The 144,179-nt window shown below is 35.7% G+C and overlaps 1 protein-coding gene across 1 annotated transcript; it reads right to left on the reverse strand.

Moving 5' to 3' along the window:
- Positions 1 to 34,674: 34,674 nt before the first annotated feature.
- On the reverse strand, positions 34,675 to 110,454 carry LOC149552451 (Cytidine/deoxycytidylate deaminase family protein). The gene is made up of 6 exons (XM_089788013.1): positions 110,106 to 110,454; positions 109,909 to 109,969; positions 109,054 to 109,113; positions 108,468 to 108,658; positions 35,205 to 35,309; positions 34,675 to 34,979 (listed from the first exon to the last, which is right to left on the reverse strand). Exons 2-6 carry the CDS (start codon positions 109,922 to 109,924, stop codon positions 34,791 to 34,793), a joined length of 561 nt encoding a protein of 186 aa, XP_089644139.1. The 5' UTR covers positions 109,925 to 109,969; positions 110,106 to 110,454; the 3' UTR covers positions 34,675 to 34,790.
- Positions 110,455 to 144,179: the final 33,725 nt, after the last annotated feature.

A 144,179-nucleotide genomic window follows, 5' to 3' on the forward strand; every position in this document is an offset into this window, starting at 1 on the left:
ACGTCCATAAGGGCTAGATTATTTATGAAGTTAGAAAGATCCTGTTTACTTTCCCAATCCGGGGGCATACCTCCCTTTTTCTCTTTATCTTCTAGCGGTGTGTTAAAGTCTCCCATGATTATACCTTTCTTAATGTCACAATCTTGCACCATATTACCAACTTTGGTCCAGAAGTTTTTTCTATCTCTCTTATTATTGGGGGCGTAAATATTCACTAAAAACCAGGAATCATTGGTGTGCAAATGTTGAACTCTGCAGAAAAGAATGTTATCTTTATCATACTCAGCTACTATATTGAAATACTTATCATTGAAAAGTAACAGTAGTCCTCCAGACGCTCCTTCAGAGTTAGAGGCTATGCCCTTCATGCTATTGTTGAACTTAATATTTTCCATCCTTTCCTTCTTCATTTTAGTTTCCTGGATTAGAAACACATCAGGCCTTTGGTCCCTTATCATATTTATAATAACTTCTTGCTTGTGGATTCCATTGAGTCCACGAATATTCCAAGATAAGATCTTCATAATTTAACTACTGAACATGCTTCCTGGATGGTGCGTTGCGTACCATCCTTAATGTTTCTTCTGGCTTCCTCTTTCCTGATTTCATTCTTGTTTTTCCTTCCCACTAGGTTAGATTTGTGGCCGAGATCAGCCTTGGCCATGCTTCTAGTAGAAGGGGGAGATACCGGAGAAGGGTCCCTGCAATTCTTCTTCTTTCTACTCCTGACTTCTGTCCAGGGATTCTCTTCTCCCTCTAGTCCTTTGTCCAGCCAAGCATCAATTCTCGCCAAATCTTCCATTGTCGATGCAGACAGCCTCTCTATGATTCTGTTTACTGTTGAAGGGGGGGGACAACACACCGGGTTAGGGTCCTGGGACATGGGTTCCCCCTCCTTTAGTTCTTCCATGGAGTTTAGGACAAAGGATAGTTTCAAGTCATCCTCCTAAGAATCTAGAGGGGGAAGAGTCATATTTTCACCTGTCTCCTCAGGTTTCTTCTCAGATTCCTTCGCATTGGGGAGAGGTGTTGAATCGTCTTTCACTCCTTTCTCTTCTCCCCCTCCTACGTTTCCAGTCGCCCGAGGAGGCCCTGATTCCTCTTGGGGTGCATTAGGAGCAGTATTTGTTTTTCCTTCTGCCTCTCCATTTGCCTTGACTTGCGATGCTTTTTTCCTCCATTCTTTTTTGGGATCTAGAGAATCTTTTATCCCCCCTTGTGGACGAGCCTTTCCCACCGTACTCTTTCCTTTGAAAAGTGGGCATGATCCAGCCTTGTGGCCAGCCTTCTTACAATGGAAACAAGCAAAAGGCACACTTTCATAGTCAATCTTTTGAGATCTGTTTCCCAGACAAGATTGTAGTTCTAAAACTTGAGGCATGTCCTGGCCTTCGTTGACTCCTACACAGATTCTTGCGTAGTTCAATCTTTTCTTAGCTGTTGTGATAAGGTCAATGGAGAGGAGCTCTCCAAAGGTCCTGGCTATGCCATCAAAGACATCCTCATGCCAATATTCCAAAGGAAGTTCCGAAAGTCTTAACCAAACTGGAACCTGAGATTGGAAATCATTGTTCAAATCCAAGTTGGATGTCCATTTTTGCAATATTAGGTTGGATCTGCCCAAAGACCAGTTCCCAGCACATAGTATACGAGAAAAATCTTCCGAGCAAGAGAACTCGAAAGACATGAAGCCTTTGGCCATAGCAGTCACTTCTACATGCCCTTTAAGGTCCCATTTTCTCCTGGTAAATGACCTCACTACATCAATATTAGGTCTTGGCCCTACAAATTTTCCTACCAGAGTGTTCGCCATGCTTAGGATATTGTGGTCAATAATTTCCCTAGGGATTTCCAGAGCAAAAATACCTTTCTCCTTATCATATTTGTCAATGACTTTTGGGAAAGACGATTTACCTGATGGTTTTATCCCGAATAGATTCGACCAGCGTCCCCATGCCCCAGACGACCCACTGCCCACATGGGGGGGAGGGGGAATCTTCTCACCTGGATGGGGCATCATAACCCGTGGGTCCCCATCCTTTGAGGCATCCTCATCTTTCCCCTCCATTTCCTGCCCTGCGCTTGCTGCATGCCTTGCTGCATGCCCTCCTGCAGACGTGCTCTCCTGTCTCCTGCCTTTCTCCAGATTCGAAACAACGTGATTCAAATTACAGTTCCCGCCCGCTCCATCCCTCTCTCTCACCGTGCCCATCCCTCTACAAGTGATAAATTCAGTATGTTAATTATCTAATAAGTCTAGAATTAATTATTATTATTTTTAAATCAATAATATTTAACAATAGAGATAAAATATTTTCAAAGTTCATAATAGTGACTTTTTATGCATTTTCTCTATGTAAATCAGCTAATAATTTAAATGTTATAATCTCATGTGAAATTATATGGATCTACAACCTATATTAATGGAAAAATAATTTAATTTCACATTTTTTTCATTATTACCAGTCCTAAATAAAATTTCATTTGAATGGTGTAAAATATGAATATTCCTATTACCACTATTCAAATTTGAAGGTTACCAGTATAGAAGAAAGAGCATGACTTTTGTTTGAACTTTGGATCTTCATAAAAATAAATAAATTATTCATAATATACTTATTTACAATCAAAAATAAGATATTTACCTAACTATATATTTTTTCAAAAGTTATACGTGATTATTTGTGTGTCTCTAATTGAAAAATCAAGCACAAATTGGCCTAGTTTTAGCATGACAACGAATATTTGATCATGTCGATACAATACAATCATATATTATTTTTATATGTGTTAAATAAAATCCAAATAGGTGTCTAAAAGTATCATTACATTTTTTATAAAATATAATAAATAAAATCTATGGAAAAATCACATGTTTCAAACCCTCAAACTGACACACAAGTAACTGTAAACAAATTTATTCATAATCAAGAAAACATAGAGAATAAAATCTTTCCAATAGAAATTACAAAGGGATTTGAAAGCCCCTACCTTTAAACACCAAGTTGATTTGTTAATAAGAAGAAGAAAACTCAATTGTAGACTTTACTCCCAAGCTTTGAACAAAATCTTTTACTTCCAAAATCTAAATGCATAACCTATAACTTGTCTTCAAAAATCTCTATTCTAAATTATCCGGTTGTTCTCCAAAAAAATTCCCCCTCAAAATGACTAGAACGACCTCTTAATAAAGACATATAAATAAATAAAACTAAAGTTTCTAAAATGAGTATACTCACAAAAGAAGGTAACTCAACTTAAATAAAATAATAGTTTTTTTTTATTTTCTTATATTTTAAAAATAAATAAAGTCACTTTACTTTTTTTAAAGAAAATAAATACATGATTGCTATTTTTCCCTTTCTTTTAATATTAAATAAATAAATAAATATTCTTTCTTTTAAATTAAATAACTTATTCCCCACTCAAAAATCTTATTTTAATTGTATTAATTAATGTGTAATTAAATTGCATACAAAGTTTAATCATTAATAATAATTAAAGCTCGATAATTATGTGCAACTCTAATTTTATTATCATTCATTAAATATTCAGGATAAATCAATATTTAGTCTTTAATATTTTAATTTATCATTTTTCCAACTTTCACATTTAGACTTTTTAAATCAAGTATTTTAAATAAAAAATAAATATTTAATTAATTTAATTTCCTAATTAATTAAATATCCTGATATTTCTTTTATTTAAATAATATTTAATAATTCTAATATTATGTGATTGATCTAAATATCATAATTAAACCTTTTAGCAAATAAATAACATAATCAAATCCACATAAGAAAAACCATTCAAAACCCAAACTCAAACAACACACACAAAGATAAACTTGTAGGTTTAAAAAGGGGTAGAGACCCAGATACGAGTTCTCCTTAAAGGACAAGTGTTTAGGCTATGGATGGTATTGGACCTAATCATTATCTTCACATTCTTAACATTGAGTTATTGTTATAGAGCGTGCTCATCCTGGCAATTCAAAGAAGTTGATCCTCGGTACCTGCAACCTACACAAAAGACGAGCATGTACATATGCATATATATAACTAAACTAGACATGCAATGGCATGGAGTGGTACATCGTGTAGATTCTAACTAGTAGGTGACTACGACTCCCTCCCTTAACCAGACTAGACATGTCAAATAGAAAAGTAAAATAGACACGCACACCATACGCATCCGCAATTATGGGGTGAGTACCATAACAAATCACAAGTGAACTCATCAAAAGGTCAGATATAAAAATGCATTACTATGAATGTAAAATAATCATCATTAAAGACATATCATCTAACATCATTATAAAAGTGATCACATTTACTAACTAAGAATCATTAAAGTAGCTTTAACACATAAGTAATCATAATCATTAGACAACATGTGAAATATAATCAACTATGTAATCATAAATGATATTTTGAAGTCATGAAATATCATATCATATATCTTTGAAACTAACACATATGTGAAATAAGCCTAAAAGAGTTTAACATATATAATATAAAGAAAACTATGGGTGGGCATTAAATTTTCCTTATATGTAACCATCAATTTCCCTTTTAGTAACTTTTCTTTGATTAGTGTTTCTCAACCTGTCCAACACTTTCTCATATTACATATGTTGTTCTCACATCAATGTTTATATAGTCCCTTATTGTCCTTAGATAAGCCAAATCCATCACTAGGAGCTATTCTTGATGCACCTACACCATCAAAATCCATGGAGGCCCTACCAAGGTGTACCCTTAATATTAACCCACAGTTAACACCAACTCAAATCAAAGACCTCATTACCATGCTTAATGAGCATAAACTTGAATTTTCTTGGGAATATTAGGATATGTGTGGTATTCATCCATATACATGTACTCATGACATCTACATAGAAGAGGGGAGTCATCATGTTCAATAAACACAATGAAGACTTAATCCTTCTTTGTGATATATTGTTAAAGAAGAGTTATAGAAATTGTTGAATGTTGGGTTTATTTATCCTATCTTGGATAGTGGATGGGTATCTCCTTTAGTAATGGTACCAAGAAAAATGGTAAGTGGCATATTTTAGTAGATTTTAGAGCATTGAATAAGCCAACTAAAAAGGATCATTTCCCATTACCATTTATTGATTGAGTCTTGGATACTCTTGCAGGGAAACAAGTCTTCTCTTTCTTGGATGTATTTAGCTTATATAACCAAATCCACATTACATCAAAAGATAAGGATAAGACTAGTTTCACATGTTCATGGGGTACTTTTTCCTACAATGTTCTCCCTTTTGGGTTATGTAATGCCCCATTTAAATTTTAGAGAGAAGTATTGAGTATTTTTGTTGATTTAGTTAATGATTGTGTTGAGGTTTATATAGATGATTTTACTATACATGGAAACACCTTTGAAGAGGCTAAGGATAATTTATAAAATGTGCTTAAAAGGTTTATAGACACTAATCTATCTTTAAGTCATGAAAAATGTCATGTATTAATAATTGAAGGGATTTTTTAAGGAAATTTAATCTCCTCAAAAGGCATCCAAGTTGATCCTAAAAAGATACAAATAATACAAGACCTCCCTATACCTTCGACCCAAAATTATGTTAGAAGTTTCCTTGGTCATGTTGGATAATACAAGATATTTCTCCAAAACTTTAGTAAAATTGCCTCTCCTTTGTTTGCCCTCTTAGCTAAAGAAGTTTTCTTCTCTTGGAAACCTAAGTTCCAAGAAGCGTTTGAGACCATCAAAACCAAACTTGTGACTACTCTAGTTCTTAGAGGCCAAAATTGGTAATTGCCTCTCCACATGCATACCAATGCCTCTAACTTTTTTATGGGCATAGTGCTTGGACAAAAAATAAACTCTTTTACTCTATCTATATTAGCAAGAACTTCATAGGAGCTAAGGTAGATTATATGATAACTGAAAAAGAATTTTTGGATGTTGTTTATGCTATTAATAAATTTTGGCATTATATTACTCATAGAGATTATTTAGCATTTTTTTTTAATGAGTAAACATATAGTCACTGGTAGATCCATTTTATGGTTATTCCTATTACAAGAATTTGATGTTAGTATACTTGATAAGCCTAGTCGAGAAATTATGGTTGTTGATTTCTTATCTAGGTTGCAACAACTAGACAATGAATCGATCCCTACTGATGATACATTCCTTGTTGATCATGTATCTTTATCATTTCTACACAAATCCCACGATATGCTAATATTGACAAATATATAGTGACATGCCAATTCACCTCACATTTCTCTATGTGTGAATGTCATAAGTTGGTGGACCTCAGTGGACAATGCACATAGATCAATTATTGGCCTACAATTTATAAGGATTATAAGTGATATATTCATCATTATGAGTAATGTCAATGAATGGGTCATCCTATATGATCTGATGAAATTCTACTATATCCTCATCTCTCCATTGAACCCTTTGAAAAGTGGGGTCTTGATTTTGTGGGACCCATCAACCCACCTTCTAAAAATAAGGAGTACATTTTTTTTGTACTAACTACATCATCAAGTGGATTGAAGTTGTCAAACTCAAACATGTATGAGATACCAAGATAGTAGCTAACTTTTTATATTCTAAGATATTCACTCACTTTGGTTGATGTAGAGCATCCTAGGTATAAGAGCAATCTTGCATCACCCAAACATATTTTCTTTTCAATCTTTTCTATTTTAATAAGGACTAGTAGGAAGGGTGGTTACTATTTATGGGAGCTTGCTATTTTTAGTAAGTTTTTCATATGAACTCACAATGTTCTCTTTTTCTATATGAAGGTTCATTTTAGAGTTCTAAGCCTACCATTAAAATTTCATTTCTCAAGCATAAGTATTGGAGAAGTTATTGTGGATTTTTGGTGAAAAAATTTGCAAAAAAATCTTCAGGCTCACTATTGGAGGCCTTAGAGTCCTTGGATGAGGTCTGAAAACTTGATAAAAGGGTACTTGTGTTGTTTCAAGCCTATAGATCAGGAGTTGGCCTTTCCAAAAAGTGGTTATAATAGCCAATCAGAGAAATAATTCGTAAGATATGGCCTTTCAAAGTTGGGCTACCCAAAATATTTAAAATAATTGTTAATTGTCAAAGATGTATTCGGCTGACACTATATGTATTGTTAGGGTCTATCGGCCCTAGGTATTAAGTTTCAATGTCTAGAACATTCCTAGGTGACATAAAATTGCCTATTTATGAAAGGCCCAAATATTTTCTAAAATAGCTCTGGATGATAGTTCGCAGCTTGTCTTGCAAATTATTGTAATGAAGGCACTCATGTGGGTTAGCATATTGTACTTGTGAATTATATAATACTACATTTGTGGTGCAAATAAGAAGTCCATATTTTGTTCTTGCATTTGTTTTTGTTTCTTTGCTTTTGTTATGGGTTTATGGTATTAAGGGGAGCACCCTTCATCAAGTGGTATCAAAGTTAGAGTTCTTGAGTGTGTGGACAGATCATCGACCATAAGGTAGTTCACATTAGGACCATGGTTTGGGCTGAGCATGTAGATAGATTGCCAATTGTGAGGTAGTTTGCACTAGGGTTTTAGTGGAATCATGAAAATGCCCCCATGAAGAGAGTGTGGCAGAAGAGTTGTAGGCGTTAAACCTGAGGGTTTCCTAGCCTTCCAAAGAAAAATACAATCATTGAAAGAAAAAATGTGCAGAGGAATAAATCTTCCTATAAGAGATGAAAGTGAGGATGAGGATGAAGTAGAAGAAAATGTCAGAGCAGAGGCAGTTCTAAACCCAGAGGAGGAGAGGCTTTTTTGGGTCATCTCCAAGATTAGAAAAAGACCTAAGTTTGAAGTTCCCATATTTTTGGGAAATCTTAATCTAGAGGAGCTGATTGATTGGATCAATGAATTGGAGGAGTACTTTGAGTATGAAGATATTGAATATCTTGATAGGGTTTAGTTTGCAAAGGCAAAATTGAAGGGACATGCAAAGATCTGGTGGCAAGAGGTTTAGTTAGAGCGATAGAAAGGGAAAGGATAAAAATACTAGATGGGAATGGATGGTAGCTAAACTGAAGTAACAATTCATTCTCATGGATTATGAGCTTGATCTATTGAAGAAAATGCAAGGGTTAAAGCAAGTAGGAAAATATGTTCAAGAGTATACCGAAGAGTTCTACCAAGTTCTCATTAGAACTAGCCATGCAGAAGCTGATAAGGAGAAAGTGGCTCATTATCTTAATGGGCTAAAGCTAAGCATTCAGGATGAGTTGAGTCTAGTTTGAATGAACATTATTGTGGAGGCACACCAATTTTCCCTAAAATTTGAGGAGAAATTGAGCAAGAAGTTTGACAACAAGAATAAGAGAAGAGGTCATGGTGGAAGATCTGGCAGACAATCTTATGGAGGTTATAATGATGATCAAAAGAACAAGGATGAGGCTAGAAGTAGCAATCAGAACTAGAGAGGAAACAATTCCAATCATTTCCATGATAGAGATCAGAAAGGAAGGGGTAGAGGACAAGGATCTAGAAGAGGAGGCTTCTGTGGGAAATGTTTTCACTACAGAGAAGAAAGGAATAGAGAATTTGAATGTACCCAGTGCCAAGGAAGGATAGATCAAAGAATAGAATGCCAAGCCAGAGTTGCACATGTTGATGAAGATGCCTGATCCTCACATTATGAAGATGCTAAAAGAGGAGAAGTCCTAGTTAATAGAAGAGTCCTACTAAGTGGTGAGAATGAACCTGATCAAACAAGGAGCTTGTTTCACACAAGGTGTAGATGTGAAGATACGGGTTGTGATGTGATCATTGATGGTGGGAGTACTGAAAAGTTGGTGTTAGAAATGATGATCACCAAATTGAAACTGAAGAGACAGAAACACCTGCATCTATGCCATATTGCTTGGGTGCAAGATGACCACAAGGTCACGGTCAATGAGTAGTGCTCAGTGAAGTTCAAGATTGGAAGCTACCAAGATGAGGTACTATGTGATATCATACCTATGGACATATGTCATATGTTGATGGGTAGGCCATGGTAGTTTGACAAGCATGTTGTACACAATGGGCAAGCAAATACCTACACTCTGACCAAAGATGGAGTGAAACATAAGTTGAAGTTGTTGAAGAATAAAGAAGAAAAGGTATGTAGTGCTACTAAAAAAATTTTGTTGATGGAAAAGAGTTTCTCAAAGGCATGAAGCATGAGCATATGTGTTTTTCCTATAATTTCAAAAGATAGTAAAGAAGAAGTAGAGGAGGTACCTGTAGAAGTTGCAGATATGTTGGGAGAGTTTTTTGATATTATATCAGATAATGTACCTGATGGATTGCCCCCAATGAGGAAGATCAAACACCAAATGGATTTGGTTATAGGAGCTAGTTTTCTAAACAAGGTAGCCCATGGAATGACACTAGTAGAAAGTGAAGAGTTGAACAGGAAAGTTCATGAGTTATTGTAGAAGGGATTGATTTGAGAGAGTTTAAGTCCATGTATTGTACTAGCAGTATTAGCACCAAAGAAGAATGGAGAATAGAGGATGTGCATAGATTCTCATGCTATCAACAAGATCACAATCAAGTTATATTTTTGTTGCCAAGGATGGATGATATTATGGACTATTTGAGTGGAGCTGAGTATTTCACAAAGATAGATTTGAAGAGTGGGTACCATCATATTTGTATCCGAGAAGGTGATGAGTGGAAGACTTCTTGCAAGACAAAAGAAGGATTGTATAAGTGGTAAGTCATGCCTTTTGGGCTAACCAATGCACCAAGCACTTTCATGTGGCTCATGAATAAGGTACTAAAGGAGTTTCTTAGTAAGTTTTTCATTATTTAACTAGATGATATATTTATCTTTAGTAAGACATTGGAGGAGTATTTGATTCATATTCACAAGGTGTTTGATAAGTTGAGAGAAGAAAAGTTGTTGATAAACTTGAAGAAATGTAGTTTTGTATAGAAAGATTTGGTGTACCTGAGATTTTTAGTCTCAATAGAAGGTCTAAAAATGGACCCAAAGAAAGTGAAGGCTATCCTTGAATGGCCTACTCCAAGGAGTGTGACAAAGGTAAGATCTTTTAATGGACTGGCTAGTTTACAAAGGGTTCATAAGAGGTCTTAGTAGCATTTGTGGACCCTTTACTAAAACAATGAGAGTGGATAGGAAAGAATTTAAGTGGACTATAGGAGTAGATAAGAGTTTTAATATGTTGAAACAGAAGGTTACTAAGTAGCCTATTTTAGCACTTCCTAATTTTAACAAGGTGTTTCAAGTAGATTGTGATGCTAGTGATACTGCAATAAAAGTTGTTATGAGCCAAGAAGGTAGACCTATTGCTTACTTTAGTGAGAAATTGAATGATGCAAAAAGAAAATATTCTATTTATGATCAGGAATTTTATGCTATAGTTCAAGCATTGAAGAAGTGGAGACACAATCTTCTTCCTAAGGAGTTTGTTTTGTATACTAATCATCAAGCTTTATAATATTTGAATAGTCAAGGAAAATTGAACCAAAGGCATTTGAAGTGGGTTGAATTTTTGCAGAGTTATACATTTGTTTTGAAATACAAGAGTGGAAAGTCTAACATATTTGCAAATTCTTAGTAGAAGACAACTTTTGCTAATAGAAATGTAGATAGAGGTGGTTGGGTTTAAGTTACTCAGTACTTTGTATCTAAATGATCTTGATTTTGGTGAAGTGTAGAAGGCTTGTACAAAACCTGTTACACTTGATAGGAAAAAGTGGTTGGATTTCATGATTCAGGATAGTATGTTTTTCAAAGGAAGGCAGTTGTGCATTCCCAGAAGTTCAATGAGAGATAATCTCATCAAGGAGAAGTATAGTTGAGGATTGGCTAGACATTTTGGTAGAGATAAGACCATTTCTTTGATTGTTGAGAATTATTACTAGCCATAGTTACAGCAAGATGTGAAGAAGTTTGTACAGAGTTGCAGAGTATGTCAGATGGTGAAAGGAGTGAAGTAGTATATAGGGTTGTATCAGCCATTACCTATACCAAAGAAGTTGTGGGAGAATGTTAGCATGGATTTTTATTCTTGGATTATTGAGGACTTAGCATGGGCATGATTCTATTTTTGTGGTGGTTGATAGGTTTTTAAAGATGGTACATTTTATTCCTTGCAAGAAGACCAATAATGTTGTTCATGTGGTAGAGTCACTTTTTAGAGAAGTGGTGAGACTACATGGTTTGCCAAAGTGTATCATTTCAGATTGAGATACTAAATTTTTTGGGTATTTCTAGTAGACATTATGGAAGAAGTTGAAGATAGATTTGAATTTTAGTTCATCACATCATCCACAAACTGATGGACGGATAGAAGTTGTGAATCATGGTTTGGGAAATTTGTTGAGATGTTTGGTTGGAGACAAACCAAAAGGATGGGATATGATTTTACCATAGGCAGAATTTGCATATAATAATTCTATGAACAGGAGTACTAGTAAATCACCATTTCATATTGTATATGGGAGTAGTCCTAGAAACGTTTTTGAATTAAGGCAATTGGATAAAGGAGAGATAAGTAGTGCTAAAGCAAAATAATTTTTTGAACATTTGAAGAACATCCATGAGGAAGTGAGGAAACACAGCATAAAGATGAATACAAAGTATAAAGCTAAGGCATATGTAAAAAGGAGGTATAAGCAATTTCAGATTGGAGATGAAGTCATGGTTCATTTGAGAAAAGAGCATTTTCCAGTGGGGACATATTATAAGTTGAAGATGAAGAAGTTTGGACCATGCAAGATAGCGAAAAGGCATGATTCTAGGATTGCATATGAAGTGGAGTTTCCTATTGAATTGAATATTTCACCAGTATTTAACATTTTAAATTTGATAGAGTATTATGAAGGAGGTGATGGAGATGAAGTTGTAGAAGTGCAGTGGAGTATTACAGCAACTAGTTTAGCTACAAAGGAGATTAAAGAGATATTATACAGTCGTGTTGGAAAAAGTACCAGGAATAGAACTTATGAGGAATATTGATCAAATGAAAAGTGCAACTAGTTGAGGATTCATCATGGCTAGAAAAGGAGGAGGTCAACCATCTTTATTTTCCTCCAAACACCTAAAACATGATGGGGTCACTTCTCAAATTACCTCAGTTTTCTGATGCAGGAGCATCTTGGGTGTAAGAGCAATCTTGCATCACCCAAAAATATTTTCTTTTTAGTCTCTTCTATTTTAATAAGTACTAGTAGATAGGGTGGTTACTATTTATGGGAGCTTGCTATTTTTAGTAAGTTGTTATACAAACTCAAAATGTTCTCATTTTCTTTATGAAGGTTGATTTTAGAGTTGTAAGCCCAACATAAAAATCTCATTGCTCAAGCATAAGTATTGGAGAAATTATTGCAAATTTTTTATGGAAAAGTTTGTAGAAAAATCTTAAGGCTCACCATTGGAGGCCTTAGGGTGCCTAGATGAGGTATAAAAACTCGATGGAAGGGTTTTTTCATCACTCCAAGCCTATAGATCAAGAGCTAGTGTTTCTGAAAAATGGTTATAATAGCCAATTAGGACAACAATTCGTGAGTTATGGCCTTTCAAAGTTGGGCTACCCAAAATATCTAAAATAATTGTCAGAGATGTATTTTGTTGACTCTATATGTATCGTTAGGGTCTTTCAGCCCTAGGTATTAAGTTTCAATGTCTATAACCTTTCTGAGCAGCATAAAATTGCCTATTTAAGAAAGGCCCAAACTTTGTCTAGAACAACTCTGGGTGATAGTTCGCAGCTTGTCTTGCAGATTATTGTAATGAAGGCACCCATGTGGGTTACCATATTGTCCTTGTGAATTATGTAATATCACATTTGTGGTGTCACTAGTAAATTTGGACCCAATTTTTTACCAATTTTGGTCAAATTTTGACCAAGGTTTGTTTCTATTTTTCTCATCAAAATTTCAACCAAATTGCAAGTTGGTCAAATTTCAATGACCAACCTGCAATTTGGTCAAAATTTTGACAAGAAAATAGTGACGAACCTTGGTCAAAAGTTGGGTCCAAATGTACTAGTTTACTTTAGAACTCATTTTTGCCTTTGTCAAAGAGTATGAAATTTGTCATCTATATTCTACTCCTTACCATCCTTAGGAAAATGGATGAGTAGGGTAACCAATAGAGAACTTGAGAATATTCTTACTAAAAAAATTTCCCTAAATAAGTGTGATTGGGCCACATTACTTCCTAAAGTCATGTGGGCCTTTCACACTATGTGGAAAAAAACTACTAGTTTGACCACTTATGAGATGGTCTATGGTAGGAAGTGTTCTTCCTATTGAATTTGAGATCAAGACTTTACAAACTACATTACAACTTGGTTTAAGTCTCTGATTCTTAATAGGACTTCCTTTCTCAATTAAATTCTCTAGATGAGCTTCATCAAGATGCACTTCTCTACATTGAGATTTTCCAAAAGCAGCATGCACTATGGCATGACAAATATATTCACCAAAGTTCCTTTTAGTCCAGGGATTGGGAACTTCTATATGACTCTTGGTTTCAGGTTTTTAAAGGAAATCTTCATAGCCAATGACTAGGACGTTAAAAAGTTAAGCAAGTATATGATAATGGTGATGTTCAACTCCACACTTTAGGTTTTGATTTTTGCAAGCTCTTTGTTAATGGTCAACATATAAAGTTGTACTAAAAGCCTCTTTCAAAGGAAGCTTTTTTACTTGATGCAGTCAAGGAACTCATCATGGTTCCATGTTCCCTTCTTCACACCTGATGATATAAATACCCAAAAAAATGATCCAACAATGAAAACTAGTTATTTGGCATTGTTATGCAACTACTTGCTAAAAAATAGTTTCTAGCAATCTATAGTTTTAATAATCTCTTGTTGTGAAAATTGGGCTCTAGTATAACTAGGAGGCATTTGGTTAAAAACTAAGTATTTGGCAACCTAGTGTTATTATAAAAATTTCAAATAAAAAACATCAATCATATCTCAAAATAGATCCAACATTAGTGCGATAGGAAGATCCCTTTGTTCTTCTTGCATCAATTTCTCATTTGGGGCTCTTTTTTATCCTGCCTACATATCCTCTACATGGCTGATGATGAAGATTGTGTCTCCTACTTTGATTTAGTCCCTTATTGAATAGAGTCCATGCTACCTTGACTTCCTCACACTAGACTTCTCTTATTGCAAATGTGATGTATTTATATGCTATGCTCATCATGTTGGCTTCCTATGTGACATATGTCCTTTTCTTTGTACACCTTTTTCTCTGTTGTATATTAGTTTGTAGATCATTCACCAGCTCAACCTTTCCAAATATGTACCACTTCATTTCATGAGTGTAGTGAGTACTTTTATTCTTTCTTTAGTTGCACTTTTAATCTTTGTTTCCCATTTACTAATTTTGCAAAATTAGGACATTTTACTACTAAAGTTGGGGGCAAAGTATGGTCTAGCTTTACTCATTATTTTTACATCCCATATGTTCAATCTCCTCATTAGTACATTGTCCCATCAAATAATTTATGTTATCTCCTCATATATATATATATATATATATATATATATATATATATATATATATATATATATATATATATATATATATAATTTGTATGTGTGATTAATACCTTGTTCTGTCAGATAATTATTCCTATCATTTGGCAATATTTTTTTATTTTATGATCCACCATTAATTTCTAAAGGTAGTTCAACCTATTTTAAAATTGTAACCTATGAATAGTTTATGTCATTATTCACATATCTCTCCTACAATAGGAAGAAACTATAAATGGCATGAGCCAAAAACCATGGAGCAATTAATCTCTAGTACAGAAGCATACAAAATATTTTGACATGAAGATTGGCTTAAATATTTCAAACATTTATAGGGCTTTGATGAAATAGTGGTCATAGAATTTAACCAATGGTTTCATAAATAGTGTTAATCTCTATAGATTAACATTTATGGTTACAGTGTAAATTGTCTTTATGGTGATAGATTTGCCCCAACTAGAAGAGCTATTTTATCCCACTATTAACTCCAAGGTTACAAATCTCAAGTGTAAGCATGCTTAGTTTCTATAGCATAATAAATCCATCGACATGTTATAGGCATAGGGTGTTTGGTCCAAGCCTCTTCCACAACCATGGGTAGAGGTAGAAATATTCCTCATCCAGTATGTTACTTGTGATAGTAATTTAAATTATGTGCATCCTCATCATTTTAGGTTTATGTTGCATTTACAATTTTCTCAGCTTGTAAATTTTTCATACTAATTCCATTGCTCCTTGAACCATGCATGTAGCTACTACCAAGAAGGTAAAAAAACAAATTTGGCTCATCATGGTCTGATCAAAATCCTTGTCATACATGGTCTTCAAAATATAAAGCCCCAATTTGATTGGAATACCTTTATGAATTTTGGCCTAAAAATTAAGGAACCTCAACCCGATAGAGATGACACCCTTGAAATTGAATCCTCCCAAAAGAAAAGCTTAAAAAATAACCATAAAAATAAAACACCAAAAATATTGAAGAGAAAGATCCCTACTATCTTTCCTAATGTGCAACAGAAGCTCAATATTTACTCTATTCACCAAAACTCTAAATGTTCCTCTAGTCAAATGGATAACCTTGTTAATTCCTCCCATGTTGCTATAGAAGTAGAAGTACAAGTTTTATTCAGTAGCTCCTATAAAAAAACAAAAAGAAAAGGTGGTTAGGAAACTTTGACGCCAAAACAAAAATAAAAAGAAACAAAGGAATCTATAGCTTTCTACAAAGGAAATTGAAAATCAGAATGAAGCTATTAAAAATCTACATGAAGGTTTTGATAATCCTGATGCCTCAATAAGAACACTAAAAATATTATAAGGTACATCAAAAACCCTAATGATGGGATTCAAAACCCTTAAGAAAATACTAAAAAATTTAGTACATGCTAAAGAAAGTTCTTGAGTGAAGAAAATTAAAGCCAACAAATGTCTAACCCAAAGTAGGAATTTGATATTGAAACGGTATGGTAGGATGAAATATTGTAGAGTAACATGAAGAAATCTTATGAAAAGGAAGAAGATCATACTCCTAGTAAAGCAGAGGAAAAGGGCATTAAAGAGCCTCCCTCTAATGAAAATGACTCCTTTACTCCTCCTAGGCAACTACCAAAATGAGAAGAACCTGGTAAAAAATTAGAAATGTCATGTCACCAACTACATGTGCAAGATACTATCACTATTGTGGAAGAAGAATAACCACATACTGATGTCCTTTCTAGATTACCTTCCAAAGATTTTATCGATACTTTTCAAGATTTGTTTATTATTCCAATGACAATAGAATCTCCAGTCACCACCCCTATTGTTCCTTTAGTGACCTATTACAAGTAATTTCTCAATTATAGTAGTAAAATCTTCATCTTAAGACATAGTTGCATTTTCAAATTCAAGACACTAATAGAGATTAGAAGGAAATAGGGGATCACTTGGAGGATCCTACATAGTTGTTGCAAGACTGGATGACCATTTCCTATCCAAAATCTAGTTTATATTTCTAATCTACATGAGGACGTGTAAAATCCTTAAGCTGGGGGGGGCGGGGGGGGGAATGTTGGGTATTAAAGATGTCTTCTTTTTCATTACTTTTCCCATGTATTTTCCTTCATATTCCTAGTCTTAAGTCCCTCTTTTCTAATTATTTAATAGTAATATAATATGTATTTAGTATATCTTAAGGAATGAATGGATAACTCCTAATAAGTCAATTGTTCAACATAAGTGATGTGTTTTGGTTTTTTTTTTTTACAATAATTTAATCTATTGAAAAGGGTGACCAAGTGGATGTAGGATCTATGGTGCAGTTGAATTAGTTGTTTAAGAAATCATAGTTTGTTTTTTTTTATGTCTAATTTTAGGCAAGCTACTTGGACTTCATGGTTTAAGGGCTCGAATGAAATTCAGCAAAAATTCTATACTATTATTAGCTTGTGTGTTTTATGGTTAAGAACTTATGGCTTGCAACCAAAATAGAGTTAGTCATAATTTAGAACAATGCAACCATACCTATTCAATCTGAATTTGTTATAAGATTTGAGCCTATATGAGCATATGGATTTTCATGAGACATTAAAATGGAATATATCAAAGCTCTGTTAAAAAAAATTCTTATATTCATAGCTACATTGATTTGAATTGGATCTACTCTAGTAGTCATGTGTTAATTCTTTCCTCACCATGTGAGTCAGATTAAGGGCCCCATCTTGGAAATCCTATTGAGATGGTTTAATTATTGGTGTGATTTTATTTATGTTTATGCATTTGATATTTCATTAATATGTTTCATTAGGTTAAGCCTTGATTGCAAAAATAGAGAATATGTAAGTGCATGAATGTTGAAAATTTTATTTATGTGTGGAATAGGAATAGATTAGTATAATCATTTCCATATATATGGTGGACTTCTAATTATTGAGTTTTATTTAAATAATTAATCATTCCCTCAATTGTTAAGATGTTGTCACATCACCCTTTGTCAATTTCACTCTCTCACTCATCTTTAGTTCTTACTCGCATACAATCTAAATCTCCCATTGCATTCTACTTGCATATCTATTACCCTTAAAATGAACTTCCTATAAAACATTGGGTTTTGATAGTCACCTGCCAAACTAAACTTCTTATTGTATTATTCTCTCCATTGTTTATTGAGTTGGACTTTTTGTAGCAGTTTAACCTCTTGTCATTAACCATAACTTGTACCATTTATATTATTGTTAAATATTTCAGAACATTAAGGGTGTGATTCTCTTTTCAAGAGTTCCCATATTTAGTTTGCAATAGTACGTGTTTAGAATATTAAAGTAAATTAATTAGGTATAGTTAGAAAATGGACAAGTATATTTAGGTTATGTGATCTAAATAGAAGTTTAGATAAATCTATTATTATTATTGAGTTCTCTTATCAAAAGGATTGAGTGTGTGAGTTCATTTTCTATTTTAATTAATTAAAGTGTGATTTTATTAAATAGGTTTGGGGTTTTAATTGAAATAATATTCATGTTTAATTAAGCATAGAGATTTGATTTGTAATTTTGTTTATAGATTTGGCAAGATTAGATTTTTAGACTCTTAAGGCTTAAATTGGTTTCTAATTATAATTTACTTAGAAGTAATATTGGATTAAATAATTTGGTTTTGTCTTTTCCATAATTTGTATTTCATCCCCACTTAACTATTATCTTCACCCCTTCGGTAAACTTCCATGATATCTTTCATCAATCTGCAATCATATATTTATAATTAATAGGAGTGAATTGAACCTCCAAAATAAGGGAAAATCTCAAGTTAAATTGAATCACAATTTTATCCCACACTCTGCATTAAGAATAAAAATATTACACATATATGGTGCCTTCATGTAATAATGTATGTGGCATCATGTTCTCAAGTTCTACTCTCTACCATTAGTAGAACACCATCACTAGGGCGAGGAGTGGTTGTTCCCCCACCCACCACTAGAATCCCCAACCCAGGGGCCCACCCAACCCAAAGGCCCACCCTGAGTGGCACATCGATATCAATGCAACAATCAACCCAAGCCCCTTACTATTCATAGGCTCACTCTATGTCAAAGTATCAATGGGGTGCGGTATCATACCCATTGCATCATGTTCAAGCATGTGCAAGTATTGTATCTATCATAGCATGGGTAAATACTCCTTCCACATACTGGATCACATATAAAAAAATATCTACAAATCATATATCTATCCAAGGAACCTCATATTGAGTACTAGTATTATGCTCAAAACCATGGGGATTGGGTTAACACTTATGAACCATTCATATAGGTTCATCATAGGGAAAAGTATTTGTTGACCTCCTTCCTTGGGTAGTAGAATCTAAGGTTGCTTCACATCATCATTATTTGCATGTTTTTCATACTACCCAAAGAAGTGGTTTTGAAGATAATATACTACCCCTTCACATACAGAGTTATAGGTTCTATCATTGAATACTTCATCCCTTGAGTAGTTGAAGTTAAGGTCTCTTGGTACCTCCATTATTCATACATTTATAACCATTCTACTAGAGGAATTTGTAACAATTGCTACCCTTTGTAAATAACTCTAAGGTTGGTACTTAGTACGATTATAAACAAGCAAGAAATGCATAAGAAGTATGGGGTATGTTAAAATATAATTCCCATGGATGGGTTTTCTAATTACACTTTTAGATGAACACACAAAGCAATTAATAGCATCTACTAGAATAATCACATTCTCATGAATAACAATATGAACATCTACATGATCACCAATTTACTATCTTACTTCACATAACAATACACATACTTTTATAGTGTCCACAATGCTTCAAAATATATATTTACTTTGAACATCCTCACAAGTATACCACATTACCATGCAAATTATCTTGTGTATAAGCGTTCACAAATTTAAAATACATAAAATTATGAATATCTCACAACATACATCACTAGATAGACATGTCGTGTCCATTAGGAATTTTCATAATCACGACATCCCAATTTAAATTTTGAACAATCATCATGCAATGTCCTATATAAACATTTTCACTATATATTTTTGCATATCAAGGAGTGAGGAGTTGTTTATTTTTATCATATAATAGCTTCACTTAATGTATATATTCTTGTAACTTAGTATAGTCAAAATTTAACATCAAAAAATATAAGAGATATACTAGAGTGCAATTTCCATACCAAGTTAAGAAGTTATCATTATTTTCCCTATACCTTGTGACTAAAGTTGTAAGTAAAACAAATTCAACAACATATTTGAGTATCTGTGGTCTATAGATCCAATTTTATTCTCTTATTTCACCATGATTCTAGATCTTAATGATAATTTCAATATTGTTAGGATAAAATTGTTAGTGAATAAAATTGTTGGTTGTCAAATTTTATAGTAACACTCAAATAGTTTGGAATAGAATTTGAACTTCCAATTAGTTGAATAACTTTACTATGATTCATCTCAAGTACTATCCACATTTTTTTTATGAATGAAATTGATTGAATTTCAAAATTAGATTAAATTTATTTCAATGTAAGGAATTTTTCTATTACTTGATACTTTGTTTCCATGTTCTACAACTTTTATTAAAATTAAAGAAATTATGCTTTGCATTTCTCATCCATATTCCTCAAAATTCTTCCATACAAATATGTTTTGTGACTAAAAATCTACTCTACTAGAGAGATAATGGGAGGATCAGGTGATTTGGGAGAATTGAGTGAGAATGGTAGTTTTAAATTTCAAATGGGGTCGGGATTGTTGTAGGTCCATCAGGAGAGGGAGGTTAAGGGGAGATCACGGTGGATGCAAGTCAAACTAGGAAGGAACCCGATGGTGATGAGGCACCTAGGGATTTGTGGGGGACCCAATTCTATGATTGCTGGTAATATTCCGAACATAGAATGGTCAAGCTTGTTTGGAATCAAGCCAGTGGATAAGTCTTCCTTTCCTCCAGTCAAGAATGTTTCTATTTCTAAGAAAGATTCATTTATCTTGGAAATCCAAGACCAAATCATAGATATTAATATCTCTAGAATGGATCACACCCTTGTGGGGAGGTTCTTGGGAGCAAGATCAAATATTGAGATTGTTTGAGCCTTTGTTAAAAGGAAATGGGCTTTGAAGGGATAGGTTGATATTGTTGCAATGTCAAAAGGATGCTTATCCTTCTATTTCTCTTGTGATGAAGATAGAAAAGACATTTTATGCAATGGACCATGGGTTATGGGTAAGCGTACAATGATTTTACAAAAGTTGTCCCCAAACCTCAAATTGCAGGACGAATCAATAGTTCAAGCCCCTAACTAGATCAAATTTCCTAGTTTTCCTCTCAAGTTTTGGGTTGAAGATGTTTTCCAAGGAATAATTAATACCTTTGGAGAACTCTTATCCATGGATCTAGTAATAGTTTCAACAAGGAGGATAACTTATGCTAGAATTTGTGTGGAGTTCACTCAAGAAGTTGACATGCAAAACATTTCACTCAGATTGAAATTGAGAGTCTGGTAGCAAAAGATTGAATATGAAACCATCCCTTTTGCTTGTTTTTATTGTAAGAAATTAGGCCATTGGGTGAATAAATTCCCTTCTAAGGTTAGTAATCCAAAAAAAAAATTAAAAATAATGGGTTCATAAAGCTCTGAGGATGTTGAGGTTGTGGGACAAAACCAAGTTGTGAAGGGGATGAAAGAGGATTTTTTTGTGCTCAAGCGGAGGCTATCCACTTGGGTATTATTAATGAGAAGGTGACCCTGGAAAAAGAGGTAGATAATACCAGTAACAATCTAGAGGTTGGGGATATCCTAGAGGAGGATGGTGAGATTAGAAGATTGGCAGTGGTTGAGGATAAGGAGACCTTAGAATTTGAGATCTCAAGTGACTATAGCAAGAATATCTCTAATAGTAAGGATTCAGCTTATCAAGAGGCATAGAGTTGTGTTATTCTAGGGTTGAGATCCATGGATAGAACATGATCTCCTCACAAGGAAGGACCTTTAAAGGATATCTCACCCAAGTTGGGGGATGCAGATGATATCTCAAGAGCTTTTTTGGTTGAGGAAGAAGATATCAAAGTAGACTAGACAAGTGTAGAGTCTAAGAAAAAAAATAGAGCTAAGGCTAAGAAAATGGAGAAGATCAGCTTTAAGAATAAAGAAAATTCCTTGCAAAATATGCCTACAAGGAGTAATAGGTTAGGGGATGTCTCTCACTCCATGACTCTATTAGCAAAGTGTAATAAAATATGGGATCAATGGTGTAACAAAGTTGGGGTTGTATCCCTAACCCGGACTGGGAAGGGGATCAAAATTGGGGATGTTGGTCAAACCCCTATCCCTTTAGGGAGACCCATTAATTAGCAGAAAATAATTTTAGAGACCAACAGAAGAATAGCATATGGTAGTCAAAGGACTATCTTAGAATCAAAAACATTCCATAAGAAATGAATATTACTTCATTAAATATAAGAGGATTGAATAATCCTCATAAGAAAGATATGGTTAGTAACATGATTAGAGATAATAAATAGGATATTGTTCTTTTGTAGGAAACTAAGATGCCTAAAGATAAAGTGGAAAGTTTTTTTTTATTTTAAAATGGTAAGATTTTAGGAGGTGATGTTGATGGGGCCTCAAGGGTATGGTTTTTCTTTGGAATGATTATAATATTCGTGGGGAGCTTGTCTCACGGAGTAGAAATATGATCAATATTAGATTCTCTAATGCTAAGGATGGCACTTCTTGAATGCAAACTAATGTTTATGCACCTAATACTAAATGGGGTAGGAAAGCTCTTTCGATTGAACTTTCTAATCAAAGAAAGAACTGTGTGGATGAGGACTGGGTCATTATGGGTGATTTTAATACACCTTTGAAAGAAAATGAGAAGATGGGGGGTATTTAGACCAATTTGGACAGTCGGATGGATTTGATGGATGTTATTGATCTTCTTATTTACTACATGATATGGACATGCAAGGTGTGGAATTCAAGTGGACCAATGGAAGGTCATGTAAAGATCTTATCCAAGTTAGACTTGATAGAGCCCTCATTAGTAGTGGCTGGTTTCAAAGTTATAAATGCTCTTTATCTGCTCATGTGAGAGCGAGCTCTGATCATTATCCCATTTTTCTTCTGACTGACCTAATCACTGTTAAAAAGTATTATCCTTTTCACTTTGAGAAGATGTGGACTTTACATCCTAGGCCGAAAACCTTATTAAGAATTGGTGGGGGATTCATGTTGAGGGAACATAGATGTTTAAATTTTCTAAAAAGGCGAAAAATGTTGAAGATAATATAAAAGATGGAATAGGGAAACTTTTGGGAATATATTGATAGCAAAAGTAGGATTTTGGAGGAATTGAAAGAGATCAAAGACAGCATTCAATTTGGGAGTTATGAGAATGTGACTAGGGAGGAGGAGGATATGAAATTGATTAAGTTGCATGATATTATTACCAAGGAGGAGATGTATTGGAGACAAAGATCTAGAAAAGTGTATATCAAAAAAGGGGATAGGAACACTAAATTTTTCCATATGACCACTTTGAAGCATAGAATGAATAATAAAATTTCTAGATTAAATGTTTGTGGTATTTTTATAAATGAAGATGAGCCTATCAAAAGGGAAGTCATAAATTTTTTTAGTGGTTTATTGAAGCGAGAACAGAATCTAGATAAGGAAAAATAACAGGATTTTTTGAAGTGTATTCCAAATTAGATATATGATGTCTAGAATAAAACCCTCACAGCTATCCCTTCTAATACTGAAATTACTAAGGTTATTTTTTCCACTGAGGAAGACCAGGCTCCTAGTCTGAATGGTTTCCCCTTCCTTTTCTTTCAAAATTACTGGAATATCATTCAAGAGGATGTGTTTAATGGAGTTAAATAATTCTTTGGTTCCAGAAAACTTCTTAAAGAGTTGAATGGTACATTTTTGGCTCTAATACCAAATAAGATCATGTCTGAAGTTCTAACTCTTAGTATTCTATATTTATTGCCTAATATCATTTTGAGACAACAGAATGGGTTTGTTCCTAGTAGGCAGATTTTGGATTCCATTATTTTGCTACATGAAAATATTCACTCCCTCACCAAACCCAAGAAAGAAGTGTTTTTATTAAAGCTGGATTTATCCAAGGCCTATGATAGGGTGGACTGGGATTTTTTAAAGTGTGGGCTAGAAGCTTTTGGGTTCAACAATAGATTTTTGGAGTTGGTGCATATGCTGGTTTCCTCTGCCACCTTTTATGTTCTTGTTAATGGCTCTTTGGCTCCTTTCTTCTAGGCCTCTTGTGGAAATAGACAAGGGGATCCATTATCTCTTATTTTATTCATTCTCATGGCTAAATGTTTAGGTAGATTTGTGGAAAAAATGGTTCAAAAGAGGGATTTTGTGGGTTTAAGACCTTCTTCTAAGGACTTGACTTGCTCTAGTTAGCAATTTTTGGATGATTCAATAGTGATGGGAGAAGCCTTAGTCAAAAATGTGAAAAACGTTTAAAAGGCTCTTGAAGATTATGGGAAGGCTACAAGTCAAAGTATTAATTAGAACAAAAGTTTTGATCTACTTCATTAATGTTAATGAGAATAAACAAAACAAAATTAAAAGAAGTCAGGGTTGTGGGGTTAGCAACCTTCTGGGGTCCTATCTTGGGTTACCTCTATGTCTACACCCACATGATTCTTTCTAGAGTTCCCTAATAGACAAATTCCACTCAAAGTTAGCTAGCTAGAAAGGTTCTCTCCTTAGCCAGGTTGGTAAGGTCATGGTTCTAAAATCCACTTTATAGAACATGCCCTTATATTCTTTGAGTGTTTTTAAGATTCCTAGGAAGTATTCTTTGGCCATCAAAAAATTCTTATGGTATGATATGGAAAGAAGAATTTTTTTGTTTCTTCTCTGTATGGAAATTTTTTTGTTTCTTCTATGTATGGTAATTCTTTTGAAGACTATCACATGCCTTGCTGGGCTAAGCCTTGGTTCAAAGGCTTGACTCCCAAAGTTAACATATTTTTTGTATCTTAAAGCAAGATAAAATCCTTACTACTAAAAATTTAATGAAGAAAGGTATGTGTCTTTTTAGTAGGTTTTATCTTTGTAAAGAAGAGGAAGAGTCGGCTAACCATTTGAGCATTCATTGCCCTTACAAAAGAAGGTTATGGAAAAGGATTTGTAGACTTATGGATTTGGATTGGATCTTTTCCCTTAGTATTCAAGATTTATTCTTAGATTGGAAGTATCCTTCTTCTAATTCTTTGATTACTAATTTTTGGGATTACATCCTTCTGTATGTTTGTTGGGGTGTTTGGAAGGAAAGAAATGATAGAGTTTTCAGGGGCAAGGAGACTTCTTCCAATTAGATTTTTCATAAGATTAAACACTTGGTCATTGAGAATATTAGGATAACTGGGAAAGGTCAAGAGCCTCAAGATGATTGGGAAGCTAATGTGATTTAGAATTAGAACTTGGAAGGGATTAGATGCTCTTAGCATGTTAGTAACCTTAGAAATCTGTCTAGGTGGGATTGTCCACCTCAAGGATGGTATAAGATTAACTTTGATGGGGTCTCGAAGGGCAACCCTAGGATTGTTAGTTGTGGTATTATTATTAGGAATGAAAATGGTGATAGTTTGGGGGTTTTGGCTATTCCTATTGGGGATCGAACCAATCATGTTGTAGAAGATAGTGTGCCTCTCTATCATCTTTTATTTACCAAAAGTATGAATTTGGATAAAATTTTGCTAGAAGGGGATTCCCTTAATATTATTAGTTGTCTTAATAATATTAATATCCCCTCTTGGACATCCATAATATTGTTTGCAAGGCCAAAAATTTGATTATTCCCTTTGTAGATTGTGTCATCACTCATAACTATAGAGAAACCAATGTAGTTTCTAATTGGGTTGCAAACATTGCTTGTAAAAGAAATACAAAGATGATATGGAATCATGGTGAAAACATCCCTACTGATGGGCTATTGTTGATAGAGTACAACAAGGTTAGAAGTTTGGAAAATATTTTTATTAATGATGAACACGGCATTAAGGAATACTTATGAGTTGCATAGGAATGGGGAGTTGTGGTTTATGATTATACTTGACGAGACAACCCATTCATTACCACATGGATTGTGGGTATTTCAGCATAAGAGAATACTTGGATGGCTTTTTGATATAGAGTTTTCCATTTCAATTGAGATTTCTAGGATTATGAGGATTTGTTGCAGTTTGAAGGTGGGTGGTAAGAGAAAGAGGGTTGAGCCCTCAAGTTGCAAGGAATGGAAGTAGGAGACTAAAATTTGGGATATTTTAGAATAGGGGCAATCTACAAGCTTCATGGAGAAGTTAAAAGGAAGTAATCCAGCCATTACCAACCAATTCATTAACACATGGAAGAATGGAATCATCTTGGTGGGAAACCAAAGAATGAAAGTTACAGAGGACATTATAGCTGAAGCCAATGGTCTTGAGCTAGACGAGATTAATTTCTACAGGGATAGGAAGTTGTCTGATCATGTGGTTGATGAGTTTGTGGAGACAACCAAGGAGAGGAACAGAATGATCTTGAGGGAGATCATCCTTGCCATTAGGGTTTGATGGTGTTGACCATGAATATGCTTAAAGCCAAAAAAGTGGACAAGCCCCATATTAGAAAAAAATCCTAGAGTATGATATGGAAGGGAGTGATCAGGATGAGGGTAATGAAGAAGAAATAGAGGATGAAGATGAGGAGATGATTGACAAGAAGAGGGAAAATTGCTCACCTGGGAGCTTGTTTGCCAAGAAAAGTAAGGGAAAGGAGGTGGATTATGAGCTGGAGATGGATTTTGAGGAGGATCTTAAGAAGTTTAGAGGGAAGAAATCCAAAGGAAAAACTGGTATTGCCAGAACCAAGGAGAAGAAGACAGACAAAGCCTTCAACATTCCCTCTGATGATGAGCATCTTATCAAAAGATGGTATTGAGAAGTAAGAAAATGCATTCTCAAGGGAAGACTAATGTCATTTTGATGCAAGGGAGTTTGATTTAATCCACAAATCTGCATAATCTTCTATTACACTTTATGAACATAGGTTAGAGGCTCTCAATCTTCATATACTCCAATAATAAAAATAAATTTCTAACTATCTTTCTCTAGACACACCATACTGGTTCCTTCAAACATAATTCAATTTAACATTCTTCTATTCTATAGATACTCTTACTCAGAGATGCGTAACTTTTGAACCAGATTAAAATTCATCAATTTTTCTAGTGATGTTGGTTGCAATTAGCCTATTACCAACATACTTGAATCTTAGGAAAATCCAATGGTTAGTTTTCAAGATAGAGCCCCCATCCTGAGACTAATTTTTTTAGAGACACATCTTTCATTCTTCTTTAGACATTCAATACCACTCCTTGTTGTTTAACAACTCTTCAACCACCAACCCCTCCTTTCACCCTTCACATATTGGGTTCCTTGTGCTTGATTTCATAATAATATATGCATATATAAACATATATATCTCTCACCACCTTTCTCTTATAATTGTGTCTTGTTGTATAACAATTTGTGTGTAATGGTTCTTGAAACCGATAAAGTATTAAATCCATGTAAGGAATAATTCAAATTATTCCTATTTTTTTCATCAAAGACTCTAAATTAACTGCATAGATAGTAACATTTGAATAATAACCATTAAGAGTTTCAAGAATAAGACAATAGGGATATAGAAAGTAAACTGAAACACTGTTAAATATAAATATATACTTCCATCAGCAAATGACTCACTCTCTTCTCAACTATTCTATCCCTATCAACTCCTCCCTTTACATTATGAGATGTCTTATTTAAAGACCATCTTAATGATTACAAAATGTTCAACTTCCTTAAGATCTTATGTATTCCTATGTCCCTTTGTATTCCATTTGGGATTTCAATTATCATATAATATCTTTTATCAATCATTGTAATGTAATTCAACAAATTTATATTTTCTAAACATGATCACATGGCTTAGCAAATGAGCCATAGTTTTAAATAATGTGAAATTTGAGGGGGAAGATGGTGCCCATACATCACATTGGCATCAAGGAGGTGGATACTGAAAGAAACTCCATGGATTTGGATGAGGAAAACCCTAATTAGAGAAAAGACTATGAAGAACAAGGGTATATGAAGGGGATCATAGGTAAATTAGGTGTGATGAAAAGGGATATTACTAGTATGAAGGAATAGATGTAGGATCTCAGGAAGGATTTTGAGCAGCTAAGCAAGACTACTAGAGGGGAGAGGACTCTTGGTTAGCATCTTGATAGGTTCTCTAAGGTTATTGGTAATGTGGAAGAAGTCAAAAATTTAATGAAGAGATTCTCACCCCTGGAAGTGAAGAATAGAGCTAATGAACAAATGTTGAAGGAGATGCCAAAAAAGATGGATGTCATGGGAAATAGAGTTGACAACATGGAAAATATTATCAAAAAACTTGTTGATCAAAATTGCTCCATATTGAAGATTATTGTGGACAACATCAAAACTCTGTTGGACAAACTAGGTCAGGGGAGAATTCATGGGTCTAAGGATAGGACTGAGGATCAAGGCCCCAGTAAACACTCCAAAGATAATTCAAAGAATGTAGAGGTTGTAGAAGAAAAATAAATTCATGAATTGAAGGCCTCTACGGTCATATATCCTTGCAAATCAGGTTGTTGATTTACTAAAGACTCTGTAGTTGTCTTGGTGCTAGCTTTTTTCTAGATTTTTGTTGTTTTTTCCTATTTTTTGTTTTAAGGCTTTTGTCTTTATTTTTTTTTTTTTCTAATGCAGATGTGCAATTCCTCATGGGCTTTCTTAGCTACTTCTGTCTGATACTTTGTAAAAGGTTTTGGGTCCTTTAAAACCTTTTTTTTACTTAATCAAAACAATTATGTTTGCAACCTCAATACAAAATAAAAGAAATACTATGTTGTAGATATTAATTATCTTGTGATAATTAAAGATAAGTAATATAAAAACTCATATGAAAATTTCAACCAAGTCATTTACTCTAAGAGACCCAACTATGGAGAACATTCTAGCAACCATCCACTATAAAACAAGTTTGCATACATAAATCCCTATACAAATGTCATATGGCTTAATTGCTCCCTTCATTTCTAATTCTTGCATTTAGCTCCCAAATTCTATAAATTGAGCCTCTTTGCACTTGTTTTGGTAACCACACTACTAGTAGTCTCATTATCATCATTTTGTTGTCAATTCATCATATCATTGTCATCCTTTTTCTTTCAAATTCATAGGTACATTTTGCCAATTTGGAGCTACATCAACATCAACATCATGGAGAAGAAAAGAGAGCATAGGAACTCAATTTTTAAGGGGATTTTCTAGTGTGTAATCTCTTTTATTTCAAATTGCTTTTATGTTTGGATTAGATAGTTTGCATATTTTATAAAGTTTTGTGGCTGCCCAAATATGTATCCCCGCCCTTTTTCTAGTCATATATAAGCTTACCTTAATGTTACTATTGTTGGTCTTCTATTCTTAGCACTATTATACTTGTTACATACTAAACCTCTCATTGGACATCTTCATCATTTCATCGCATGGTGAAATTTAAGATTCCTCATATCTCTATCAGTATCCATTGCCAAGTGCATTTTCATCCAAGTATGCCTTCATTATGAATTATGTTCCTAGTTAACCAAGTCGTCCTTTGGCACAATAATTCTCCTTTTCCTAAAACGAATATTTCATAGCTTGTAAATGTACATCTACTTCCACTATGTTACATGATGGTAATAAAGCTTTATTCACCAAGAAATTATTACAAAAATTCTTCATAAGTTTAGTAACTCCATCCTTATTCCCTTCTATGTAAGGACTGGCATTCTATAACAAGTGGCACATACACATTTTCACATAATATGAAGAGTTGGTCCAAAATGGTTACAAACGACTTACATGGAGTACTAAATAAAATTCAAATAATCAAACTTAAATGAGTCAGAGGGACCTCCTTATTCATGCCATTAACTAGAAAGCAAGGAACCATGCATTTATGAAGGAAGAAACATAAACCACATCATATCTACTAATGATACTATGAATTTTGTTATCACAAATATAATCAACTTATTAATTGAACTTTAATAATCTAATGAATGTGTATTATAGCTGAATTAATTCTCCTAAGAAACCTAGTCTTACAAGTCCTGTATGGGGTAGAGTCTTCATTTATAATGCACAACCATCTCCTTATAAAGGCCTCCAAGAAACGTCTAGAGATTTACAACAGGCTGACATTATTATTTTATTTTATTACTTTATTTATTTAGGCCTTATTTATTAATTAAAATAATTAATTAAAGATCATTTTATTATATTATTTATAACATGGAGCCAATTAATAAATTTTAATTTATTTTATTATTACATTAAAAATTAGGAACATGACAAATCCTTGCCGCCCAAGATTGCTTGCCCTCAAGCAATCTATTATCATATGAAAGGCCATCAGCTCCAAGGTCCAAAATCAAAAGCGCAAGCAAGACAAGTGAATTGGCATCAATCTTCCACTCCAACCATCAAACTTACGTCATGTCACTCTAATACAAACATTGTCATGTTCAAAGTCATTAAGATCCCAAAGATGTCAATCTCGATTGATCATTTTCATGATGATATCCCTCACACTAGAAGATTACAATCATACATGCCTCAAACACGATCAGTGGATAGACTTCTTAACCAAATAACAATACCAATTGTTTCTACAAATGAGTGTTGTTAATGCCTACACCTCTAGGCTCATGGTTCCATCTATGTGACTCTATATAGTTATCCATATTCTCCTAAAGATTTGTAGCCTTGCTCTCCTTCCACATGCTAACAATATTATGAAGGTCCACTTCAATATTGGCTTGGTTGTCATCCTTATTTAGATATGATATTTTGTCTTGTTTCTTGACTTCTTTCTTCTTTTTTGAATCATCAGCAATTCTCCACTTGAAGGGACTATTATAATCTCTTGTCAATATCCTTCTATGACTGTAGTGAAGTTATGGACTTGGCTTCATTTGATAGCCACTTTTCAATCTTCCACTTGTGACTATGATGATTAGACGATTGATACTTCATTCGTGATTTTATGTAATCTTTCAGAGATACGTCCCTCTCCCAATCCACCAAACACCAATCCTAATTGATTTGTCTTAGCAACTCAACCAAAGTGGGTGTTTGTGATTCATGGCGCTTGGCCCTAGGATTGAATGTCCTCGTCAACAACCTTGCATTGAAGCATTGTGAAGGTCCTTTGTACTTGTTTCAATCAAGAGGTTGAGTGTCTCCTCCATCCCATCATGAAGCTTCTCTTGACTTCTTAACTCTCTCAACATATTACTCAAACCATTGCTTAGTGCCATGATTTGATCTCAATACCCGACAAGTTGGCAAGATCACCGGCTCTAATACCATTGTATGCCCCTCTTTTCACATAACCCTGAGACTAATTCAGTGCGAGATGCTATGAGTGTTCTATGAAGCTCACAATGAATAACCACGCGAGAGAAGGTTTGCTACATCCATATGGAGCCCTAGTGAGTCGTACAATGGCCACATAATGTTTGATTGTTGCACAATAATACCAAATAACCTATAGTATTAGCAAGAACAGTGTCATATAGTATTAATGTGTCCTTTGATGTACATATAGTTGATATATGCAGTGGTGTACAATTATGTGAACATTGTATGAAGATTCCCGCTTCCTTGCATTGTACAATCAAGCTTTGACCCTTGTGTATGGTTCAAAGTCTCTCGTACTGACAATTTCCTTACCTACGTACAATGTTGATGCCCACCTTAGATACACAAAACTATTAATTTGCAATACCTAGCATAAGATTGAAATGCAATATATTGATTTAAATCTTTGGTAGTCCTTCAGATCACAAGATGGCACAAGAATAAGTGATCGCTACAATCAGATAAGTGAAATCGCACGCACATGAACATCAAAATTTTAAAATTTTCTTAAACACTTGGTTGCCCAAAGTTTGGCAACACAAATAATATTCTAACCTTCAATAATTACGTCAAGGTTACATAGGCATTGACAACATACGCTCATATACATATTTGTCGCCAATTGATAACAATTGACAAATCTCAAGGAATGTGAGGGGGATTTTCGTTACTTAATAAAGGAAAGTGGGCAAAGAATGGAATGAGTTGCAACCAATTTGTGTGCAACAGCAGTCAATCTAGGTAAGAAGAGTAGCGAGGAGATAATGTCTCTGGGTAATGTTGGGATGGGGAGTCTAGGAGGATCTAGTAAGAGAACTAGGTAGAGCATGAAGAAAAAGGTCATTGAGGCTCTTGAAGCTCCTGCTTTAGCTTCCACTAAATTTGTCCAAAGTACTGCAGAAGCAGGTAAAGAGGTGGCGAATATCATCAAAGAGTTGTTGTAGATGCTAGTCATGGGTGTTGGTGCGCTAGTTGATGGTCCATGTGGTTTTACTGGATTTGTTTTTTTTTTTCCAACTTGTTTAAAACTCCAAGTTCCAAGTCCTTGTAAAACCCGATCGCTTTTATTTGGTTTAAACTTGTGGTATCTGATCCCTGTAAAACCTAGTTTTTTGTGTTGGTTTTGTCTTTTCTTCAAGTTTCAAGTCCTTGTAAAACCTGGGGGTGCTTAATGTTTATCTCTAGTTTTTTGTAAAGGGTTGTAGGTCCCTTCAAAACTTGTTTTTACCTTAATCTAAAACAATTGATAGATCTCAAACACAAGTGAAATACCCATATGATATTTCTAACGGCAGAATAGGGTGGCCTTGAACCATCAAAATTTAAATAGGCAGAGTAGGGAGGGTCTTCCACCTCTGACATTGCACACAATTTCCTCAACCTTCGACCTCCGAAAGCACAAAGACAAATCAAATCCAATACATAATGATTTACAATGTCCAACCATCTCTTTATAAAGACCTCCAAGAAGTGCCTGCAAATTTATAGGTTGACATTATTATTTATTTTATTGCTCTATTAATTTGAACACCATATTTATTAATTAAAGGTCCTTTTATTATATTATTTAAATTATGGGACCAATTAATTATTTAATTAACTAAATTATTCACTAAAATTTGAGAACATTACACGACTACCTAAATTGAGTCATGAGTAAAATTCTAGTAACAAAAATCAAAAAAATATTCTTGATTTCACATTAGTGAGAGGGACCTCACTTCCAATTTCAACAACCCATTACTGAATTGCAAACATGGAAACAATTGCAACTTCAACTTGGGTCATCTAGAGGCCTCTAATCACTTGGTCAATTGGCTATATAGATCTCATCTCTAGTAGCATTCATTTGTTATCTCCTCTAAGAAAGCTATGGACTATCTTTTTCAAAATCCATACACAATCAAGAAGCTTCAAAGTACCATCCAAAGTAAATACCACGCCAAACATTTCATATAGAGGATATGAGAACCAAGTATGAGCATATATGAACCAAAGAAAGAGTTGGGTCATCTTTATAATCAAAATCGCGAAGAGAAATATCACTAGATAGAGAGATAGACAAATAGATTTTAGCGTCCACGAGACTAAATATAGCCATATAGCCTATGAGCCAGCCTTCCCATTAAACCAACTTTAGTAATTCGGTTCTTTTTTTGTGCAAGTTGATGATGATCCCACCTAATTGATCAATGTTCTCCTTGTTGAATAAGTCGTACCAAGATCTATCTACGAATTTGACCCTGTTGTCCATGTATGCATCGCATTTCAAAATAGAGGTTGTTTGGTTTCCACCTTCCCAAAATTGCAAATCGTGCAAACTCTTTGTTCCCAAGGCTATTTTGGCCTCTTCTATTGACCAGTCTCACATCCAAGTTGTGGTGAGAGTTGGTTCTAAGCTAAGGAAAAAGAGTTTTGGCTCTCCAAGAAATGATGGCCTCTATGTACACCTAACTAGTACAACTATATAAGGAGCCCACCATGATGGCTTACAAAACCAGGTTTTGGCATGGAAATGTTCGGATATTAGTAAATACCACTATTTTTCTTAATTGCATTGTTAAAAGCCACAAGCATTGTGGAAAACAGTAGGTGAACGTAAAAAATAGTGGCAGTAATCTACTCCATGTCACAAGTACGGCATGACCTCAAATCCATCATGTTCAAAGAAGTCTTTCTATAAATCCATATTTCAAGTCTAATGATGAAAATTATGGTATATATCAAGAATGAACTTTCTGGGGAAGTGGATGGTATTGCATATATAATTTGCACACCTTAAGATGAGTTTTCAGAAAAACTGTTTTTCTGGTTATAGAACAAACCAGTGCTAATTTTGCAGCAAACCTGTAAGAGGGCCTTTGTGTCCTCGTAATGAAGAAAGTAACATTGTTAAGCTTATCATGTTTAAAGCAATATTTAGTGCTCAAGTATGGATTCAAAGCTAAAGGCCTCAGGTGAGAAAGATGAGAGAGTAAGCAAGGGATGAACTCCCATTGCTTGTTGAATTATTTATGATGTCATGAAAAACCATTGAAAAGTAACACGCCACATGCTTGGGATGTGCAATGTGGTTGTATTTGTTCTGAAATTACACTTCTAAAGAGCTGGATAGTTGGTAATGAAGTCTAGTCTTGCTAGCATTTTTGTTTTTCCTATATTTGAAATTATTCTAAGGTACAAGTGTTCTTGTGAATTGCCGTTGGCTTTGAAAAACGTGTGCTTTTGATTTAGATAATAAAATAATTCTAACACAGAAGTAAGAGATAATTCTAACACAGACGTAAGAGATTCTTTCTTAGATGAGGTTGCTATCAGTACAGAAGCATTTCCAAGAAGCATTTTTTCCAGTTCAAGATAAAGAAAAAGAACTTTGAAAAAGATGAAAGCTCAAAAAACAATTTGAATTGGTAAAATAAATGTAAAACATGATAAGTGCCACTGTTGCCTGCAACTTTGCTTATATGATTTAAAATGTAAAATATTTCTGACTATGCCAGCAAAGATGGGTTATGTTTGAAATGATATACTCATGCAAAAAGAAAAATACAATTCCATAGATTAAGGATATACAAAAGCAAAGATTATTCCGCATTCAAATGACATTTGGAATCTTTCATTTAAATTTTGGAAAATTTTATTCAAATGAATTTCATTAGAATTCTAAAACCATGACAAAATAATTAAAATTAATTGACTTTCATCAAGGCAGATCAGAGTGTGCAGCAGGTCAGTACATTTTGAACTTTTCCTTAGTATTTAGGAAAACTTGTTCAGCAACTGCAGCAACACTCCCATCAGCTTGTTTTATCTCCATATTAGCTTTTTGGTAAAAGGCAGTACCCCTTAGTGCATCTGCAATGAAATCATCGAATCCAATTGCAATTGCTGCTTCTGCTTTTGCTCCATAGACCAGTCGCTAGAGAGAAACCATACAAAATTATGCAAGGACACACCAAATCACTCACAAGAATCAAAAGCTTATATAATCGATGCAATGTTCGTGCAATTTATTGTCAATAATGAAAAGAAACAAACAAACCAAATCACTGGCAAGAATCAAAAGCTTATATAATCAATGCAATGTTCGTGCAATTTATTGTCAATAATGAAAAGAAACAAACAAATAAGCATCACAATATACCTTGATTCTTGATAGGTGAATAGCTCCAAAACACATTGGGCAAGGTTCACATGAGGTAAATATTTCACAATCTGAAAGCTCAATGCGACCAAGTTTATTGCATGCCTGAACCAGGTGATAATCAATTTGTTAGCGAAAACCATGATATGTCAGATATGAAGCAACACAGACCATGAATGGATACGTGTACCATATTATACACATGCGATATAAGATTCATAACTAAAAAAATTCAAAAAAAGTAATGTTGCATTAAATTTCTTTGATGGGAATGGAAGGAAATTGCAGGATGCATTAATGGGATGGTAGGGGATAAGGAGGCCTTAGTTTTATGGTGACAGCAGTGGGTAACAATCAAACATTAGGGAAAATTTGAAGATTTCAGGAAATTTCAATTTTCTACTTCTACAGCATTCATCATGTACAATATAGAATCACAACATGAAACATTAGAGCTAAACTGAGAATTCATATCAGTGGACAATCATCATCCAAATTCACAAGTTTTTTATGTTTAATCATTTCAATTTGAGTTTACATTATCATTGTGCATACTGCCATACACGTAACACAACAAATGAAAAGGCATAGCAGATTGTGTAGAGAATAAGAGCAAAGCGTAATCTTAGATTTCCAACCTATAAACCATCTATTAACCTCTGCCTTCTTAGCTGTGTTCGTGGCTGGACAAGCCTTAACCCTTTTTTCCTCTAATGTCCAAGAAGTATCTATAGACTCTGGTGTAGCTACCTATAAAATCTGTATTGCAAATACAACAAAACCAAACTCTACTGCCCAACAATTTTTCCTTTCCTGAGCCTGAAGCTCTTATTTGTTCCAAGCCAACTATTTCATATTCACTTTCAGTACTAAGCTGATGTTATCTAGCGATCAAACATACAAGTTCAAAACGAAAATGCTATAAAGGAAAATAAGATATTTTAACCTTTAAAGTTGGATTCAAAAAAAAAAAACAGAAAATAATAAAACACACATAGTAGTTATCCTCAATGCTGCTTCCACCCTGCTGTTATGTTAGTGAAAATGATTCAAGTAATAGACTGTTCTGGAATGGGTAACTGCTGCTGTCTGATCCTTTTTTTTCTCCATTACTCCTCCCTATTGCCCAGAATTGAATATAAAAAGATGAATTGGTAATTGCATCTTCCAACACTGGATCAGGGCAAAACCACTGTTATCATCAAACCAGTAATTTCATCACCACCATTGAGATTTTGAAGTTATACCTTGCATAACTAGTGGTTACAAAACCATCGCTCGAGAGAATCGGCAATTTGAAAACCATGCCTCTACAAAACTGGTAATTTCCAAACTCTTCCCTACTCGAACTAGTGGTTCCATATTGATAATTCCTTTGGGGTAATTCATCTTCAGAAAGCCATGACTCTTCAATATGAGATTAAAATGAGGTGTCTTCTAATCAAAAGTGCTTGTAAAATACTTCAGTGTTGTTGTCAGTAAAACTAGTTCCTAATATTTGTTAGCGAGTCTGAAGGCATAGGGAGTTCGGTTGGTAGCTTGGATGGTTGCGGTGGTTGACAGTGTCACCCCTTCAGCACTAGATATATTATGTACTTGTATCTGATCAGCATCATGATTGTGACAAAGAAGTTGTGCTGGCATTGTGTGTCTGAGAAGTATATGATTGTAAGCATTTTCAGATAATAATAAAGAAGCTTGGTAAATTCACTGATAATTATATTTATGCTTCTGGGTAAGATTGTGTGCATGTTTATCAACATCAATATTTCGGATCATACTCAATGACCCATCATCAGGATGACAGAGCTTAACAATGCCAAGTGAAAATTGTGTTGCATTACATTACTTTCTATTACTACATGTTTTCTATGTGTTAACATTGTTACCCGAAGCAATAATCATTTGGCATTGTTGCCATTAAAGGATCTTGGAGTGACAGTATGGTATATGGCAAAGGACACATAAAGGGACAACCCATAAACGATGGTAGTAGCCACAAAGAAGACAACACATTCTAGGAGTTATTCGAGGGAGAGAGAGCATTGACATCTGATTTCATATCACTATTGCAAGCATTAATAGAAACTCGTGTGCAGAGAGGTTGCACAAGAACTAGTTACCAAGAGTGTAGTGTGGCATTCTCTCAGAGTAAGCCCTACATTTGTTGACAGGCACCCACATTTGTTGGCACATACATTCCTGGCACTACAATACTCCTGAGAGGGAATCAATTTTACAGAATGACGTCTATTTTACAGAATGATTGCCATAGAGAATTTTTTTGAGTGTGAGGATATAGAAGAGAATCAGAAGTTGAAGATAGCAAAGTCCAAACTGAAAGGACATGCATTGCTATGGTGGGATTGTGTGCAAGCAGAAAGATGGAAGAACTGTAAACCCAAGATTACTTCTTGGTATACAATGATGGATAGGATGAAGGCAAAAATTTTGCCAAATGATTATAGAGTTCAACTGTATAAGAAGATGCAAAGTCTGAAACAAAAAGACATGGATGTTCAAAGGTATATGGAAGAGTTTCACAAACTTGACATACGGGTGAGTCATGATGAAGATGTGGAAGAGAAAATTGCTAGATACATGGGGGGACTTAAGTTTAACATTCAAGATGAACTTAGTCTTGCTAACCCTAGATCAGTCAAAGAATGCTATAAGCTGGCCAATAAAGCTGAAGAAAAGATTAGGAGGAGACAAGAGAGACAAAGTAGCACAAGAGGAGGATCTTCTATGAGAGGAAGAGGAAGTGCTAATTTTCAGAACAGCAATGAGAAAGACAAGGACAAGCCCTACTCATCTGATACAAGAGGTGGGTATAGAGGTGGAAGAAGTGGAGGAAGAGGCAATGGAGTGTTCATAGATAGATGCTTTACTTGTAATGAAGTGGGTCATCAGCCCTACAGATGTCCTAAGTGGATTGCAGACAAAGGCAAAGAAAGAAGAGTGCATTTGGTGGAAGAAGAGACAAGCAAGGAAGAGAAGAAAGTATCTATCTTGGTATTACCTGAAGAAGGAGAATGTTTGCTAATGGAAAGAGGACAGCCATACAATCCAAGCATTTTCAGATCCAATTGTTTGATTCAAGGTAAAGTATGTAGACTCATTACAGATTCAGGTGCAAGTCATAATGTTGTGTCTTATGAGGTTGTTAGGAAGTTGAATTCGCAAACATTTGTACATCCTAAGCAATATTATGCTACTTGGGTGACTGAAAATCAGAATTTGTTGGTTAGAACTCAAGTTGTGATTGAATTTTCAGTTGGCAAATACAGAGATAAAGTGTTATGCGATGTTATGGATATGAGTTGTGGACATTTGATCTTAGGCAGGTCTTGGCAATGGTCAAGAAAGGTAATTCATGATGATTTCACTAATAAGTATTTGGTTCACCATGAAGGCAAGAAGTATGAGTTGCAGCCTTTATTAAGGAACCAAGAAGATTCACTTCTTATGTGTTTTGGGCAGGAGATACCAAAGACATCAATATGATATTGGATGGAAGAAGGTGCACAAATTCAGTCAAGAAGCTACTATGATAGTCCTAAGGATGAAGAACTTTGGGACCTAGCCTTTGTACAAGTTGGAACCATTAAATGTCCTTTGCTGCAATCAGAGAACAGCAAGGGGTCAGAGATGTTGAAGCAAGGATTTTATTTATCCAAGGAAAAGATCAAAAATGAAGGAGTTACAGCCTTCTCACTGTCCTTCACAAGGACAATCAGCAATTTCAAGTTTTTCTTTTGACAAGTTGTGTGTGAATGCAGGTTGGCATGGTGTGAGAAAGAAGTTTACATTGGGGGATTACCTCATCCCTACATTCCAGAGATCCTTTCAGCCACACAACTCTTGGGACAAGAGTTTCTTTGGTGGTGGGAGTATGGTGCAGGGGCACTTAGGAATGACAAGCAAGCACATGGGAACAACAAGCAAACTATGAAGACTATGAAGAAACAGAAGACACTTAATGACAATCAGAGGTCCAAGGAGATCAAAGGAATCCTAAATGATGCAAATCATATCAACTATGATGTATTGGCTCCTATAATGGTTTAAATACCATGAAATGACTTTGAATGAATTAATATCCTTGAAAGGATTAAATAAATGTAATTTGGACCATTAGTGTCCCAATGTGTCTAGGAGGTTTTAGGAGGTAGGTTGTTTCTAAATAAGTTTAAATAAGTCTCCTAAGTGTTGGAAACACCTTAGTGAGAAGATTTAATGAGTTTTAATTCATTTTCATAGTTAAAATGTTTAAATTCTCAATGCATAACAGTTAGTAGTCATTTGGGAGGGAAATGGAGTTTTTATAGTTTAAACACTTGACTACTCCCTAAAACTGATTGGAAGAGGTTGAGGAAGTTAATAGTGATTTTTTTTTGTATTTGAAACTCCATTGTATGGCAAGAAAAGCCTGGAGTGTACGAACAGCCCAAAGAGTTAATGAAATTCATGTTTTGGATCAGCAATTCCATTGTTTTGCATGGTTGCTTCTTGTTTTGATTGGAGATCTTATGTAGAACAGTCTTGGAAGGTTTCAATAGGTTATTTTCAGGCTTTGTTACACATTTTAGAGGGTTTGAGAGTCATTTTTCATGACTGTACTTTCATGTTCAACAGATTAGTTTGGCTTTTCTAAGTTTCTTTCTTTGTTTTGAAGCTTATTTGGTGATCAAATAACCATTCCATGGACTCAAAGGCCTAGAATCCATGGAATGATGTATACTAATCTTGTATCATATGAGTCTAACCTGATACATGCAACAAATTGATTGAGAGTGTGATCACAGGGCTGTAGCTGGGTATTTTCCCATAGAAAATGATGGTACAAGTGTAGCAGCAGGAGTTTGGGCTGAATGGCATGGTCTTTTTTATGATTGGAATAGTTTTATATGGTGGATTTAATGGTGAATCAATCACCAATTGATCTTGGAAAGGTTTGGAAGAGTGAGATTGGAGAAACTCTCAAAATAAGGGTTTGAAGCAACCAAATTGGGGCTTTCGGTGTTCTACATGTTTTGGGTCTAATTCCTTTTATATTTAGAGGTTTTGGAACATTTCTTGATACTGTCCAAGGTTTGACAACTTGGAGATAATTCTGGGTGGTAGTTGCTTTGTTAAATCACCATATTTTGGTGCATTTTGGGGTCACATAATGAGGAAAGTCATACCTGGTCCAAAAGAGTCCAAAAAAAATTTGTAGTATGTTGTAGTAGGGCCAAAAGGGTATCCAAATATACCATTTATTTGTTCCATCCTTTGGAAAAGTTTTGTGTTAGGGGGCCAAAAGGGCAAAATGCTGATTTTTAGGCCTCATTACGCTAGTTTGGAGTCTATTTGCCATTTTGAGAAAGAGATAGGTCAAGAAACCCTGAAACCACTCTAATCCATCTTTATACATCCCAAATACATCAAATCTATCATGGGTTTGCACTTTGAGTAACCTTGGATGAATTAAGCCTATTAAAGCCATTTGAGTATTTTAGAAAAGTGTGGGTTTCCAAGCCAAATTTGAATAACCTATCTTGTGTAAAAAGTCCATCACCCTTTCGTCTACATTAAAGAGTCACTCACATCCATTATAGTGGCCAACCCTCAACCGAATAACACTACAGAATCCTCCAGTAGCTTCCACAACAACAGGCATGGAGAAAAGTATAATAATAATACTAATAACAATAACAATAACAATAATAGGTGGAGTTGCATCAGATACAATGCCAAAGGATGGCCAACAATCCAATGTTGGGCATGCAACCAATGGGGGCATTTTGCCCATTACTGTCTGTAGGAAGAAACACCACAACTCTTGTGCAAATGGAGCGGACCAAGGGACCATAAGGATGCTAGTTGTCCAAAGTCAGGTGTTAGCTTGTTGAATGTCAAGAAGATAGGCACAAAAGAAGAGGTGTAGGAAATGACCCATGCGCAAGCAAAGAAGGCCATATACCCTAACCCCTGTATTGAGAAGCAAAGAGAATAGGATGCCAAGGGCAACATAGAAAAACAAATGATGGCCAAAAGGAGAGAAACACATGAAATGGCAAGCACATCAATGTGGAAGGAGGCTGAGAAAAACATTTTAAGGCAACTGATTCAAATAAAAGTTCCAATCGAACTCGAAGATTTCCTAGAAACTATAACACAATTACACACAACACTTCTAAACACGGTACTAGTTCCAAACTATACAACACACCGTGGAGACCGTATAAAGGATTTTGTCGACCCTTCAACAAACCCAATGTTGTTGGCAGTAAATAGTGGTAGACATCTTGCAATGGTGCAAAGGGGTTTCCTCAGCACCAACCTAATAGACATGATTGTGGGCGAAGGGTCTAGTGTGAATGTTCTTCCCAAGGATACATGGTAGAAGTTGGAAAAACCTACACTGCAGCCACTCACTTTTCACTTAGTGGGTGTAAACCAGCATGACATCATGTCAATTGATACGTTAATAGCACAAAAGGTAATGATTGGCACTCAGATGTTTGTGTTGGACTTTGTAGTGATCTCACTCAAAAAAAGGACTATGATGCAATCCTTGGGAGAGGGTAGCTAGTGGCAGCAAAGGTAAACCACAATTGGAAAAGCAACACCCTATCCACGGAGAAAGGCGGGAGCAAGTTCACCACTGATTTAGTGCCTCTCCCATTTGATTTTTGTAAGTCATCCTGGTGGATGCAACTTTGATGCTCTTGCTTTGTGAGTGATCTTTTTAGGACCCATGAGTAGTCTACACCCTTGGGGTGATTTGATTTACGTTATTGTATCAGTTTAAGTGATTATGCTTATTCCTAATTCATGTGATTATGATGTATTAGATGGTTTTACTGAGGTTTGTGCCAGTGGTTCCCTGGATTGATCTTGTATCATGATATGTTGTTCCGTGTTGTTCCGTGATTACCCCAAGATGTGAACAGTGATTGCATTGTGTTATTGCTCTGTTGCAGCTGATTAGGTTCCTACAACACTGTTTACTCATGTGTTTGATGTTGACTTGTATATTTATGGTGCCATTTATTCTGTTGAGTAAGTGTTATTATTCCATTATTAAATGCTTAAAATAATTAGAAATGAGTTATCCATATTGAGCTCATTGATTTGTGTGCTACAAATATCATCTTCTCTCTTTCAATAAATTTATGCAAATGAGTTAATTAATGATTTTTAAATGAGTTTAATAACTTTAATTAGATGTTTTATTACGTGATTTTGCATAATTGTTGCTTCGGCTATTATATATTGTGCATCTACACTTAGTTGTGTTCATTTAATGTGCACCACTTATATACCCAGTAGTGGCACCTGAAGTTAATGATTTCGACCTTTCATCCTAAGCCAATACCGTCCCTGTATAGGTGATATATCTTTATATTGATTATTTTAACCCTCCGAAAATTGGAAAACCCAAATTCATTATGCATGTGTCTAGAATTATGAGCGTGTCTGTGCATAAGTGAATCCGCACTTGTCGTGAAAGATAATAATTAAATGCCGATTTAATGGGTTAGAGGGATTTTATTTCATTCATTTAATTTATTTTAATTGTCGGCTAATTTTCCGTAGCTGAATTCCAAGCAATTGGAATTGCCTAGTTTAATTTGTGAAAAGGGGCAAATAGATTATTAAGTGGGTTACTAATCTATTTTATAAGTCACTTGATATAACGTGCTTATATTATGCCAAAAGTGAGTTTCTATTCTCACTTATTACTTCATGTTCTTTTGAAAAATGAAGAATTTCCTCCAAACCCCTCTTGGAGAAATTCGTTCATTTGCTTGTTGTGATCGATTCATTTGGCAAATTCGGCCGTAGAGCGACTCGTTGGATTTGTGTCGGGATTGCTCCACTTCCCCAATGGTTTTGCCCAATTCAGCGATCTCGTTATTTTATGGTCACTTTTATCCAAATTTATTGTTTTTAGCCCGTTTTAATTGGTTTTTTTTTATTGTTAAATGTGAGGGAGTGGAAAACTTGTGTTTCCCTCCGTTTTTATGTGATTCCATCACCCGGTTGGGTATGAGCTTTTTACTATTTCAGCATGTGGGTTTGTAAGTTTTCCTACTTTTATGCTGCTAGATTTCTGTGAAGTGTCAAGTTCCAATGTTTTATTTGAAAGTGTGATGTTGAGTGGAATTAGACCAATGGGTTTTAATTTCTTTGATTTATTTGTTGTTTGATTCTTGAGTGTTTTTGGCATCGTCTCATTTTGTGTGCCATCTGATTTCACCAGTATTTCCCAATCCGAAGTTGTCTTCATATTGATTTTTGTGGACTTCGAAATTTTGTCGGATTTTCCGCATGGGGTTTCTAAGTCCGTTTTGTGAATTTTATTGGACCCTTAATCTTGTGACCATATTCCAAAATTGTGGTTTCAGACTTTCAGTTTTGTTGTTATATGAGAAGTTTGAATTTTGGGTTTTTTATTACTGACGTGTTTTGCATGTCACCCATATTTTGTTGGGGTTTTGGCAATGACTTCTTGAATTGTAGAAATGGAGTATATTTCATATTTCCTTTCATGTTATGCTTTTACTTCATGGACATTGGGATTCGTCTTACATTTGTACTCCCAAATTTAGGATCGGTTGAGTGAGTTCATGATACTTGGTCATTTATTGCATCACTGGGATTTGTGTCAAATCCATACTCCCAAATATAGGTCGGTTGAGCGAGTTAGTTGTAGCATTGTTGCATTTCTCATATCCAACCCTTGATTGGTATTACTTGATTATATTCGTGAAGTTGGTTGTGCCCACATACGAGCATGTGCATGTGGTATGATGGGATCTTGTCAGACCTAAACTCTCGGATATAGGGCGGTTGAGGGATTGTTCATTTGGTGTTGGATTGGGAATTTGCATTGCCTACGAGCACTCAACGTATGATGAGCATGGGTATGTAGGGTAAACGTATGAAGTGGTTTCTCTCGTATACCCCGACTTGAAAATGGTTGACAAAGTAACATGAAGAGGTTTAAATAAGTGATAACCAAAATTAATAAATGGGTAATAAAACTTAAGATAAGAGAACAGTTGTATGGTTGCTAAGCATCCCAAGGGAGCCAATTCGGGGGTGTGGTGTAGTGCCTGTACAATTGCCATAGGTGTGGTACCTATGTGGTGTTTGTGTGGAGTATATAGATGTTGGTATCATACTTGATTAGTGTGTGTGTGTGTGTGTTAGCCATGGGTGATTGTCTTATGTAATTGTGGCCGGGTCATTATCTCCATTAGCATGATGGGAGTGAGCCTAAGGGTACCACGTAGTTGAGAGGCATAGCTACCTATACCACTGTTGGGAACCAATGTACAAAGACGACCTTCTTCCAACTAAGGCCAATGTTGGATGTTCACTTGGTGCTTCGGTGTATCTAGAGTATGTTTCCTTGTGATTTATGTTTTACCTTGGATGCATTTGCTATCGTGTTTTAGATGATGCCTAGCATGTTTTTTTTCTTGCATTCCTTTATCATGATGTTAGATCTTATTGCTTGGTGTTTCTTATCACTACCATGGAATAGCGAAGCGATAGATGGATTAGCATGTTGGACGTTTCATGTTTCATTGATGGCTTCTATGATGGTTATTGGTAAGGTAGAATTCATAAGGTAACACCAACAATCTTGTTGGTTAATTGAGATATCATGCTCTGGGGTATGCTTAAGATCCTTGAGGTCCCATGATGCCATTATGGTTGGGAGGAAATGAGAAAGGTTGATTTAGTTCAGTTGCATTGTATGCCTGTGCTTTCCCTACATTTCAATGTTGCTTATTTACATGGTTTTATGAGGATGTGGATTATCTTGGATTAGAGTAGTATGATGTTATGTGAGGTTTGTTGATCCTCTGTACGCTTATTAATGCCCTCCAGTGCGTGTTTCTTGACTTTCGTGGGTCTAGTACAACTTGGTGTGGAGGTTCTAACCCTTTCCATCTCCTAAGTTAGCTTTTGAATTCTAGTTTTTAGGTCGAGAGACCTTAGGACAGAAAAATTGGACGATACTAGTAGAGTATCACTCCACAGTACTAAGAAATATCACCTGGCAATACTAAGCATTATTGCCTGGCAGTATTATGAAGTATCACTTGGTTGAGAAGTGTCTATTGGCAATACTAACAAATGTCACTTGGAATTTCTTGTGAAACCTATAAGTCCAAACAGCTGGCACTTCCCAACTTATTCGGTGAATGCTAGTAGGTGATTTGGATACCCTTTTGAGAATTCTTGACCCCTGGGCATTGGCAATTCATCTATAGGATACGTAGGATTTGGATGTCACTTTTGGACATACTCTTAACATTGTTAATGGTAAATTGACTTGTATGGATTAAACACTTCGGAACTTTGGATTTGGGCATTAAAATAAAGCTTGACTATAATGTTAGATTATATCTTGAGATGAACCTTGTATGATTAATTCATGTATATGGAAATATATGCGTCATTAAGTGATGAATGCTTAGGTATCTTTTGTGGTTTGGTTAGTTGTCTTTCGTTGCAATCTCTTATATGTTTGTAGTTACATATATGTATGCTTTATCTTTAAAAAAAAAAAATATTTGTTCATCTTTGTTTATCCTTGTTTCCAAGGATCTCCGGGCGGGGCATTACAATTGATCTCGAAATGCAAATGGTAAGCGAGGACATGGCTTCCTCGTTGAAGTTTGAGTTCGGAGGAGCTACAGATGGCAACAATGAAGGGAAACAGAAGAAGAATCCCCATGAGGAAGGTATACTAGAATTAGAGGGCTTCTCAAAGGATGACCTAGATTCAATGAATGGCCCCTTTCATTGGTACATGGAAAATTATGAACTATTCCATTCTAAAAAATTTCAAATGGATGAAGGGACGGACTTATTTCCCCCAGCCTAAGAAGAGTATATCAAAGGGGAGGCCCAAGAGAACGAGACACCCAAACACCAATTTTACATGGAGGAGCCAATTTGGAGAAGGAACCTTGAATAAAAGTTTCAAACCTCAGCGATGAGCCAAATCCAAGAAACATCCTCGTGGTTGATGACTAGAACCTTGTCCTAAAAGCTGCAATATTCAAGATTTTATTCAAGTATAGACGTGTTTTCTTGGACATATAAAGATCTAAATGGAGTACATCTGAAGCTATGTGTGCATATCATTTCGTTGGTATCTAGAGTCATACCAATATGAAAGATACTATACTAGATGAATGAGAACTATGTCGCACGACTCAATCAGATAGAACACATGTTGGACACACATTGTTTTTAGAGTGCAAACAAGTGAATGGGTTTCTCCTATAGTTATATTGTTGAAGGGGCCAAACCAAGTTCGCATGTGTAGATTTCAGATGCCTCAATGCAATCACCATCAAAAACCTCTTTTGAATCCCCTTCACAAACAACATCCTTGAAGAGGTGGTAGGATGCGAAATCTATTCATTCATGGATGGATTTTCAAGATACAATAAGATATCCATAGCTGGGGAGGATAAATTAAAGACGACGTTTATGGTGGAGGACATTATCTACACATAAAGTAGGATGCCCTTTGGACTCTTTTATGTACCAACAACATTCCAGGAAACAAATCCTGCACATATTTGATAAAATGTTAATTGGAAATTTCTAAGCATTTATGGACAACTAGTCCATCAAATGCATAGGACACACTTGGTGGCTCTTAGGGAGTGCAAGAAGAGAAGCAAAATAGCAAGACTTGCCTTGAACCCCAAGAAATGCAAATTCATGGTGTCACAAGGAAAGTTGCTAGGGCATATTGTGTGCAAGGTAAGACTAAAAACAGACAATAACAAGGCACGAATGATTATAGAAATGGAAGCACCGAAAGACATCACAAAGGTGAAGTCGTCCCTAGGGCACATAGGGTCAACAAGAGATTTATCAAAAAAATCACCCAAGTATAGTACCAATTGGACAAGTTGACATGGAAGGGAGAGTCGTACACCTGGGGATGGCACAGAAGGAAGCATTTCAGGGAGTTGAAGACACAACTAGTAGGTGGGCCAATAGTAGCGTATTGAACTAGGACAAAGCGTTTCATGTGCACGTGAATGTGTACAACCTTGCAATTGAGGCCACATTGGCGTAGGAAGGAGATCATGATCTAGACCACCTATTCTACTTCACCATCAGTTTATTGTCTAAGGCGGAGCAGAATTACAACAAAATAGAGGGATGCTCTTGGAATGGTATATGTCATTCAAAAATTTCAACACTATCTATTAGCAACACCATTCACCTTCTATATGGACTATCAAGCTTTGATATATCTAGTCAACAAACCCACAATATATGGGAAAGTAAGCAAGATGGTTTCTATTGTTGCGAGAGTTTACCTTTACCATCATCATACAATCGAGGAAAAGCCATGTCCACACAGCTCTCTTGCATCAAGTCTAGAGAACCACCAAAACGGGTGAACAATAACCTTGTAGACGCACATATGTTTCATATTGTCGTATTGCCCACATGATATACAAATATTGGGGAGTACTTGCCTACATCCCAATTTCTAAGGGATATGTCACTTGGAAAACAAAGGAAAATAGTCCTCAAAAGCATGACATTCCAATTGATAAATGGGTTGTTGTACAAGATGGAACCGAATCAAGGATCACGGAGGTGCATCACAGAAGAAGTCTCGAACATCCTTCGGTAGGGACACATGGGACATGACACTACAACACAAGGTGAAACTTGCATGTCTATGGTGGCCTGCGCTATATAATGATGTCACGAAAAGAATTGTGGGTTGTGACACATGTCAAAAGGCAAGAAAACCATTGAAGCGGGACTTCATGCCTTTGAATCCCTCACAAGCACAAGAGTTATTTGAGAGATGGGGATTTGATTTCATTTGGCCACTAAAGGAAAAGAGCGACAAACAGAAATCTTCAATCAGAAAACGTCAAAATCAGAAAAATTCAGATCAGATTTGGTTGGGGATCTTACGCTATTGTACTGATTTGACTGAATTATACTTGTACATGCAATCGAGGTAGCTTATTTTTTATTAGATTATTATGTCTTTAAAGTGCATGTCCATAATAAAAGCTTTAAATCTCAAAACTCTCCACAATCCATGATATCTTTTCAGTCCATTGAGTCTTAAGTGCTGAGTATGAGTACAAGACCAAGTCCAAAATCAGCTTGCCAAGTCTGTAATGTCTTACCCTGTTTGGCCACCAATTTTTTTCATGTCCTTTTCACTAATTCAGCTTCAAGACATTATGTCAAACAGTTTGCCTCGTGACTATGTTTTGGAGCATCCTCCTCTGGTTTCTAGAGCTGATAAGGTATTTCTCAAACAGTCGGCTCCCAAACTGATTGCATTCTTTTCCACAACACTTATAACAAACAATTTTCATACTATGTTAAAGGTAGGATATTTGTTTGTAAAGTATTTAGTTTCAGACATCGAGATTTTTTTTTTTGTCTTCGACAAGGATAATAAATAGATGCAAGAAATACTTCAACTGAAGGTCTGTATCAACATATAAGTTCAGAACAGCAAAAAAGAAATCACAACTTAACTGACTTTTAATTGCAGAGTTAATAGGTCTTCAATATATGATCCAACTTACAAAAGAAGCCTTCATTTGCCGGTGCAAGCAAGCATTTAATATAACAGCAGAAATGAAAAGCACTCAAAGAAAACTGATCTCAGACAAACTATCACTATATCTGCTCCATTTTACAGATCGTTCTCTTTGAGCATCAATCCAAAATGGTATCGCAATACTCAGAAAATTGTTACAGCAGTTAATAATCTGTTCATACTAAATGGTGCTTTTTCATACTGTGTGTTCCATGAGTGGCTACAGTTCCTGAACAGCACCCATTGCCCTCTTTCCAACATGTACGCGGCTTCTTTCCAGCAATATCTCAGACCAGTACAGCTTCAGTAGTCTTAGTCCTTTACCAGAAAATTACGGACACCCAATCAGTAACCAGACACTCCAAAATGCAATTCCAAGTGGTATGACACTAATCCGACCAACCACAGATCCAAATCTGCAGCTCCTTAGATTGGTATGGCTCACACTAAACCCCAAAAATCATCCAAAGGGTGCAGCTAACAGAGTAACAATGATAAACAAGAAGTTACACTCAGAAACTTCCTTCAATCTTCCAATTTCAACTCTTCCACCTCTGGAATCTCGTGAAATGAAGTACTAACTGTATCACATAAACAGAAATTTACCTTAGTGCTAAAGCAATCCCGTAAATTCTCCCAACTGCATCTCTCAACAGCAAAGAGAATATTAGTGAAACAGTTTTTCGTCCTCCAAGCACAAAAATATGGATTCTCAAAACAATTCCATAAACTTCATATATTATCCATGCATGTTGAAAGATGGCACTTCCATCTCATTTATAGCACTTTATAAGAAGAGTTCAACCACTCACCTTGATCAAAATTACTTTTTTGCCCTTTCCTATAATTTGGGATTTTTTGTTATTTTGCCCCTATTTTCTTGCAGCTGTTTTTTCAGCCCCTATTTTATTGCGATAGTTTTTTCTTTAATATTTCTGTGCCATGTAAGATGGTTTTCCTTCACTTAAGTCCCCAAAAACTTTTATTCATGCTTCCAATGTATAACAGAATAAAGCTATTTAATTTTTTTCACACAAACTATAATGCATTAAAAATGTTAAATAATTAAATCTAACTTTATTAACACATAACAAATTATATCAATGATGAATAAATGATCTCGTAGATATTACTGATTTACCATTGACATGCCACTGCCATTGGAAGTTCAACATGCCCATAATGACTTACAATAAATAGTAAGTATGCCTAAAACAGCCTCAAAAAGCCTTTAGAATGGTCTGCAGCTAAACTTCCTAGGCCAAATGTCATCAAGATACCTTTAAAGCCTTGGTTAGCCAACAGGACCATAAAGAAATAGGCTAATGATAACATCACGCAATGCATGCTAGAAAAGGAGACTTACCATGGTTCAAACATGTGATCTAGCAATAAGAAACCACATGGTGTATAGTCTCCATCAACTTTGTTGCCACATGGATAAGGTACTACCTTGGCATTCTCTTTCACCAACCAATTCCATGTATCATCAAATGTTCCAATTAACCATCCTCCATGTTATTTCGGTCCATTGTGTTGAGTGAAGTCTGATTTATGTACTCAATTCATTGAAAGAATAGCCCAGAATTTGGACTCGGTAAGCCCAAAGATTTGAAAACTCATGGCTCAGCAAAATATAATCTCCCCAAATAGGACTTAACTTGTTTTACCCTAAAATTCCCAACTAGGGTTTGGATTGCACTTGGAAATGGCAATTTACTTAGTCTTGTAGTGTTCTCTACTAGATTATGTATGTCAATTAAGGATTCATGATACATTTAATAGTTAACTGTTGGAATTACAAATGGGAAATAGATACTTCTGGGGGAGGGGGGGGGTGGTAAATCAGAAGTATAAATCATTAACCAATAAAACTTTTAATTTAAAACAATGCATGCATTAACATATTGAAATAACATGTAAAGTAAATGCATCCACATAAACACTTGACACCAAATATGATTACCCAGAAACCCTCCAATAAGAAGGTAAAACTGGGGTGGGGATGACACTCACAATTCTTCACTACTGCAGCAATAAAGTGTCACCTATTAAGGTTACATAATTTGACCATTTTCATGATTTTCCCTGTGAAGGGCCTACCCTATTAAAGGCTTACAAAGGATTGTTAGATCCTACCCTGTTAAAGGATTTTGCAATTACTATTAAGTCAACCTTAGTCCAAAGGATTTCACCCTGTTGATACAATTGTTAGAAAGTAACAGTAGAATGTTTGATTTGATAACTTACAACTTTGTCTTGCTGATTTCAGATCTCAATTCTGTCCACCTTGATCCTTTCTAATCTGATTTGCCAATTCTGAGTCTTCAATCCTCTGTTCTATAAACTGATTTTGCAACTCTTTCACTCTACTGAGTCATCTTGAATGCTTTTTGATCAATTCACCCCTTCTCTTCCTTCTATTCTTCGCTCACGTGCATGCCTTCATTCATACATACATGCATACTGAATTATGAGGCTTCGTCTTCCTTATAAAGACTTTGGTGGCTTAGGGTTAGGTATGAATCTACAGCTGAGATTCATGCATTTTGCCGCTATATCCCTTCCAATTTTCTGATTGGTTGGATGTTGATTGTATAGGGAATCCAAATAGATTTGTCCTTATTTTCAAAGCTTCAAGATCTATCCATAAGTTGGCATAAAAACAGTTTACATAGTTGTTTGTGTCGTTACAAACAACTAGGTCCATTCTGTGTTACTCGGCACTTGATAATATTGATGCTCGGCACTCATTGTAATTCTGTCTAGGTCAGCACCTGAACTTGCTCGGCATCAACTGTATGCTCGGCACTTGAATCACTCGGCATGGTCTATTTGCTCGGCACTCATTTGTAACTCGGCATCTATACATATCATACTCAGCATGTATTACTAACTCGGCATGAACTTAGTAAATATCTTAAGTGTGTTGACACTCAATTGTCAAAACCAAACTAAGATCAACATTAACATTCTCAAGCCCAATTTCTTAGTTCTCTCCAACTCAACCCTAAAAAAGACTATTATGAGCATTTGTCATAGGGTGCTCGAAAACCAATCTACAAGTGGATTCCCTCAAAGCTTCTAGGCCACATATTTATACCCATCTTGGAATTATACCTTCAAGGTTTTCAAAAAATATGCCTTAGTGGCTCTTGGGATTCGCCCAACTTGTGAGGAATTACTCCAGTCATTCCCTACAACCAATCTACCCTTAAAAGGGGCTATAGCAAGAAACTAAGAAATAGGCTCTAAATATAATAACATAGAATGGATTGTGAATGATTTATGAAAATATAACATAAATAATATATAATTTTGAATTTAACTATTATTATTATTATATATATATATATATATATATATATATATATATATCTTGATCTAAAAGTCAAATGGGTATGTCTCTCGGTATGAGTCCTTTATGTATTTATTTTGACCCATGTTAATTAATCTCTTAACCATACCCATTGAAATGAGAAATATTTAATAGTACGATTTCTCAATCACTGACTTAATCATCTTCTAGGGTAGTGGCACTTGGTATTTTCCAAGTGTTTGTCGATGTCTTTAGCAAACTTCTTTTGCACCCTTTAGAGACTAAATCGCTACACCCTTAAACATTTTCTCAATTTAATTGAGTAACTCAATTGCCACAAAATTGTGTGTCTCTATGTTGAATGACCATAATGCATGAAGTGACCCTTTGAATTCCACATGCTACACAAAAAATGAGTCATTTAGATAGCTGATTGTCATGGCATACATCTGCTCAGCGGTTACAACCAAAATGTCATTTCATGAGTTGGAGTGGCAATAATGACTCATCAAATAGACCTCAATGCTAGCCAACTATTCTTCATCAAAACATAACCAAAGATTGAAAGATGAGATGATACAAAGTCTCAATCCTTGTTGGAAGCCCTTTCGATTCACAAATGGTGATGCTAATGTGAGCAAACTCCCATGAAAGCCACATAAGGAATAGTCAATCAAGACCATTCAATAAACAAAAACCAAGCACACATGTCCCTTTGATTGTCAACGATATCCAAGAACGTGACTCTCCAACCATTCAGAGGCTATCCCACTCATACAAAAGTTCCATTGAATAATCAAACTGATTTAATAAAGACTCTTCGCAGTCTCAAGATGCCTAATTATTAGGAGGGATAGAAGTTCACATCAATAGAGAGTAGATCAAAAATGGGTGCAATCATCTCAAGTACGCAGATAGCTCTTGTAGCTACCAAAGTTCAACACTCTCTCTTAGCAAAGGAGATATCTTTTTGAAATTATCAAGTTACCGAGTCTCTTATAGAATGATAGTCATAATGGTTGATACCCATTGTGAAGAAAAATCAATACTTCATCACATAGTCTCTCAATGTGATAACATCATGGAGTCAGTATGATGTTCACCATGGCTACTCCCGTGTGTGAAATAAACATAAGCTCCCAGGACAAAGTCACTCGATGTAATGTTGTAATGGAGTCTGTCAACATGACATCCGCTATGGCTACTCCCATGAGTGGAAAGAGCAACAAGGGCTTTCACCTCCAATTCTTAATCTCAAAGAAGAATGCAGTACAAGAGCTTTCACCTAAAATTTCTTCATCTCGGAGAAAAATCCATGACAAGGGGTTTCACCTCAAATATCTCTATCTTAAAGAAAAAATGCATTATAAGGACTTTTACCTCAAATTTCTTCGTCTTAGAGAAAAACTGTCACAATGTAGGATGATAGCTAGGGCCAAAAGCTCACCCAGTTACCATGCAATCTCAGTGAGATAACACAACAAAAACGAAACCAAGAGACAACACCAGAAAGGAGAAAACAACATATCTTTATTGATTCAGCAATTCACTTCATACATGTCGAGCTGTAAGGCCATCTCGGTTGCGGCCAATTACAAAGATTCAGTTTAGAACATTTCCCTCATACATCACGCACCATTTGCGACCTTCAAGACTCTACTTCTTATCCCACACGCTAACCCTTTTCTTCAAAAGCCCCCCTTTTAAACCTAAGACTCGACTCCCTATTTCTACTTGCCAAAACAGCTTACAAAAGATTCTAGATCTGCATTGGATAAAGCAATGACCCAAAATAGTTCCACATGCTTCCCAATGATCAACCCCATACATTAAAATCAGATCACAAATTAAATACACAAGTCGCCTCTCAAAGAAGAACCATGCAGACAACTCACTGTACAAAGAACAAAGCATCACCAAACAGACTCAAACAAGCCACTGAACATGCTTGGTGAACGAAGAAAAGGACAACTCGACGAATGTGCGCATCAAGCCAAGTCAAGCCAACTCGGCAGAAGAAGATAGAACGAATCCACCAAGCCAACTACAACAACAGCTACTGAGTAGGTTCAAGGAAGTAACCGAGCACATCACTCTAAACTGAGCAAGATAACCAAACAACTAAAGATGCTCCTGCATCAAAAATGCATTATAGCCCATAATAAATTGATTGATGACTCCCTCTCGGCAAGGGCACCATTCTCACAGCTTTGATTATCACAAAAATTTACATATGGATCTGATGTTTGGCCAAACAATGAGCTTTCAAAGCCACGCTGCTTCTCGAGCTTGTTGATTCTTTAAAAAGAACTTAGCACTCCCCATCAACCACTCAAGCTCCCTCTAAATCTTCAAGCACTTACATCAATAGCCTGACTGCCTCGATCAAGATTACCTACAATGCTTTCCTTAGATTATCAATTTTCAACACATACCTCCAAACCTCTTGACATGCTAGAGTCCAAGACTATCCTCCTTGACCTCATTCCAGATCGCTCTTTACTAAATAAGTTTGTGGAGCTATCAAAGTCAAATCCAAATTGACCATGCAATTTTATTTTCTACAGCTGAAGAATTCTTCCATGGATTTTAGCACCTAGCCTTGCAATGTTGGAACACACATAGATGACATCTTCGCTTCTTCACAAAACTTCGCCTTTATCACTAGCTTAGGGAGTGCAAATATATTCTCTAAAGTGAACTCCACTCTATTGATCTTAGAAACTTAAAGCTCTCAACTCGTACTTTGAATTCTTGGAACTTAACTCTAACAATCATTTTCTCCTCTCAAAAGTAACTAGTTGCAATGATAGGTTCTCTATTGTCTAGTGTCTTCATCTTTCTCAAGTTTCTTGCTGATGCAAACTCTCCATCTTGTAATGTAACATCAACTTAGATGCATGACTGTAAGCTAAATCTTCATGTATGTGCATTTCTCCAACTGGCATAACTTCCTCATTGGATGTATTAAGCTCTTCCTCCTTTGAATTCCTTATGCAATTTTGGATGATTAATTCATCATCCTTTTGCTCCTCAATTCATCCTGCATTTTAGAGAGATTAAAAATAGTTCATCGAATCAAACTATCCTATAGAAGAATTATGCAGATCAATGCTAGAAAAACATACATGATTCACTATTCTCAATGTTACTGCACCAATTATTCACAATCATTATTCAGAGGTACAAACATAAAATACTTCTCTTTATTGATGATCAATGTAGCAGTACCCTTTAAGATTTTGATCTTCATATCTTTCCCGCCAGGGAGGTCAAATCTGAGGCTTTGGATATCCTTGAACGTTTTCAGTACCTCTTGATGGAGCTCTAATTTTTAGGCCTCCGTTTGTGCACATTGTCCAAATTTTTCAAGCTATAGGACATTCCAATCAGTTCAGGATTCTATTTATTTCAGCATAATATAAGGATGTGTTCATGGTCAACTCAATGCCTCCAAAAACAGTTTTTTCTCTTCAATTCAGCAACAACAGGTTCATTGAAGTGTTATAAAAGAAATGGATGCAAACCTTCAACAGATGAATAGGAGAAGAGTTGGACAAGACTTTAGTTTTTCTTCTTGGGAATGGATTCATGATGAGTCACATACTAGATTCCCATTAGATACAAATATGCATCAAGAAAATATTTATTGAGATCTTTTGCAATACCCTGTGCTACTGACGACCATTATCTATTTCAGTCTATCTCATTCTATATGGATTTTGTGTGTGAAGCCGACATATGTTCCCCTCATGGTAAAATGAATACAGCAGATCAAGGAAAAGAACAATAAATTCCATGCAGATATGACATATTTTGTATAGGATAGATTATATGTGCATCAAATCTAACTGGAAATTGTGATTCCGTCTTAAGTAGCGATGTAGCCAAAGTGTGCAGCGAGTCCAGTCCCACATTAAATGTTCAGGTGGTGCAATTTTATCCTGGCAAAGTACCTCCTCTAACTGTACCAACACAGACCATATGTATAAGTTTCAGTTTTCAATTAATAATGATGTTGGTTTTGAATATTCAATGCGTTAAGCATGATAAGAAGTACCGTAACTGAGAAATCAGAAGATGTCTCAAACATTTGTGATTGACTTTGACAAGAATACACATAAATTAAAAGTTTTCGCTTCATTGAAATTCTGAGGAGGTGCCAGTAAGAGTTCATGCAAGCAGATAATCAGAGACTATGAGGACGGTGATCTTTGCAGAAATATTACTACGTATAAAACCAACAAACATTCCAGAATAATTTGATAAACTTGTAGACCCGATAAAGATCAATTTTTTTATGCGGTAAATGGACAAAGTTTGACAAGCATGGAGAGTTTGTTGCCCAGTCTCCACAGGGCTTCCTGAATGGTGAAGGTATATTGTCTATCATTTCTCTTAGTATTTTATATCTAATGTTAGTTTATATTTTGTTGCAGGCTTGTGAGCATATGCAGAAGAGGAAGATATCTTTACCAAAATGATACGAGTAAACAAGGATGCGCAGCACTGACAGAAGGTTACGAATTATCCAACATAGCAAAGTCTGGAAATATATGAATAGTGGCACGGGCACTCTTTGGGCATAATCACTGATTGAACAGAATTTGCAATCATATCATCATGAAGGAATTGTTGTATGCGAAGAACCTTGTAATGGAGAGAACGGGAGAGAAATAAAATACAATATCTATATCCTAACTTCCTGCATCCAGTTATTGATTTTTGGTTGAACAGGCAGAGTTGGTAGTCACCAAAATATAGTTACATGCTTTACAAATCATGTTAAACTCAATGTTGTGTAACTAATAAAAAGGGATGAGTTGCATCCTCCAAAAGGTGAGATGGTTGAGGACATACCTCACTGTCCTTTATAAATAGGAGGTGTAAAATAAACAAAGGTACATAGTACATTTACAATTCCTACGACTCTTAGAAATTTTTGCATACTCAGATCTATAAACACTCCTGATATACTATTTTTCATTTGGCAAATATTGCAACTTTTGAACAAAGCTTGTGGAATACTGGATCATTGAGCAAACTTTTTATATGAGATTCTGGAATTGGACTGCAGTTGATTGAGCATCAGTAATGAGTGTCTTCAATGTATTTCTGTTTCTCGCATAACCAGAAAGGATATTTATTCTATTTATTTGCATAAAGCTTTAGAGTCAAAATATTATATAGTTCAGTCCTTTATAAATATTTTTAAGTTCTGTTATCAATTTTAATATCAGAATAGTGGATTAGATCAATTATAGTATTTTAAACTCAATTATCATTGATATCGTGAAATATTTAATTGTTTTTGTATCAATGTCTAGTTTGTCTCTTTAGGAGTTAAAGCGCAATGTAGACTAGTTTAAAATTGCATATATATTTGAGCCATCGCATCTTGATAATTATAATTGTTTATAGTCCAAGTGCATTGAATTTTATAAGTTGTATGTCATAAACTTATAATATTGACTCTATTGCCCTTCTAATTCTTGGCACTGGTCATTATACTGCCTGTGATTCATAATCTATATGCTGGCAATTATTTCATATCTTTCCTTTGAGAATTAGTATATTCATTTAATATTATGATCCACACACATTCTTATTAAAAAAAATTTAATTATTTACTTTGTATTCAATTCAGAATCTACAAGTTTGAAGCTTTTACATTCCGAAGTTATCATTGAAAGTTATGAAGTTAATGAAATTTCATCATTTTCACAAATTTTGTGCAAAGTTTAAAGTTTCCCATAGTTCTTGCCATTTGGGAAATTTTTGTCCAAATTCAAATCGATCTATTATAATTATCTTGGACTTAAGTGATATGTTCAGGATCAAATGCACCTGCCTTGGCTTTGCAAAGCTAGAAGTGCAAGGGTTTTGGATTGCATCGAGCAGTCCTGTCAACTTGGCCATAACCGATTGGATATCCCAGCATCAAGTTGGCAAGACTCATAAGATTCCAATCTGTGGTTTTCGAAACAAACACCTCTCTAGGGTAATGATGCAAAACATACATAAGCATGACTCTTTTTGGCCCTATGGTCTGCTACAGGGCCCTCAGTGATAACAACTACCTTGTCATTAATGAGCCCAAGTATTGGCTCATATATTATGTCACTTTATCATGTTCTATATGTAATGTTCTGAGGTGGTTTTGGTAGTTTGTTCATAAACTTTGGTCCTTAGTTGCTTTAGGACAGTCTACTGGACTTAGTCTCATGGACCTTGAACCTATGCTTTTATATCTCCCTTATGGACAAAAAACACTCTTTCATGGTGTTGGTTAACAGTTTGTCCCTCTTTCTGACTTGGCTTTATCTGGACTCTAGATGCCCAAAATGTGAGGAAACAAAAGGATGTCACCAATAAATGGGTCAGTGTATGTGTTATATCACTCTCCTCTGAATTATAAGGTACAGCTCCCTTATATGCAAGATATACTTGGAATGATGTTTTTATGTGATCAAAAGGGTGACTATGGGTATGCTCTTAACCTGAGAGTGGAAGAGGCTAACAAGATTACTCATAGACATAAGCAACCTGAGCGAGGTTTTAGGTCTAACACTAACTCTACTCCTAAATGCATTAGACTATGAGATGCAAGGAGATGTAATGGAAGGAGGACATCTATGGCCCTAAGTGACTCTCTGACTAGTCAGGTTACCTAGTGGAAAACTCCCAACACACTTCAATCCTAACTTCACATCACAAATGCAAGATGTTATGCAGCTCTGGAAAAGAGCAGAAATACCTATGAAAGATAGCACTCTGACTACCTATACTATTAACACTAGACTAATACTCTGATTAGCCCAAATACTAACAGCTTCATAAGTACTTGTCCTGCAATTCCAGAAAGACTAATCTACATGCATGTTAGCTCAGCCAAAGGAGACAATCAAAGAAACCAAGGCATGCTAGTTCTAAGTGGAATTATAACATCACATTACCTAGTTACAGACATCAATCTATCCTTCATTCCATACACCTCTCGATTATGACTCAATAGTCTCTGCTATAGAGGGAAAAAATGCATGAAACTTGCTGATCCTTTCTATTAACTTAGAAATTTACATATATAGGCCCCCTCTTAGGGTTCTTGGCTAGATACATATCCATCAGTTACATTAACAAAGCACTTGAATTGCTCAAAAATCCAACAGTCATTGATTACAATTCAATACATTAGAGAAAGAAAGTAGAAATGGTTAGAAACCCTTCAAAATGATTCATATTCTTCTCTAATCTGTAACAGTCACCTTGGCGCCAAATCCATATAATTTGAATCTCAATGATCACAGAAGGTTTAAATGTCTATTGTCGATCTCCTATTAACGATCATGATTAAAGCATGAAAACACTTTTTACTTTTTCTATTGTTGATTCTTCGCAACTATCATCCATACAATGCCTTCACTCGATGCGATGATGCAATTAATCGATTTTCGTTGTTTTGTTGTGTTAACTCTAGGTTTCATTTAACCCCTTGCGACCATGCGAACACTAGCTTTCATTGCTTCGCCATGTTGACTAAAGGTTGCACTTAACCACCTTCGACCATGCGAACACATACTTTCACTCCATCACAATACTAACCTTAGGTTACCTTCAACTGCTTGCGACCATGTGATCTTTGGCATTCGCGGCTTTGCAACTTTAAATAGTTTCAATGTATTCTAACCTGCGACCTTGTGATGACTATTTAAGGTTGACTGTTATCACTTTCATCGGGTCACAACTCAGAACTTCTACTTATAATTTAACCATGCGACGATGCAACCACCAACTTTTGTTGCTTCGTCAGTTAACTTTTGGTTACTTTCTAACCGCTCGCGACCATGCGATCTTTGGTTTTCTCTTGTTCGCCATGTTAACCCAAGGTTGACTTAAACTACCTACGGCTTTATGAACACAAGCTTTTCGCTCTATCGCGACACTAACCTCAAATCATCTTTAACCCCCTGCTACCCTGCAAACAATGGTTTTCCCTACTTTGCCATGTCAAATCTAGGTCACCTTAAATCACCGTTGAGCATGCAACGATTGTTGATCTGTTAAGATCTAATGGCTGGGAAGATACATCTCTAAGGACCATTATAATTCCATCTTAAAACGCCATTCGTCGATCTGGTCATCATCTAACAATCTGGATTTAATCTCTGAGCAATTTGACTTGTCAATTTTGCAACGTAGACGCGTGGATTATATATCTAAGCCATCAATTGGATTTCAAAGAAAGTCACACCACCTTTGACCGGGTTCTTTCATCATTTTTGAGGATGTAATGTCCCCTTTTTCTGGGACATTATAGTTTTGTGTTGTTGGCTCACTTTGCCTAAGTTTTGGGGGCGAAAAAGTTCTTTACAGGGTTCAGTTCAAGATTTGACCTAGACATTTCTAGTTTCAGACCCATCAAAGCAGTTTTGGCAGGTTGTCTAGATGCTTACTATTTCCAGTAAGTAAACAGAGCTCATAAATATTGGTATCTCAGTGTTGGTTTGGAAGCATCTCGCCAAGAGCTCTCCAACGAGCTATTGCACGTGCTTATCCGAGTTCATTTAGTCAATCATTTTGATGCCTAATGATTATATGGTTTACTAAGTGACTTTAAAAGTTCATTTAACTTGTCACTTTATTTTAAAAAGGTATTATGTTCACTTAAGTGACTAAAGGACAAAAAAAGGTGTTTTATCCCAAACTGCCTAAAGGGCGTGCATCACATTGGGAAAAGTGTTAAAGGTACAACAGGCTCCACATGGGGACATATAAAGAGGATAATATTTATAAACAAATATTATTCTAGGAGCTGGAAACAGTGATCAATTATCTCTTCGAGGACGCAAACCCTTGAAGAAGCTGTTGGAGGTTGGACACAAACCTAGCCTTCTTAAATGTTTAATCTACATTTGCTAACCATTATTTATGTTTATAAGATTAGAGTATTTGGATTGTTGCATGTTATTGTATTGTTGTTATATAATACAGTAACGTATTTGGCGGTTACTTAACTCCTAGTTTATGTATGTACTTCTTAATATTGGAGGAATAAAACAAACTTTTCTGAGTTTTCTTGTATGCAAATCTGCGAGTTACAAATTGAATAAAGTTTTGGAATTTATATCAAATATTAGCTTTCTATTCGGTTTTAAATCTGCACGTTTATATCAAGGGTTTTTAGTAAAATATCTGAAAAGGGATACTACAGTGGTATCAGAGCCCCAAACCTTCCATCCTGTTGGGGATTTTGTGATTATGAACAAATCGGAGGCGGCATAGTATCCAAAAGCAGATTATTGTTGTTTTTGCAAATTATTTCTCAAATTTTTCAAGTACAAACTCAGCTCTATATAGTAAGTACATTACGTGCACAACTTAGAAGATGTTACTGTCGAATTTATAAGACATGCAAAGTTATAGTTTCCAAACATCATATTGAGTTTGAGTGGAGGAATCATACACTTGTATATACTGGAAAAAATCAGGAGGTAAATAATATAAGTGGATATCTTCCTGGGTGAATAATCTTTTTCCTGGTGAATACCCATCTTACTCCATGGCCCATATTGCTTACACGGCATGGGGAGAGTCATGACAATGTACGAGGACGGATTGGAGGAGATAATGTCTTGAGTGAAGCTAGAGAGTTATATCCAAAGAGATTGGCCAATTTTGTAAACAAGAACATGTTAGAGGAATATGAAGCACATTGGGAATCAAGGCATAACCACAAGAACACTGTCCTTCAACAAACGCAGGTGAGAATGAAGTCCAAGTTCATTCGCAAGGGTCACCACAATCCACCACACGCCATACACAGAGTAGAAGGGAGCACGTTTTCATCTGCACGACAACTATAAACTATCTCACGACTTGCACAACAGTATTTGAAATGTTGTAGAGTCTGGACAACTTGGTGATATTGCAGTGCACTGATTTTCAAGCATCTACGGCAGCTTCACCAGAAAACCATGGGTTGCAGAGAGGCACAAACTTATGTAGTGAACCAATACAGATTAGACTCTCCTCACGCCAACTGCTGTAGCCGTGGACAGATAACACCAGTCATTGCACTCACGAGTTACCAAAGTTCAGCATGCGATTCCAGAGTTCAACGCAGGATTAATATATGTCGTAGAGGAAGGTCATTATCATCTACCAACCTCGGGGTATATGAAGTTCTAAACATTTTCCCTAAAGTAGAAAGACTACCTCAGTATTAATACATTATGTGGGTTAAAATTGTTGAAACTTTTCAGTGCCTCTCCCAATATCACATCTGTAACAATGGAAACCATGTATAAGGGAATGAGATGAGCAGTATTCAAGATTCACCTCACAGGAAATATGTGAATGAACATCTCCAGGGGTGACGGGTATGCAAGTGTTTGTTGGAAAAATATTCGGGTAGCAATGTTGATTGCCAGTCGCCTGAGACTTCAAAGAGTATAGCACATACAAGTCATGAACCTTCGCAAGGGCAACTGGAAACAGACAGAATTCTCAGAATTTTATTGGTTACTTTATTAAACTCTCAGCAATTAAATCGATAAGCAGTGATTCAGTTTATTACAGTAGTATTGGGTGGTGTAACTAACTTCCTTCGCAGAGATATTGGTTGCTACAGATTCTAAGACTTTGAATGGTCTTCATCAGAACCGTTTCAAGATCCATTTAGATTGAATGCCTCAGCATCTTATTTGATATATTCTTGGTATGAATCTTCCTAAATAGTAAGGAGTTGAACAATGATACATAATTTTCCTAGTGCTGGTTATAGTCCAACTGTTTGATAAAATTCTCTTTAGTGTTTGTTCAATTTTTTGTTTACTCAAATGCAATAGAGGTTATTACAATGGACTGAATACGTTGCGTGGAAGACAGTTGGGGAGAACTGAATGTGATAAAAGCACCGCTTAAGGCAGTCGTCAAGTGTCATTTGGTATATCAGAACAGTCGCAGGTCACTAGTCAATCTGTGGATTTCACTATCAACTAGGAGTGAGAATATTACAATGGTATCTTGACCGAAATCTGGAACCAATATCGTAGTGGAGGCAAGAAAGATATGGGTAATGAAAGGAAAGGCCATGGCTGCTGTAAATGTGGAGAAGAGGGTCATAGTGCAAAGGATTGTCCAGAGAATGTTGACGAAGCACCCAAAGATGCAGTTCCAGAGAAACCAAAATATGTCTTGAAAGACACAAACAGGAAGCACCAGCTAGCCTGAGACTTCCAATTCGATATTAAAATTGAAGGAGACTGTACAATGATTATAACAAATTTTCGTCAAAGCTTCAAAAGAATTTCCTTTCATTGTTTATGTGGACTTTCAACTAGAGCTGCAAAACAAGACGGATATGATAAGAAGCAAATTCTATGATTTGGCTCGAGATCTCCTTGCAGCAGACAGTTACAGAAATTTGCACAAGGAAGACATTAATCAACATGATAGTAGTACTAAAAAAGAAGAGCAACCTTTGCATGATAATAGGCATAATACTAATAATGGCACACAAGTATACTAATAGGTAATTGGGAGACAGAAGTATCTCAAGGAGCTGTTTACACTAGTCTTTTTGATGAGCATGTTGATGGCCCATGTAGAAGAGTTGACCAAACTGCCAATGTTGGCAACTCCCCATCTTATTTAGACATGGAAAACACCAGCATCTTATTTGGTGACAAGGAAATTAACCTAAATAAATTTTATGGTGATACGAGGCTTAAATTTTTAGAAGCAAATGGACCACAATGTTGGCAGGATAGATGATCTAGCACACGTTGAGTTAAAGGACATATCCGAAAATGTTTCTCCCTAAGTGATGAAAAATCAGAAGATTCTATGGAGAACAGCCCACTTGTGTTCAAAGGAAATGGCCAAAAACCATTATCACTTCTTGACTTATTGGATATGCTTTTGGTCAAAGAGGACAAGCTTGTCCAAGTGTTGACGAGGATGGATTATTCTTCCAAATTGATTGAAAATCTCATGCAGAAGATTGTGCTAGAAGAGACACATGGGAATGTATGTGGTGTCAGAAGTCCTCTTTTACATACTATTTTTGAAACTTTGAAAATGGAAAATATGATTACTTGCAACTATTAATGGATAGGGATCTGACAATAAAATTTGGAAAGGACAAGGAGAGGGAGATAGATGAGTTATGCCTTCAATTGAGCTTAACACATTACTCCATCCACAAGGCTGAAAATCAAACAAGTGGGGCAGCCACACATGAAGAAGATAACCGTGGTTCAAAGGCACAAGAAATCACGCAAATCATTTAAGGAATTCATAAAGTGAGTAGATGTGAAGGTGAACAATGTAATTCAATCATGTGTTCCCCATCTGAGACTTTCTATGATGAGAAAAAATCTATGGATCAGCAAGTTGATGACTCTGGAAATTCAGATCTTTACGGCAGCAGCTGTACATTTGCACATGAGCACATGGTTAGTGATACAACAAGTGAGGATAATTCAAAGATTTCAATTAATGGTGAACCTTCTTTTTATGAAGACTTTGACATAAGCGAGGGTACTTATGGTGGAGTAGGAAGTTCAAATTTATCCTTAGCATGCTTTGAGGGATTTTTCAGCTTACCCAGAGATTTATCACCCAACTCTTATGAGATGGACATGGCCTACTTGTCGATTGGTGATTTTTCTTGTTGGTATATTCCATCTATCAGAGATTTGCATATGTATGTTAGTAGTATATTCCCTGATTCTATTTGGCCTTCAGGGATCAATGAATTATTTGTTGATGAATGGGGAAATCATACATTACCCTACATTCCATATGAGATGTCTACATTTTTTATTCAGCAATATATTGAAGACAGTATTAGCATTCATGATGTTGGTGATTCACCAACCACTCTTTCCTTTACCCACGATCATGTTGATTAGGTGATCGGGGATCCAAGTGTTAATAGTATCTTACATCTGGTGGATTATGTTGTGTTGTTACACAGTCACAAGATTATGATCGATGTGTTTCAGCTTTCTGACACATCAGAGTTCCAGAGATTAGGATTACTCCACTTTCACTAGGGTGATATGGTGGTGGAGTTAGATTGGCCGGATTTGTCATTGTCATCAGTACAGATATTACAAGAGTTGGTCAGTGGTATCTCAGACAACACACGAGTTCTCACTTGGGATCCAGGTGGAGCATCCCTATGTATTGCCTTTTATCAAAGAGCTAGGTAGAGAGTTTGGTTGCTATCATTGTGGGGTGGATATTGGTATATTGTTAAGCTCCCATCTTCACTTGACAGTAGAGACTCGCAAGGTCACTCATGGAGTGAGGCATTCATTCTAACCGAGGGAATGGGCACATTGATCCCTATTGTACTATTTCGTCATTCCAAGTTTGGGAAGGTGCATGCCAGGGTACATCAGCTGAGGAGTAGAACCTCTTTCTCAAGGCGAGTATGGGACCCTGGCATTTGGTTTCTACAAGTATGACAAGGAAGGGAGGCTTTGTAATGTCCCCTTTTTTCTAGGACATTATAATTCTGTGTTGCCGACTCACTTCACCTAGCTTTCAGGGGCGAAAAGTTTTTTACGAGGTTCAGTTCGAGATTTGGTCTAGACATTGCTAGTTTCAGACCCATCAGAGCAGTTTTGGCAGGTTGTTTGGATGCTTACTATTTTTAGTAAGTAAACAAAGCTCAAAATTCTTGGTATCTCAGTGTTGGTCTAGAAGCGTCACACCGAGAGCTTTCCAACGAGCTATTGCATGTGCTTATCCGAGTTCATTTGGTCAGTTATTTTGATGCCTAATGATTATATGGTTTAGTGACTAAGTGACTTTAAAAGTTCATTTAACTTGTCACTTTATTTTAAAAAGGTATTATGTTCACTTAAGTGACTAAAGGACAAAAAAAGGTGTTTTATCCCACATTGCCTAAAAGGGTGTGCATAACATTGGGAAACGTGATAAAGGTACAACTAGCTCCGCATGGGGAGATATGAAGAGGATAATATTTATAAACATATATTAATCTAGGAGCTGGAAATAGTGACTGGTTGTCTCTTCGAAGATGCAAACCCTTGAAGAAGCTTTTGGAGGTTGGACGCAAACCTAGCCTTCTTACAAGTTTAATCTGCATTTGTCAATCTAACTGTTACTTATGTTTATAAGATTGGATTATTTGGATTGTTGCATGTTATTGTATTGTTGTTATATAATACAGTAACATATTTGGCGACTATTTGTGTTAACTCCTGGATTATATATGTACTTATGAATATCGAAGAAATAAAACAAACTTTTCTGAGTTTTCTTGTATGCAAATCTGTTGGTTACAAATTGATTAAAGTTCTGGAATTTATATAAAATATTGGCTTTCTGTTCGGTTTTAAATTTGCACGTCTACATAAGGGTTTTTAGTAAAATATCCAGAAAGGGATACTACAGAAGATTTATCTGCTTCTCCTGCAATCGATTCGACTTCTTTGGTTTTCATGATGTTCTTGTGATCTACACCTCAGACTTGAGCTTCAATCCAAATATTTTTAGTCGTCATTTGTTCTGAATGTGTTAGTAAACAGATTGTCTTCCAAGAAAATAAATACGAATTAACTCCAAATACCCAAATAAGAAGACTAAATTAGCACTAACAATTGGATAAGTTATCATTGGATTGATAATCTTCCTCTAAATTTTATCGAGTACAACTCCCCATATAGGATATGCAATGAATCAACTACACTACAAATATGAATGCTTTTAACCAAAAAGCACAAAAAAGATTTACAAACATCTATCCGTAAACACGAAATAGATGTGGAAAATAAGCAGCTAAGAAGAAATAAATGACACAAAGTCCATTTATTCAGATTTTACATCACAAAAGAAAAGGAAAGAAAGATGAATGGTTCCTTCCAAACAATCGAATAACTTAAAGCACAAAGTCCAAGGGATAAACATGACAATAATCAAATGTATCAAACTAAATTTAGAAATAACCAATGCAATTCAAAGATTATCATCAAGAATCTAACATGCAGGCTCAAAGTTCTGATATATTAAAATCCTTCTTCTCTGAAAATGACAAAACAACACAGATTTTTCTGTTTGACACACACAAAAATCATTCTCTGGAAGAATATTTCCCTTCTCTCCCTGCATTACAATCTAAATCTAACTCTACTCTGTGTAGCACACAATCTACAGCAAAGCAAAAACCCTCTCCCTTCTAGCACAAAGTCTTCAAAAAGAAAAAGTCTCTGCCCCTCCTGCTGTAGCACACAGCCTACTGCCAAAAAATGAAAAATTGGAACCCCCAGTGGTTTGAAAATACTTTCATAAACAGCCAGTTGATGTGTATTTTCAGTTTGCATAACTGATTCTTGGAATCACGTAACTCTTATTTGACTACCCACTTTTCTCTTCTTATGTTCTCTCAATTATATTTTGATAACCTTATGAAACATTGATGTAAACATTTTATAAGAATAATTTGACATAAATGAGACTTGGACAAGTGGCACATTATTACATTATTCCAATATAAAAATATTCTTGATGCTAGGCGGATTTAAAATAACTCTGTCAGCGAAAATAGGTCTCGGTACGGGAGGCATAACTAATTATCCCACCTTCGGATCTTGCTGAATTTTGGATATGTTATCAGAATCCTAGTTTTCCACATTCTCACCGAAGCGATTTTGAAAATAATGTCCAAATCAAAAGTTACAGGTCACTGTTTGAGGGTCTATATATCTGTCAGAAAATCCAATTTGCTTAAGTAAAATTCCCAACCATTGATCATTAGAGCTTAAGAACCTGGCTGAACATTTGATTTGCAATTAATGAGAGGTGAGGAACGAGACAAGTGAAATGGAATACCCATGCTCATCACATCACTCTTCTACATATGTATGCAGGCATTTTATCAAACATACTCTATGTCTGATATGCACAGGTTATGGCAAATGAAAACATTTGGTGTGTGTTCAATTTTGCATCCTTTAGATGCCCAATGCCTTTTCATTGTATTTCTTGACTCAATGTCCACATTCTTATATATGAAGCTTGCATGCCATCATGCTCTGCACTACTGAATTGAATCACTAGACTCCCAAGTCTACAAATCTACAATTTGAATCACTGAATTTGATCCACAACATTATGTCAAACCTTGCAATAACACTTGAATTCGTAACACAAGACTTGAACTTTGAACCTTTGACCTTCGAACCACTGGAACCTTTGACCTTCGAACCACTGGACCAGATCTCCATCTTGATTTGCACTTCTCCACTTTCTTGACACTGTTGAACTGACAGAATCCAAACCTGAATTATGAACTGAGACGGAATTCTGAACTTTTCTGAACTAACAAATCTGCATTTCAAACCACTTTGAACTGCTTTAAACCTTAGTTTAAAGAGGTTCGAAACCATAAATTGAAAACTTGAAAAACTATATTTTGAAACTGAATCTGAACTTCGAGCTGCTGATCTTCTGAATCTGCATTCCAAAACCTGACAAGCTAGAACTTCCAAACTTGAACTTTGGACTTGAACCATTTCATGCAAACTAAATCACTTCGAACCGCTTCGAAGTGCTTTGAACTGTCAAATGCATTTGAGCCTGCACTTTGAATTGCTTTGAACTACTTTGAACCAAGTTCGAAGTAGTTCAAAGAGGTTCAAGACCTGAAATTGAATATTTAAAATCTGGGTCCATATGTGTACCGACAGAATGCAATGTGATCTTCTCTCAGATGTATCATGCCTTCAATAAAATACTTGATCAAAGCATTAGAGTTTTAGAACAACTTACTTCTCATATGGTAAATGCATAAACTTACCCTCCCTTTTCTAATCACCTAATGTGAACCAATGCATTAGATTGCTTTTGAATGCCCACCTAGGTGTACACAAAGGGATAGATGAGAGAAGAAGTTCCTTAAGGGCAATTTAGACTCAGACATGACATCACATTGACTCAACCCTAATCTTAGAAGCTTGAAAAATATAGGAAACTGAAATCATGGCAACACATGGGTAATATGCTATATATGTGTTGTACCTATTGACGTTTATGATGCAGGGTGATTTAAGGAAGCAGTGATCCGGAATGGTACTCAAGCACGTCATGCCTTTGAAGACCACGTGAACTGGTCATAGCTCATGTGTAGCAAGTTAAATGGTTACCATTAATGTAGAATCAATCTAGGAGATACTGGAAGCTATATCTACTCTGTGTTGTTGAACAAGTCTCGTGTTTCTTATCTTGTGGATAGTTTCCTCCTTTCTAATGTTGTAATGACTCTGATCTGTGTATTCCTTTGATATTGATCTTTTAGTGGTTGGTTAGTTAGTGAATTTTCTATTATAAATAAGAAACCAAACTTCCTCAAAAGCTAGCTTAGATAGATAGATTGAAGTTTCATGTGAAAGCATCTTAGTTTCAATACAGTTTCAGTTGTTTCCAACTTTCCAGTAATGACTTGTAATCAGAACATTTTGCAAGTATGAATAAAGCAAGTATATTTTGAGTATATAAATGTGTCACCAATCTTCAAGTACTCCCTCAAGGGGTCCCACTTGGTAAGTAACTCCTCCAATTTTAGCTGTAGTTCCTTCAACTTTACTTACAAGTTTTGGAGATTTTTTGTTCCTAAACCACTGGAAGTGATTTCTTGCGACTGTTTCTGCAGCCGAAGGCAAACAGAGTAGTTCATGCTTGCACATCCTTAACTCTGTTATAGCCGTTTGCATTGATCAGTTTTATCATTTACATTTTTGTTAAGCATTTGAATTAAGTTCAATTCTGCCTTTACCTTTCAGCATTATTGTAATGTCCCCATTTTGGAGGTAATTTGATTTAATTAATTTAATTAATTAAGTTGTCCAAAATAATGAATATTTTATGAGGATGACTAATTAATTATTTTAATTAAATAAATAAGTGGTATTAAGTTAATTATTTATAAAGTTATCAAATAAATAAATATTAAAAGGTAACTTTATATTTAATTAATTTAATAAAGTGACTTGAATTATAAAATATTTTATAAAGTCACTTAATAAATAAAATAAAATAATGTTCTAGAAATTTCTGGAGAAAGTGGAGAAAAAAAAGAATAAATAGGCATCCTGGGCTTCATTCTCACTAGGCAAATTGGATGTTGATGATTGATGATTTCTTCTTGAGTATTTGTGGAGCCAAGTGGTCTGCAGATAATCAATTTGTCTTTGGGAACAGAAACTCCCATTGATAGCAATTTTGGGTGTGAAATATCACCTGAATTATTGCAACTGTGCGAAAGATATTTCAGTCCTTTCACTTGTGCTTAATTGGTGGCCAAGGGCCAAGTTCTTTGATGGGTTGGAGTTTCAATTGGAGCCATTAATTGGAAAAGCTTGAGCTTCCATTGATGAAGCTTGGAACTGGAGATTTCATTATAATCTGATATCGGTCTGATTTTATTACAGTCAATTGGGGCCAGCATATAGGAGATTCGATTTGGCATAAAGGAGCAACATATTCATTTAATTTTGCATGGGACAATGTGGAGATGATGATTCTTTGCAGGGTATATTGTTAGCTCTTCATTTGGCAGCAAATTCTTCTTGATTCTAGGTCATAAAGGGCAGATTGCATAGGGAAAGTCTGATAATTCAAACATCAGAAAATTACAGTCATAATGGAGGCCACGATTTGCTTGTAACTTCCTCAACTTGGTTCGATTCTCTCTTCTAGCCTGGGCGCACTTCATAAGAGGGTTAGAAGATGAAGTTGGATGCATTTTGGAGGGCATAGAAGCTGAGAATTATTTTATAGAAATTAATTTATATCAGAACAGAGGTGGCTGGGTCTGAGGATTGTTTCGGCATCAAGAGGTCATTATCATTCACGATATTGCTTGCTAATTCATCACAGCTTCAAGGCAACTTCATGTTCCAGGTTCCTTTTGATTTATACAAGCTTAATGATAATTTAGATGCATTTCATGGTATAGCTGCTGTAGGTGAACATTTGTATCAGATCTGTTTGTAATTTATTATATGAGTTGTAAGCCAAGAGTCTTGGCATTGGCATTGACATCATTGCTAGAAGATTGCATTCTCAATACCATATCAATAGTTGGAAGTTTTCACTTGTTGTTTTGAGCATTAAATGTTAAATCTGAGGATGTATGTCAACTGTTTGATATAATGACTATAAGCTGTAGCTGCACATTTAGGTCATGATATTACATCTATTGCATTTCAAAATACAAAAAGAAATCTGCATTGCATCTAGGACCTTGTCTAAACATCATAGGACTCTTTTGCAAATAGTAAATACCTTGGATATCATTGGGAAAACATTTATGCACTCAGACCAGCAAGTTACAGGGTTGCACATGATTTGTTTGACAAAATTACAAGCAGCAAATTAGGGCAAATTGTGGTCAGTTTGAGCAAGGCTCATTACAATTATTTACCTTAAAGTGGTAGGTTAGCATGGCTTTGGTAGAAACTTAGTGCACATACAGTGCAAACCCATTTCAAGTTCACACACCCTAGGTTGCCAAAGTAAATGCGGCTTCACAATGAGAGAGGGATAGTTGCACAGTTTGGATGTCCAATCTCTACTCCCGATGAACCATCCCCAGGGGACATCAGGATGAAGAACAAGAAAGAAAAGTGAATGAATTGCCTATGTTTCTTGTTTGGGCATGTTGCACCCTTCAACAATAGAACAAAGAGCCTCCATATTCAATTGAAGATAACAGCAAAGTAATGCTCTTGCCCAACTCATAAAGATGCTAACCTCTCACACCTCAATCTTGAAACAAAAATTATTGAAAAAGCCATTTCATATTGGTGTAATGCCCATATTGATGAGAGTGTGCCACAAGTACAACAGATGTAATATAGACATACTTTATTAAAGGTATTATGAGGTAATTGAACATGATACTCAACAAAAAGTTGAGTAACTCTAACCTCTGGGAATGAGCCTGAATAAGGGCTTGATACTTTAACTCTCTGCCAATAAATGCAAGCCTCGAGCCAATGCTAGGGATTTTACATCTAAACAATGAACTTGAACTGCTCCAATGGGAAATTGAGTTGATGAAATAACACAAGCTAGTAAAAGGACTCAGAATTAAAGATATTTGCGCAATATGTTTGTCGGTATGAAGTTTGAACAACCAACACCAAGCAGGGAATCTTTCAAATCTAACTCAACAGCAGTCTAGAACAATAGAACCTATGGAATTTCACTTACACTAGAATTAAATAGTCGTCCATAGTAAAGAAAGGACCTACATCACTACAAACACCAAGGTACGAATTTTCCTCAAGTCTACCATATTTATTTTGATGCTCAAAAAGAACATAATATAGACATTCAAATGAGAAACATTATGCAAGTTCCACATCTCATGTATGAAGTTGAAACATCCTCAAATGCCTCTTGTAAATCACACCGCCGCTCACACAGTTCCCTACTAGCATCCCCACTATCAGGTGTGAACCCAACACTTTCATGTTTCATAACTTTTGATTTGGTAGTTAGATATTCATTATATGTGTAGGTTCACTTACATTTTGGTAAACATGACGCTTTCATGCTTCATACATTTTGATTTTGTTCTTTCATATCTAGATCTACTTTGCTCTCATTATTGATTACATTGTATGCATTTAAATCCCTTTATTACATCGTTGTTACATTAATAGCTCATTACATATTGCATTGCATTATCCTTTCTTTGCATCTCTTTGTGTATGAGATTTATCACTTTAGGTCCAGCTTATGGCATTTATGTTAAAAGTCATAGACTCCTGGGTTATTTTGATCCCTACACCTCCCCCGCCCCCCCCTCCTCCTTGTATAGGAATGTTTATGAGACCAACATGCTCCCTCATGATCCTAATCCTCTCATAGAGAATAACTCTTCTCATTCTTCCCATGATGAAGATAAAGCTTTAAGAGTTCCACCCTCTCAACTTAACAAACTCACTCAAGGTTTAGAAAATTTGGAAAATTAGAAAAAATAATCATAGTCGTGAGACTATTTCTGCTTAAGAAGCATTAAGGAAGCTTGCTTGTAATGACGAACATGATCTTCACCTCCTGCATAGTATTTCCCACCTTATTTATTATAATGTCAAACCTATTTCCAAATGTGCTCAAGAATTAGGCTATGTTCCATCCGCTACATGTGTTGAAACCTCTTTACCTACCTCTACTTCCATTCCTAGTGTCTCCACTTATGTTTCACCACTCATAACAACCTCAATTCAATCTTTTGATCCCACACATGTCAGTCTCCCTAATCCTACTCTTCCTTCCCTTCAAGTGGGCCATGTTTCACAACCTACATCAATGCCTTTATATCATAATGTTACCTTTTCATATTCAAATATCTCTTCTACTAATGCTTCTAACTTGCTTCATGCTTCTTTAGACATTCCTTTTGCATCAAACAACAACTTTCCTAACTTGTCCAACATTTCTCCTCCTACCATTTCCTCCATCGATTCCATAATTGATAGCCCAGTTCAAACTGTGTCTTCCTTGCACCAACAACTTGCTTCTTTAACTCAATCCAAATTCAATATTCCTACATGAGATATTGGCAATCCTTTGTCCTAGACATTATCCGAGTGGTTATTCCTCAAAATGTTGAGATTCCTCAGCTTGAGACTTATAGTGGTAAAGGTGATACAATGACTCATGTTAAAACCTTTCAAACCTTGTATAGCGATTTTGCTCACGACCATAGACTCATAACTAAGTTGTTCGCAAGGACCTTTCGAGACAAAGCTTTGCAATGGTATTGTTCTTTACCTCCTTAATCCACTGATTCCTTTCAAAAACTTGTTAATGCTTCTATTCAACAATTTTAAAACCATATTGGTCCTCAAATTTCTTTGATTGATTTTATGCATTGGAAACAAGGTGTTCAAGAAAAGGTTAGTGACTACATTAGTAAATTTAAGCATTTGCATTCTCAGATTTCTTATCGTGTGCCCAATGTTGATGAATAACCCATATATGTTTCTAATATACAAAAAGACATTAGAGATAAGATTATTCTTACTAGGTTTTCTTCCTTTTCACAATTGTGTGCAATACTTCATCATTAGCAACTATAAATAAGTCAATTTGAGAGCAACAATCCAATGGCTCATGTGCCCGTTGATAAGAGTGATGTCACATACAATTCCAACAAGTTTCATAAACCTAACAATTACATCAAGATCAACAAATCATCCAACAATATTGATGAACAAGTGGCTGTCGTCAGTAGATATTGTGTAGCCGACGGGTTGATGTCGTCAGTAAATTTTGTGTAGCCGACGGACCCCTTCGGTAATTGTTATGTAGCTGACAAACCCCTTTGGGAAGGTTCTTCGGAAAGTATATATACACCCTCTGAGATCATTGTAATCATCATCATAAGAATTATGTAATCTCTTCAGCATATATGCGAATAATAAAAGGAGTACTATTGTTCTTGTTCATTATCTGTATGCATTAATCTATTTACCCCATATGGTAAACATTTGGCGCCATTGCCCAATGGACCTGGAACAAAGGCAAAGGAATGAAGACTAATGCTGAATCAATTGAACAAAAATAAGAATAAGCTGAAGGAAAAAGATGAAATACGCACAACACAAGGGAATTTAATTTTGGCACAACAGGCCGAACACAAATGGAGGTTTCAACAGATTGCCGACGGATACCGAAGCACTGAGGAATTGTTGGAAGAGACTCGACAGCGGTTGGATTTGGTGAAAGAAGCAAGGGAGGAATTTCTTAACCTGCATAGCCGAGGGAAGAGAATCCAAACGGAAGGGGATTAACTCGCACGGCTCGGAGTGCCGAGGGAGCACGAGCATGGAGTGAACTCTTCATCCAAGATAAACATCCGAAACGGACAGCTTCGCTTGACGAAAACCCTTCTTCACTAGCACGGCTGTCGGAAATAAAACGACTGTCTAAAACAGCGCGGGTGTTCAAAATAGCACGGGTGGCTATCAAAGTCAACTTAATTAAAGAGACAATATTGTGTTAGCAGAGGCTACAGATGCAACATGGTTTGGAGACCAGTTTGGTGCAAGCACGGGACGAATGTGAAAGTGGTGCGACAGAAAAAGATCTATCTTGTTGTAGTTAGTCAGTTAATGTATTCCGTTTTGTTAATCTGTCTCAGATATTTTGTAATTGTCGTCCGAAGACGAATTTTTCTTATGGGGGGATGATGTCGTTGATAGATAGTGTAGGCGACGGGTTGATGTCGTCGATAAATATTGTGTAGTCAACGAACCCCTTCGATAATTGTTATGTAGCCGATGGACCCCTTCGGGAAGGTTCTTCCGAAAGTATATATACACCCTCCGAGATCATTGTAATCATCATCATAAGCATTATGTAATCTCTTTGGCATATATGCGAATAATAAAAGGACAACTGTTGTTCTTGTTCATTGTCTGTATGCATTAATCTATTTACCCCATACGGTAAACAGTGGCAGCAACATCCAAAGGCATGGCTCATTTGTGCTCTTTTTTTTAGACCACCTCGTGATTTTACTCCACTTTCTGAATATTTATAATGTAATGATGAGGTTAATTAATGCAAACATGATTAAACTTCCTCTTATTAAACCAATTGACCCAACCAAACCTCTTTCTCAATCCTATGATCCTAAAGCTTTTTGTTAATACCATCCTCAAACCAGTCATGATACTGAAAATTGTTTTTTTCTTGAAAAACATGATCCAAAGCCTCATTGATCTAATGCTATATCTGTCAATGCTCATATTAATCATGGAAACAAATCAGTTGTGCGTCTTAATCAGAATCTGCAAATATGCATTGATCCTCTACCTTCTCATTCAACCAATACTTTTATGCAACCTTCTTCTTCTACAAACATCATTTATGATGATAAACTGATGATGCCAATCATGGTGTTAATCAAGCTAATCATTTTCAACCCCAACCTCAATCTCAATCTCATTTCCAATCTAAATTTACACCTCAACCTTGCATTACCTTTAGTCTTGTTGAAACAATTAAGGCAACAGATGGACCTCTTTATGTTGTTGCTAAGGTTGTTGGTATTGCTTCTCGTGGTATTCTTATTGATCCCACTTGCATGGTGAATGTTATAGCTAAAAAGAACCTTTTTAGGAAACACTTGCAAAAGGATCTCTATGATTAGTCTGATGCCTTCAGACTTGCAATAGTTTCATTTATCCTTCCCATGGCTCCATTATATTTCCTATGGAAGTTCTCAATAAAATTGCGGATGCTACTTTCATTGTCATTCCTACTTCCGATTAATTTCAAGTCAAACTTTGTATTACTTGGCTTTCCTCTATGCAAGTCATAGCTTCTTCCATTAACAAGTGTCTTAAATTTCCTCATAATGGTGGGATCAAGATCATTAATCGTAGTCTTTATCGTCTTTCTAGGTCTTTTTATGGACCTTTATTTCTTTTGGCCTACCATACCTCAATCACCTCAAGCTTGTTCTGATTATCTCTTCCTATCATACCAAGCCTTAAAGATCCAAAAGACTTGTGAACTTGAAAACCCAAGGATAATCTTACTCATGGTCTTCTTCATATACCACATATTCCTCCTTTATCTACTTCTCCACCTCCTATTGCCTACATGAACCATCCTCTCATTATCTTTCAACCTAGCGTGCTTCCTTTTGTTCTTTAGGAAAGAACAAAAGGACTTGATGTTGATTGATCCTACCCTACTGCAAATATATAAAAAGACCAAACATAATTGCCATGTTCCTGATTGTTGTTGCAAGCATCAAGCTAGACCCTGTGAAGATGTCTCTCAAAACATTTCTTCACTTTCCTTTGAGCAATCCATGGTTGAACCTATAGAGGAAGTGAATATATAGCAAGTTAAAGTGAATAAACATAATGATGCTATTCGTATCTTGGATTCTATTAGAATTTATCTAGATCAAGAAGATACTCTTGATGATGATGTTATTGAAAGTAATGATAATATTCATGCTAGTGATTTTATTGACATGTATGAGACTATTGATATTGATCATGATTTACCAACTATGCTTTTACAACAAGTATCAATCGCTGCTAGTTACAAACACAATGACCTATATTCGCTGCATGGTCCTTGATTGGAATTGGCTATTGTTCCTTCTGTTGTATTTGACGTTGCTCCTCTTGTAAATTGCCCACCTTCCCTACACATAGATCAAGATAGGGGGCAGATGACAAGTTTGCTTAGCTGCTCTTGCGCAGTGGATCTTTGTGTGTTTGTCTATCATAATGTGCTTCCCCCATGATGTGTTTCTTGTTATATGTTTTGTTTAGATTTTTTTAAACAACTCTTGTTGCTCCGTTGGCGCAAGGTGATAAAGGAATCGAGAATGTTGTCATCATTCTTCTATTTGTATCATGTTGTTATGTGTTGCGTTGTACAGGCATTTGTTCATAATTGTGTCATTGTGATTGTCTTCTTGGGATGATGCAAAACAGTAATTCCTATCCTTTTTGCTATCTATGATGTCAGCCCAAAAAGGCTCTTCTTCGTAACTCTTAGGTCTTGTTCTTTTATTGTGTTGTAGTTGTACTTCCGTTGGGGAATGATGAGATTTCATTTGGACATAATATTTTATGAATTATCATATGAACATATTGATCCCATTAAAGTGGGGGCTAAATGTATCGCCCTAAAAGTTAGCACCTATTAATTTGGAAGCTAAAGGACTTATTAGACCTTATTTTAGTCATCTCCTAGAATACGGATGCATTTATGCTTGATTTTCCCCATTTTTTTTCGATTTTCCTCTATTCACTTACACACCCAAGATCTTGGGGTCCTACCCTGAAATTAGAACCCCTTGAATATGCATCCTCAATATGCCACCTATACCAATATAGATTGAGGTTAACCTATACCCAAGGAATTGATTTTGCAGGATTTCAAGGCCCATTTATGTTTTTCACTTTCTCCCGCCTAGTGCAGTCAACCCTCTCATCTTTGATGCCCAAAATCGCTATAAAAGGAGGCCTTCTCCCTTTATTTGATCAATCCATTAATTGCAAGGCAACATACACTCAATCCATCATTTGTGCAAGAAAGCAATTAAGTTCAAGGTGCATTCAAGGAGTTCAAGCAAGGCAAGCAAAGATCTATTGAAGGCATCCATCCATTCTATCAAGCATGCATTTCCTTTCATAGATCTAGCTTCTTTCTTCATTGGAGATAGAGGAGTTGGTCATCAAGGGAGATTTGTATATATCATTGTACATCCATCATTGTTCAAGCATATCACGCACACTTACATCCATAGTTTATGATTTGGTGATTATAGATCCATTGCATTTGTGAAGACATCCTGCATTCTACATTACATACAAGCATTCATACATCTTTGTGGATAATGGATCCGAATCCATCCATAGAGGTTTAACAAGCAAGGTGACTATTAACTTGCTTTAAATGCTTTATTTATTTCATTTCAAGATTAATTTCTAAACAGGGGCTTGACCAAGGGAAGCCTCTTGCCCCCAACAAATTCACTTTTTCGTGTGTAGGAACAAATTCACAAATTCTCAGATTTTTGGGACTGGAATTGGCAGATTTGAAGATACAATTTCATCAAATATAGGAACTTCAAGTTTTAAGCCTGTCAAGTGTAGGTCGAGCTCCAAGTCAACCTATTCCATGGAAGTCGACTTGTACTTGAGACCTCCATATTTTCACAATTTGTAGTTTCCAACTTCCAAAGTTCAGTTCCAGCTCTATTCCAGTTTTTTATACAATCTAACAGCTCATTTAAAAATCATATCTTGTGTCCTCTACTAGCCCACAAGATGAGTACTTTTCCATCTTCGTATTCCATAGCAATTACATTGGTATATCAGATTTTAACTTTCATTTGCTCCTTTACTTGCATTTCATTCTTCACATCACACTTAATCAACACATAAGACAAATAAACAACAAAACGGGAAAGAAAGAGAGACCTTTGAGTAGACACCCATAAAGGACTTGGATTTTGCATTCGTACCCCTTACATCCATATTGGGTTGTGCTAATCTTATTTGAATCCTCCAAAGGGTTACATTTGAGGGCCTCTCTCACGCTTTCCCTAAAGTACATATAACTTAGTGGTCTATCACATTTTAGATCATCGTTTTCTAAGTTTCTTACATTACACTAACATATTGTCTTATATTATTCACTCTATTATTTGTCTATTGCCTTGTGGCCATGCTTTTAGTCCCTAGCTTATTTATGCTACAAACTCTTCCATACTCTATTCTTGGATACAAACTATGTCATGAGAATTGTTAAAGGTTTGATCATTCATAGCCCAAAGAGAGAGAGAGAACACCCCTCTTTGTTTCTTTCCCTTAAAAAGAAAAATTGCATTATTTGTGATTTTTCATATTCCAAGCATCACTCTTCATGGCTCTTCAAGCTCCCCACGTGACATTTTATGTTCCCACCCCACATATCATTTCCTGTTCCTTCATTATTCCTCATGTCCCACACGTGCCCCTTAATTTTCTTGGGCATATGTATCGAGAGAGGCAAGTTTAAGCATTGATGTGACTAGAAGAAGAGGGGTTAAAGTTGAATAATAAACTAGCATATGTATAATTGAGATCACAATTCTCCCTCTATACATCCTCCACCATTCTCTTATGATTGGAGTTCACTATGTTTCACTGCTAGTCCCCTAACTTATGGGTAGGGAAGGTATTTACAATAGGGTACCCTTAGCAGCTCTCCCTCAATTACAGTGTAGTAGGGTGACCTCCTAGCTATTCTCCCTTAAATACCACTGTAATAAGGTGCTCTTAGCAGTACTCCCTTAACTTGCTTGTAGTTACTCTCTGATTTGCTCTTAATGAGTGCCAATTGCCAATTGAACCTTGATTATTTACCCTTTGATTCACAGCACAAGATATCCCTTTCAATGCTTGGAATGAATCCTCTACACTTTATTGGTGGAAGGGTCATCAACTTTCAGAATTAACCACTTTCATTGTTTCCTTGTGACTAATTCTCCACATTGATTTCCCTTGGATGTTCTCCTCAAATGAAGCCTTCTCTCCTTTATATCCATCACTGTGAGTAACCACTTTCATTGTTTCCTTGTGAATAATATATTACTCTCCACATTGTTCTCCCTTGGATGTCCTGAAATGAAGCCTTCTCTCCTTTATATCTATCACCATGAGTAGAGGCCGCACTTTTTATTTTAAAAGCTCTTTGGCAAGAGCACAACATTTCTCCATTAGCACCCTTGAAAGAGTCCAACTCCTAATTATTTATGCCCTCGTTTTAGGGATACAACCTTCCACAATTAGATTTGTAGTTCTGATTCCTCCTTTTTTTATTACTTAACAAATACTTATATTTCCTTTTTGTTTCCTTCATCCTTTTTGGATGCCCATTTTAAATGAATCCCTGTCCATTTTATATCTTCCCATATAAGGGAGAGGCCACATCTCTTCATGATGTCTACCTTTTACAAAAACTCACAACCCTTCATAACTATCCCTCTTTCGAAGAGTCACAACCCTTCACAACTTTTTCAAAAAGTCACAACCCTTTATAATTACATCCCTTTCGAAAAGTCATGACCCTTCATAATCAAAACCCTTTCAAAAAGTCACAGCTCTTCATGATCACAACCCTTTGAAGAAGTTAGAACCCTTCTTCATTGATGCCCTTATCACTTCCTTATTTTTTTCATGTTTCTTTCTTCTTCCATTAATTTTTCTTTAATTCCTATGCTCTCCTCTTTCTCCCTTCCTCTCTATCCCCTTCCAAATGAACTTTCCTCCCTTTTATATCTTATGTTGATGGAGTCACAACTCTTAATTATGTATCTTTTGACCTTTTGTTAACTTAATTTACCTGTAATTATATTGTACAGTACATTATATTTTACTATAGTATATTATATTTTATTTTATTTTATTAATATATTTTTATCTATCTATTTATTTATTTATATTAAATTTTTATTATTATTTATTATTAAATCATATTGCCCAAAGTGGAGATTACAGTCTCTTATTCACATCTATGCAGAACCAAAAGATAGAAGTTTCAAAATGTTGTCAGAAAGATTGTTGCATTGTTAATCACAATTGGAAGCACGTTTGTCGGGTTCCAACAGTGACACAAATTTGTAGTGAAAGGTACAGTGCTTGCAAAATACAAATAAGAACCACATCAATACAGTTGTGAAGAGACTCCATCACATCAGACAAGCAGCAGATATAAAGAGTTTGAAAAAAGTTTAGATAAAAAGAAAAGCACACAAAATTTGATGTGTTGAGAAATTTTTCAAACAACTACCACACTGAAAGTTTTAAGTGCACCATATCATGGAATGACAATTATTTTCAAGTCAAAATGTTCCATTCAGATGATCAGTTCTACACCCCTCTACAGAATCATCAATTCTAAACAAAATATGGACAGTTATATAATCAATCATGCACTCCAAACCAAAAAGGGAGGATTTCAAAAGTGAAAAAAAGTGCTTGTTATAGTCACTATCTCAATAGAAGGTCTGAATAGAAAGAATCAAAAAACAAAATAATGCCTATTATAGTTACAAACTTTTGTTGGAGCCAACTAGGATTTTTTAATGTTTCAAGCTCTTGAGCTATTAATGGGAATTACAGACTTCTTAAAAGCAAAAACATGCATGTGTTAGGCACCTGTTGCAACTACACTGTCCATAGAATTTCAAATGCCATATAAAAGCATGGTCCTTGCTGAATTAGAGCAGATTTTCAATGAGTATGAGATGTCATAAATGCAATGCCACGTGCCTGTAAACATGTGATTGGATTTTTGTTGAATGAAAGTTTGCACCTGAATTTATAGTTGCACCCCTATACCTAAGGCCAATTTTGTTGTCTGAATTTATGTGTTACTTAAAGGAGAACACCCTTGTGAATAAACATGACTTCTCCAAGTCAAAATAAGATGTACTATATAGAGAGAGTGCGCTGTTGCAAACATTAGTTTGGTTTTAATTCAGAAGACTAAGTGAGAAAAAGGAATGTTCTTATGCATTGAAGGTTCCGAATTATAGAGATATGTGTGCATGAAACATCCCATCACCCTTAGCAGGTGTTTTCATCATATTGGAAGCAACTTCTTCTAGTTTTTTGATTTCCTACATTATACCTGATAACTTTGAGTGGTGAGTTCAGATAAACCGGTAATGGCCTTTCTTCAGCAAGATTTTCATGTCTGGCTACAAAAGTTCGAGCATATCATCAGACAACCAATTTCTATTCTTGATTCATTAAAAAATGGTATCAACATGCACAGCATTGCCATATTGGCATATAGGAGTGCGATATTTCCATAAGCTCTAGATTTTTGGATGTCTAGGGTTGCAGATTTTTGCTAGGGTTTTCTGCGAAGGGACTGTTGTGTCCCCTTTCTGAGATATGATTTGATTATAAATAATAATTAAGAAAAATAAAATATAAAATAATAAAAAATATACATACAAGTTAGCTAACTCAAATGAAAGGTTAAAGGGCATGTAGTAAAGAGTTAGTGACTCCCTCCACATAAGATATATAAGGAAGAACATTTCATTTAAAAGGGGACATCGGTGTTGTTTTCTGAGGGTCACTTGCAGATGTAATAGCACTGCAAATATATGGTATGCATTTTCCAAATGGCAGCGTCATCTTGTATTTGTATGAGGAATCAACCAAGAGAAGAGACACATCCCTTCATGGGACATGTCTATTCCTCAATATGATTAATACAATGGCAAACTTAATTATAGTTGTGTGAGTGTGTGTGTGTGTGTCTCATTGTAATCATATTTTATTTCTCTTTGTTCTCACAGGTTAATCCTACTAAAGCTACCAAAACATCAACACTCCCTCTTAGCTAGGGAGGATAAACACAGGACATCTATTACACCATTGGTAATATTAGGTATGGAAAATTTTAAAGATATCTTTGATGAGAAGATATCCACCATTTTGATATCACATTTGATATCATGAGTCTTGGTCTCCCAGAATATCGACATTTGATATCCACCAAGTACTCAAAAAGTTTTGATATCACATCTAATATCATGAGTATTGGTCTCCCAAAATAAATGATATTCATAAATTACTCAAAAATGTTTGATATCACATATGTTATCATGAGTATTGGCCTCCCAAAATATCAATGATATTCACCAAATACTCTGAGTAATGGCCTTCCAAAATGTTGAGATGCAAGATATTCACCAAATACTCAATAATGGCCTTGCAGAACATCAAGTTGTGTGATGTTCACCAAGTACTTTATGAGTAATGGCCTTCCGGAACATCAAGACGCATGATATTCACCAAGTACTCTGTGTAATGGCCTTCCAAAATATCAATATGCATAACATTCACCACGTACTCAAAAAAATGTTTATAAGGTTTGTGGCGCGCGCATTATCATAATGCTTACCATATAAACATCCACCATGCAAAGTATAATCATAGACATTGTAAGATATCCATCATAATAGAAAATTAAATTATTGTAAGATCATCACCTTTCAATAACGTTTGCAAATACAAGTGACATCATTTGGAAGTCGTCACTTCTTCATGATCTACACAGGGGGGTAGGCCCACTAAAATCACACAGTCACAAAGTGTATTCATGAATTACAATCCTCTTGTCTGATACCATTTATTGATCACTGAAGAATCCATCTCAACATGGTTTACTCCGTTTGAATCAATGTGATTGAGATCACTGAAGGCTAAATCATATCCTCTATCTGCACCCTCTCTTTCAAGGTTGCCTGAAATGTCAGCATCCCTCTAAATCTCAATCTCCCTATTTTTCCTGCAAGACCATTCTCAGAGGAAAAGATCAAGGTATATAGCTCGTATGGAAAATAAGAAAGAGACTACTATAATACCCAAGGATAGTAATTATGCATAATAAGATCATTTCAATGTAATATAGATCTAACTTAAATCTATAATTTCAACATATTGTTTTCATATTAATGCCACATATAACAATCTATAGTGACCAATTTCATTTATATTCTTTACAAATTATTTAGAAAATATATTTGACTTCGTGTATAATCACCAACTATTCAATATCATATCATATTCACCTTGTTCTAAATCACTCAAAATATTTTATAACATCACGAATGTACTTTAAGTGGTACACACTTACCACTACAGGCGCATAAGTACTTGACGTCCCTATCTCCCAATGCGTGCAAGTACTTTGACTTTTGGCTTGTCACACTCATGTCCACATAACTCCCTTAATCTTTGTTCAATGGGTTATGAATCCTTAAGTGGCACTGTCTGAAAACACCTTTGGTGAAAACCCAATTTCTAGCGCCTGTTGCAGAACGAGCCAATGTAGATGTGGTTGCTCATTGTTACTATGCAAATTGAAATGACTCGACTTGGGCAACGTTGATCTCACCCTAGAATGTGCAGAGAGGAGACACCAATATAGACTCGTTCCTTGAATCGTTGTGCCTATTTGGTTCGGATTTCATGCAGTAAAGGAGCTCAAGTGGCTCCGGCGATCTGTGAGGCTAGTTGATTATATATGGGAGCTCGCATAGTTCAACAAGTTGCTTTATCTGCTTCTATGTATTTGTCAACAAGGTGTAGGAAAGATCTATGATCTAATCTGCGGATGTCAACACAATCCGACATTCTAAGCATAAATTCATTGACACATCTCCTAATGGCCTTCCATGGTTGCACAACATTTACACCCATCCATCTCTCTCATAAATATGTTCCGCCACTAAGAGTGATTTAAAATTGCTTTAAGGATCTCAAGATGTCCTGCTTGGATGGACTTATGCAAAATACGTGTTGCCGGACTAATCTGAATACCAAGAAAAATAGCCTGTGGTATTTGACATAGAGTACGAATTGAGATGTAACCTTATGTCTTGCCCAGCAATGCCACAAATACATCTTCATATCCCATGTAAGTTGCCTCTTTAAGAGAATGAATCTAAGTTGGATCTGGCCTTGGGAGTCGAAGTCACTGCTAGGATCAGATCGGGTCACAATGGCAATAACTTGAGGCCTGTGTTGACACCAAATGATGAACTGCGAGGGACATCAAATTGTAGATGAAGTCATTGTTGAAGCCTTTATCTGCATGAGTAGAGATCCGCATTGATTGGCAAATGGTGCAAGTGGCATCTCCAAATATGGTGATCAACCGAACAAGGATTGGTTGGACTCGCATTTGTCGCATGAGCAGAAATTTCCCGCCACCAAACAATATGGGAGCTCCGCATGATCTGGTTTGTCCTCTGAGTCAAAATTTCTATACAAAATAGGCTTTCAACTGGTCTGCTAACTCGATCAAAATTTCTATTCAATACAAGCAATCGACTAGAATCTTGTATAAATTGATTCACTAATTTATTTCCTCTATTTTCGATTTACATCTGCAATCTGGCTTTGATACCATGTTGTTCTCTGAGGATCGCTTGCAGATGTAATAGCACTGTCGGTATCTGGTATGTGTTTTCCAAATGGCAGCATCCTCTTGTATTTGTATGAGAACTAAACCAAGAGAAGAGACATGTCCCTTATGGGACATGTCTATTCATCAATATGATTAATATAATGGCAAACTTAATTATAATTGTGTGTGTGTATATATATATATATGAATCATTGTAATCACATTTAATTTCTCTTTGATCTCACAAATTTATCCTACTAAAGCTACCAAAACATCAACAATCGATGGAGCAAGAATAATTGAAAAATGAAATATGGAATAATCAGGTTGGAATTGGAATAGAATTCAGAAATAAACCTGAATTAGAAATAAAGAAAAGTAATTAAAATTAATTAAGAAACCACTAAAAAAAGGAAGAGGCACCACTCTTGGGAAAATATATTAAAAAGTGGTAGAGTGCATTTAAGGGGAGCAAGAGTTTATATCAGACTTACATTCACAGAGCTGCAAAGGAAAAGGAAAAAGGGAAGACCATGAATGGAAAGTTGAAGGCATAATTGTAAGATGAGTTTATAGCAGAGTTGTATGGAGAGTATACGAAGATGTAAGGGAGGAATATTTGCAGATATAAGGAAGGAATATTTGCAGATATAGAGGAACATGCTGATACAAATTGAGAAGGAAAGCCTGTGCAAACTTAAAGGAAAGGCATAAAGAGATGACATAGTTTGAAGAGGAATCAAAAACAAATTAATGGAGAAGAAAGAAGGAGGTAACTCCTTCAAAGGGAAAAGGTTGTGAAGGATTATGACTCTCCCAAAAGGTAGTTAATAGTAGTTATGAAAGGTTGTGAATCTTTCAAAGCGCATAATGAATGAAGGGTTGTGACTCTCTTGAAAGGTCGTGACTCAAGAAAATATAAATAGGAAGGAATGTCATTGGTTCAGGGCATAAAGGGATCATCATAAGCTAACCATAGTAAGTCCTACCCCCAGATATAAGATAATTCTGGCCTCCATAAAGGGAGCATAGGAATTAAGCAAGGAGAAGAAGGGGAAGAGAATAAGTACCCTCCAAAGGGGCAGCAATCGTGAAGGGTTGTGACCCTTTCGAAGGCTGTTATTGTGAAGGGATATGACCATCGCAAGGGGCAGATATGGTGAAGAGATGTGAACTTCCTCACATTGAAAGATACAAAGAGGAGAAGGTAAGTACCCTCCAAAGGGGCAGCAATCATGAAGGGTTGTGACCCTTTCGAAGGCTGGTATTGTGAAGGGATATGACCAGCGCAAGGGGCAGATATCCTCACATTGAAAGATACAAAGAGGAGAAGGTAAGTACCCTCCAAAGGGGCAGCAATCATGAAGGGTTGTGACCCTTTCAAAGGCTGGTATTGCGAAGGGATATGACCATCGCAAGGGGCAGATATGGTGAAGAGATGTGAACTTCCTCACATTGAAAGATACAAAGAGGAGAAGGTTTCTTTTGAGGAGGGCATCCAAAAGAGATCAAGTTGGGAAATAATCTATTGTTCTCAAAGGCCACAATAGAAAGTGGTGACTCAATTCTTATGAAAGGTGTCGACCCTTTCACCAATAATGAATAAAGGAAAAAGCATTCCAAGCACTCAAGGATCGTTTGTTTATAACCAATCACAAAGACATCAAATCAGCATGCCCTCAATCATCATTCCTCACTCTATGAATTCCACATTCATTTAATCATCATTCACTACCATATCAAATTATCAAATCAAAGGAAATCATTCTATCGTTCATGAAACAACAATCGGGAATCAAGCAAATAGTCCTGCAATCAAGTGTATATGCATAGGCAATCCTGCTAACTTATATGAATTTGCATACCTGTGGTTTAATATGCATTTTATAATTATTTGATTTAGCAATAATAGGTACATTGTTAGTTCAATGGCTTAACAAAGACAGTATGTATAAGATGTATGTATATTTCTTGATTGTTGCAATCCACCATGATAACAAACATGAGGTAGTATAGTTAGTAGAACAGCAATAGTAGAACAGCAATGAGGCCACCTTCTAAGCATGCCACCTCATGGTTGTGACGAGGGAGCCCCCATGGGGACAAAGGGGTCTGGGCGTAGAAAGCATAGGCTTTCAGGGCACCCTATTCTGAATGCTCCTCACAATTCCTACAATGGCAAGTGAGTTTTAAATCATTAGAAGCAGATTAGGAAAGGCGAGATAAAAGAGAATGATGATAGGAACCCTAACTAGTTATGCCACCTCATATATATGGCATGGGCCACATGAGGCCAAGAGGGAGAATAAATCCACTCTTTTGCATAGGGTAGGTTTTTGGGGCACCTAATCAAGTCACCTTACCTTATCACTTCTATGGTTTGGTTTGCCCTTAAGTTAACTCCAACAATCAATCAAATCGATCTCTATGACCACATAAATGTTATTTCTAGTCTGACATTGATTATAAATAATTATTGAATTGCATTAATGGAGCAACCCAATATATGGTAAACCCTAACCCTAATCTTGTGCAATTGTGATTTTTGGACAAATTCATAGGCTAATTAGGGAAAAGCATTACAGGAACCAACAACAAAATTGTCTTTTCTAATTCAAAACATCAAGATGAATTGTCAAGGTTCAATATTTTATTAGAAGATTGCCATGCACAAACAAGCTTCATTTGAATCATCTAGGAGTCAAATGCTCAATTGTCTATTTTCAACCTACACTATTTTTAGCCAATGTTATTTTTAGTTGATACTTGATACTATGTTGACAGAAGTCAACCTATTCTAGGAAGGCTAGCTATTTTAGAGTCTATTTGTAGAGCACATATTTTTAGATTACCTTCTAGAAGGCCTCCCATTAGTTTATACTTATCCACCTCATATGTATGGCACGGGCCACATGAGGCCAAGAGGGAGAATAAATCCACTCTTTTGCCTAGGGTAGGTTTTTGGGGCACCTAATCAAGTCACCTTACCTTATCACTTCTATGGTTGGGTTGCCCTTAAGTTAACTCCAACAATCACTCAAATCGATCTCTATGACCACATAAATGTTATTTCTAGTCTGACATTATGATTATAAATAATTATTGAATTACATTAATGGAGAAACCCAATATATGGTAAACCCTAACCCTAATCTTGTGCAATTTTGATTTTTGGACAAATTCATAGGCTAATTAGGGAAAAAGCATTACAGGAACCAACAACAAAATTGTCTTTTCTAATTCAAAACATCAAGGTGAATTGTCAAGGTTCAGTATTTTATCAAAAGATTGCCATGCAAAAACAAGCTTCATTTGAATCCTCTAGAATCCTCTAGGACTCAAATGCTCAATTGTCTATTTTCAACCTACACTATTCTTAGCCAATGTTATTTTTAGTTGATACTTGATACTATGTTAACAGAAGTCAACCCATTCTAGGAAGACTAGCTATTTTAGAGTCTATTTGTAGAGCACATATTTTTAGATGACCTTCCAGAATGCCTACCATTAGTTTATACTTACCCTAAAAAGAAGATACAATCATCTACAAAAGGGTAGGTCAAAAAATAAAACCCAAATTAGAATTTTTTCAGTATCTTTCTTTGAGTTAAAACTTGAACCCAATAGCATTATGTGTAATATTGAGTTGTAAAAAAACCATCAACAACAACTATTAACAACCAATCTTAATCCTCCCTTTTTTCACACTATCATGAAGAAGCCTCTTGATAATGTCCCCTCTCTAGCTTAAGGAATGAATGCTAGAATCTGCAACAAATCATTGGTACAATATAGCAAATATTTAATTAAAATCCAAAACATGTTAGAAATATTAAACTAATTTAATATCAATCTAACTACTATCCCTTACTAACCTCCTAATCCTTCAGAAGGAACTCTTCTCGGATTACCTAACCCTCCAATGAGAACTAATTCTCAATTAGGCAATCGTCATGTGAAGAGTGTCTCCCTAAGGCCTCTGGGATCTTTGCATTTATCACAATGCTACTTGGTTGAGATACCACCTCTAACCAAGTCTCTTATCTATGACATATGCATATATAATTTACCACTACAATATATTTTGTCTTTAAGAGATTATCGACAAATCTCTCTCTAGGTTCCAATTTGTCATCCCGACATTCATAAGAATACCCTCTAGTCTCTAAGCTCTCTTAAAGAGAAACTCGACACCCATAATAGATGCCCTCTACCAAGATTAAATATAAAGTTCCTATCTCAATATTTATTTTCTGCTATCACATATATATTAAATATGAAGATAAATATAATAGAACTCTAGTTGCCTTTAGGCCTGCATTTGGATATTCTCTTAATACATTTAGTTTTCTGTCTTTTAGGTAATACTACTCCACCGGTAGTTCACTACAATTACCCACCTATATATAGTTCATTGTAATGTCTCTGATTTTTTGACTTATATTATAAATTTATACCCCCTGAACCTGCCCTTTATTCTCCAGAAATTATTTTGCTTCTTTGTAGTCATACTTCTCTATATTTTATGAATACAGTTTGTTGTCTTGCATTTTGTCACCACAAAATGTAGGTAACAGTAGGAAACTTTTCAAATTAGTTTCGCATTTCTCTGATTTTAGTTCATTATTTAATTGGTTAGTATTGATCAACCAATCGACACCAATTGATATAACAAATCCTTTTAGTGAAGGCTTTCGTCAAGCATTTTTAGTGATTCTGTTTGTTGAGCCTATGCTTGATTTTTTAAGCCTTCAACGTCCTTTTTTTTGTTTTTGAGTGTGTTTGTTGACTTTTGGTCCTTTGGTGTTTCTCAAGATATTGCTTTCAGTTCTCCCTTTGATTCAGTATATCTTAGGGCTTAATCGGAGTCGGCAATCAAAAGATATGACCATTTTAGTGCCCAAAAAGTGGACCTTTTAGGTGCAACTCCACGAATTAAAAATATCATGTTATATTTATAAGTTGACATTCACTTTTTGAAAAATATAACATAAATTCACTTTATGTTATGTTTTTAAGTTACTTTACCCTTTTAATTTTCACTCAAAGCTATAGTGCACTTTATGTTATATTTTTAAGTTGAGATGCTTTTTAATTTTACATTGACTATATTAACTATATAGTTTAATTTAATTTTTGAATTTTAAATCAAATGTCCTAGTAAATATTACTTTTAAAATGATATTTGCACATTATATATTAACTATAACAATGTCAATGTTATTTATGACTCATTTAAGTAATATTTCTTCAAAAATAAAATTGACATGAGCTTAATTCATCACTTAAGTTGTGCAAACATGTGTACATGCACATTTTCATCAAAAATATGCAATTGCACCTTAAAGGTGCAATTTTGAACGAAAATGCCATGTAAAAACACAAAAAACATGTTATTACATGTGTTTTTAAATGTGCAATGACACCCAAAAGGTGAGACATCCATATTACATGTGTTTTCAAAACATGCAATAGCACCCGAAAGGCATGTTTTTGCCTATTGAGTAATTTTTGAAGATTTTAAAATATGCGTTTGCACCCAAAAGGTGTGATTTTTTTATAAGGAAGCCATTTTTGAGTTTTTTAAAACATGTAATGGCATCCAAAAGGTGTGTTTTGTCTCCAAAAGCATGCATCTGTCCTCAAGAAACCTGATTTTGATGATTCAAGGGTAAAAAACTTGATATTTCTTCCTCCAAGAGCACGTTTTTCATCAAAAAGGCTTATAGATCTGCCCATATAATGGCTTGAAATCCATCACAAGAGGGGCATTTTTGAGTTTTAATGTATATACATGCATTTGGGGGTAATGATTTTGCATATTCAAGACAAAAATGACTCATATTTTAGTATTTTTGAGCCACGTTTTTGTTAAAAACGCCTAGATTTGGGGCAACTTTGATCACATTTTGGCTCAAATAAAAGTCGTTTTGGCATTTCAATTCATATATATGCTACTGAAGAACACATTTTTGCCTTCAGATGTCAAAAATGCTTCATTTCATGCCTTCTATGAATCAGTTTTTTCTAAAACCACCCAGAAGATATATGTATGTATCGGTCATTTTTGACTTGTGAATGCAAAATCAACTTCCTCAAATGCTAATACATGGATCCAAACTTCAAAAATGTCGCTCCAAAATGCATAAGAGTGGATAAAAACCCCAATTTTCTGGGTGGTTTTAGAAAAAACTGATTCATAGAATATATATATTATGAGCTACGTTTTTGCAAAAATGACCCAAATTTTTGCATGAAAAGGGCACATTTTTGTTAAAAAAAACACATAATGGCATTTCCAACCCATACCTTTGGATCAATAGAGGTTGTTCTTGAGTTCTAATGCATGCTATTGCCTTTGGAGACTACGTTTTTGGCATTCTCAAGTCAAATTCGACCATTGAATGTCCATCACTTGCAAGTGTGGAGAGAGTCAAAAAGTTGCTTGAAAATCCGAATTTGGAGGAGAATTAGTCTTGAAGTCTATAATTCTTGTTATTTTGGCTCTTTAATCTCCAAGTGGACATTTTCAAACTTGCTCATCAATTCATGCTTCTCTTGCTATTTCCATGCATATTTTAACTTGAAGTTGCACACTTGTTGATACATATGCCATGAAAAGTGCATTTTTTCTTTAAAAATGATGAAAATTCTCATTTTCATACTTTTGGTTAATTCCCAAAATCCAAATTCCAAACTGCACTTGAAAGCAACTTGCTTCTTGACATGTTTGAGTCTAAAATCAAAGGCACGCGTTTTTTTTCGTTGTTTGTTTGCTTTTTTTTTGGTTTTCTTCTTTTGGAAGAAATTGCAAGTTCTTTCCCAAGAACTTGAGTGCGTTTTACTTCACTCCACCTCTACCTCTTCGTGCAAGTGCATCGTTTCATTCTATATTCGCCATTACATGCCAAGGCACATTTGCATCCATTCCTTTCATATGCAATTACACTTCAAGAGCAATTACATATAATTCCACTTTCCATGTCATGACACACTGCATCTCATTCTCCAAATGCGATTACATGTAATCTCACCCTCCATTAACATTTACACGCAATCTCATCCTTCGTTCCCATTTACACGCATTTCCATCTTCCGAACCTAACTGCATGTTCGTTTTATATGTAATCTACTTTACGTGTAATGACATTCAGAGAACCCATTTTTTGACTAAAGGTCCCACTTTGGAAGTCCAAAGTTATCATTTGCATGCATTCATATGCGTCTCAACTTGCATTCTTGGTCATACACACAAAAGCCCATCATTGCCCACATGCAATCCATCTTTCTAAGTCTGACTTTGGCCCTTTCCATCCAAATACATATGTTTTCCAATTCATTTTCAGCCATCATATGTGTTCCATAAGTGTCTAATTCATACTTTGAATACCCACCCCTCATGGATTCATAATTGTAACTCAAATCCCAAAAGTTCTCAAAGATTCAATCTCATTGGAAGATGTTCTCATCTTCACGTCACAGCAAGTCAAGATATGTTAAAACTTCTTCAAAAAAAAACAAAGATATCAAGTAAAGAAGGCATGTTTTCATTCTCCAAAAGCAGTAATTCATTTGACTTCATTTTCCCAATGGTTGTTCGAGAACTTGAGTTCATGTGAGAATGCATCAAGCACTTTGTGTCAAAAAAATATAAGTTGCAAATGTTTGTCAGAAAGTTATTCCAAGTTTACATCCGGACACCGTCAAGAAGGTTTTCAAAGTGTTAGAGACTCTAGAATGTGCCAATATACAAAGGAGAATTCACGATAACTTGAATGAGAAAAAGCTTGATCACATCAAGATTTCAAATGATAACAAACAATTCATCGAAGAGAGTCAAAGGCTATCAAAAGATGTAACACCATGATTATCAAGGTGAATGCAGTGGCACAAAATACAGGAACTCCCGATCCTATTATCATCCAGAATTGCATTGCCAAGTACAAGACCCTTCAAAACAATCCCTAGGATTGTTTCAATTCTTTTCCATCTTTCTTCTTCTTTCATATTTGTAATTGAAGAGGACGTATTACATGAAAATGTGTAATTATATGTAATACAACTTACATGTGTAATGACATGTAATCCAATAATTTCTCTTATTAGTTAGACTGGGTCAAAATTGGTTGTCTCCCACCATTTCCTCCATCTTTTTCTCAACTCCTTTGCCTATATAAGGAGTGCCCCCTTCATTGTAAAAATCATCTTTTGTTGTACACAAGAAAGCTTTGCCAAACTTGTGCGATCATAACTTTGATTATGTAGTACAAATATGGGAGAAACGTGAATAAAAATAAGCAATTGGATTCAAAGCTTTGATTGGAAGCAATTGTCATAGAGCAAATTAGAAGCTTTGACTGTAATTTGTGCCTATTGTCTTTGATTCATATTATTATTGTGTGTTCAATAATAGAGCAGAGTGATTTAAGAAGCAATCCGAGTGATTTAAGAAGCAATCAGAGTCGAAGCTTTGGCTAGGAGCACTTGTAGCAATACATAGACTAGGACTTTTGACTGTACCTTGTATTACCATCTCAAATTCACGAAAAAAGTTAGAATTCCCTACTTTTGCAAGTCTTTGTGCCCCAATGGTAGAAGTTATTCTTATAGAATAGGTTAAAACAGGACTTAGAGCCACATTGGTATGCTTTCAGCTAGCCTTTGAGTTAGTATTGGTTTATTGGTATCATTATTTACAACTTTAGATAAAAGTGTAGTTTGAGGTTTCATTTTGCCCATTCCTAACCACAAGTAAGTGGATTATTTTCTAAAAGCTAAGAGAAAAGAATATTAGTAATACCCTTTCAAAATCTCTCAACTTCTTGCTTACCTTGAGTTGATCCAAGAAACGGTGAGAAGGGGGAGCCTTCCCTTTAAGGTAGGAGAGACTCTGCCTCACACACTGTGGCTGGTCATCCTATTTTGTGACTGGATTTTACTCAAAACTGTCAGTAGCAAAATATCCACCCAACACAATTTATCATACTTCGATCTCAGACTTCCTTTTAATATTGTCTCTATATCCCCAAAGCTTATTGCAACTTATTCTTATCTAGTCTGATCGCTTCCTATACTCCTTAATACCGCCAATTGTGTTGACTGATTTTCATCTATTTTTCTGCCCCTTTGTCATTGTTTGTAACCTCCTTTTGCTTTTCTTTGCTAGTTTATTTATTAATAGATAAAACTCTATGTCCTTTGTTCATTTGTATTGCCAAGGACTCATTATTATTTTTGTCCACCGTAATCCTTTGCCCAACCTTTGAATTCTACCCATTATTGCTCTTTTTCCCTTATCACAGTAACATTGTTACTAGTCTCTGCACTGAGTATAAATATTCTTTGATTGTTGTGTTTTTCTGCCTTACTTATTTCTAATCCTAATCTATGATGCAAATGATATTAGTTTGTCTCTTTCTGATTTGCAACTCTGTCTAATCTTCTTTTTACTGTCACTCTTGGTATGTCATAAGTATATAGGATTTTTGCCAGTATATGATCGCTGCCAGTATTAATGTAATGTATCTGTGACTATTCTTCACTCCTGTGTGATCTGCAACTCCAGATCTGTGCCCAAAACACATTCTGAGAGATATATCGCTCCTCTTTCAACAGTGAATTCATAATATTAAAGTTGATGGAGATGTAGATCTCATATTCAATTACAAGCTACTTCCAAATGATTGTATTTGTACCCTTGTCTGAGTTTTCGCTCTATCCCCTCTTCCTCTGCCCATATTCATTCCCTGCATATATTTCCTTCCACCCCTGATCTGATTTGTTGCTTTCCTTATATTTTCTATTCCCCCTTTTATATTCCATGCTTCTAACTATTGATATGATTGCGTCTTTATGTACAGAGACATCTTTTACAAAAGACACACACTCTTTCATTGGTGATTACTTCTCTTTATTTCCATAACTAAAATGGTGTAAGGTTTTTATTATTATTTAATTATAATTATATCTACAATTAAGATTGACTAATTATATTAATCATATATTATATTATTGTACTCATATTATATTCTTTTCATTTATATTTGTTTATTTATTTATAATATTGTATTTATTATCTTGTAGTTAGTTTAGCACTAAATATATTATAATTTATTATTAAATTTATTTATTTATTTTTATTAATTATTTTTACTTTATATTAAAGAAAAATAAAGGATATGACGGTCTGCCCTTCCTCCAATTGCTTGTCCTCGAGCAATTAAGTTCCTTCAGTACAACTCTAATCCAATATGATCAAGCATGCTCAAAGCTCTTATGGCTTCCAAGTCCACCATGGTAATATCTTAATTAGTATTATTTATTTCTAACTTGTGTTTATTTATTACTTTCATGATATTTATTTGAGGGAGGGTCTTGTGTCACACTTTTGACATATATTTTCGATATCAACTATCAACACTTCAATCCCAAAGAAGCACTTTACGTCTCCTTGTCTCGAAATTTTCCCTGCAGGATGGCAAGATCATGCTTTCATAGCACTGTAATGTCCCATCTTCTAGCTTAAGGAATGAATGCTAGAACCTGCAACAAATCATTAGTACAATATAGCAAATATATATTTAAAATCCAAAACATGATAGAAATATTAAACTAATTAAATATCAATCTAAATACTAACCCTCCTAATCCTTTGGAAGGAACTCTTCTTGGATTACCTAACCCTCTAATGAGAACTAATTCTCAATTAGGCAATTGTCATGTGAAGAGTGTCTCCCTAAGGCCTCTGGGATCTCTATATTCATCACAACACTACTTGGTAGAGATCCCACCTCAAACCAAGTCTCTTATCTCCGGCATATGCATATGATTGACCACTACAATATACATTGTCTCCAAGAGATTATCTACAAATCTCTCTCTAGGTTCCAATTTGTCATCCCGACATTCATAAGAATGCCCTCTAGTCTTTGAGCTCTCTTAAAGAAAAACTCGACACCCATAATAGATGCCCTATACCAAGATTAACTTGGTCTCTATAAGAACTATAAAGTTCTTATCTCATTATTTATTTGCTGCTATCACATAAATATTAAATATGAAGATAAATATAATATAACTCTAGTTACCTCTAGGCCTGCAACTGGATATTCCCTTAATATGTTTAGTTTTCTGTCTTTTAGGTAATACTAATCCACTGGTAGTTCAGTACAATTACCCATCTATATATAGTTCACTGTAATGTCTCTGATTCTATGACTTAAATAATAAATTTATAACCCCTGAATCTGCCCTTTATTCTCCAAAACTATTTTACTTCTCTATATTTTATGAATACAATTTATCATACTTTGATCTCATAGACTTCCTTTTAATATTGTCACCATGTCCCCAAAGCTTATTGCTTATTCTTATCTAGTCTGATGCTTCCTATACTCCTTAATACCGCCAGTTGTGTTGACGGATTATCATCTAGTTTTCTCCCCCTTTGTTGTTGTTTGTAACCTCTTTGTACTGTTCTTTGCTAGTTTATTTATTAATAGATAAAACTATATGTCCTTTGTTCATTTGTATTGCAAGGACTTCTTATTATTTTTGTCCACTGTAATCATTTGCCCGATCTTTGAATTCTACCCATTGCTGTCCTTTTTCCGTTACCACAGTAACATTGTTACTAGTCGCCGCACTGAGTATAATTATTCTATGATTGTTGGTTTTTTCTGCCTTACTTATTTCTTATCCTAATCTGCCATAGAAATGATATTAGTTGATCTGTTTCTGATTTCCAACTCTGTCTTATCTTCTTTTAACTGTCACTCTTGGTATGTCATAAGTATATAGGATTTTTGCCAGTATATGATCGCTGCCAGTATTAATGTAACGTATCTGTGACTATGTTTATTCTTCACTCCTGTGTGATCTGCAACTCCAGATCTCTACCCAAAACACATTCTGAGATATATATCGCTCCTCTTTCAACAGTGAATTCATAATATGAAAAATGATGTAGATGTAGATCCCAGATTCAATTACAAGCTACTTCGCAATATTTGTATTTGTACCCTTCTCTGAGTTTTCACTCTATCCCCTCTTCCTCTGCCCATACCCATTCTCTGTGTATTTTTCCTTCCACCTCTGATCTGATCTGTTGCTTTCCTTATATTTTCTATTCCCCATTATCATCGTGTCTCTATGTAGAGAGACGTCTTTTAAAAAAGACACACTCTTTCATTAGTGATTGCTTCTCTTTATTTCCATAACTAAACTGGTGTAAGGTTTTTTTTTAATTTAATTATAATTATATCGACAATTAAGATTGACTAATTATATTAATCATATATTATATTATTGTACTCATATTATATTATATTCTTTTGATTTATATTTGTTTATTTATTTATAATATTGTATTTATTATCTTGTCGTTAATTTAGTAATAAATATATTATAATTTATTATTAAATTGATTTATTTATTTTTATTATTTATTATTACTTTATATTAAAGAAAAATAGGGGATATGACAGATAGAAAGTTTTACCCCATCGGACACTCCCTAATTTGGTCATATCCATTGTTAGAATCTTTTATAGGTGATCCAATGTCCACAAAATTGCCTACTTACCTCAATAATCAATCTTACCAACCTCAGAATTAAGAAAAAAATTCCAATATGAACTTGTAAGCATGTAGTTGTGCAGATATCAAAAAGCCCCATCATGTCCATGGTTTTCTTCAACCTGTTCACATAAAATTCCATCTTTGAGATCTGTTTTGTATACATTAACACTTAGGCTTCCTACTGGTAAAGGGTTTTCTTTGTCTAGCAGATAATTTGCTCAACACCTATCCCAATCATTAATGCTGATTATTAGTTTTGTAATTCACTGAAATCAAGAGGAATAATCAAACATAAACCACAACAATATTTTAAATGCCCACTGAGGAGATGCACAATTATCTCAATTGCTGTAATATAAAATCCATGCATTCCTCAACTTCGACACTTATTAGCAAGCAAAGGGTTTTCTTCTCCTGTTTGATGATGTTCACTCACCATCTGCCCACGATCATTTAGGATGATTATTAGCTCTGTAATTCCCCAAAATGGAGAGGATTAATCTCTGAAACCCATACAAAATATCATGATTTAAATAGTAAATTATTTATTATTTTTAGAGATTCATTCACTGTCAAATGGCAATAGGTCAGGCAATTAAGTGACAAAGAAAGGTGTTATCAGGCATCCCTGCAGGGGCATAATCAGCATAAAAGCTGGATTTAAATCATAAAAGACAAATTAAAAAACTAGGATGAACATGCTTCACATGAAACAAGAAAAATAATTAAAAGAAAAGTTCCATCCCTGTGTATGCATGATCAAACTTGCCATTAATTCAGATCCCTGTGCAATTCCAGCATCCAAAGGCAGATTTACTTGCACTGATCAGCAAGTCTTTCAAACAGTGAAAAAAAAATAGAGCAGCAATTTGGAGACACTTCACTTGCATCCTAGATCAGAACAGGTGATTAGGAGGCAGGAGATCCACTTAAGTGACATCAATGGACAAAACAGGTGCCTACCACGTATTCTTGTGACATTTGCAGCCCAAAAGCTCTAGGAGAAGAACATGATTTCTTTAAAAGAAGAGTGGGTAAAGGGAGCGCCCACTCCAACTAGGAGGTCCATAAAGTTCAATACATGGGTAAAACACAGAAAACATGCATATCAACAATTTGAAGTCACATGGGAAACCAAGAAGGGTGCCTACATCATGTATAAGAGGCAGGAAACCAAGAAAAGAGAACCTGATATAATCAAGGGCAAGCTTATATGACAAAAACACATGGAATAGGCATCAAACAAGTTGATAAGTGACATTAACGAGAAAAGGAACTTCCAAGGATGATAAGGATTCTTAAGTGACAAACATGACAAAAGCAAGCACCCATTAGTCAAGCGACAAAGACAGCAACGAGAGGTACTTGAGGTCATTTTTTCTCGCAAGGACATCATAAAAGCACACATAGGCTTATGAAGATAAGTTCAAATATCATTAAAAACAAGAGGATACACTCATCAGAAGTCAAGTGACAAGGACGGCAATGAGAGGTACTTGAGGTCATTTTTTCTGGCAAGGACATCATAAAGGCGCACATAGGCTTATGAAGATAAGTTCAAATGTCATAAAAAACAAGAGGATACACCAACATTTATTGAAAGATATCCTCCGGTGGCAGATGCTGACATATTTGAGCACCTAGACTGCCCTACCTAAGTTCCAGGTAATATAAATGGGCAGTTTCAGCACAAAATCTCTTAGTTTTTGCAATGTATTCTCATCTAAGGTTTGGTTAGTGTAAATATTCAAATTCTCAGACGAAATCAAACTCTTAGTGTGTTATGTGCGTTGCCGATTTAGAGCAAGTTTCCGATATTTGTAAGAAGAAAATTGCAGTGGCATTCGTTGTTAATTGCAGATTTTTATGGCAGCCTCCACATCTTAGTTGACAGTTTTCATTATTTTGTAGATACAAGGGTGTGTTGGATCTTCATTCTAGGGTTTCAACTTAAAGTTCCTAGTCTTTTCAGTTCGTTGATCAGAACATATAGCTTGGGTTTCATCTTCAGTTTTTAATGTTTATGAAACCCAAGAATGTTTCAAATTTGAGTCACCTAGTTGGATTGGCGAAGTTGTGAACATATTAAAGATTAGAATTTCATTATCCATCAGAAGATCTGGAAAGTTTCAAGGCAAAAAATACTTTAGAATCACCAGGTGCATTCATGGATCAAAATTGTTAATCTTACCAATAGCTATTTTTAGTAATTATTGTTTCTATAGGTTCTATTCTGATCAGAACGTGGAGGGCCTGTCCTAAGGTTGCTTTAGTTAATTGCTATTTTATTTCTCTAGGTTAAATTTGCTTTGAAGTGTCTTTCTTTCCTGCTTTATAGAAGCTTCCAGCAATTTCTTTTTGAACCATCAATTTTTGGGATTAAAAACATGATTATCTAGAATCCCAAAATTTGGGTATCTTGTAATCTTACAAATAAGCTTTGAGCACATAACTTGTAAGGGTAGTGGATGTTATATTTATGCTGTTAAAATTGTTGTTGTTCTTTAAAATTGTTTGATGCAGATCTGAACTTGTTGGTAAACACATTTGTCACTTTCAAAACCTATGTATTTTAACCCAATGGAATAATTATGGCCTTCCTCTGCATTTTGAGGGGCAGCTCCCTTGTTTGATGTAATTTTGGTTTTTAGATTAGATTTTATCAAATGCTAAAGATTTATTATAAAGACTTCTGATAATGAATATACAAACATTTATCAAGAATTCAAACAAAGGACTTGCTCAATTCTACTATCAAAACCAATAGACTGCACACATAGATATCCAATGGTAAACATCTGATTTCATATCATCGTCATATTCCCAAGTTAGCAGAGAGAGATATCCACAATACAAATTAGATCTCTGTGACAATCTGCCTTCATGAAATGGAGAAAGATTATAAAAGATAGTATATTTTCATACGACAAAAAAAGATAATAACATATGAACACGTAGCAATGATTGAATACACCTCAAAAAATTACTTTGTATTCATTAATGAAATCGTTGCTCCAAAATTCATAATGTGTCAAAAAGTCGCTTTACATGACCCTTTCATTGCATCAATAGGCCTCTTCATCATAACTAACTCTAGGTTAGTAACTGACAAAGTTAGAGTTGGGAAGTTACAAGCAAATTTCTACAACTAACTCTAACTTTACAAGGTTCAACCTGAACTCCTAACTTTTATCAAGTAAAAGTCAACTTAACTAAAACTAAAACTTTGACCAAAGTTGACAACTTTACAAAACTTACAAACAATAACTCAAATGAGCAACTTTGGTCAACTTGCACAAAAACATCTTGTAAAGTTAACTTTTCAGGTGCTTGCACTGGTATCTCATGTAGATGTTCTCTGACCTGTAGTTAGTAGTTGTGGCTGTGGTGACCTTGTTTTACACACTCTGAATAATTCGATTACCTGAGCCAAAGACTAATTTTTTATAATAATCACACTTCTCATCTCCAGCTTGCATCTATCATGCTTCCCTCTGAATTTTGTCCAACTCCTTGTTGTAACTGGGCAAATAATAAATACAGGAATTTGATGCCCTCAAAGGACACTCAAACCTATCATAATATCAGCACCTGAGCATTGCTTGTCATCAAGCTCTGAATTAATTTTTAACTCCACACTCTTCAAAATGGCAGGCAAACCTGGATCTTGTGTTCGCTCATTGATTGGAATATCTTCAATAATTTATGGCAAATTACCCAGAGCTTTAGTTTTAAGCTGCTTGCAAGTATCGAGGAGTTTCTCCTGTTCACCTGTTTGCTAATCCATACTAGCACACTTGTATTCCATGTTTTTGAACCACATGTGAGCTTGTTCATCTTTTCACTTGAGAACAATGATAGGGACTTTACTGTACTGTTGTCAATCTCTTTTATCTCTTTCAAATTATTAACAATCTCCCTCTAGAACATTTGTTCATCTTTGATGATTCCCAAGTCTTTTAAAATTCCTTGCTCTAGTTGACTCAATTTCACATAAATTGCCTTCATGTTATTGAATAAACTTGACGCTTGTTCAATCATGTGATTAATCTAATCATCCACCAATTTACCATATGTTTGGCATTTCTATATGTTTTCAATGGTGTTTTTAGCAAACGTCTTTTCAGGATCAGCAATTAATTTTGTAGAAGAGGATTTAAGAGCTGGAAGCAAATCACCAACAACTGATCGTAAGCATGAAGGTAAAGCTCGAACTTGATTCTTGAGCTGATATTTAGTTTGTTTGTCCTTATTTGATTGCTCGACTAAAATGGCTGCTGATACCTAGAGAGTATGGACTTTACCTTCACATTCAATGGATATATTACAACATTTCATATAATTGAAGAAAAATTCTTGAATGATGAGATATATCCAGATCACATGATCAAGTAAATCAAGAAATCAAAGATCATTTGCATTAAAAATATTGACTACCAACATGACTTATTATTTCACATGTAAGCCGGCCTAAATCTACTTGAGATATACTAAAAAAAGATTCATCAGCTTCATAAACATCCTTTTCCGTGATAGGTTGCGAGACTTCAAAAAACAGGTTGTCTGTAGTTGGGATTACCGCTTACCTATAATCTGCTTTAGTCTTTTTCATTTCTGCACCTTTATGCACTAAATCAGCTACTACATCTATGCTTGGTGTTTCCAACTGGATGACAATCTTCTTCTTTCTTTCCAAACTTTGTTGCAGCCAAGAGGTTGACAATGTTGTCAACGTTTCTACCACTGCAGGAGCATTCAAAGCCATAGGTGAGAGTACTTATCATTTATATTACCTAGGACCGGAATCTCATGGGGCACATTAACATCATGAGGAGATGGGGTGCCTGGAGAAGTCAAAGAATGGATCACTTCATCTACAAATGATGATGGCAAAGCATTCATTTCATGAGCTTCATCTACCATCTCTTGTATTGGATTCAAGCTCTTTTCTTTGCGCTTAGAACTTTTCTTTCTAGTCACGATGTTGAGCTCACATGCTGAAGCTAAATCCACTCCTTTGTTAGGATCTCTGTCATCATCTCCTCCTAGTGCATTTTGTTGTGAGCTGGAAGAAATAGGTGAAGTGTCAGAGATGGCTATCCTAGATGTGCCTTCCTATAAATTACTCCCTTTGGAAGAGTTACCTTTGCCTGTTAGTCTAGTGGTTGTGGCTTCCCTAATTTCCCCTTGCAACCACCTTTCTGTTCTTTGGATAACATAGAAAATTCTTTCTTTCAGGTTCTTCACTTCTTGCAAAGACCAGTTGATAAAAGGCAATTCTAATTATTGTATTCTCTCGAACTAGAAAGGGTTAACTGAATCTGATCTTCTGATCTATCTTTTTGTATACCTATCACATTCCATCCCATTTTAAAATCAATGATCTATTGGACTATAAACCTCATCTATTCTCGCTTGCTTACTTCAAAGTCATGTTCACAATCTTCCCAATAATCTTCCATTGTCAAAAAGTGAAAGTATCTAGGTCTCCACTTGAGATTCATGGCACCCAGATTTTATAGCTTTCAAAAAACCGAAAAAAAAAAAGCATTACCTCCAGGCGTCCAGAAATACAGTCAAGATAGGGTTTCACATATTATGAATCTACAGCTGAATATATCAGCAAAGGCAAATGTATAACACAGTCATATTTATGAGAGATGTTGCTCAGATGCTGAGAACCCAGCAAAGAGCCAAAAACTCACAGATATTAGAACTTTCAGAAAAGAAACCCTCATTTAAAAATCTGCTATGAATGAGCCACCCCTTTTTGATAATTCAGATTGTAACATGTCAATTTGACCAGGAATTGCCAAAGAGTCCCACATGCTGATAGATACATTCATTTTCTTCATATTTTCAACACTACTAAAGTAACCAAACCTTTAGGTAACTTGTGTTTACTATCAAGTGGAGACCTGCTATCATATGAGTAAAGGGTGAGCTTAACAATTGATATTTCTATATTCTGTGCATCCAGTCAAGAGTTGCACCAGTAGCGAGCTAAGCCAATTGGGAAAGAAATGAGATCTACTTTCTTTTTCTTACACTTTTTATTAACCTGACCAATCTACCTGCAAACCTCTGCGAGAACCAGCTTGTAATCAACAAAATGGGGAAGCATGAGTGGACATTCCTGAAAGGCTCCGATCCGCATGTAAGTGAAGTGAGGAAACTGAACAAAATAGCTTCCATATTTTAGGACAAAGTTGGTTGCTTCATGAGATATTTGAAGCCCAATGTTTACCTGAAGCTTCCTAGCTATAAGCATTGTGAAGGCATCATTTACTTTGCAGAAATACACACAACTCTATTTTAATTGCAGCTGACTATACGAATTATAAATTTGGGTTATTTCATTGTACTCTCCTTGGGGGTTGAGACTGGGCCATACCTTCATGTTTGCAATTGCATACATGAGGTATGAGGACATGTGAAATCTTTGATTAAGCTCAAATTAGGTTAGTTAATTACAAAGACCATCGCTAATAACTTTCCCCCAATCTATGAATTGCTTGTCAGTGATTATTGTATTGATATATTAAGAACATCCAGTTCTGAAAATACTCAGCACTCTTATTCCCAACCAATTTGTTCAGAAGAACCACCATATCTGAAATGTCTTCAATGAATAGTGTTCTGCAAAGTGATTTTGGCAATTCTGATTGGCCTTTCCTTGGTGTTTCCAACCAACTTTTGGCTATGGTGTTCAAGCAATTCTTTTTATTCTAATCAAGATAAGCTTCAACGCTCTCCCTAGAGATATTTAGGGACTCGTCTCTAGTTGGTAATCTGAATGAGATGAAAACAGATATGGGATCATGCCTCACCACTGTATTACCTCCAGGTGTCCTGATTTCTCTAGTATCTGGATCATAAGCTTTCATACATTCCAGAACCAATTCCAGGCATTAAACTGCTAATGGATGGCTTGCAGCACATGCTAACTCACCGTCTAGTATTTGCTGAGCCAAAGGTGTCCTACTTCCTTTGTTTATCACTTTCTAATAATCTGCAATATCAACATGACCCAATTTTGTATTTACCAATTCCAAAAGTGTGCATTTGAGGATTGAAGCCGGTTCCTGTCCTTGGCAATTGAACTTCATCATCTTGGCTTCTAATCGCTTTGCTTGATAGCTAAAAGAATTTTTCAGAACTAAATCAATTATAAGAAGCTGAAAGGTTACCAAGAAATGAATCTTTTATAATTGCTAATTTGAGGGTATCGGTGTCTTAAATTGATGCAATTACAAAGCTTGACTTAGCATAAAATTCCCATTTATAGAAACATTTTCCTCTTCTCCAGCCATCGATGTTCTGTTAAACAATTTAAAGAACATCTTCACTATGCTCTGTAAAATATCCATATATCATTCCTGAGCTTCCACCTTTATATTTCTCATTTGTAAATTTTCATCATTACATATATTCTGAGTCTCCTTTGACAACATTTGAAAGCATCCATTAATTTATTATAAATGTATTTAGTATTTGATGAGGCAAATTGTCAAACAGTTTGCATGCAATGTTCTTGCTTTCAAATTTCACATGCATTTCACTGGATTAAGATACTCGCACAGGTAACTAAATGCTCCGGTCTATGTTTCTTAGATTGGTCTGCTTAACAATAAATCTATCTTGCATTTACCCTGCAACACTACATATCTTTAAACAACTCATGTGTAATAATCATGTTTTCCCATGTAAACTATCCATTTGCTTTGTATATGATTCATGGCTTGAATGCATGTCAAACCTCTGACAAAGTCCCTTTGTATTTGTTTAAACTGTGGTAGATGCCTGTACCCGATCTTCCTATTGGCCTGCACAGAGTAATATTAGAAAAGTTTGGTAAACTTAATTTTACATCTGCCATTTGTAATAGCTGTGAAATCTCTACATATTTGAAAATGATTATTCCCAAAATCATAGCACATGTGATTTCAGCTTCCATCGGATTCCTTGGGCAATCATTTGGTCAAATTACTCTTATGAGTGTGCTGTTGTCATTTGGTATTACATAGACTGCATTTGGTTCACAATAAAAACCAATCCCAACACAGTATACATCTTATTTGGCTGCTTGTGTCTCTATAAGGAGAAAATGAATTATATACACCACATTAGAACAGCTAAAGTGCCATCCCACCTTACTTTCAGCGTATAGTTCATATACCATGGAATTCTTTATGGGAGCGCAGTATTTGGTTTGACATTTTGTCAAACATGTTCTTGACCAATCTCTACAATAATTATTACATGAAGTAGCATGCTCGATAGTCCGTGTGTTTTGTCTAGACTGCAAGCTGAATGGAGAAAGACATTTTCAGATGATGTTTTTGTGCTCTACCTTCGACTGCCAATGCCTTCATGCGAGAATTAATCTTGCTGTCTGTCAGTGTGCTGACTGTGTACCGCCTTCCACACATGCATAAGCGAGCATTCTGTCCATAGTTACGTGCAATCACTATGTAACTTAACACATTCATAAACCACCCATGCCTTTGGACTTTTATAGTGGTATTACAGCATGTATTTTCCTCTTTCCAACTTGGCACTTACTCATTGGATGATTATCAAAGAGCTAAGTCACTAGGTTCAAATTCAAATTCGAGTTCATCGATCATTAAATTCAGATGAAATTCAGCAAGGGTAAAAATTTGAAAAAAACAATTGGCATTAAATTTACCTCATATAGATTTATATATTTTGAAATTTAACTAACATATCCACAAAATAGTGAAAATAGTTAAGACATCGCTAAATAATTAAATATTATATTAAATATCATAAAATTCAGTTGAAGTTCAGCAAGGGTAAAAATTCGCTGAAATTTGAATTTTATGAAGGAAATTGGACACATCTTGTGACTTAGTCAAAGAGGAACGCATGGGTAGAAGGGATATTATTTGGAATTTTCAGTCAGATAAATCAGAAGTGGTGTCTTGAATGGAGATTTTTGATTGAAAATAGGAGTCTGAGACTCTTCATATATTGTGCATGCCTTCTTCTACTCAAATATAGCAGAAAACAAGTTCAGCCATGATAATTTAATCCTTACTTTGTCTACACTTGATTTTCTTATTCCTTTGTATCATACACAGAACACAATTATAATAAAATCTTATAATCTCACAATTCACCCAAGCCAATTTTCTCATGATTTGCCAGTTCCCACAGTGTAGTTATTGCAAAGTTGGAGATCGGTTTAGGTTTTGATTTTAAATAATCATGACCAAGTTGACATGACAAAAAAACTAAAAGCACACATGTCACATAGACAACAAACCCCAAAGCCTCTTGTGTACCACTTCTAAAGCCGACGTAATTTTCATATGAACAATACCAAATTCTGGAAAGAAATTAAGATCTTAAATCTTAAAATTATAAAAGTTAAAGATGTTGACTATAAAATAAGAGTTTGACCAAAAAAAAGGTAAAAGTTGGAATCCTAACTCTTAACCCCATTTTAATTAAGATCTTAATTTGCTCACTTTTCTTTTAAAAGTTAAGATCCAAACCATTAACTTTTTAAGAGTTAAGATTTCAAATTTCAAATTTCAAATTATTAAAAACTAGCACTCCAACTTCAAGCTGACACAACTTTTGACCCAGAACTCCAAATTTAAAAATTCAGAATACAGGATGAAGCTGGCGGACAATCGGAAGTTTTTATAAATATAAAAATCACCAAAACTTTCATAAATGATTGGCATTTTTTAGTCAAAAAATTTAATGTTCCTTTGCCCATTTTGACTAAAATGATGAAATTTTGAAATTTGAATGACATGAGCCCCGAAAGTCACGAGTGAGAACATTGGTGCAGTAACTACACAGGTGACCTTACTTGAAATAATGAAAAAATCTCAAAAAAACTAGTCGAATTATATAATAGCTCACTTGTGATGTGAAACAATTTAAACCTTGACTACAAAAGTTGCATCAAAATTGATTGTCATGGAGATAAAAACAATTTGTGAATTGAAATAAAAGACTAAAACTGATGTAATCCTAGCAGCAGAAGGACAAAAAAGACACTCAAACTGTTAATTGCAAATCAAAATGTAATCGGTAAAGGCCAGAGCAAATTTTAAATGAAACCAATTATTTTTCAACATGAATACATACAAGCAACAAGAACAAACAGTATGCTGGGGCCGCATTGAATGCGTGCAAGCAAAGCTTGTTTGAAGAAAATCTACAATTTAATTGGCATATGCCAACTCAGCCTACTGACCTCTCTTACAGCTGTAACCTCCGCATGTGCAGTTGGATCCATGTACTTTAAAACCATGTTATGACAGCTTGCAACAACTTCATCATCACAAACCACAACAGCACCGAAAGGCCCACCATGGCCACAATTAACTCCGTCATATGCTTCTTCCACCGCCTTAGACAAAAATTTCAGATCTCTGTCTTGAACAGCTGAACAAGATAACAATGGAAAACACAAAATTACTTTTAAAAAATACAAATTTCAAATAAATGTACATCATCTAATAAAAAATTGCATGTTAAATACGGAAAAAAACAGAAAAACATTCCAAGAACAACAGAAACCAGCCTACAATACTTTGCTATCAAAAATTGTGTGTCTTTAATACCTTAGTTCGCTGATACTTAAAAAGTCAAATGAAAATTTAATTTCAAAGTTGTGGAGTCTTTATTACCTTAGTACGCTGATAATTATAATGTTAAAATGCTTGTAAAAATTTGAACTCCTAGAATTGTACGAACTACTAATAGTAACTACCTTGCCAGTATGGGAAATAAATAAAAAGGAAGTGTATTTTAAACACACATGAACGTGTTGTCCTGACCTTCTTGGTGCCCTGGAAATGCAGATGCGACAGCAATTGTTCCGTCCTTGGACTCCACGACTGTGTCGATCAAAACGGCATTAATTGTCAAAACAATTTGTAGTTCTAATGGAATAAAACAATACAGGAATTCGAAAACAGAAAAAATATAAAAACTAGCAAAACTGGGCTGAGGCAATATAATAGAACATATTCATCTGGAAATCAATCTATCCATGAGATTTCCATTCACCAAAGCAGATAGAAACCATGCTCAAGTAAACAACGGCATATTAAATGAAGCATCAAATTATACACTGCGACAATGATCAAAAACTATCAAAACATCAAATTTCGTAGCTCATTATAATTGGTTGAAAATCCCTGCTGATAGGACAAAAAACGATACTACCAAGGGATAAAAATATACTAAAAGTAGTCTCCAAGGCAGAGAAGCGGAGTTAAGAATGGAAGGAAAAATATCAACTTGGTGTTAATTCCTAACTTCGGAGACAAATGGTAAAGTAAATAGGGGGAAGGGCCCAGTTTGAGCAGTAAACTTGCCAAATTACTATGAAAATCTGAAAGTCATTATGCACCTAATAAACACAGTGATCCTCAGAGGGTCATAACTTTTAATGGCCTTTTACATTAGATTATCTTAATTCAAAGGTAGAGACTCCAGTAGATACCAAGGGCCGCATACACTTAAATCAGCAAAATGAAATGAAATGAAATGAGTACGTTAAATTCTCTGTGCCCAAAATCGAATACGGCGGGGCAATAGTAAAATTGTTTTTTGATGCAAGTTTTTGGCAGCACAAGAATGAATAGCAGGCAGAAACAATAGCAATACATAGAATGGATATAGCTTACCACTTGCCTCTTCCATATCAACGATTACGAAATGGGAGTCTCTGTTTCCGTCTATCTAAATCTGCACAGCCACGCAAAAACCATAAGACTCGGATTCCGGATTCCATAGCATTGTCTGCCTTCCCACATACCAAATAATGTGTCACATTTAACATAAATCCAAACCGTTTCCTACTAGTTAACACAAATATGTTTACCTTAAGCAATCTGAAGAATACCAATGGCTGTGACAATAAATGCAGCTAAGAATATGAGGCCGGGAAAGGAGGGAAGGGAAAGCGAAGATGGTTAAAAGGAATCGAATCCGTCCCCCCTCTGCGTACTAAGAAATGTGACTTCCACGAATGTCAAGGGAATCCCTCCCAGCGGATCTCAAAAGATAGTTCAATCCGACTGAGTGGTAAGCTGTAAAAACGGGCAGCGTGCAACATGTGGTGGTGGAGAGGGGACGTTGGGTTGGGTGACTCCTTTGGGGCTTCCCCTCACTTATTTGAGCCCTGGTTTCAGCTCTGCACTCCTCTTTCCTATCTCCCATTCGCCAGCTACAATAAAATAACGTCAATTGCCAGCTGCTTTAAGCAACGGAGGCTGACACTCGTGTCTACCTATTTCCTCAACCATCATTAACTCCTATCAACACTACCTATTTCCCCAGCCATCATTAATTCCTATCAACAAGATTCTTACCAAAATAAAAATTGGTTCAAAGCTTCCTTGTATAGAAAGTTATCCCAATTAAAAACTAGCGATAGATAGATAAAAATTTAACGTGTCTCAAGACAACTTAAGCAGACTTAAGTAGCTCCATTCATTTCTTGTGTAGGATGATGATGAGCCCACCCAATTGCTCAATGTACTCTTCGTTGAATAGGTTATGTCAAGAACTATCACATATAGTATGTGCAAATTTATCTATGTTGTCTTTATAGGCCTCACATTCTAAAATAAATAAAGTGTTGTTCAGTTTCCACTTTCCCAAAATTGCAGAATTTGCAAATTATCTCTTCCCAAGCCTCATGTGGCCTCTTCCAATGCCTGGTCTCACAACAAAGTTGGTGAGAGTTGGTTCTTAGCGATAAGAATTTTAGCCCTCCAAGAAATGTTGGCTTCTATGTACGCTTTTTGAAGTTGATCACAAGTGGGGTTGAACTCATTTATATAATATATTTTCTTCCTCCCGATCTCACTTCCCCAATTTCTCTTGTAGAATTTTTTCATAACAAAGACTTTTATTTATTTATTATTTGTGGAGCACATATTGAATTGAATATTCCATTTACTCATCCATTTGATGTTTTGTTACATCCATGTCTTTTTTTCGCTTACATTGTGTATCACTAAAGACAACTTTAAACCATCTATCCTCTTCCATTTTTTCGATTGTACCGAAGGTTGCAATAAGGACACACAAGATAAATATGTTAAATATGTTATGTTATAATCTTAGTAAGAAATGACATTTAAAAAATTGATTTCATATATTTGAACAAATATAACTAAAAGATTATATTTACAAAGTATGATCTGAATGGAAATATATATATATATATATATATATATCTTTCATATGTTTTAGCTTAGAAATACATTTCGAACAAGTAATAATTATTTGGAATCAGAATAGAGTATTTCAAAAAAAAAACAGCAAAAACTAATTTATAGTTTGTAAACAAGTGCACTTAGTGGTGTGTACTTGTTGTCATAGTTATAATGTAGTTATAATTAATAAAATACATATATAATTATAATTAATAGAATAGATATGTAGTTATAGTTAATATTTTATGTTTTATTTTATATGTTATAGATAGTTTAATTATATTTGAAATAATAATAAATGATATCATTTAATTGTTTTTACAATGAAATTAGTTTGAATAATATATAACTAGTGTACCTAAAATTTAAGTCAATTTTTTTTGTAAAATAAGCCTAGAGGCATCTAATTTTCAAAAGAATTAATATAAATTTAGTAAATATTGTATTCAAATCAACACAAAATTTTCATGAATAAACTATTTGTTTTTATATTAATACATAGCAGTTTTATTAGACTGAAAAATTCAGCAAATCAAATTTAGACAATGATTTATTTCACCATATGCAAATTTTAAAAAAATCATATCAATAAAAAAAATGCATATTTTTATTTTGTTTTTCTAATGTGTAAATGAACATCAATTTTTTTTCAAAATGAAAAATGTTTACATTGAAGATTGTTGCCATTGTAGAAAGCCTCTCGGCTTAATTAGATTGAAAAGGTGATATAATTATTGTAGTATATTAATGAAATACAATGAAGATATAAAGATTCATATAGAATAAAGATATACTGATTTACATGTTAATACTTCATATTTTTAAATATATATAAATTAATATATAACATTATAGTAATTTATTGTTTATTAAAATTTTATATTTATAAAACTAGTAAAGGATATCAGAGTTTTGTTAAAAGAAAAATATTAGCATTTATGAGGTTAATGATAGTTAATAATCTCTACATACCGAAAATCTTTTCACTAAAAATGCAATATGGAGCAACTCCGAGAAAAGGGCTCCTATATGACAAAACGAAATGAGTCAATCGAATAATTTATATAGCTTTATAAAATATATAATTAATTAATTAAACTTTAGAAAAAGGTGTTTAATTCAAAAATAATTTTATAAGATTGGCTAAAACTAATTGAATCTTCAAGCAAACTAAATGCAATATAGTATTTGCCTACAGCAAGTACAATAATAAATTCTTATTATAAATATTGAAACATAAAATACATAATAGATATAATAAAAGTCTAAATTGTAAATAATAAATCATGGTAATAAATGTTAAGCCTAATTATAAATCTAATATTAAATCTAATTAACTTCACCTTGATCATGTATTATTCAAGTGGACCCTAGACTAAATTGAACCCTAAACAAATTTCAGATTAAGCTAAATTGTAAACTAAGGTTTATCCTTCAATAAGTAAAATTAAATTAAATTAAATTAAATTTGAAAAATTAAACAAAGAAGCCCAAATCCTCAACTATCAAAGTTAGATACCCTTAAAAACGAAAACATTAAAAATATAAGCAAAGAGAAAATAATCGTTATTAAAAATATTTTCCAGTCAACGGGCCCTTGGTCTACTGGTGAAGTTGAATGGCTCACAAAGAGCCCACCAGGGATCAAGTCTTGCTGAGTGCAAGGTCCAAAGACATCAAAAAGGGATGAGGTCGGGATCGTGCCCCGGGTGAATTTGGTAGCGTGGATGCTCCTCAGTCCTTGGCTCTTAGTCGAAGAGGTCTCAGGCACGCGTGGGCCTGTATCGGGTACCTAAAACATCTTTGTGGATGACCTCCATCAAAAAAAAAAAAAAATTCCTCAAATATTCATTTTAAAATCATTTGTGCCTACCTAAAACTTACCAATTTAACAACAGAAAATTTTTTAAAATCTCAGAAACTATAAACATCTAATACCAATTGATGAAATCATACTAAAATTTTGCACATTTGCTCCATTTTTACGAGTCCAAAAGTCCTTCCAGTAGGAAAAATGCATACGCAAAGATTATGATGACTGGTGCCTATACTTCAGACTAAAAAAAATTCCCAAACCAAACACCCAAAAACAAGAAACAACCTGCCTATCAACGCTGAAATTAAATTATTTAAAACCTCAAATTAACAGTGCACAAGAAACACCAAAACTCACATAATCTCAGTGCCAGTGGCGGAAGAAGAAGCACGGCGATTGGAAGAAAAAGAAAGTTGATATGGTGGTGCATCGGCAGCCAGCCATTGATTAACAAGGAAGTTTTGTTGCTCACAAGAAATGTGAGGCCTAATTGAGGTGACCTCCACATAATTACAGTACCATCATGATGTGAACCCATGCCATCAAAGAGAAGAGCAATGTTTTAGATTGAGCCATTAAGGCAAGCTCCCCACCCGTTGAAAAATTGAAGTTGTTATAGATTAAAAGAATGTAAATACATGCAAAAGAAAGCTAAATAGAGAGAAACTATTGAGATTGCAGTGAATACATTATCAGATCTGTGTGCTGCAGTGGCGGCCACTGTGAGGAACAATGCAAGAGGCCATTATGATGATCATTTATGTACAATAGAGATCTTGTGAGGATTGAATTTAATAGGAAACGAGATCTGCCAAACCAGAGTTGTGTTAAGGGACTACACTTGTCATGCAATCAAAAAAGAATTTCAAACTAGACTTTCCTATTCTGAAAAGACTCAATGAGAAATGTAATATTCCAAAGGACTACTCTTGTGAAGAATTGCATATTTGACATGCCTATTTTCATATTTTGAAATTAAGGATTGAGATAACTTCAATCATCTTGCATCCTATATTAATGAATACTAATAATTGATTTTAAAATGATGTTTTGAGACCTCCGAAAAAAGGGACGCCTTCAGTGTAAATAACTCCCTATTCTTTCAATTTTTTCATTGAAATTTTTCTTGTATTGAAAGTTTTGTCGATTAATAAAAATAACTCCTATCGACAAGATTGTTACAATTTTTTCGTTCAAAGCTTCTTTGTATTGAAAGGATTTTAATGATGTTTATGAGATCAAAAAGTCTAAGGGCCTAGACAAAATTACACTCAATTAGAACTCATGTCATCAAACTAGTAGTTTCATTTATCTAATCTTCCCTAAATTAATTATGCATATTTTTGACCTTCAAAATGGTATCATATTGAGCATAGTTATCATCATACGTTGTGTAGTACATGACTGCTGGTGTAAATAGGTATTTACTATTTACACTTTACTTAAGTTTACTTAGGTTAGTGCATTATTTTATTATTTTACATTATTTTATTATCTCTTTATGAGACACTTAGGAGTTTGCGCACCTTTTTGGGTTGTTATGTAAACAACACAGAAGTATGCAACTCTAATTATGCACATGGTATCTACAACACAGGAGTTTGCATCATTCACTGAGTTGTCATGTAGACAACATAGTTATTCGCACTCCTAATTTAGCACATGTTGTCAACAACACTGATTTGCATGTCACACCATTATAGGCTTATCCTCTCATCATCACACTTATTTCTGTGCTTAATGAAGGATAACCCATATCTGGTGGACATGTGTCTGGTTGTATGACTTATCATGATGCTAATTTTGAGGCATTCTAGATGCATCTCAGAGGCCTTTATATTCAAGCACTCCTAGTGTACTTGTACTTTGTATTGAATACTATACAGTTATTCTGATCATACTCTGGTCTAATTTGTGCTTGTGTTTTATGTTCCTTGGTCTTGGGTAAATTCTGCCCTAAGGTAGATTCTTACATGGTATTAGAGTTGAGGGAGATACTCATCACATAGCCATTGGAGACCTCGTTGCTTCAGCTCTCTAAGGGAGTCGATCAAGATCTGGAGCATCAGCTGCAATTAGAAGCATCTAGAGTCGAAGCGGACCTTGCCATTGCGTTCAGAGAGACGATTTGGTGAAGATTGACTATAAATTTTCCTATTTTAGGCCATAGTCAATTAGGAGGCAAAAAAAAATTGCAAATTGAAACCTAAAGGCCCGATTTGCAAAAATGGGTATGATCTTTTATCAATTTGATTTATTCATTTTTAGATCTGATTAATTCCGCTTTTTTAGAAGAAAAAATAAATATTTTAGGCGCCCAAGCAGAGAAAAAAAAATTTCCCAAGCACTGAGTAGTCACACCTTAGCCCTGTGTAGTGCAGAATATTCTACGAGTATTATTTTATTCTGCAAGTTTATTATTTTATTATTCACAAGGTTAATTGTTAAGCGAGCATGTAGCATATTCCCCTCAGTATTTCGGCCTTAGCCACCAACATAACCGGCAACATCAACACTAAATTTTTGACGTAGATAGAACCACTTGCGGTCGAATCCTTCCACAAACCAGTGGGGATAACAACATACCGGTGGCAATATTTATTTCCACCTGCCTGCGGCCAATTTGTTTTGCATTTGTGGACTCTATCCTTTAAACAACGTAGAGCACTCTCATTTAGTCAATGTGGGACTAAATTTGAGGGTCCCCTGCCGCATTTTCTAAATCTGATAACACCTTTTTTAAACTTCTCGCTGAAGTCTCATTCTCTGACGATCGTTGCACCCTGCGCCACGTGGTGCTACTCCATTGAACCCACTACATGCCATGCAGTGTTCGAAGACTGGTACACGCGGCGGAACAAAGCCAACTCACCCGTGCCATGTCTACAGTTTAGCTATCAAACACGTTAGTGACCTCCAAGTCAGCTTCTACCGCCAGCTTAGCCCTAACACACAAGCAGTCAAATCCCAGTTAGCTACATGTGGACTACCACATAAGTAGACACCTGCGCAGAGCCATATACACATCAACATTTGTTGTACGCCAGTGAGACAAGCCACATCATCTGTCATACATCCAGTCAGCAGTATACATCAATTTTTTTTGTACAATTTATGTACCATCTGTACAATACAGACATACCCTATCGTACTGTTGATGTCATCATCTGTATAGGGTGATGTCATCACAGGCTTGCACAGACGTTAACATCAACAAATAATTAGCCTAAATTTGATGGCCATCTGACCGTCATTCCAGGGCACTTTTAAAATGTTGTGACAATCATTTGACTATCAAATTTAACACAGTGTTTTCCTCTGCAGACCCCTCTTCAGATGCAGTTTTGATTTGGCAGCCTGACTTCAAACGACTATAACTTGGTCATTCGGACTCCAAATCAGGTGTGATTTTTTTTTTGGGTAAAATTTCTTGAATTTTTCAGTGGTGCAGTTATTTTCTAGTTTTGGTCCACGGATTTGGTAGTATAAGTGTTTTTTGGCAACTATACCTGTCTAATCCTACTTTTTGCAACTTCAAACACATCGTATGGGCTCATTTGGACTCCTTTTCATGTTCTTATTTTTTTTTAAATGTATATTTTTTTGTCTAGTTTTCAAATATGTAGTCAGATTGTAGTCTTATTTGGACAAAATATCACTTTCAGAGATAGGTCCTATTTTGCATTGTATTGCTTCATAAGTGATGTAATTTTGAGATACATTGTAATAGTCCAGATTTGTACTCTATACAGAGGTTGTAATCAACAAAATTAACAAGCCCACTTTGACCATTTTGACAAGTGGCCCATTGTAAACACACTATATATAAAGTGCCAAAATCATTCATTTCGGGGGGGGGGGATTTTTTGATTGAGTGAAAAGGAGGAGGGGGGTGTATTGTGTATTGTGTCTCCTTGATCTTGTGTTCTTGCATTATGGGTTCTTTTTCAAAGTTAACTCCACATAATTGTGCTACTTAGAAAGAAAACATTAAAGAGCCATTAGTAGAGAAAGGTTTATTGTGTTGTGTCACTGGTGTAGCATAGAAACCTCCTACTGATGCTGATGAAGCTCGAAAAGAAGACTGAAAATCCAAACAAGAGATGGCCCTAGGAACCTTGTTGAAAAATATCTTTGATCCTGTCAAATTTCATATTAGGAAGCTTACTGATCCAATAGAGGTTTGGGCTAAACTTGAAACTTTGTATGGGAAAGTAGATGAATATGTGGCTTACACTATAGAGGATAAACTTCTCAAGTTGGATCCTAGAAATTTTGACACCATCAAGGACTACCTTACCCAAGTAGAAATGTATAGGGCACAGCTGAAGGATTGTGGTGAACCCATTAAAGATGGAAAGATGATCAAACACATCATGACTCATCTTCCACCTGAATATGCTCCTTTTGTTTCTAGCATTAATACACACAAATTAATAATGGGTAGTGCCTATGTTAAGCCTTCATTCGAGAAATTCTCAAAAATGTTGATCTTAGAACATGATAATCTAGTGGGTTTGTGAATTCTCAAGTCTTCCAAAACCAAAGCCTTGGTAGCAAATGAAGGTAATTCAAGTGGCAAAAACTCAAATAAGAAACAGAAGCAATGGAAGGCTATGCCACAACACGACACACAACAGTCCTCCTCAAAACAACAATCTTCCTCAAATCAATCTTCTTCCACTCAACATTCTTCTTCACAACAAGGAAATTCTTCATCCAAAAATAATCAAAAGGGGAACAATTCCAACAAAAAGGAGAAGAAAACTTGTTCCTACTGTAAGAGGAATGGACATGATGAACATTAGTGCAAAGATAAGCAGATTGATGAATTGGTCAACATTATGAGGAAACACAAAATTGATGTTCCAAATGCATATAAGGACAAGGGATCTTCATCCACTTCAAAGGTCAAGGGACAAGCTTTAGTTGCAAGTACAAACAATGTTGAGGAATGGGTTCTAGATTCAAGAGCAACACATCATATAGGTGCTTCAAGGGAGCACTTTTCCTCATTGAAACCATCAAATGTACCTTACATCCATGTGGGCAATGATACTCAAGTTGAAGTAGAAGGTAAAGGCAATGTTGAGTTAGAAAATGGCATCTTCAAGGATGCACTTCATGTTCCTAATCTTAGCACCAACTTTCTCTCCATCTATCAAATCACTCACTATGGATGTGGCAAAAAAGTAGAGTTCCTCCCCGACATAGTAGTGGTGAAAAATCTCAAAGATGATCCACTGGTGGCGGTTGGAAAGGAAAATCATGAGACAAGACTTTATTATTTCTCACATTTTGTGCCTAAGTCCACGTCTCTTGCCTTGTTGACTCATTCAAACACACAAAGTAAACTATGGCATGAGAGATTTGGACACCTTAATTATCACTACCTTCAGCAACTTCGTAGCAAGGAAATGGTCATTGGTCTACCTCACATCAAGTTTTTAGAGGGTGTATGTCCAGGTTGCAAAGCAGGTAAACATCCTGAAGAGAAATATGACAAGGGGAAGTCTTGGAAGGCAACTGCTATTCTAAAATTGGTTCATAGTGATGTAGTTGGCCCTTTTCCAGTACCATCCTTTGGTAAGGCCCGCTATGTTCTCACATTTATTGATGACTTTTCAAGGTACACTTGGGTTTTTTTCCTTGGTCATAAGAGTGAAGTCTTTGACAACTTTATCACATTCAAAGCTCAAGTTGAGAAGAAATCTGGGAAAGCCATCAAGACCCTAAGGATAGATAATGGCAGAGAATATGTCAACTCCAGACTTATAGACTTTTGCACACATAAGGGTATAGATCTTCAACATTCAGTTACATACATGCCATAGAAAAATGGTGTAGCTGAAAGAAAGAACATAACCCTTAAGGAAATGACCACTTGCATGCTTCAACACAAGTCTCTAGATCAAGTGTTTTGGGTTGAGCCATGTGTTGTGCCAACTACATCCAAAACAGAAGTCCACATAAGGCCTTAGATGGAATAACACCTTTTGAGGCTTGGTGTGGCAGGAAACCAAGTGTCAAGCACTTCAAATTTTTTGGTTGTCCAGCATGGGCAAGGATACCTCCACAAAAGAGAAAGGCATTAGAACCACAAAGAAAACCATTCATATTTGTTGGATATCCTGATCATCTCAAGGCATACAAACTAATGGATCCATAGACTCATGAAATCTTTTATGAGAAGAGTGTTCACTTTGAATAGACATGTCCAAGCTTGGCTTCTTCAATTCCTCCTTCTTCCTCCTTCGTGGACAGTGATCATAGTAATGATAGTGACTCAAAAGACGAGATTCCTCCAACTTCGACTCGCAGGACACCACCTTCGCAGGGTCAACAAATAGTTGAGGATATTACTTCTTCTTCTTCCACTAAACCTTGTTGCCAGGCACAACAAACTCTTGATGTAGCAGGATCATTGGTGGGAATTCCTTCAAACACTCGAAGGACTAGGTCACAACACAAGTCATTCCCACATGCATATATAGCCATTGCTTCAGATCCACAGTCCTTTAAGGAAGCATCAGGGATTCTAGAATGGGATAAGGCTATGGAGGAAGAATATAATTCGTTGATGAAAAATAACACATGGAACTTAGTTCCCCTTCCTAAGGGAAGAAAAGTGGTTCGGTGTAAGTGGACCTATCGAACCAAATTTGCAGCAGATGGAAGTGTGGATAAACATAAGGCTAGACTAGTTGCCAAAGGTTTCTCATAAGTTCTAGGTATTGACTATATAGAGACTTTTGCACTGGTGGCCAAGATGAACTCCATTCGCCTAACACTAGTAATTGAGGCAGCTCAAGGTTGGGTTGTTCACAAGATGGATGTTAAGAGCGCTTTTTTGAATGGTGATCTTCATGAGGAAATTTATATGGAGCAGCCACAGGGATTCGTATAGGGTTCTACTATGGTTTGCAGATTGAAGAAGTCTATTTATGGTCTAAAGCAAACTCCTTAGGCTTGGTATGCCAAAATGGATTCCTTCCTCCTCTCAGAAGGTTTCACCAGATGTCACTCTGGTTCAAATGTTTACATTCTTCAAAAGGATGACTCTCATTTGATTCTAGCGCTTTATGTTGATGAATTGATCATTACAGGGAGCACTTCATCCATCATTGCCTGTGTCAAGACCTCTCTTCAGGACAGTTTTTCCATGATAGACTTGGGTTTGCTACATTACTTCCTTGGCATTGAGATCACATAGTCTTCAGAAGGGATATCACTTTCACAACCCAAGTATGCTCTTGACTTGCTTTCTTGATTTCACATGAGTGACTGCAAGCCTACTCCTACTCCCTTCCTATTAGGTTTCAAGCTAGAGACTAAGTGTACCACTCCACTTGTTGATGCTACTTTATACAAATAATTAGTTGGGAGCCTTATCTGCTTGACACATACACGCCCTGATATTGCTTTTGCAGTTGGCATGGTTTCACGCTTTATGCAAGAACCTCATGAGCTTCATTGGAAGGTTGCCAAGCATATTTTACATTATATCAAGGGTACTCATACACATGGGATACATTATGCGGCAGGTACAGGGCTTCAGTTGGTTGGATACACAGACTTAGACTATGCAGGGGACTTAGATTCTCGCAAGTCCACTTTAGGGTACATATTTCACCTTGGCTCTGGCCTGATTTGTTGGCAAAGTAAGGAGCAAAATAATGTTGCTCTTTCTTCCACAAAGGCTGAGTATCAAGGAGTTGTCAATGCAGCTACAAAGGCTCTTTGGTTATAGCACATCCTCGAGGAGTTTGGATTTGATCTACCTAAGCCTATAGTTATTCATTGTGACAATTAGAGTGCCATTGAGATCTTTAAGCATCCAGTTCAACATCAACAAATAAAGCACATTAAGGTTCATATGCACTATATCAAAGAGCTTATACGTGAACAAATCATTGCACTAAAGTACTGTCCTATAGCAGAGCAGGTTGTTGATATCTTCACCAAACCCTTCACCGAGGTCAAGTATACTCATTTGCGAGATCTCTTGGGGGTATGGGATGTTGTAGAAAGGGGAGTCCCTTGACTTCTCTCTTCTTCTTCTTCTAGGAGGGATTTTTTTCCTCTTTCAAGGTCTTCTTCTCTCACATTTTCTTTATTGTACTTATCTCTCTTTTTGGAGGAGGGTTTTTCCCATGAGGTTTTTCCTCTTTCTCTACTTTATGAGAGATTGCATTGCATCATTATAACTTTGCTTTTGTACATGAGTACCTAACATGGCCTCGTAGCTAGGACCCATTATGCATTAGTGAGCTTAAGTATATTCCCCTAAGTTGCACTTAAGGGGAGGTGTTGGTGTAAATAGGTATTTACTATTTACACTTTACTTAAGTTTACTTAGGTTAGTGCATTATTTTATTATTTTACATTATTTTATTATCTCTTTATGAGACACTTAGGAGTTTGCGCACCTTTTTGGGTTGTAATGTAGACAACACATAAGTACGCAACTCTAATTATGCACATGGTGTCTACAACACAGGAGTTTGCATCATTCACTGAGTTGTCATGTAGATAACATAATTATTCGCACTCCTAATTTAGCACATGTTGTCAACAACATTGATTTGCGTGTCACACCATTGTAGGCTTATCCTCTCATCATCACACTTATTTTCATGCTTAATGGAGAATAACCCATATCTGGTGGACATGTGCACGGTTGTATGACTTATCATGATGCTAATTCTGAGGCATTCTAGATGCATCTCTAAGGCCTTTATATTCAGGCACTCCTAGTGTACTTGTACATTGTATTGAATACTATACAGTTATTTTGATCATACTCTAGTCTAATTTGTGCTTGTGTTTTGAGTTCCATGGTCTTGGGAAAATTCCGCCCTAAGGCAAATTCTTACAATGACAATGTATCATTCAACCTTAATTGCACAAGTCTTGCATAACCATGAAGTCATTTCTTCCCACTTCTCATTGGACCATCTACTCATCTTGCATCTAAGATGGTGAGAATTGGTCCTCAATTGTGTTGCTAATAGCCTAACTTTCCTTTAATAGTTTCCCCTAGGTGAGCTTTATCACCATGTCCCCAAGTTGCATTGAACATTTCAATGTTATGAGCCTTTTTTCAACCTATGTTACTATTCTACGTGGCAATTCATAATTTTTCTATGGCAAACTTTTTTATTTCCATATTTGTATTAGAACAGTCTTGTAACTTAATATTCCACCTACTCAAGTGCTTTATGTTTTGTTTCCTCCATGTCTACTTCATGTGGTCCAAGCCCTTTTTCGTTGCATTTTGGCCATCATTGGTTATCCATGTTTCGAATTTTCTTTAAATAACTTATCAATTAAGTAATCGTTGTTGCCTATACCAGCTTCCTCTAAGAGAATCTCATATTGCACAAGAGACTTAAGATTGCTTGTGATTAAGAGTTTATGAATCCTCTCTAATTGTCTCCAAAGAAATTTTGTCATGTCACCTCCCCAATTTTTGTAGCCATAAAGGACAACCATGTAACCAGTAAGCCAAAAAGAGTTTTCTTGGTTTCCAAATCCAATAGCTCAACATTTATGCATATATTTTTTAGTATGAAATATTTTTTAGTTGATTGCATAACCAAGGGTTTGATGTAGCTACTTGACTTTTTAAAACTTGTCGCATTCTTGTAATATTTTATTAATAATGTCAAGAACGATATTTATGTTAATTGAAAAATGTGAAAACAAAATTCAATGGTGATAATCATTTAGAGTATTTTTAGAATAAACTTAAATCAATATTTGAGATTCATGTGTGTTTTAGGATTTGTCATTGTGTGTAATAATTTTTTTCCAATATAAGAAAAAAAGTAACTCACGAAGTAGAGTATAATGAATAAATTTGATTTTGATCGTTGATATGCTTACTTTGTTGGTAATATTTCAATTATTTAATATGACCTTGTCATGATTCAACTGTAATTTCTACAAATAATTTTTTTAGGTTGTTAAAGATAAGGATATAGAGAGTGAGAGGTCAAGGAAGAGATAGAGAGATATAAACAAAGAGAGAGAGAGGGAGAGGGAGAGGGGTAGATAGTGATATATATGGTGAGATATAAGGTGTTATACTCTCTCGTATGTTTCCTTTTCAATATGTGTGTGTGTATTTAGGACTTTTAAGACATTGATGATATGTGATGGATTATTTTTCATGTTTGAGTAACTTAATACTTTCTTACGATGATAATTATTGGATGAGTTATGATTGAAACACTAAAATTTGCATAACCACTATTTGTGTTTTATGACTATGTTCATATGATTACTACATAATGGTTTTTATTCTATGATTATGATTACAGTGTAAACTATGCTATATGATTATGTCTAATTTGTATATTTTAACAATCTCTCAACAATGTATTTTTATGATGATAGAAAAGTTTGTGTTCCTCGCCTATAAGGCCCACACAATGTCTTGATCCCCTTCATTTTCTGCATTATTTGTAATAATATGTGTGTATGCATATATGTATGTATGTATGCTTTGTTTTGTGATGCAAGTACTAGGTGTTGAATTCACTTAGCTACACAAGTTTGAGTGTGCCCTCAAAGTCCTCAATGGTTGTTAATGGGGGATAATATCAAAGCCCTTTTGAGTCATCCCTTACCATCATTATGATTGAAGAGCAATGATGTCCTTGAATTACTGGTTGGAATACTTGGATGACAAGTTTTAGTTTACTTGATAACTGACCAAACATGGTTGTTGTGTGTACACCTTTGTTGTGATTTCCCTTATTTGGTTGTTGCTTTGGAATTTAGATTGGTTTATATCTTGGTTGATTCATATTTCTGGATGTACGAATTTGATCTTGTTATGTTTGGTTTTCACATATTATCAATATGGTTTTGGAGTATTTCCTATGTTTCAGGACATTGGTGTGTTCAATTTGGTTTTGATTGATTATTGGAGTATTCTTGGTTGTGATTACTAAGTTGATTAATGATCTTTACAATAACTAAATTAATTAATACATTGGAGTGCTCAAACTTATATATACATATGTGATACATGACTAATGTTCTATTATTAACCATTCTTCTCAGTTGGTTCTTTTATATTATTAAGATTATTAATGTTTTGTATATCTATCTACGTGTGTGTATATATAGTTGGAAGTTTATTGTGAAACTAAGATACTAAGAGAGGGGGTGAATTAGGATCACTTGAACTTTTATCCTTCAAATCAACTTGACTACATTCACCACATTATCTAGCTTATATCTAGATCATGCATAACATAACCTAAAACTTCAAATGTTGAAATAGATCTAACTATGTATCACATCCATCAACGTGCAAATGTAAATACATAACACAAGAGATTTTGGTTACCAAAAACCCTCCAAGATGAAGGTAAAACTGGGGTGGAGATGACACCCACAAATCTTCACTACTGTAGTAACAAAGTTTGCACGTTAGGGCTACAAATTTGATCACTTCTGATGATCTAGCCTGTGAGGAGTTTGCCATGTCAAGAGCTTTACAAAGACTATTAGGTCTTCCTTGATTAAAGGATTTAAAACTCACAATGAAGTAAGCACTTTGTTAAGAGATTTACATAGGCCTGTTAGGACCACCTTGTTAAGAGATTTACCCTAATTTACTTGCCATAATGATTCAATACATTAGCCTTTAGTGTGCACTTATAATGTTGATTACAGATCTTCTCTTTTCTTTCTATGATATGATCTTGTACTTGTGAAATGTGGGCCTCTGAACCTCATAGACACTTCAACATGGTCATTGTATGCGGATTCATCCCGGAATGAACATTGGATTGTTCATCCGAAAATCAGCCCTGCAAAGCAACTTGTTGCCTTCTATCTAAAGGGAATTGCTTATCAAATATCCTCATATTCGAGGTGTTTAAGCAACCAGACCCTCTAAGAATGAAGGATTTGTAAGAAAGTATGACTAATCTATATGAGAATGCAGATTAATCTATAATGAAAGATGCAATGTAATCTAAGAGCAAATAAAGTAAACTAGATTAAACTAAAATGAGATCAAACTAAGAATGAGAATGCATGCAAGAAATGTAAGTGAGTATGAATTTCAACAACAATCCAATAGCAAATCAATTCATCCTCCTTGAAATGAAGGGAGGAGGGTCTCTTAAATAGACTTTCCTGGAATCCATCAACGGTTGAGATTGATTTCAATCAACGATGAGGATCAAGGTCATTATTACCTCTTACGCATGTCCCTGTTTGACTTACTCGTCATAGATTCTTGGCTTTAAGTGGGTTGAGGAATCTTATGACGCGTCATAGATTCTCTTCCAAATTTAATTTAATAAAATGAGATATGCTCTCGTAATTACCTTTTTCATTTAATTAAATAATTTTATTTAATTAATAAAAGATGCTTTTCTCATTTAATTAAATAACTTCATTTAATTAATTAGGAATGATTTCCCATTTAATTAAATAACTTTATTTAATTAATTAGAAATAGCTTTCTCTATTTAATTAAATAATTTTGTTTAATTAATTAAAATAGGCACATTTATTAAATTAAATAAATTTAATTCCATAGTACATTAGCCTTAGGATATGATTTAATTTAATTAAAGTATAAATACTCAGTAATTAAATTAAATATTAATCAATAGGTTTAATGTGACTAATATGAGTCAATACTATAGGAATTAAATAAAGAGTATGATGAATGCAGATTTGGGTTTTCTGCATCTGACATTTAAGTCAAGTAGCGAGTAGCCGGATAAGGATTGCCTATTAGAATAGGTCTTAGGATTGATAAAAAATAGACCAGAATTGGTTGAAATGGCAATGAGCCAATTTTGGGGTATTACATTTTGCCCCTCTTTGAATGAATGTGCAAGCAGCACGTTCAATTCAAAGAAAATCAAAAAAGCGTGATGCGAGGATCAAGAGGACAAGATTGGTTCTGTAATTGATGACACATAGACCAATTGATAAGCTTTTAAGGACCATCTCTAGAATAGAGCTTAATCCCAAGGAATCCAAGAAGAGTACCTAGATACCCAAGATTGAAAGCATTTAGAAGATTATCTCCAGAATGGAGCTTAACCTTCAAGGATCCAGATAGAACACCTAGATATCTGAGATTGAAAGCATTTAGAAGATTATCTCCAGAACGGAGCTTAACCTTCAAGGATCCAGATAGAACACCTAGATACTTGAGATTGAAAGCATTTAGAAGATTATATCCAGAACGGAGCTTAACCTTCAAGGATCTAGATAGAACACCTAGATACCTGAGATTGAAAGCATTTAGAAGATTATCTCCAGAATGGAGCTTAACCTTCAAGAATCCAGATAGAACACCTAGATACCTAAGATTGAAAGCATTTAGAAGATTATCTCCAGAATGGAGCTTAACCTTCAAGGATCTAGATAGAACACCTAGATACCTGAGATTGAAAGCATTTAGAAGATTATCTCCAGAATAGAGCTTAACCTTCAAGGATCCAGATAGAACACCTAGATACCTGAGATTGAAAGCATTTAGAAGATTATCTCCAGAACGGAGCTTAACCTTCAAGGATCCAGATAGAACACCTAGATACCTGAGATTGAAAGCATTTAGAAGATTATCTCCAGAACGAAGCTTAACCTTCAAGGATCCAGATAGAACACCTAGATACCTGAGATTGATAAAAGATAACAAGGTCCAATCATGAGTCATAGAATCATCCCCAGAACAAGGCTTGATCCTCAGGAGTCGGGGTTTAGATTGTCTGAATACCTGTCCATTGAACTCTAAGAAGAGTTGTTATAAGGTTGACCAATTGATGAAAAGATAAGAAAGATAGCAAAGATGCCAAATAGAAGGGAACAAGATGCCCCGAGTGACGAGATGCCCCAAGCGACAAGGACATAAGATAGGAACAAGATGCCCCAAGCGATGAAGATTCAGATTGATTTGAAATTCAAGTTCAATGATGTAATCATCCTGCCCCCTCGGGAGCGAAATCGAAAGATGACACACCAAAAATATGATGTAAAGCATTAGAAGAAATCTGAGATTTAATAGAATGTAGAAGAGATAAGAATGAATAAAGAAGAGATTAGAACAATCAGAAGAAATATAAAGAGATCAGAATGATTTGAAGAAATATAAAGAGATCAGAACGATTTGAAGAAATTTGGAGAGATTAGAATGATCTGAAGAAATATGAAGAGATCAGAAAGATTTGAAGACATAGGAAGAGATTAGAATGATCAAAAGAAATGATCTGAAGAAATATGAAGAGATCAGAAAGATCTGAAGAAATTTGGAGATTGATCCAAAGTGATTTCGAGATCCAAAAGACCAAGTTTGACCAAAAGTTGACCAAATTCAGCCATAGTTGACTTAAGTTGACTATTTTCAGAATGAATTTTGAAAATATTGAGAATGTAAAGTTGAAAGGATTCCAAGAATCATAAAGTATCAGACAGATTTGAGCTGCACAAGCGTTCGATCGTATTGGTTGCCAAAATTTTAAAACGCATTTTTGAGGCACTTAGGTGTGTCAGATTTTGAATTTGATCCCGAAAAATGGGTTAAGAGCAACCAAAGTAGCCAAGAGGGTGATTAATCAATCATTGTGCAGTTCGTGAAAGAACATGATACCTTGAAGAGATCAACAATCCCTCATCAGAGAAGGTGAAAGTAGATTTGCAATTGAATCACATGCTTATGCAAGTGAAGTATGTAATGCAAGACTATGTTAAATGCAACCCTAGGTTTGGTTACCAAGCCTCGACGATTTATCATCATTGGATATAAAATAGAGCTTGTATGTTATACAACTCCCACTGACATTGCAATCATAAGAATATGAATATAACATACGTTATTGGGATGTCGGGATTAAATGTAAGCATTCGAGGCACAAGAAGCCAGAATGACCAGAACATTTGTCCCTTTTAATGTAGCAAGTTAACATAAGCATCAAAGCATAAATGCTAGGATGACCTGAATGTTGCTTGCATAACAAGCACACCAAACACACGGGAGATCTTTCTTATGCTAAGTATTTAGTATTCATTTTGTCTGCAATGACCCTTGCGTTCATGACCTGAGACAGAAGTGTGCTAGATATACTCGCAGTGACCCATACGTTCACTTAGTAGGACGAGTATTAGTATTTACTGTAGCATGAAGAGTTCACTCCAACAAACAAGGAGAAGCACCAACGTTATTGACGTATTCTTATAAAAGGAGTCGAGGTGCACATGGCCATCCAATACGAGATGGAGACTCTTATAGTGGACACTCCTTTTATAGGAGTAGATCAACTTATTGGAACTAAACCGCAAACAGCAAGCAAAGAAAAAGATCATGCCCCCAGTCATTACTTCTCTAGTCAAAGATGACATCATCGAGTTGCTCGAGGAGATATGATAAAGCAAAACAAAGAAAACAAAGAAAATGCTCAGCATATCCAAACAAGTACATCAGTTTTGAGTTCAATGTTTTGGGATTGATGTCAAGTGCTAATGTCCAGAATACATTCGAAAGAAATCTCTTTAGTAGGGTGACAACAGTAGGCAGACACAGTCAGAACGATTGGTGACTGATGTCAAAGAGGAATCTTCATGATGAAGAACCTAAAGAGGACTGGGCGATAGTAGACAGACATAGCCAGAACGATCGACAACTGACGCAATAGAGATCTTCCATAAATGAAGCTGGAGACGTGACCTAAGCAATAGTAGGTAGACACAGTTAGAACAACTGGTGACTGTTGCGAAAGAGATTCTATGAGGAGAATCTCGAAAAGTGTGACACTAGTGACAGTAGGCAAACACAGTTTGGAACAACTGGTGACTGTCGCGAAAGAGATTCTATGAGGAGAACCTCAAAAAGAGTGACACTAGCGACAGTAGGCAGATGCAGTTGAAAAAACTAGTGACTGTCGCGAAAGAGATTCTATGAGGAGAACCTCAAAAAGAGTGACACTAAGGGGGGATGCCCCAAGCTGGGACAAGACTCAATCCATGGATACATGAGCAGGAAAAGCAAGAAAGCAAAAGCGTGAAAGTGACTGTACAGAATAGCTAGAAGATGCGCCTGTTTACCAAGTTTTCACCTTCTTGGCAAGATTTTATTTATTTTTTGCTACCATGATGCCTGTTTCCAGGTTTTCACCAATGACACTTTTTTATTTTTCAATTTTTTTGTATTTTTTTCTTTTTTCTCTTTTTTTGATTTTTTTGTATTTTTCTCTTTTTTTGATTTTTTTGGTGTTACCAAGGCGCCTATTTGCTAGGTTTTCACCAGGGTAACAAATTTTTCAGGACTTTTTCCAATTTTTAGATTTTTTGAGGACATATAAATATGTACAGAGAGCTTACTAAGATTAAATCAACTGTAAAATCACTTCAGGTGGAGAGTGTTGATAGGTTCCTTAAGCACTTCTCCTTCAGTTGTGGAAAGCTGATAGGCGCCAGATCCATATACTGCAGTAATGACGTAAGGACCCAGCCAGTTTGGTTCAAACTTTCCCTTTTGTACCCGTTGTTGTTGATTCTTGGGGTTCTCTCTTAGGACGAGATCACCTAGCTGGAAGTTGTAATCACCTAAAAATGGTCATCTAGACTATTAACCCCCTTTTCAACATTTTGGCTAAATTAATTTAATCACTTACCTAAGCCAAATTGTTAATAATCAATTTATTTGATTATAACCTATAGTTTGACTATGCTATCCTAAGTTCATTATTTGATTAAAAGAACATGTCCCCTTTTAATTAAATAAAGCACCCCATTCTTCTAACCCACTTAAAGTGCACACATAAAGTCTTTTTTCTATTTTGCAATTAAAAGAAAAGGCTTTGTGACTTTTGTCTTATATGACAAGTTAACTTATATTCTATTGGTTGACTTGTGTGTGCACATGGATCACTCCTCTTTTTGAATTCCACTGTTGATCATCCACCATATTCATCTTGATCTCTACCATCCATACATCTTTAAAAGGGAGAGAGCTTTCCCCCTCAATCCATCCATCTTTTGAATATTGTCATGCTGCAGGTTTTCTAACAGGTTTCTTGGGAGCTTTGTGGAGAACTTCTCACTCCTTGTCTACATTCTCTCATTCCATCATATTAACATAAGATCATATGGCATTCTTAGCATAGTTGCATGTTAGTTTAGTTTTCATTCTTGCAATAATCTCACATAGCTTAATATTTGGTTTTGTAATATTCTCATTCATGCTTAGCATAGCTGCATTTTGCATTATCATCTTAGCTTAGTTTCCATACTTGCATTGCATTCTTGAGGGATTCCTTGAAGATATTGGCATTCTTGCTCTTGTCTCAAAAAACCTCCCATTGCATGGTTTACTAGCAAGAAGTACATTTCTAAGGCTTGGCTGAGAGCCTTCATGCTTGAAAACTAGCTTCTTGCACTCCATGGATAGGGAGCTCTAAGCCGGCATCCAAGCATTCCAAACTCATCGAATCGTTTGGATAGAATGGTTTAGAGTATGACACATTTCGAGTGTACATTTTTGGCGCCCACCGTGGGGCTTGAATCAAGTTTCTAGCTCCATTTGCTTTTATTTTTCATCTTTGGTTTTTTACAGCAGCATATTAGATCTAATCAAATGCTTTTGTAGAATTATCACTTTGGTTTTAAGGTCAACCCATAAGTAAATTGGTTTGAAGGCCAAAAACTTAGTTGGTTTAAAGATTTGATCATATCTTTTAAACCGCTTGGAGTTTGGTTCTGAAATTTTTTTTGCAGGTTGGGTATATGCTCAAAATGTCTCAGTCTGATTTGCAGAGCATTTTGACATGATTTTCGAGAGTTATGAGTTTTTCTTTATTTTTCATAAAAAGCCGTTTCTGATCGCAAATCAGCAAATTTTTTTTTAAAAACTTACATTTTCAGAAAGGGTTTTCAATTCTAATGGGGGTTCTTTATTTGTGTTTTGAATTTTGAGGTCGTATTAAAGATCAAAAACTCGATTTGATAAATTTGGCCTATTTTGACAAAATTGATCTCTAGAGCGCAAATGAAGATATTTTTTAAAATTTCTTGCATTTTTGGAAAGCTCTCTGATTTTTAATAGGGGTCTCTTCTTTTCATTTTCATTTTTGGATACAAAATCATAGTAAACAAGTCCAATCTTGTTGACTAGGTCAAAATCAAAGAGTAAAAATGAGAGCATTTGTGATTAACTTGCACTTTCTTTGCATGCACTTGGTTGGAAGATAAATTGGATTTTTGAAGCAACTCACCACTTTTTATTGCAGATTTTTATGTTATTTCATACTAACTTTTGGTGCTAACAAGTTGTGATTATAGGTTGCCATCCTTATGAAAAAAAAATTGAAACATTGCATAAAAAGAACGCATGTCAAAGCTTCAAATGTGCAAGGGCTACTAACATTGTTTGCAGGGCTGCCTAAAGCATAAAAACTCAAAATTTCTTGCTTTTTTGTTTTCATGTGTGGCATTGACTAATTGTTCATTTTTCATAGGCACATAGAACTTGTGATTGGAGTCTTTTGGTAATAGGAGAGTATGCTCTTCACCCTTGTGGTGAATCAGAAATCTTGACTTGCCATTTGGTTTCAAAAGCAAGGGGTAACTGAATCTTCTTGGCATGTTTGGGAGAAAATGATTGGAATAGGAGAGTATGCTCTTCACCCTTGTGGTGAACCAGAAATCTTGACTTCCAAAATTTGATCCACTTTGTGTAGTTAGAATCTTTTAGAGGGCCTGCTCTCGGACAACCTGAGAGGAACGACCCAAGTGGGGAGAAGTCGCTTACCTGGCTCTTCCAACCCACTATAAACTCAAGGCTACCAAGGACACAAAACTTTGGTAGACGTAGTGTTTGTCTTCGCCTAGTGTGATTGCTTATGGGATTTCGACCATAGGGAGATCACTAGGAAAGAATGCTTAAGGTACTCTTGTGATCGCGAGATCGGTTACTCATCACAAGGTGAGGTGTCCCGTAATTGGGAGCAAGAGGAACACTATGAACGGAAGCCTGATCTAAAAACTCTAAGTTAGTAACTACCTTTTTTTTTAGCCACTCAACTTCTTGGTGCAAGGATCGATCCTAGTGGACTACCCGGATCACCCCAAGATTTACACTCACCATATGTGTTCCCTTGGTTGTGCTTATGGCACTTCCATGACAAAGCCAATATCTCTTGTGGGAAACCACTTGGTGTGAGGCAAAGGAGCATCAAGCATGGGCCAAGTTGTTGAGTAATGAACCGTGACTCTAAGGTAGATTGCTTGGCTATTGTTTCTGATGTTTTGACCAGTGTTAACATTCTTGCAACATAAACATTTCGATAAAGAGTTGTTAGGAAGGCCGTCCTGATATCCCAAATGCGTATTGACAAGGTTGTTTTTACCCTTGATCAATTGTTTTGAGACATGTTACAACACTTACTGTTTGGAAACCTTGTTGTTTACTGATACAAACTGAAACGAAACACTGTCTGATTGATAAATTGAAACGAACTTCAAACCAAAAATTGACTTTTTTTTTGCACAAAACTGGCACTCTGTCGCACGCTTTCACAAGAAATATCGCACAAATTTTTTTTCAAAAATTATGTCACATGTCAGTAGTAAGTTTCTATCACACTCAGTTCAAATATCTGTCGCTTAGACAAAAAGTGTCGTACCCTTGTTGAAATTCTGTCGCGCGACACTATTTTTTGAACTTATGTCACCCTCCTTTTGAGAAAGTATCGCCTAGAGTTATTTTGGGTCAAAACAGAGTTTGTAGTTGGATTTATTTGGTCTAAGGAGCGTCACGTTGGTCACCCTTGATCCTAGTTACGTATCAGTGTGTGAAGAATTCGTCCTAGGTTGAAAAGATGGGTTTAGTCCGTTGAATGTAAGTCTTGAAACGTCTTGATGAATCACTTGTCAAAATTCAGCTATTATTTTATTCTAGCTATCCGCTATTGAGCTTCTTGCTCGTTCGCTCGGCTCGAGTCATCCGTGCTGTAAGATCTTGAGCACTGTTTGACAAGCCATCTATCACATTTTGACAAGTGACTAGTCTTGGTCATAAAAGCTTCAAATTCGGCTTGCTTTTCTTGTCCTACTAAACAAAGACAACTCTTTACATGCCGGTCACAACTAGATATCAAGTTGGTAATGGTAGCCACATGCCTTTCATTTTCAAGCAATTGGAAACACCACCCAAACGTCCTCACAAACAACCTTGTGATAAGAATCTCGAATTTGCTCAAACACAAATGGCCAACGTTCGACGCAACCCACTTTATAGTTTTGAAAATCCATTTAGTACACCCTTTGAGACACCCCAGGATATGAGTGGTATAGTCACTATGGTGCACCCTGATGAAATTAAACGTCGCTTAGAAGAACAAGCATGTGAAACCCAAAAGACTTTGGAGGCTATATACGCTAAGGAGAGAGAAAATCAACAAGTTGAAACTGACAATCAGGCACGCTATGAAGGATACAAAGGAACTTGTCCTCAAAATCCTTTTGAGAACAATGATGGTAATCACATGCCTCCAAGGACTCCTAGAGCTACCGCTGGCACATGTCTTTCACCTAAACCATCTCATCATGATAATGATGAAGAAGTAACTAGCGAAGACGTGATCAAATTTCAACAAGATGGCTTCGCCCAAAAACTAATGCTCAGAGCTTTAGAGGAAAATGGAGACCAATACTTCCGATACATGGCAGCTAGGGGATGGAAACTCCCTCAAGGTTTTAATGTTGAACATATTATTCCAAGACGAGAGCCCACTGAGGCTGAAATCTTAAGGGAAGAAATACAGGAACTAAGGAAACAATTTGCACAACTACAAACTTCAAAAGAGCCTCCTAAGACATCATTTGTTGAATCGATTTGTGCCCTTCCATTTGATAGGAGTCTATACATGCTGCCATTTTCTAAGGATATAGAGGTTCCTAAGTATGAAAAATACGATGGAAATGGTGACCCTCACGACCATGTGAGACATTTCTATGCTATTAGCATGGACTTTATGCATGAAGACACCTTTCTTATGCGTTTGTTTCCTAGAAGTCTAAGAGGACAAGCCATGGAATGGTTCACAAAATTAAGTCCTCCTCTTAAAACATTTGACGAACTTGCGCAATGCTTCATCCAACAATATTCATACAACATTCAACATCCTGTGACTGTGCTAGACTTATGCAACATCAAACAAAAACCAAGAGAATCTTTTGCAATATACCTTCAACGATGGAGATCTTTATACTCTCGGTATCCTCGGCAAGTGCCTGAGGCTGAAAAAATTGACATTTTTGTCAATACGCTTGTACCCGAATTATACCTAGATCTAAGAAAACAGTTATTCACATCCTTCAACGCCATGGTAGAAAGTGCATATCGCATTGAGGATGTTGCTATGAAAAGAGGTGACATTGCCATAAACAAGGATAAAGTTGACAATGGAAACGGTAAAGACAAAGGCAAACCTTGGAACAAAAATAAGTATGTTGTCAATGATGGAGTAGTAGACACTCCTAAGACTAAGGAGCCTGTGTTTAACCTTTCCAATGCCATCTATGCAGCAAAGCAACAAGAAGGTTCAAAACCACAACCCTTTGACAAAGGCTCTAAATTTGCGAAGAAGCGACGTGTTTACACACCTATGGTCGAACCTTATGAAGTGGTTTTAAAAACCTTAATTGCAAACAAATTGGTTACCTTACCAGACAACTCACGTCCTTACGATCCACCTGTTAGACCTCCATGGTGGAGAGAAGATCATACTTGTAGCTATCACCAAAGTAAAGGACATAACACAGAGAATTGCTTCAAACTCAAAGATGTAATTCAAGACCTCATCAAAGCTGGAAAAGTTGTTACAGATGGCCTTGTTAAGAATACTGATCATAAGGCTTTCCAAAAACCATTACCTGAATATGAAAAGGGTGAGACCTCAAGGGTAGTTGCCAAAAAGAATCATGACGCCAAAATCAGTTATGATTACGCTAACACTGATAATGTTATAAGCATGCTTGAGCCCGTTGAATACATATGTATGGCAAGCTCCAACAATGACAACTGGCCAAATTATGACACTAAAGATGAACGACCAAGAGTGGTCTTAAGGACACGATCCACTCCTCAAGATCATACTGATACTAGACCCAAGGTGGTACTCCGAGTGGCTAAGTCTTCATCTTCTTAGGGTGAACCACTTAACGCTGTCACTAGGGGGCAATCTAAGGTTGTCCTAAAAGTTGCTAATGATCCTAAAAATGCTTCATCATCTAAGCAACCAATTACTTCCAAGATCTCCAACTATGATCTTGTTAGCCAACTGCATCGCACACAAGCACAAATCTCCATTTTTGAATTGCTAGAGTTATCTCCTTTGCACAGGGATATCCTTGAGAAAGCTTTACGTTCTGCCAATGTTCCCACAGATATTGATGCAAAACAATTCCAAGCTATGGTGAACCACATCTCCTCGCCCCACTATCTCACCTTTTCTGAAGAAGATGATCGAGCTCTCAGTCATCCCCATAACCTTGCTCTTCATGTCGAAGTTCAAATCTTTCGTACCCGTGTTCGTCGAGTCTTGATAGACAATGGTGCAGGGTTAAATATCATTTCGTTCAATGTAATCCAACAATTGGGCATGTCTGAATTTGCCATCGATCCTAAGCACAAGATCACTATAAAGGCCTATGATGAGGTTGAAAGGCCTTCTAAAGGTCTAATTGTACTTCCAATCAGAGGTGGTCAAGTTGAGAAGAATGTCATTTTCCAAGTCTTACACATACCACTTGCATACAACTTGTTGTTGGGATGACCATGGATTCACGATATGCAAGCAGTACCCTCTACATACCATCAGTGCATTAAGTTCCCTTTTAATGGTACTGAAGTGGTTGTCCCCGACGACAACTCCATGTCTATCAACACATTATCTACTGCCGAAATGCTAGTCCCGCACAATTGCTCTTCTCATGAGCTAGCACCATCTTTCACAGAATGTGAACAAAAATTGAAAATGATGAGCCTTGGTATGGGTGAGTACACTTTGGACTCTATTGCTGCCTTACCAATTTCCCCTCGGTCTTATGGGAAACCAACTATTGCAAAGAAGTCTTCTGCTTTTGCTATGACATTTTTTGGCACTTTTGTGCAATCTTCCATACCACTGGAAGCAGAGAAGGAAGAACAAGCCATTAGGGACTGGATCTACAGAGAAAGGAAGACGAGGAGGTTACAATGACTACCCCTATTTCTCCCAAAAAATATGGAAAAGGCTATAAATTTTTGACAAAAATGGGCTACCAGGGCCACAGGTCCTTAATTGGTTGTAAGAACTCTCTAGTTGAACCTTTAAGTCACACTCAAGGTCATGATGCTCGAGACACCGCTGGTCTAGGCTTTGGGCTAGACAATAATACACCAAACTGTGAACGAAGATTACTCATGTCTAGTGAATCGGAAGATGATGACTCTCCCATAATTGCTACTACTGCACAAGACGAAGACTTTGTTCCTCTCACTTCCCTCCTTTGGGGAGAAGAAATAGTTATTGCTAATAATGAAGAAGCTTCTACCTCCCAACAACAGGAACAAGAAGGGTCTACTTCTGAGGACATAAGTAGAGGACGAATTAGGCAGAATATTGCTCATCTCATAGATAGGGGTCAAAGTACAGATTCTCATGAGTATGAGTGGGAAAGCCTCTCTGATGCATCTTGCAAGGTACAGGTGGATGTCATTCATGCCTATGCAACCCAACCCGATGTAGTCGAACAGTCTAGTATGGGGTCGGATGAGTTTGACTCACAACATGTCTCAATGAATCACACTAGTTCCTCTAGGACTATTCCTGAGCTGGACTCTTTTGCGACATTTTCTATAGGCTCATCTTCACAGGTCACCAGAGATGACTCCTTCCATATCAATCACATTGAAACTTCTCCCTCACTCTCGCTAATTTACCCAGACGTCATAGATTGGTCTATCCAAAATCGAAAACCTAAAATACGGTCTTTCCAAAATGACTATGAGATCGCTTGTTATCTAAACGCAATTGAACCTGTCATTTCTTCCACCAGCGAACCCGTGGTTAACATGACGGAATCGGATATCAAGTACCTCAGTCAAAAAATTAAAAGAAAAAATAAGCGATCAAACGACGAAAACCACATTGTGGCGGTGTCTGACCCTCAAAAAAGTAAAAATAAAGACGTATCTAATGGTGAAAACCTCTCTGAGGCACCTGCAGATGAGGTACTTGGTAGTCTGCCAAGCTATTTCTAGGATAGATCTTCGGTTCTAGTCGAACCTACACAGCCTATCAACTTGGGAACAAAAGAATGTCCTCAGATTATCCATGTAGCTCAATCTTTGTCAGACAAAGAAAAGACACAGTTTGCTCAGTTCTTTCAAGACAAGAAGGTCAACTTTGCATGGACATACTCTGACATGCCAAGGCTTGATACAGATCTCATCATGCATCACTTATCAATCTCACCAGATGTCAAGCTTGTCAAACAGAAGTTAAGAAAAATGCATCCACATGTGGCTCTACTGGTCAAGACAGAGTTAGAAAAACTATTGAATGCAAACTTCATTAGGGCCATTGATTATGTTGAGTGAATTTCCAACATTGTACCTGTCTCCAAGCATGAAAAATCCATATGAGTCTGTACTGATTTTAGAGATCTCAATAAAGCGTGCCCCAAGGATGACTTTCCACTACTAAACATTGATATGATAGTGGACATGACTGCGGGTTATGAGATGTACTCGCTAATGGATGGATTTTTTGGGTACAACCAAATAAAGATAGCTCCAGCAGACCAAGAAAAGATAGCCTTTACATGTGCATGGGGTACCTTTTGCTGGAATGTCATGCCTTTTGGGCTCAAAAATGCCAGCGCTACATATCAAAGAGCAATGACAACCAGCTTTCATGATATGATGCATAAAAACATGGAAGACTATGTTGATGACACATTGGCGAAATCAAAGAAACGAGACACACATCTCAAAGACCTTAGTTTGATATTGGACCGTATGGAACAATTCCAACTTAGGTTGAATCCAAAAAAATGTACCTTTGGTGTCACTTTTGGAAAATTGCTAGGTTATATCATTTTAGCAAAAGGCATTGAGGTTGACCCTGAAAAGGTCCAAGCTATCATGGATATGCCTCCACCAAAGACTATCAGTCAGTTTAGAAGTCTGCAAGGACGGCTACAATCCATAAGAAGATTTATCTCTCAATTAGCTAATAAGGCTCAACCTTTCAATAAAAATCTGCATAAAGGATCTACCCATATTTGGAACAGTGACTGTCAACAAAGCTTAGACCAAATCAAAGGCTACTTGGCAAAATCGCCAGTTTTGATGCCACCCATTTTGGGAAAACCTTTGATTATGTACATTTCAGCTACGGATTCTTCTCTAGGAGCACTCTTAGACCAAAGTGATGAGATGGGTAAAGAAAGAGCCATATACTATATCAGTTGAACTTTGGTGGCTTATGAACTAAATTATACAAGTATAGAGAAGGCATGCCTTGCTATAGTTTTTGCCTCCCAAAAACTTCAACATTATATGTTGGCCCATACAGTTCACTTGATTGCCAAGATAGACCCTTTGAAATATTTATTAAGTAGAGCTGCACTTACTGGTCGCCTTGCTAAATGGATGATGATTCTTTCCGAATTTGACATTCAGTATGTTGAACGTAAGGCAATCAAAGGACAGGCCATAGCTAACCAGTTGGCTGACTTCCCACTTGAAGATGTAGCACCTATGCAAATTGAGTTTCCAGATGCCTCAATCATGAACATTACTGGCAGAACATGGAAAATGTTTTTTGATGGATCCCATACACAGAATGGAGCAGGAGCAGGGGTGTTGTTTGTTTCCCCTCATGGTTATACGATCCCAAAGTCCTACAAATTATTTTTCCCATGTACAAACAATATTGTAGAGTATGAAGCATTAATAAATGGGATCAAAATGGCCCTTGAATGGCGAATAACTGAGCTACACATCTATGGGGATTCTCAACTGGTTGTGAACCAAGTGAATAATGAATATCAAACAAAGGATGATAATTTGATCCCTTATAAAAAGTTGATAGATGCTCTAAGGAATTATTTTACCTTTGTAACATTCCAACAAATTCCTAGAGCAGAAAACAAGGCTGCTGATGCTATGGCCACCTTAGCATCTATCCTCCAATTACAAGAACATGAATCACGATTTGAGTTCCTGGTGGAAGAATTGCGTCATCCAGCCTATGATTCTTCAGATAACCAGGTGATCTACACTGTTGTGGGTCACAATTCCTCCCGCTATGCGGCTATTTTCTCCTACCTACGTGATCAGGTTATTCCCGAAACCCTCACGCGCAACCAAAAATGCCAACTCCTTCGCAATTCCTCACACTACACTTTGGTCTCTGGTGACTTGTATAGGAGGGGTCTAGACGGAACATTGCTTAGGTGTTTAGAGCTAGAAGAGTCCGAGAACGCACTTGCCGAAGTCCACGATGGCATTTGTGGGGCGCATTCTAATGGCCTTGCACTTGCCCGAAAACTGCTTAGGACGAGTTATTACTGGCCCACCATGCAAGCTGATGCTGTGCGCTATGCAAAGTCTTGTCAGAAATGTCAACTCCATGGTAACTTGATACATGCTCCTGGGCGAGAATTAATCCCTTCTGTGACATACTGGCGATTTCAGCAATGGGCCTTTGACTTGGTAAGAAAGATTCATCCAAGCTCATCCAGCGGTCATACAACGAAGTATTTCACTAAAGGGGTTGAAGCTGTACCATTATCTCCTGCTACAGGCAAACACGTTGCCCTGTTTATACTGAATCACATCATTTGTCGATATGGTATCCCATCCTCTATTGTTACAGATAATGGAGAGCAGTTCAAGAATAAGGACTTAAAACAGCTATGCAAAAAGTTTTGAATTAAACAACACTGGTCCTCCATTTACTATCCCCAAGGGAATGGCCAAGCTGAGGCCTCTAATAAAACATTGCTAAAAATCCTACACCGCACAGTTCACAAGTCTGGGAAAGATTGGCACTTGCAAATAAATCTGGCACTTTGGGCCTATAGAACCTCTATTCGTACTCCTACAGGGGCTACACCCTTTTCTCTAGTCTATGGCTCTGAGGTTGTTCTCCCATTAGAAGTCAAGATACCTTCTTTGTGTGTCTCCTTACATGGGTTAATAACCAATGAAGGTCATAGAGCTATGCGAGTACAAGAATTAGAGACTCTAGATGAACGGCGCAAGGCTGCTTTTGATCACATGAGAGCTTATCAGAAGCACATGTCTACACAATATAACAAAAAGGTTCACCCCCGTGAGTTCCAAGTTGGTGAACTCGTGCTTAGAGAGAATCCCAAAAATCAGCAAAATCGAGAACAGAAAGGGAAATTTGAACCTAACTGGTTAGGTCCTTACATTGTCACAACAGCATTTGGGTCTGGTGCTTACCAGTTGTCTACTTCAGAGGGTGAAGAACTTGCAGAACCTATCAACATCCTACACTTGAAGAAGTTCTATACTTAGAGGTTTGCTACTCAGCTATCTTGTATATATCTATGAGCTTGAAAAAATCCTAAAAATCAGAAAATGTCTTGAAAAAATGATCATCTTAGTGAAAACCTCACTTTGATGTTTCACCCAAAAAAAAAAAAAAAAAAACTGTCAAAAAAAATAAAAAAAAATCTGTCAAAGTGGTGAAAACCTAGAAACAGGCGCTACTTGAAACCCTTGCACCTATGTCTATCAATCTCAATCATCCACTTCGCTACACATTTCCTAGCTTGGAATTGTTTCTTGTCCTCATCTTGGGGGCATAGCTATTTAGCCTATTGAGGTATTCTTGTGCATTATGGTTTCTTTGACAACTCACAAAATAGTGTTTCTCAACACTTCCCCCACTTTGACATCAAGTGTTTTTCAACACTTTACAGATAGTTTACCTACGGTCTCTGATGTCGCGATATTTCTCACTATCAGAATCAAGTCTGGAAGAAATGGCCAAGTGACTTACACACATGCACTTTAACACTTAAACGACTGAGCTATGCTGACATTTATCTACTTTGTGTGCTGTCTATGATGATTTCTTTGCCATGTGTTCCCTCCCTAATAGTCTTTCGAGGATGTCATTGACTAGAAGACTAGGGGCATGGGGCATGTCTTCTTGATCTCTGCTTGTGGGTATACTTTGTTTGTCTATAGTGTTGTAAGCATTTATGCTAGTCCTATTCAACACGTTGACTTACAAATGTATCATCCTTGACTGTTTTGCAAGACCGCACTCAGGGTTTATCCTGGCGCTTATGCCTTGATACAAGTGTAATCTTGCTAAATTAAACTTAGGAAATCTAATCGTGTAGTTATCTTGACTTACATGTCTCTGATGCTTAGATTGGATTTCCAAATACCTATCTAATATTGATCATATTCATATCCTCATAGTTATACTAGTGATGGTTGTATGATCTCATGATGTCCCTAATAAATGCTCAATGATGAAATTAAGAGTCTAAATGTTATGCACTTCTTGCTGGTAAACCACTTTGCATATTAGCTTGCATTTTAGGTTTATTTTCTAGCTTAGTCTTGCATTCTTGCATATGGGGAGAGCTCTCTCTTCATCTTTTTGTGGACATATCAGCTAACTCCTTTCATATATTTCTTTACTTTCTTCTTGTTCATGTCTTTTCACCTTCTCAATCTTTCACTTCATCTCTTTTCTATCTTATCATCACATTATATAATTTTTTGACCTCTTAAATAAATTCAACGTCCTAGATTCATTTTCGAGATCGAAATCCAAATTCGAGTTCATCTTGATGGTCAAAATTGTCTTTTAAAATTCTACTTTCTTCTGAGCAGATAGCTAACCTTTTGAGGTCTAATCTCTGAATCATCACTGGGGCATCTTCATTTCTTCATGTCTTCATCATTTCCATACTTCATATCTACTTAAATTCACTATTTCACATCTAAATCATCTTTCTACTAGATTTGACCTAATTTTATGCTATATCCTTCAAGGTCAACTCTAGTCAAACTGGGGCATTTTATCAGTTTCTTATAGTCATTCTTGAGTTCTAATCATTTATCTGTCATATCAGACATTGCTATATCTCGATTTTCTCATGTCTAGCTAGTTTCTGCTTCCTCTTACCTCATTTCAATTTCGATCCCGAGGGGGCAGAAATACTCTATCACTGATTGCTACAACTATCTATTTCTTAGGAACATTTTTTTGATCTTCTCACTTGTTCTGGATCTATTCGCATTGCTAGGTGTTAGAATTCTTTTCGGATCCTAACATCATCTTCCTAGTGTTCAGTACTACTGCTATCAGGCTGTGCATTCAGGACTTGTCATCTATTTCTGCATTTCATTCTTTGAAATTAGATATCTATATCTATCACCGCCTACTTGGCTTTCTATTTTCTTTGACATAATGTGTTTCCAGATCAATCACGCATTAGTCAAAGAGGGGCAAATGTAATCACCTAAAAATGGTCATCTAGACTATTATCCCCCTTTTCAACATTTTGGCTAAATTAATTTAATCACTTACCTAAGCCAAATTGTTAATAATCAATTTATTTGATTATAACCTATAGTTTGACTATGCTATCCTAAGTTCATTATTTGATTAAAAGAACATTTCCCCTTTTAATTAAATAAAGCACCCCATTCTTCTAACCCACTTAAAGTGCACACATAAAGTCTTTTTTCTATTTTGCAATTAAAAGAAAAGGCTTTGTGACTTTTGTCTTATATGACAAGTTAACTTATATTCTATTGGTTGACTTGTGTGTGCTATAGCTTTGCCATCAGCAATTGTGAGAGGTACTGCCTCTACCCATTTCATGAAATAATCCATAGCCGTGATGATGAACTTATGTCCATTAGAGGAGGTTGGGTGAATCTGCCCCACTAAGTTGAAGGCCCATTGTTGAAATGGCCATGTTGTAGTAGAAGGAATCAACTCTCTGGCTGGAGCGTGAATGAGATTCCCATGTAACTGACACTGCTTGTAGGACCTAGCATATTTGATGGCTTCTTGCTCCATTTTAGGCCAGTAGTAACCAGCACGAAGGAGTTTGCGAGCTAGTGTGAGGCCATTGGAATGAGATCCACAAATGCCCTCGTGAACATCAATTAGTGCGCGTTTGGACTCTTTAGGTTCTAAACACCTAAGGAGTGTTCCGTCGAGACCTCTCCTATACAGATTGTCAGTAATAATGACATAATGTGAAGCATAGGTGACATTTCTCATTCCGGGTCAGACCTTCCGAAATGGTTTGATTACGGAGGTAGGAATAAATGTGATGGTAGCGGGATGATTCTTGTCCTATAATAGAACAGATCATCCTAGAATCAGGGGTGTCATAGGCTGGGTAGTGTAACGCTTCCACCAAGAACTCATATCGGAGATCATTTTCAGGCATTTGTAGCAGGGAGGCTAGAGTAGCCATGGCATCAGCCGCCTTATTATCTGCTCGGGGAACTTGCTGGAAGGTGATGTGTGCAAAATATTTCTTCAAGTCATCAACCATGCGCTTGTAAGGAATTAGTTTCTCATCTTTTGTTTGATACACATCATTTACTTGGTTGATAACAAGCTGAGAGTCACCAAAGATGTCTAACTGATCCACTCTCCATTCAGCTGCAATTTTCATGCCATTGATCAAAACCTCATATTTAACAATGTTATTTGTACAAGGAAATAGAATCTTGTACGCTTTGGGCAATGAATATCTTTGTGGTGTAATAAAAAGTAAGCCAACACCTGATCCTTGTTGAGTGAAGGACCTATCAAAGAACATAACCCACGCGTATGATGTGTGAGTGTTAGAATCGACTCATCTGGAAAAT

The sequence above is a fragment of the Cupressus sempervirens genome, chromosome 6 (genome assembly GCF_028749045.1).
Source record: "Cupressus sempervirens isolate cs-2001-9-10 chromosome 6, ASM2874904v1, whole genome shotgun sequence".
Taxonomy (NCBI): Eukaryota; Viridiplantae; Streptophyta; class Pinopsida; order Cupressales; family Cupressaceae; genus Cupressus; species Cupressus sempervirens.

Coding starts and splice junctions, on each gene's coding strand:
- LOC149552451 (XM_089788013.1), bottom strand. Junction 108,659..109,053: donor ATTTCCAGGGCACCAAGAAG/GTCAGGACAACA, acceptor TATCTTGTTCAG/CTGTTCAAGACAGAGATCTG. Junction 34,980..35,204: donor TTCACCTATCAAGAATCAAG/GTATATTGTGAT, acceptor GTTTCTCTCTAG/CGACTGGTCTATGGAGCAAA.